The sequence below is a fragment of the Physella acuta genome, unplaced genomic scaffold, assembly GCF_028476545.2.
Source record: "Physella acuta isolate Inbredline_101_S28 unplaced genomic scaffold, ASM2847654v3 ptg000433l, whole genome shotgun sequence".
Classification (NCBI taxonomy): Eukaryota; Metazoa; Mollusca; class Gastropoda; family Physidae; genus Physella; species Physella acuta.
This window is the reverse complement of record NW_026731952.1, coordinates 143804-281837: the sequence shown is the minus strand read 5'-3', so window position 1 is coordinate 281837 and position 138034 is coordinate 143804. Positions and strand designations below refer to the sequence as shown.

The 138034-nt window shown below is 39.1% G+C and overlaps 6 protein-coding genes across 8 annotated transcripts; 3 read left to right on the top strand and 3 right to left on the bottom strand.

Annotated features, from left to right (window-relative positions):
* Nucleotides 1–17001: 17001 nt before the first annotated feature.
* On the bottom strand, nucleotides 17002–19339 carry LOC131942924 (dentin sialophosphoprotein-like; the record flags this gene model as incomplete). The annotated part of the gene is made up of 2 exons (XM_059302896.1): nucleotides 19238–19339; nucleotides 17002–18021 (listed from the first exon to the last, which is right to left on the bottom strand). Coding segments are annotated over exons 1-2 (1122 nt in total), but the record flags the coding sequence as incomplete, so codon positions are not given.
* A 5668-nt stretch (nucleotides 19340–25007) lies between these two features.
* LOC131942920 (E3 ubiquitin-protein ligase SMURF2) lies at nucleotides 25008–89384 on the top strand. The gene is made up of 18 exons (XM_059302890.1): nucleotides 25008–25165; nucleotides 39589–39627; nucleotides 39920–40028; nucleotides 44318–44451; nucleotides 61516–61690; nucleotides 73780–73863; nucleotides 77763–78133; nucleotides 78921–79005; nucleotides 79744–79908; nucleotides 80966–81125; nucleotides 81554–81657; nucleotides 81760–81874; nucleotides 82386–82564; nucleotides 83206–83343; nucleotides 83881–84001; nucleotides 84849–85050; nucleotides 85691–85775; nucleotides 85922–89384. The coding sequence occupies exons 1-18, from the start codon at nucleotides 25114–25116 to the stop codon at nucleotides 86019–86021; spliced, it is 2418 nt and encodes an 805-aa protein (XP_059158873.1). The 5' UTR covers nucleotides 25008–25113; the 3' UTR covers nucleotides 86022–89384.
* Nucleotides 89385–90610: 1226 nt separating this feature from the next.
* On the bottom strand, nucleotides 90611–106097 carry LOC131942918 (diacylglycerol lipase-beta). 2 transcript variants are annotated; one of them, XM_059302888.1, is made up of 16 exons: nucleotides 105918–106097; nucleotides 102862–103012; nucleotides 102144–102484; nucleotides 101671–101761; nucleotides 101315–101467; nucleotides 100828–100937; nucleotides 100398–100466; nucleotides 99063–99192; nucleotides 98597–98680; nucleotides 98309–98464; nucleotides 97558–97688; nucleotides 96847–96988; nucleotides 96323–96457; nucleotides 95503–95517; nucleotides 93255–93352; nucleotides 90611–92172 (listed from the first exon to the last, which is right to left on the bottom strand). In XM_059302888.1, the coding sequence occupies exons 1-16, from the start codon at nucleotides 106010–106012 to the stop codon at nucleotides 91974–91976; spliced, it is 2100 nt and encodes a 699-aa protein (XP_059158871.1). In that variant the 5' UTR covers nucleotides 106013–106097; the 3' UTR covers nucleotides 90611–91973. The 2 variants fall into 2 exon arrangements, with proteins under 2 accessions (XP_059158871.1, XP_059158872.1); XM_059302889.1 differs by lacking the exon at nucleotides 100398–100466.
* A 719-nt stretch (nucleotides 106098–106816) lies between these two features.
* Nucleotides 106817–113216, top strand: LOC131942921 (DNA polymerase subunit gamma-2, mitochondrial). Its single transcript, XM_059302891.1, has 10 exons — nucleotides 106817–106992; nucleotides 108802–108897; nucleotides 109212–109252; nucleotides 109331–109469; nucleotides 109870–109975; nucleotides 110434–110667; nucleotides 111385–111534; nucleotides 112613–112791; nucleotides 112864–112960; nucleotides 113090–113216. Exons 1-10 carry the CDS (start codon nucleotides 106835–106837, stop codon nucleotides 113156–113158), a joined length of 1269 nt encoding a protein of 422 aa, XP_059158874.1. The 5' UTR covers nucleotides 106817–106834; the 3' UTR covers nucleotides 113159–113216.
* Nucleotides 113217–113497: 281 nt separating this feature from the next.
* Nucleotides 113498–120223, bottom strand: LOC131942922 (ER lumen protein-retaining receptor 2). 2 transcript variants are annotated; one of them, XM_059302892.1, is made up of 6 exons: nucleotides 120047–120223; nucleotides 118515–118774; nucleotides 117403–117517; nucleotides 116922–117059; nucleotides 116342–116360; nucleotides 113498–115189 (listed from the first exon to the last, which is right to left on the bottom strand). In XM_059302892.1, the coding sequence occupies exons 1-6, from the start codon at nucleotides 120135–120137 to the stop codon at nucleotides 115144–115146; spliced, it is 669 nt and encodes a 222-aa protein (XP_059158875.1). In that variant the 5' UTR covers nucleotides 120138–120223; the 3' UTR covers nucleotides 113498–115143. The 2 variants fall into 2 exon arrangements, with proteins under 2 accessions (XP_059158875.1, XP_059158877.1); XM_059302894.1 differs by lacking the exon at nucleotides 116342–116360 and having other exon boundaries at nucleotides 120047–120221.
* A 4383-nt stretch (nucleotides 120224–124606) lies between these two features.
* LOC131942926 (suppressor of SWI4 1 homolog) lies at nucleotides 124607–130812 on the top strand. Its single transcript, XM_059302898.1, has 10 exons — nucleotides 124607–124757; nucleotides 125959–126141; nucleotides 126500–126820; nucleotides 127410–127486; nucleotides 127711–127821; nucleotides 128296–128403; nucleotides 128776–128919; nucleotides 129426–129598; nucleotides 129929–130015; nucleotides 130346–130812. The coding sequence occupies exons 1-10, from the start codon at nucleotides 124743–124745 to the stop codon at nucleotides 130729–130731; spliced, it is 1605 nt and encodes a 534-aa protein (XP_059158881.1). The 5' UTR covers nucleotides 124607–124742; the 3' UTR covers nucleotides 130732–130812.
* Nucleotides 130813–138034: the final 7222 nt, after the last annotated feature.

Sequence of the window (138034 nt, the reverse complement as noted above, 5' to 3'; positions counted from 1 at the left end):
TAGAGGAAGAGTTACTCGGACAAATCCTCGCCTCGGGGTTGAATGTAGAGACGGGGAGAGTGGTCACTTGGCTCGACCTGTGTGGTTATAGAGGTGGATTGGGGGGGGGGGGGGGGGGATTAAGGGGATATCACTTGAACTGGGTGGAAAAGGTGAGTAAAGATTGGGTTGGGGGGGGGGGGGAGATATGCATGTCGTTAAAGAGAGATAGAGAGAGCGAGGTAGAGGGGGAGAGAGAGAATTAGAGAAAGAGAGATAGTACAAGAATTCTACTCCGTGAGCACCCCACCACATCAAGCCAGAGCTTGCGTGAGTAATGACCACTACAGCATCCCCCCCCCCCCGGGGGGTTCGTGCCTTCCCTCGCTCCACTCCCCTTGAGTATCACATTACCCCACCCCACCCGCCCCTTTCCCTACCACCATTACCAGGGGATGCACATCAAGAAAAAACACGCGAACAAGACTATGCAGCTGTTGCGAAGTAAGGTTATGTTGGTGTTTGACTAAACTCAACACATGCAGTATGTTTTACCAGTGTCGGTTGTCTCCCGTTTATGTTACATTTGACCAGCGAGCCGCTTCAGAGTGTCTCACTCTTCGTCGCACCCCTCAACTCCTTCATATCCCACCCCTAGTCCCGATCTCCCACCCCTCGACCCCACCATGCTCCACCCCTCGACCCCCTCATTTCCCACCCCTCGACCCCTCATTTCCCACCCCTCGACCGCCTCATTTCCCACCCCTCGACCGCCTCATTTCCCACCCCTCGACCGCCTCATTTCCCACCCTCGACCTCACCATGCCGCACCTCTCGACACCATCATGCCCCACCCTCGACCCCATACGTCCCACCCCTCGACCCCCTCGACCCCCTCATGTCCCACCCCTCGACCCCATCATATCCCACCCTAGACCCCCTTATTACCGACCCCTGGTCTCCATTATAATGCCGCCCCACTAATCCATCATAAACCCTAGCCAGCACTGCCGCCCCCCCCCCCCCACACACACACATACAACTCATGCGCCATGTGTAAAAGTAACATTTTAATAATATTTTGATCACTTTATAAAACCCGAATGCTTGGCGTGCCGACGTATTTTCCCATCCTGTAGGACAGACTGCTGTAGATATTTCAAGTAGCTGTACCACCATACAACAACCAGCCTCCATATTGGTTGGCGCGTCCCGGCTTTGAACGGCTGTAACGGCTTGTAACGGCTGCAACGGCTCCGGGCGATTGAAACGACCGGGCAGCCGTAACTGCGTCGTAAAAACGGCCCGACGTGTTTTGTAACATTTTTACTGCGCCTGCGCCGTGCGACCGCCATTTCCGGGGCCGGTAGTTTTGTGAGCAACTAATACGCTCACCTTGACCTCCGCCATCGATCGGCGCGCCCGAGGGATTGTCCCAACAGGCAACCGGGACACAAAATTACTCTTAAATTGGCCAGGTTTGTTTTTTTTAAATCTGGCTACTCCGTAGTAGGGAGCCGTAAACGACATTTGCCAGGCTGGCTTCTCGCTGTAAAGTAGTAATTAACACAGGCAAACGAAGACAGAGACAATTAGCCACTCACAAATAGCCGAATTATTTCAGGCTAAAATATGTTAAGTTCGAATTATAACAGGCTATTTAGCTTGTGCATTAAGTTTATGGGCGGGGCTAAATTGGGAAATACAACTTTTAATAAACCGGGAGTGATCTCCCCTAAACGTTCTCGTATATTCTTATATAACACACTTATCTATATGAAACAGTACTCAAGTTATAGGCTTTTGAAAAATTGAAAGCAGAATAAGTGCCACGTCCGCTAATCGGAAATCGCTGAAAAGTTGATACAGAACTACAAATTTGATATAATACTTGTATATGAAATTTCATCAACATAGCTGTAACGGCACTCAAGTTATCGTGTTCACAGACACACACACACACACGCACACACACACACACACACACACCAACATACGGACAAGATTACAAAACTATTTTTATTTTATTATTTTGCACGATTACCAGACTTTCTCTACACTTGGTATATACGAGAAAGTAAAACGTTGTCTTTTTGCTAATCAAGAATGGAGATTTTCAAATAATCGCTTTTGGTAGGTTTCTTTAACATATTAAGTCACGATTTTATTAACGTAGTTCAAGTTTAGGAGGTAACCCGAATTAAAGTGACCACGGCATATGAAGGGATAGTGTGGTCAGAAAGCAGGGTGAAGTGTATTATCTGTTCAGTGTGCAAAAAAAAAAATGTATTTTAAAATGACTGCCCGTGATCCGAACACGAGACTCTCGGAAGAGTAGTCAAATGTTCTACCATTCAAACACACGGTCCCGCTTAGAAAGCGATGAAAACGAATATTACATATCAGCAACATTCGTAATGTGGCAGCCTACAGCTAGGAGTAGGGAGAGTAAAAATTAAAAAAATTAAGTATGTTAACCAGCGTTAATGTATGATTAGATGTTTGGAGGTATCAGCAAGATCGGACCTTGAGTATTCAAAGACAAGACATTTGTCGAGTCATATGGTGACGCAATTTGTGTCCAGTATAAAGCTGAAGCTCCCGTAAAATTAGGCTGACTCGGATTTTGGCGTCACCATCAATTTGTTTTAGAGGAACATCGAAATTTGATCGAAAAATTACCACGCTATTTTATGATTACAGCAACTCTACTGCAACATATCTACTCCAGCACATCGCCCCCTCGAGTAAGATACAACCTCTCTCCCCCCCCCCTCCACCACCACACACACCGCCTGTAGCCAAACTAAGTACGGGTCAAAGTTCACGTGCAAATCCCCCAGATTGTGGGATGATCCATGAAAACAACGATAACACGAGTATCTGATCTCGGTTCGGGCCAGATACTGGAAGTATCGAGGGCCAGATACGGGGAGTATCGAGGGCCAGATACGGGAAGTATCGAGGGCCAGATACGGGGAGTATCGAGGGCCAGATACGGGAAGTATCGAGGGCCAGATACGGGAGTATCGAGGGCCAGATACGGGGAGTATCGAGGGCCAGATACGGGAGTATCGAGGGCCAGATACGGGGAGTATCGAGGGCCAGATACGGGGAGTATCGAGGGTTAGATAGGGGAGTATCGAGGGCCAGATACGGCAAGTATCGAGGGTCAGATATGGGGAGTATCGAGGGCCAGATACGGGGAGTATCGAGGGCCAGATACGGGAAGTATCGAGGGCCAGATACGGCAAGTATCGAGGGTCAGATACGGGGAGTATCGAGGGCCAGATACGGGGAGTATCGAGGGCCAGATACGGGAAGTATCGAGGGCCAGATACGGGGAGTATCGAGGGCCAGATACGGGAAGTATCGAGGGCCAGATACGGGGAGTATCGAGGGCCAGATACGGGAGTATCGAGGGCCAGATACGGGGAGTATCGAGGGCCAGATACGGGAAGTATCGAGGGCCAGATACGGGGAGTATCGAGGGCCAGATACGGGGAGTATCGAGGGCCAGATACGGGAAGTATCGAGGGCCAGATACGGGGAGTATCGAGGACCAGATAGGGGAGTATCGAGGGCCAGATACGGGGAGTATCGAGGGCCAGATACGGGGAGTATCGAGGGCCAGATACGGGGATTATCGAGGGCCAGATACGGGGAGTATCGAGGGCCATATACGGGAAGTATCGAGGACCAGATAGGGGAGTATCGAGGGCCAGATACGGGGAGTATCGAGGGCCAGATACGGGGAGTATCGAGGACCAGATAGGGGAGTATCGAGGGCCAGATACGGGGAGTATCGAGGGCCAGATACGGGGAGTATCGAGGGCCAGATACGGGGATTATCGAGGGCCAGATACGGGGAGTATCGAGGGCCATATACGGGAAGTATCGAGGACCAGATAGGGGAGTATCGAGGGCCAGATACGGGGAGTATCGAGGGCCAGATACGGGAAGTATCGAGGACCAGATAGGGGAGTATCGAGGACCAGATACGGGGAGTATCGAGGGCTAGATACGGGGAGTATCGAGGGCCAGATACGGGGAGTATCGAGGGCTAGATACGGGGAGTATCGAGGGCCAGATACGGGGAGTATCGAGGGTTAGATAGGGGAGTATCGAGGGCCAGCCGTCGGCCCTCATGAGCCATACAGCGTTACGTCCATTTGTACTTTACAACTACTTAGTAGCTCGGCCAATATGTTGGAAGTAAACTCCACGCCAATAAAAATGTGCGACTTTATTTCCCGTGATTGTATTTCCGGTGACTTTTTCCTGAGACTTTCTTTTCTACAATTATTGCAAAAAGAGTTCAACCTCGTTTACTTCCCACGCCCTTTACACCACACAACATTGCCGATCAAGAAATGAAGTCGACACGGTAAAATGGCCGACATAGACGCAGATCAAGGTCGACTGAGGAAAAGACTATGGCAACAACCTAAACTAAATACGATCGACATCAAATATTCAACTGTACTTTTACACCGGTTTTTTTTTTGGTTTATTTTTAAAAGTGTATTCATATGCAAATTTAACCAAATTTAAGGTAGTAAATCCTAATGCCAATATAAGAAAATTCATTTGAAAAAAAAAAACTATTTTGCACAATTTTGTGTCTTTTTTTTCTGTGACTTTTTTTCTGTGACTTTTTTTCCTGCTCAACGAAGTGATGCCTGTAGTGTGTGCTGAGACTGTGGTGTGTATGTGTTGAGCAACCCAGCAACCAACACTGTTGTATGTGATGGTGTACTCGCGTATATGTGTGTTTAGAACAACCTACTGTAGCACTGTGGCCGAATGTGTATGTGTTGATATAGTCATGTATATGTATGTGAGAACAACATACTATATCAGTGTCGACTAATGTGTATGTGTTGCTATAGTCATGTGTATGAGAACATACTATATCAGTATTGACCAATGTGTATGTAAGGATCGGCTACAGGACATTACCCCCCTGGATATTTCCCCCCCGGACATTTCCCCCCGTATTTACCCCCCGGAGCAATTACCCCCCTGTCAATTACCCCCCTGTCAATTACCCCCCCGGGGAATTACCCCCCCCCCCCCTCTCAAGTTAAAATCCTAACTCTAACTAGAATTTTATACCTATATACTCCTTTAATCCAAACCTTAAGAAAAAGACCACAACCTAAGCACCCACCTTAGCCTAAAACTTCACACAAAACCAAAACCAAAGCTAGACACAACCCTAACCCTAAAACTAGCTCTAACCCTAACCCTAACCCTAACCTTAGCCCTAAACCTAAACCTAGCCCTAGCCCCAGCCCTAACACTAACCCTAACCCTAACCCTAAAACCTAATCCCTAACCCTAACCCCAACCCTAGCCCTAATCCTAACGCTAACCCTAACCCTAACGCTAACCCTAACGCTAACCCTAGCCCTAGCCCTAACCCTAACCGTATCCGTAACCCTAGCCCTAACCCTAAAACCTAATCCCTAACCCTAACCCTAGCCCTAATCCTAACCCTAGCCCTAAAACCTAACCCTAAAACCTAACCCTAAAACCTTACCCTAACCCTAACGCTAACCCTAACCCTAACCCTAGCCCTAACCCTAACCCTAACCGTAACCCTAGCCCTAACCCTAACCCTAACTCTAACCCTGTCTGGGGGGGGGGGTAATGTCCTACTGTGTGGGGGGTAATTGACAGGGGGGGGGGGGTAATTGACAGGGGGGTAATTACTCCGGGGGGTAATGTCGGGGGGGAAATATCCGGGGGGTAATTGACAGGGGGGAAATGTCCTGTTCCCGTAAGGATCTATAGCACATCAGTGTACCAATGGTGGTACTAGCATAAGTAGCCTGTCCATGTGCTCACGTCCATGTATAGAACATTGAAGTGCAACAGTGTTGACACATACATGATATATGTATGTGTGCGTGTATGTGTGCGGTACAGTTGCTGACGTCAGCATCCACTATGTACACGTGTGTGTGTTATGTTGTGTTGTGTAGTTTATACAGCCGTGTACATGTTTGCTTGCTTCAGCAATAGGTCAAGGTTATAACTGGGTTATTGTTTAGTGTAAGGTTTGAGCTTGGTTAGGTGGTAGCGTGGTTTTGTTATAATGGGTTAGGGTTATATGTTAAAAGTGACTTGATTTGGGTAAGGGTAAATATGAAGGGTTAGGGTTTATATAGGCGCCAAACCCAGCGATAAACATGTATTACAGCTCCTCCGCAATCTTTCCACTGAAATTTACCACCCCCTCTTTCTCTCCACCTTAATTTCCCCCCTTCCTTCTCTCCACCTTAATTTACCCCCCCCCCCCACCACACACACACACCCATGGGTGACGCAGCTGATTACCACCCCACCCCCGCCGTGAGACGCCCGTGACGACCTCTCGACTGCCCATTACATTGCACGGCACGCCGCTGCGGGTAGGAATTAGGTGTGAGTTTTTAACAAACCCGGGGGTCGCAAACTGTCGCCTGACCCGAGGGGCACCACCGCCCCGCACTAGGGGGGTAGCGCGTCCTCACCCGAGCCTCGCATTGTTCAGCGCCGGCTTATTTGCATGCGTTTCCGCGCCGGTGATAGTTCTGAATGGCGGCCGGCACAAAAGCCGGCCCCGCGTCGATACCACGGCCGACACTTGTTCCCTTTTTATGACTCGCCGGCTAGATCGCGGCCCCGGCCCTGGCCCCTTTTGTCCCGTTTATCTCTCATTTGCGCGCTGTCCCTTTCAATAGCGTGCCGGCGTCTACATCGATCTGGGCGGGCGGCGATGATTGCACCCCTCGCTCCCATCGCCGCTGTCCCCCTGTTAATCCCGATTCTTGAGGACGAGGAGGGCGCCCCCGCCCCCAGTGGTTCGTCAATTGATTTCTGTAGCCGGGAGTCTTAGAACGCAGGCAGGCGTGACGGTACCGCCGGCTCCCGTCGGATCCTCTTGAAATCCTTTTTTTTTTCTCAACAGTACTGGAGCGCGTCCCGCCTTAGTGCGTGCTAGTCTCGTTTTTTCCCGCTGCTTGAGCCCTCGGGTTACTCTCGTCTCGCGATAGAAAACGGGACGTCTTTTGTGTCCACGTGATTGGGGACAGGTCGAAGCAATATGACAAGCCGAGAGGGGGGGGGAGGGGTAAGACGGTGGGATGACACTCTCGTATGGTGAAGTGAGTGTTGGGGTGGGGAGGGGGGTGGCAGTGGTCGGGGTCTGACTAACTGCCAGAGATACGCGTCATTGTGCTTTGCCGGAGGCGATAGCGTAATCAGCGATGCACCGCTGATGACGCTAACAGGCTCTGGTCAGGATGGGGTGGGGGCGGTAATCCACGGTCACGCCTCGCTGCCCACAAGCCGGGCGTGGAATTAGCCGGCAGCCTACATTAGGACTGGTCATTAGCGCGGGCTCTATTCAACCGTGGCCACTCTGTCTGTCCCCCCCCCCTCCCCCTACATTTCTCCTCTCGAAAACATTTTTGTCACTCGTTAACTTTTTTCGTCCAGGAAGTAACAGTGGGCCAATTAGTCTGAACGTGTTCTTCAAACGGTACTGGTAGATACTGGAAGAGAGAACAGCCGTAGAAAGAACAGAACGGTTCTTCTAATGTTCTAGAGTCTAGAGCCACACAAGACCCACCTCACCAGGCCGCAGAGATTCGCGAACAATTTCCCCTCTCGTAAATTTTCCTCTCTGACGAACATACACATCTTGTGAATATTTCTTCCTTATCAACCATTTTCCTCTTTCGCAAACATTTTCCTCTGTAAAACTTTCAGCTCTCGCGAACACCCCCCCCCCCCCTCCCTTCTTGCAAGCATTTCCTCCCAGAAAAACATTTTTCACTCGCGAACAATTTCCTCCCTCGCGAACATTTTCCTCCCTCGCGAACATTTTCCTCCCTCGCGAACAATTTCCTCCCTTGTAGTAGCTCGCTAATGACGGTCGTTCAGGTTTTGCGGTCGGGTCGAATCGATTACGTGGATACTCGATTATTTTTCTGCCCTTTGACCACAGTCGAACGACCCATCAATTCAGCCGCCTCCCCACCCCCTTATGCCACCTCCCCACCTCCATATACAGCCCCCACCTCCATATACCACCTCCCCACCCCCACGTACCACGTCCACACCCCCCATAAGCCGCCATTAAACCCGTACTCTGACGTACGTAAATGATTTATTCAAAGGCTTCATAGCCCGCCCTGAACAGGAGCGGCGTAACGCAATATGTCGCCGTCGGCAGATCGCTGTGAGGGTCCTCTCTCGGCAGATCGCTGTGAGGGTCCTCTCTCGTAGGTAATTGTTGCCCTCGTTAGGTCACTGTACCCCATCTGTTACCTTCAGCATATACCCACAGTTATCTCTTTTACCTCTCTAGGTCACTTTTATGTTGACCTCAGCAGGTCCCTTAGTATGTCGCGATTCGCAAATAGTGGCAAGTTACTATCAGGGTTAGGGAAGAGAGTGATGAATTGTAATTCATCTGTCAGCACTATACTAGCACTATACTAGCACTGTACTAGCACCATAAAACCTACTAGCACCATACAACCTACCAGCACCATAAAACCTTCCAGCGCCATATAACCTACTACCACCATAAAACCTACCAGCACCATAAAACCTACCAGCACCATAAACCTACCAGCACCATAAAACCTACCAGCACCATAAAACCTACCAGCACCATAAACCTACCAGCACCATAAAACCTACCAGCACCATAAAACCTACAAGCACCATAAAACCTACTAGCACCATACAACCTACAAGCACTATACAACCTACCAGCACCATAAAACCTACCAGCACCATAAAACCTACCAGCACCATACAACCTACTAGCACCATACAACCTACAAGCACCATAAAACCTACCAGCACCATAAAACCTACCAGCACCATAAAACCTACCAGCACCATACAACCAGTCAACACCCGTGAAATCAAATTACGTCACAAAACCTATTAGCATAAAATTCCCTAGTTACCAAACATAGCGGGAATACGAAACCTAGCACTACTCCCCTCCCCTCCCCTGTATACATTACATCACGTGTCAGGGGTCAAAGGTCGACCCACCCCTGACCTGATTGGGTTAAGGCGTGTCCCCGCGGGAGTCACCCCCGCCCGTCAAATAAAACTGACGCTAATGAACAGCGTCCAGCCGTAATTGCTGCCCATGCGCAGTCGCAGCTTCCGCCGCGCACGCGCGAGCGATGACGCAAGAACCACCGGAACTTAATACGCCCTCGCCTCACTTTCGTTCCTCCTCGTCGGTCACGTGGGTGACGCTATAGATTGGGAGACATCGATTTTTAGGACACGGCAAAAACGGAAATTTTATTTCCATTTTTTTTTCAAGTTGGGTAAAAACGATGAAGGTACTTTTTAAAAATGTATATTTGGTGGTTTGTGAGCGGTGTGTGTGTGAGTGTGTGGTTGTGTGTGTGTGTGCAATTGAGTGTGTGTTTGAGTAGGTAGGTGCCATTCAATACGATCTTTAAAAAATGTATTTAAAACTTTACACATTTTTTCTGGTTGGTAGATTTGAGGTTGGTTTACTATAGAGTGGTGGTAACTTCCGGTGTGGATTGTGGGTTTGTTAGTGGGTGGAGTGGATTGTGTGGTTAGCGTGTGGTGTGGATAGTGTGGTTAGCGTGTGGTGTGGATTGTGGGTTTGTTCGCGTGTGGTGTGGATTGTGTAGTTAGCGTGTGGTGTAAGGAATCTTCCTGCTTGTATGGCGTGATATGTGTGGGATTCTTGAGCGAAAATTGGTCAGTTCAAATCTAAAGAGAAAGAAAAACAATAAACTACAGATACCAAAACCTACATTAATGATCATACAGATAGAAACCTATCGATACAAACCTAAAGTCAATAGTATGTTAATTATTACTACAGATAAATATTCTAGTTTTTAAAAATTAAACTAAAACTACATTTAAAAAATCACTATATTTACGAAAAACTTACAAATTAAACCATGAAATAAAAAAAAACATCAAATATAAAAACTTTTAATGAAAATATACCAATTTAAAAAAAAAAAAAAACCCTTCCGTGAAGAACCTACTGTTTAAAAAACTTGTTTAAACCTACTAGGTTTACATTAAAAAATATTATCCGGACTACGACCAACAAACCTATGGTGTTTTTTTTATTGACCCGATTGTTGATGAGACACGACGGGGCGAGGGGTGGGGGAGGTTGGGGGTGGGGGAGGCATTCACCAGGTCGATTAAACGGACGGCTGACGCTATAACCGGCGCGGGCGTGGAGGCTGTGAGGTGAAATGGACCGTGACGGGTTTAACTGCCATTAGATTCGCATTGTGGTCGTCACGGTGTAAGGAGAGGGGGTGGGGCGGCGTGGTTCTTTCAACCCCCCACACCCCCGCGGGACCTGGGGTGAGGGTCGCTGTTTAATATGTCATGCACCTGTGTCTGAGTTTGTAGGTGGGGGAGGGGTGGGTAAGGGTCAAAACATTTGTTGACCATTGAAATACTTGCTATCTATAAACCTATCTACGGAAACGAGATACACACCTCAAACTTGGTCTCAAATTGTCCATGCAATTATTTGCCACTTACCCCCCCCCCCCCCCCACCCCTCCCCCCCCCCCCCCACGAACTATTGCAGACGACTCCCAAAATCATAGAATCCCTAAAAATTACTCAACACTTTCCGAAATCCTACAACCACCAATAATAACACAACATTGCCCAAAACCCTACAACCCTCAACAATTACACAACACTCCCCAAAACCCTAAAACAATTACACAACACTCCCCAAAACCCCACAACCTCCACGACAATCACAAAACTCCCAAAACCCCACAACCTCCAACAATTACACAACACTCCTCACAACCTCCAACAATTACACAGTCCCACCGCCGTCCCCCCCCCCCCCGTCCCCCCCCCCCCCCCCCCCACCCAGCCCCAGCTACCATTGATCTGCAGGAGAAAACAATCGAAAAGGCCTAGAACCGCCGGCCTAGGCCAAGCCTCAGCTGTGGCCTGCTCATGCGGGCTAATGGATCACAACGCCGGCTTCTTTACGCTGACTGGCTTCAGACTCCCGGACACATTTTCCTTTTTTTTCATTCTAATTCCGTCTCGAAAAAAAATATGAAGGGGAGAAAAAATATTCCACCCCGACGTGGACCGCCTGAGTCGCTGTGGCGCGGCTCGCTGGCCCCACCAGCGCCCGGGCTGTATTACAAGGTTAATGCGGCCCCTGATTCACGCGGGGCGCCCGTGACTTTGTCTTCCGCTGCCGGTCCCGGGCGTTCATTTCCTTCCCGTGCCAGCCATTCAATAGTGTAAAAAGCCGGCAAGCCGGGACCTCCAGTAAGCTCGAACCGGTTCCATTCTCTCGTGTTTTTTTTTTTTTCACACGAGCCGATCAATGTAGAGAAGGGGGGAGCCCGGAGAAGGAGGGTTGTATCGCAATCAATGGAGAAACGAGGATCGACGGAGGTGGGTTTGAGGGAGGTGTGGAAGGGGGGGGGGGGAATAATACCAGCGCGGAACCCCCATCTTATCAAAGACATTCCTGAAACGCGAGAAGCCGGCGATGCTCGCGGAGGTGTGAAATCGTGGCCGGGGCGGTGGGGCGAGGGTCCCCCCCCCCTCTCTTATCTGGGGTGTGTTTTGGTGCAGGACCGTGCGGCTTTCAGGAAGAAATAAAAAAAAATAAAAAAGAAATGCACAGGAAAAACAACGATCGTTCATTTTTTTTTAAAAGAAAGAAAACTTAACGTTAATTTACAATATTGAAAACTTTTAAGAAAAAAAAAATCAATTTTACTCCCCAAAAATATAAGGCATATAACGCATGTTTGTTTATTAACGTTTATATTACATTACTATACGTATCTATACAGTATAATCTTATGCAGTTAGTTGTACCACGTTTAATGACAAAAAGCTATATTATGTCGTATTAATTAGTTTATCTACCAATCAACGGTAAGGTTTGAGTTGTGGTCAAAGTTAGGGTTACGGGATGGATAATGATACATTAATGCAGACTTTTTTTTTTTAACTAATAACACAAACCACTACCTGAACACGACCAGAACACAAACCGTTACACAGACCATTACTCTAACCCTAACACAAACCACAACACAAACCCTAACACAAACCCTAACACAAACCCTAACACAAACCCTAACACAAACCCTAACACAAACCCTAACACAAACCCTAACACAAACCCTAACACAAACCCTAACACAAACCCTAACACAAACCCTAACACAAACCCTAACACAAACCCTAACACAAACCCTAACACAAACCCTAACACAAACCCTAACACAAACCCTAACACAAACCCTAACACAAACCATAACACTAACCATGACACAAACCACTGCTTAAACACGGCCATAACACGAGCCGCAACAAACCGCAACACAAACTACAACACAAACCATGACAGGTCGCCACGATAAGCCATCACAGACTTTGACATTTCAACTCCGGTCTAGTCAATTCATCGACTTAAGCAAGTCTCACTTACGATCAACCTTCCTTATTTTAAACATATTCTCATTTTAGATCAATTTTTTAAATTTAAAAACCTTAATATCTTTATACAAGAGTCGTTGTCCTATTACCACCCCCCCCCCCCCTCCCAAATTTAAAAAAAACTCCATTTAACATAATCGGATATTCTGAGCTTATTTTCCATTTTTATACTGCTGGTGATGGAAAAAATTTTTTTTTATTAATTACAGATAAGAATTAATGAGGCCTACATTATTAATTATGGGGGCTAAAGACTACGGCTACACACATGTAAACTGTGACATTTGCCATGCTAAAACTGAACACATTAGATCACTTGAGTTCTTTCTAATCCCATCTAGCGGCCGGTTGAAAAAGTATAAATAGATTAGGTTTAAATCGTGGGTTAGTGCAGTCATTAGGGTCACGGTTTAGGATTAAGTTTAACCCTACGTCGATACGGATAGCCATGGGGAGGGGGATTATTTTCCGTCTCTGGTTACAAAAAGAGTTCAGTCCCCTTTCTCCTCCGAAGTTGTCTCCCTTATCAGGCGCGGATGTCCGTGGTAGAGAGCCCACAGGATCTGTCTGCGAGACTTCCTGTCAGCGGTCATATTAGACGCCGGAGTTATCCGCCCTTGCGCGGAGTTATACCGGCACAAGTTGGGTTTTACTGGCACATGAGGTGCTGTACCGGCCACAAGTTGTACTGGCCACAAGTTTTACTGGCCACAAGTTGTACCGGCCACAGGTTGTACTGGCCACAAGTTGTACTGGCCACAAGTTGCACTGGCTACATGAGGTGCTGTACTGGCCACAAGTTGTACTGGCCACAAGCTGTACTGGCCACAAGTTGTACTGGCCACAAGTTGTACTGTCCAAAAGTTGTACCGGCCACAAGGTGTACTTGCCACGAGTTGTACTGGCCACATGAGGTGTACTGACCACAAGTTGTACTGGCCACAAGTTGTACCCGCCCAAAGTTGTACCGGCCACAAATGTTACTAGTCACCAAGGTGTACTGACCAGTGGCCATAAGTTGTACTGACCACAAGTAAGTTCTACCCCCCCCCCCCCCTGTGCACTCCTGACTAAAACCCCGCCCCCACTCCCAACAAAATCAACAGTACAATCCTATCAGCTCCGTACTCACGAAGTACTGTAATTAAAATTCTAGTGCTGTCTCTCCCCCTCAACTGACCAGCCCACCTCGCCCCATCCTCTCAATGTAAAGCAATGACCATTGGTTCGCCTCGTCTCCATGTCCACCATTCACGTCCAGCAAATGAAAACTAAACATTTGTTTAGATGACTCGCCACCCTCGACTTTCGCGACCCCTCCGGTATTGATACTAGTATTACTTGTACTCGCCAGGGGAGATAATTTCTTTAACTAACCATTGTTGATTCGGAGTTCACTCCCCCTGAATGTTTCTATTCGCAGTTTCTGTAAGATTGAATAGCGTACAGTTTCTATAAGCTAAATAAGTATTTCGTTAAGTTCCTTTAGCCAGAGGTTTCGTACTGTTGCCCACGGGTTAACTCCCCTTTCCCTATCTCGGTTCCTTTGTTGTTTTAACCAGCCACGAGCCTTCCCGTGCAAATGTGTGGTGGGGGTACACACTCGCTAATGAGTTAATTAATAAGCGTGGTCGGCGACCTACAACGGCAGGCTGGCAACAATGGGAAACACGTGTGTAGCACGGTGCGACTCGCGCGAGACCTCGCCACGAGAAAGCGCGTTGTTCGCCAACCGGACATGACGTAAACTCGCAACACATTTCTGGTCAAAGTCCAGTCGCGAGTAGCACAGAAACTCGCATCAAAGTACCAACACTCGGAACATCTGCTGGCTGGAATATCACGTCACGGCGCCTCGGTTTCATTCCACGACTCGCTATGAAAGCTCGGTATAAAAGCTTTCACGCCGAATTTTCTCCCCTTTTCAAACGAACCCGAGCAGAAACCGGCGCAGACGACACCCGGACCCCGCGGAGCCTTGTATAGCACGTCCGGCCCGTAACAGTCGGACAAACCGACGGACAGACTCGTGAACCGACTCGTGTGTACCGCTACTGGTGCATTTTTCGTCGGGCAAATTTTCCCCTCTTTCAGCACTTAGACAGCATTCATGAAACTACGGAACACCGGTTTATCATTTTGTACGGAAAAAACGGACCACAGTGTAAAACGCTTGCATATTGTACATAGCACCTATTCTAAATAAAATAAAATAAAAAGTTAACCAAAATATAAACGATTGTAATAAGTATCGTGGTCAACAGAAATACTCACAGGATATTTTAACGGTCAGGGTTCGAATCTGTTATCGTCTGCCAATATTTAAACTGCCCCAGCGTATGTTATCAGCTACGAATAAGGTCTTAGATATGCTATTATCAACTACCAGTAAGGTCTTTCTAATCTTTAGCACTTTTTTTTTTAAACCGTCGCTTATCGTTAGCTGTTGCGTCATACAATTTCCTACCAAGTATAAGTCATGATTGCATTTACAAATTCAGTACCTTCTAGATCTATTACATAACATAATTATGAAAGTACAATGGAATAAGGCATGATGTTTTTCTGCTATAAAATAATTTAATTTTCCTCAATGATTTTTTTTTTACAGAGTCAAGAAAGTCATTCAAGTACAATCAGTTATTCTATCCACTTACTGATGATAAATCATTGACACTAATTGGCCACTCTTAGTCGAGTTCAGGCCAAGAGTTAAAAAACCATTTCTAACGCATATGAGTTTCCATACTTTTTATTTTTCCACCCTAATTTTTTCCCCCTCAAGGCCCCATTCATTTCAGAGATCCCGGTCTCCCCCTCCCCCCTACCCCCACGTCTAGCCCACGGCGTGAAGGGCGATTTTTACGGCACACTATCAGCTAACGATCATATTTACGGAGACGGTGGCGAGGTCTCAGCTGCGGAACACCGCGAGGGAAACCTCACGCACGGAAACCAGGGCAAAGGCGGCTTATGGATTGCACTACCAACCAGTTGGTACTCGTTTTCATCACTGCTACATGCTAGGAATAGATAATAACGTACATTCTCCGACACAATTACCAACAATTATTAACTTAATGTAATTAGTATTATAAAACATTGTACATTTTATGTTAAAGCTATTGTAAAAGTGTAGTTATTTAATTATGAAATGAATTCGAATGAATTTTTTTCCGAGGCCAGTTATATCAGCATAAGAGGTCGACTTGGGGTAAATCAAGGGTTTTGCGGGATTCAAGAGAACGCCTCACCTCCCCTCGTGAATCGATACGTCGGCTCGTCTACACGCGGCAGATGACACGAGGACAGGAAGTGACGTCTGCCGTTTGGATCTACGTGTAAAAAAACAAACCATGACTTGACCAGTACCTACGGACCGGGCTAGACCTCAACACAAAGTCTTTGTGCTGACCGCTGACTGCTAAAATATTCGGAGATAATTTAGAAAACTCTTAGCCATTTTGGGAAATAGAACTACAAGTTACAAGGGTCACATTTTAGGGGGTCGAACTTTTGTGACAATATGTGACCAAAGGAGGAGAAGGGATGGGGGGGGGGGGGGGGCATACTTACGCATCTTAGAATTTTTTTAAAAAGACTTTTTTTTAAAACTGATGATTTCAGCTGTTATTAATACTTTTTTTTTAAATGTAATAAAAACTCCAGTAAACCCAATGATAACCCAGCTCAGTGATAGTTTAGAGACAGCTAAACTAGATCTAAATGGCTGTTTCAATCAACAAATAGTGTAATTTGCGACTATATTAAGGGGGAGGGGTCGTCAAAAAGTGTGACGCCATTTAAGGTAAACTTGGAACTTAACGTCTAAAACCTGAGAGGTAAGAGTTGAACCCTGATCTCAAACTTCAAAGCTTAGTTCCCCCCCCCCCCCCCCCCCCCAACCCAGAGCTAACACCTCAAATAATTGAGCTGGTGTTATGTGTTGTAATTGATTTGATGGGGTCCAAGTTGAAGGTCAAACGGTGATTCTAGTAGGTCCTATGTCAGCGGTGGAGCACGCACTCACACATTACAGTACTGACCTACACACGGACCCACACACTAACATACTACAACTTGACCCACACTCTTCCACGCTTATCCAAATACTGACCCCAAAAACACAACATCACACTGACCCACACACTACCATACAGACCCACAATCGTATGAACCACACACTTCCACACATCAAGATAAACTTGACACACACATACACATCCTACGCTTTAAGACACATTCACAGTATCGTTTGAACCCCCAACCCAACCCTCAAACCAAATCGGGATCTCACCCCCAAATCTAATCCAAATCTAAAACTAAACATGACCCTAACCTTAACACAAAATATAACCCGCAAGGTTGATTAACAGGAACATTGTTATGAAAGAAGCTTTAACGCAACTTGCCAAAACACATTTTTTTTTTCGATTTTTTTAAACACCGTTCTTGTGATTTCATCATCGATAGTTTTGTCATCAGACGGACCGTCATCATTAGAGCTTTCGTCGTGTCGTCACTGAAGGTGTCGTCACACAACGTATCGTCAGTGGATATGTCGTCACTAGATGTGTCGTCACTAGATGTGTCGTCAGTGGATATGTCGTCACTAGATGTGTCGTCACTGGATGTGTCGTCAGTGGATGTGTCGTCACCAGATGTGTCGTCAGTGGATGTGTCGTCACTAGATGTGTCGTCACTGGATGTGTCGTCAGTGGATATGTCGTCACCAGATGTGTCGTCAGTGGATGTGTCGTCACTGGATGTGTCGTCACTAGATGTGTCGTCACTAGATGTGTCGTCACTAGATGTGTCGTCACTAGATGTGTCGTCACTAGATGTGTCGTCACTAGATGTGTCGTCACTAGATGTGTCGTCAGTGGATATGTCGTCACTAGATGTGTCGTCAGTGGATATGTCGTCACTAGATGTGTCGTCACTAGATGTGTCGTCACTAGATGTGTCGTCACTAGATGTGTCGTCACTAGATGTGTCGTCAGTGGATATGTCGTCACTAGATGTGTCGTCAGTGGATATGTCGTCACTAGATGTGTCGTCAGTGGATGTGTCGTCACTAGATGTGTCGTCACTAGATGTGTCGTCACTAGATGTGTCGTCAGTGAAGGTGTCGTCACACAACGTATCGTCAGTGGATGAGTCGTCACTAGATGTGTCGTCACTAGATGTGTCGTCACTAGATGTGTCGTCACTAGATGTGTCGTCACTAGATGTGTCGTCACTAGATGTGTCGTCACTAGATGTGTCGTCACTAGATGTGTCGTCAGTGAATATGTCGTCACTAGATGTGTCGTCACTAGATGTGTCGTCAGTGAATATGTCGTCACTAGATGTGTCGTCACTAGATGTGTCGTCACTAGATGTGTCGTCACTAGATGTGTCGTCAGTGAATATGTCGTCACTAGATGTGTCGTCACTAGATGTGTCGTCAGTGAATATGTCGTCACTAGATGTGTCGTCGCTAGATGTGTCGTCATTGGATTGTCGCCACTAGACTTTCTGAAATAAGTTGTCGCCAAATCACTCAGATTTTCCAACTATTCCAGTTCACTTCCTCACACTACCATTGGTCGCGACACGAAAAGGTTATATGACCACCGATATCTATCAGGTATATAACTTAATCATGAACGATTACCATCGTTTTAACAATCCACTTTATGTCCTTCGCATTTAAAGAATTTAAAGGTATTTAACATTATAAGTATACCAGGGGGCGGCGTTGTGTGTTTGTATTTCAAAAATCGTGACGTCACATCCCACCCCCAACCTCCCACATATTGTCTTAAATCCAGTGACCCCTCACGTGTCATCATTTATGGAATTAGTGCCGTGTAATAAACGCTGTGAGTAAAAAGAGAAAAAAAATCAACCCAGAACTCGCTGGTAGGTAGCAGTAAAAGCCCTCGTCGTCGCGCTCGCTTCCCTTTGGACTTCGATCGTCGCGGCATCCATTACGAGGGGGCGGGAGAGAAAAAAAAGACATGTTGGGGGAGGCGTGGTTAGAGGAGGCGAGAATGGGGGAGAGGCGGAACGGTGGTGGATTGAATACAGGCCGAACCCGGGGGAGAGAGAGAGAGACGGAGAATTGGAGTAGGGAGAGAGAGAGCGGAGGAGAGACACCACGCCACGGCTGCTGTTGACAGGAAATTCCCCTGAGCTCCGCCGGCTGATTGGGGCTAATGAAGGCCTATGCCGGTCGTTTTCATTCGAGGCCCAAACCGGTCTCCGGTTCGATGCTGGGAGTCCGGGAGTTCGTGCTTGACTGATAGCCCAAGGCAGCTCACGCGATTTGCGAACGTTGGGGTGGACGGATTAGGGAGGGAGGGAGGGGGTGGAGAGAAAGAGAATGGGGAGGAGGGAGAATGAGAGAAGGTGAGAAGGAGAAGATGAATTTGAGTGAGAGAAAGGTAGTATAAAAGTATAGTTGTTTTTTTTTAATTTAAAGACAGAGCTTATCGTTAGAGGAGTGGGGGTGGGGGTAGTTTGTGATGGGGTCAGGGGAGGGGGGGGTGTTTGTGCTGAGGTAGATAGAAAGATGGTAAAGAACGAGAGAATGAGGTAGGGATGAATATGACGCGGCACTGAGTCTAAGTTGGGATAAATTCATTGTGAGGGGGATAGAGAGAGAGAGAGAGAGAGAGAGAGAGAGAAAGTGAGAGAGGGGCGGAGGTCTAAACACACGCACACATGAAACCCAACTTGCCAGCGATTCGCCTGCGGTCGGTCGTCTGATAAATGTATGCATGACATCACCGAAGCGCCCCTTAATAAAGGCCAACTTGCCGATTGATTTGGCCGAGGCCATACTTGGCCTATATCACTAGAGATTGGTACTATCGGTAGGCCCTGGGCGAAAATCTATCGCCCGCCTCCATTTGGTGGAGAAAAAAAATTCAGACCTTTAGGTTTAGGGGGGATGGGAGGGGAGGAAGCACACGTCATCAACAACACACGTCATCAGTTTGTGTGTGGTCTGCCGGTTCACACCGAGGCAGGCTACACACTTGCCAGATAGTTCTGACTCTCCGATCTGTATCACGCACTGGCCAGGTAAACCTACCAATACGCGGGCACGATCGTTACGTCGCGAGCGATGGGTGGACCGCGTAGGGGGCGCTTTAAGCCGATCTGCTTAATTACTATCTTCGGCCGTGGGGGATAAAAACTTCGGGCCGGGGGCAAAGTCTGCTCGGTGGATGAGAGGGACCATGTGTTGTGTCGCATGGGGGCGGGAGGTGGGTGGGGTGGGGGGGGGTAGATTGTTGACCCTCGCGCCGGTGTTGACAGGGTTCGGTGCTGACTCATTGAGATCAATCACCGCTAATTATTTTTGACAAGTTGGTTAGGCGTACCTTAATCGGGTTAACTCAATCGCTTGGTATCGTTTCTAAGCCTAACTCAATCGTTTGGTATCGTTCTAAACCTAACCCTATAGTTTGGTATCGTTCTAAGCCTAACCCTATCGTTTGGTATCGTTCTAACCCTCACCCTAAACCCTATCGTTTGGTATCGTTCCAACCCTATCGTTTGGTATCGATCCAACCCTATCGCTTGGTATCGTTTTGAGCCTAACCATAAACCCGGAACTTTAAACACACCCCTTGGTTGTGCCGCTATAGGGCGGGTGTCTGTCATTAAGACACGTCATCCTTAACTTACCGAGATCTAGACCTTAACCCTTAACTTACCGAGATCTAGACCTTAACCCTTAACTTACCGAGATCTAGACCTTAACCCTTAACTTACCGAGATCTAGACCTTAACCCTTAACTTACCGAGATCTAGACCTTAACCCTTAACTTACCGAGATCTAGACCTTAACCCTTAACTTACCGAGATCTAGACCTTAACCCTTAACTTACCGAGATCTAGACCTTAACCCTTAACTTACCGAGATCTAGACCTTAACCCTTCACTTACCGAGATCTAGACTTACAGTAACCCTTAACTTATCGAGATCTAGACTTACAGTAACCCTTAACTTATCGAGATCTAGACTTACAGTAACCCTTAACTTATCGAGATCTAGACTTACAGTAACCCTTAACTTATCGAGATCTAGACTTTACAGTAACACTTAACCTACCGATGTGCTGTTGCTTTTTAAAGTCGTAACCCGATCACCCAGTGAGCTGGGTAACACAAAAACACACTGTGCTGCGTTGTTTGTGTGTTGTTCCGGCAGACGGAGAGTGTCGTGTGTGGGTGTGTGGGTGGGGGGAAGGAGGTCACGTGGGGTGGCCTAAAAGCCTTATGTTCTAACGGATCTGTCCCGTAGGTAACAAAAATATTCTCTGCTCTAGACGGCGTTAACGGCACGATCTGGTCACGTGGGGGGGGGGGGGGGTAAGAGGAGGAGTGATGATCATAAAAAGATGGGAGGAGGGGTAATGGTGGGCGGTAGATGGGGGGGGGGTAGAAAAGATGTTGCAACTGGGGTGTAGAGCCTAATGATGTGTGAGGGGTTGATGATGTAGGTGGGATGATGTGGTTGTGGATGTGTGAGTAATGATGAGGTGTTTATTGGTAAAGTCTATCCGTTTAGGTGTTGGGAGGGGGAGGTGTATTGTCAGTGGATAGAGATTTGGCGTGTGGGGAAGGGTGAACGAAAAAAAAGGCAGGAAAAATAAACCACAGAAAAAAAGTCAGTTTTTGCTAGGAAAGAAAGTCACAAAGGAAAACAATTTCGGAAAAAAAGCCACAGAAATAGTCACAGCAAAAAGTCACAAATGTGTATTAAGAAATATTTTATTTTACTTTTTGAGAATCGTAAAATTTTGGGTGTGTATAAATATGGGTGGGGTTTTCAAATAATAACCCAACTTTGATCACATCATCACAATAAGTAAAAGTACAAAAGATATCTTACACAGCAGACTCAAATTTCGTTACATATTCATTTAAATATCTGGTTAAAAAAATAAGTATAAAAGAAATAGAGGTACATCGTTGTGTTTTGTTGCTTTTTTGTGTCCGTGGACTGTCGGCCTAGTCCGTACACATTGTGAATTGTTATCGTTTTCAATGACAGCCTTTGTACCGTGTCGGCTTTTTGGTTTGATCCTATGTTTTGTAATGTAATGAGAGCGATAAATGTGGGCAGTAAAGGTGGCTGAACTAATGTTGCGACGGGTTTAGGAAAAAGAAATCATATTAACTATGTCTTCTTGCCATTTCACGCTGATTCAAAGTTTGTATTTTAAAAACACGATGAAAACTGAGTAGGTTTGAACAGTCTACTTAATTCTATTCTATAACTGAATTAAAACCTAAATACTTCAGACTGAATATTTGTACGTGTGTCACAGTATATGTACAACCTACGAACATATTCTCTTTAATGTATACATCACATTTAATTTACCAAGTTGATTTGCATTTTCTAAAATCTTAAAAGTATTAACAAATTCAATGCAATACACACATTTGTGACTTTTTTTCTGTGACTTTTTTTCTGTGACTTTTTCCCCTGTGCCTTTTTTTTCCTACAATCGTGGGGAGGAGGGGTTGTAGAAAGTTTTTGTTTTAGATAGTGGCCTTAGGGTGGGTTACAAGGAGGTGGAGGGTGTCAATGTCCAGTGGATAATTGGTGTTGGGGAGTGACTGGGGTCAGTGGAATATTAAGTGGTCAGAACTTCTTCTTTGTTCTTAATTGTAATGTAGGCAAGGATTTCCTCCAACACAATTAAGTATTACGTGTTATGTGCCATATAGGCCGTTGACTCCGATTTCAGCCTAATTTTCATTCAGGATTTGCTTCCATAGTCTTTGTTCAGTCAAGAACAAACCACTAGGCAGTAGTTGTTTGATTTTGGAGTTGTCTCTCCTAGAAGAGTGGCTGTCCCCTGCTTTAGAACATAATCTGCTTGTGGGTTCGAACTCAGTTTAGTAGCCACGAGCTTTACCGTCCCGACACCTAGTGGCCAGTCGTTATGGGAGGGTGCCAGTTGAGGAATGATGAAAGTCATACTAAACCCGAAGAAGGGCAATCCCACGCCAGGTAATACGGTTACGGTAGGTTGTGACAGTCTAATATAATAACAGGTTTGGCCGTCCATTACAATAAGTGATTTTGGCCGTCCATTACAATATCTGATTTTGGCCGTCCATTATAATAACTGATTTTGGCCGTCCAATACAATAATAAGTTGTGACAGTTCAATACGTTTACAGGTTTTAACCGTCCAATACAGAAATAGGTTTTGGCCGTCCAATATAGTACCAGACCAATACAAACACAAGTTTTACCCGTCCAATTACACGTTTCGGCCGTCCAATACAATATTACACAGTGGCCGTCTAATACAAATTTTTAATAATTAATTTCTTCCTCATTGATACCCATGTGCACCTAACCCCATGAACACAACTAATCCAACGCACTGATAGTACACTACTGTATTTGGAACTATTTGCCCCACACTTTCTGTCGTAAAGGGCTTTTAACTACGGTTGCGTTTTATAATTTTTCTCACTTACCTCCCCTGAACGACCTGTGAATCAGCCGGGCTAATTTCGAGTTTTGTTCGAATGTAATTGCGAGAAATTAAGATGCGAACAATTCGCAGGTGTTTTTATTCGCAATACGGCTGATTAAGCAAACTCGCAATTCGCGAAAAAAATCGTTGCGGGTAGCACGTGTAATATATTAATTCTGCTACATTGACAAGCATGATTAATTAGATTAATTAAACGCCACGCACATAATTAATACAATTTCTAGGACTAGACGGTTTTATCAAAAGTCGGTAATTAAAATTGAGTGCCGGTTTTATTGGTGTCGCTGAATGGTGATCAGCGTCGTTATGTGCGGGTTTGGAACACAATGAGATTTTTTTTTTTCAAATCTTAAAGTGAAGGCTCCGTTTTATTTTCGGTTAACTGTTAGTGGAGCGTAGTGACGTAGGAAGGAAGCTATAATGGAAAGCTGGGGGGGGGGGGGGGGATTTATACACTCACACACACACAGGTTCTATATGTGAGAGAGAGGAGAGTATGTGTGAGTGTGTGTGTGTGTGTGTAAATACCCCCACACCCCCATTACAAATTATTGCCTACGCCACTGTGCACCATTTCATGTACACAATGGAGGGAAAATATTTTTTTTTCCTTTTAATAGCCTGATATAAATTTTGTGGAGTCCCTCTTAACGGAAATGAGACTACTTTATTTATTTCATTTTTAGTGTTTTTGAAATTGTCTAGCCAAGAAAACCATTAACCACTCATAATATGCGTAAGTTTATTGTTTAATAAAATATTGGGAAAAAAAACAGTACAAGGGAAAATACTCAAATATTACTTAGAAAGCATCAATTTTCCTCGGTTATCTCCCCGATACATTTAAAATTTCTACAGCAGTATACTATAAAACTACTGAACAGTGTTGTGGAGCATCAAACCATATAAAAACTTGAATGAAGAAAATAAAATGATTTTCTTGATATAATTGACGTATCATATTTAAGTTAATTTAAAGAAAAGCGGTTATTGCTAAATTATGTAATAAAAGCATTTGGGAAACGACAGGACAACTTTCTGCTGGTGAAGACATTAAGAAAAGAATATGGGGTTGGATAGTACACACACTGTGCAGACCACCAAACAATATAAATGGACAGACACTGAAGTGGAATTCGTAAGGAAATGCAAAAAAAGGTTGGCCAAAAACATCTGGAGACGGGACCTTTAAGCTGGCACTACAAAGACTAGCTACACCTGGAGTCAGGTTGACGTTATTAGATGAGCTCAACCAGTTTAAAATATTATTTTAACTCAACTCAAACCCATGTATAACCCATTTTTTAACCACTGACTTAGGGTCCAACTTTAATTAAATAAGATTTATACGCTAAAAAATATGCAGGAAACTTAATATTGCCGTCACTTGGTGTTATTTCTGCATTATTGACCATTCTATATAATATGCCGCATTTTTGGATATTCTATATTATAAGTTGCATTTTGTGCTATTCTATATTATACGTTGCATTTGGGCTATTCTAGATCTTACACTACATTTGGTTCCACTCTATATTTAATTACACGTTACATTTTGGCCACCTGTTTACAACCCAACCCTAATGACTTTAATTATTAATCACACTTTAGTACACTGTGGCTTTATTCTCTTAAAACCCATATATTGTTGTATACAGTTCAACTTTTTTTTTTGTTTGTTTTATTTATATAAAGGTTTAAAATCAAAGCAGTATTATTTCTTTTAGTTTTTATCTAATTTTTTAAAAATTAAAACACTAAGAGGAGATAAGAAATAAAATTTCCCGATACATAAAAATAAAACAATGGTAGCTTCCCTTTAACTTTATTTTAGCGATGTTGTCCTCTCTTATAGTCGTGACCTAGATTCGTTCTAAAAATAGACATGGCTTTGCGACGGGAATTCCTCTTTTAAATATGACGTCCGAAGTTCCCTATAGGAAGTGACGAATCATACATTTGCATACAGAGGGCAACTTGGTTCATTCAAAGCACAGCAAGAAAGGAACTGTAATAATGTCGGATTCCAAACATTTGTGATTTTTATAAAGGATGTTTAGCTTTAAATGTGTTGTTCACGATGGCTAGCGAGGGGCCAAGAAGGCATGGCCACATGAAAATCCGTCTTACAGGTAACTATAAAAATATATTTTTAGAGTTAGATTGAAAATATGCTGTGTATTTTTATCCTGACTGATGTTGTAGCGAGGGCGAAAATGGCCGCCGCCTAATAAAAATTCCAGTTATTTCTTTCAATATTGATAATGTTGTTATTACGCCTTAGGTGAATTAAACACTGTTCTGGCGAAAATTCTTAACCGACAATATTGCAAGCCTTGATGGTTTCGTTCTTACTTAATCATAATTAAAGCTCATTAGATGACTTTTGAAAGATTGTGCTAGTGTTTATATTAGTTTATAATTTTTATGACTTCTAGTTCTAGAATCTAATAATAAAATGATTTTTTTTAAAAATTTGACTAAAATTTAAAAATTTTAAAAATAAAATCAATAGGCCTAATAAATAAAAAAAACTAAAAAAAGAAGATTTAGTTAGGCCTAGATATTTTTAGATAATGTCATAGTTTTAAGTTTTAGGCCATTATACATTTGTAAGATGCCAACAAAGAAAATGTACAACAAATAATCTGAGAGATTTCTAGACCCTGAAATAAAAACATTAATGAGACCTTGGACCATGTCTAGTTTTATAGTAGACCTAACCTAATGCTAAAAGATCCTGTTTCTTGACCTAGATATAGTAATATTCAGTACTATTTAGGCCCTTTAATACTATTAAGTATTTTTTTTCTATGGAGTAGAATCTAGACTCTAGTAGACCAAACATCTAATTTAGGTTGGCAAAGAATTAGGTTAATTTAAATTGTGTTAGTGTAACCTGCAATTGGACCTCAAAATAAAGTTTGCAAATGTTTAAGCTGCTAGATTTATAATGGAATTTATTAATGATAACTCTAAAGATTATGGTTAGGTTTGATGTGGCTGATGTAGATCTAGTGACGTTTGGTTGTGGAGATAGAGAAATATCAATTTTGTTTATTTTGTTTCACTCTGTCAAGTGAAGAATGAATAGTTAATGTTTCAAACATTGAATGATCTGATGTATTTTGTGATATGTTTTGATCTCTAAATCAAATGACCCGAGATCCCAATGTTAGACATTCATCATTTGCTGTAGTGTACAAACATCAAATTATTTCAATAATGAAAAATGTACAAACATCAAATTATTTCAATAATGAAAAATGTACAAACATCAAATTATTTCAATAATGAAAAGTGTACAAACATCAAATTATTTCAATAATGAAAATGACCAAACATCAAATTATTTCAATAATGAAAGTGACCAAACATTGAATTATTTCAATAATGAAAGTGACCAAACATCAAATTATTTTCATAATGAAAGTGACCAAACATCAAATTATTTTCATAATGAAAGTGACCAAACATCAAATTAACTACCACATGTAAAAGCTCTAGGCAAAGAAATGAGAAGGGCAGTACTCCACCACTTTAAACCAATAGTTAAAACTTTTGATTTAGAGTTTTACCTTTTACATGGGCAAATTAACTGAAGCAGTTCTCATACTGAATGTTTATATAATTATTTCTGTTACATCCATTTAGCATTAGCAATACCAGACAAAAATAGCTTAATGTCAAACATATCAAGTTGTAGCCCTAATCATTACCGTAACATTCTGTATAATATAACATGAAGCCATGAATGCAGAGACAGCCAGAGTGGTAACCATGGTTACAAAGCTGGTGCCTGGGGTTGTTGTTTTTTTTTTTAGTTTTGTTATCATACCCTTGATCTCAACTGTGATGAACGTCCTTGTTATTGCTCAGTCTATCTCGTCAGATGCAGTTTCCCTCACCGATAGCTTCCCCCGCTCCCCACCATCACCTTCTAGCTCCCCCACCCCTCACAACTACCACACCCCGCTGCCAAGAGATTACACCAAAAAATTATTTGAATGTATACTTCAAAGTCATTAGAACCATAGTAACTTTTTAATGAACCATTAGCACAAGATCACCCTTGTCTTGATGTTGCCTGAGTTTACAACTGTATCCTATTATTAAAGACAATTGAAAGTTAAATGAACCAGCACAACAGGTTGATGGCACTGACCTCATGACCTAGTTGAGCTAAATACTTTGGTCCATCTTGCCCTGTTATCAAACGTGAAATACATCCCCCCCCCCCTTTCCCAATACAAAAACAAAATTGTTTAAAATAGATTTTTTTCCTTACATGTATTGTCATTACGTAAGTAAAAAAACATAAGTTGTAAGCATGTATGGTATTTGTTGAAAGGTTCAGATTTACCTAGCCATTGCTGTTGTAGGTACACAAGACATTAAGCTCAGGTGTGCCAAGAGTAAAACCAGCAGGCCTGTTCCATTACACCTTGAGATTAACTAGTTTCTACTGACCCATTTTCCCTTAAAAACTGTCTTCTTGCAGATCAAAAACTTTTATCTAAAGAATTTAAAAAATGTGATTAAAGTTGGTACATTAAAGGAAGTAAAAAATGCTATTTCTCTGGGGAAATATAATTAGATTATAATTACCCTTTTGATACTTGTAAATGTCTGTTTTACTTTTAAATATTTGATAGACATTTGGTGTAGTAGACAAAAGTCTGTTAGTGATGGTGAATTTTTTTAGTTGTTTGTCCTAGCTCATCTAAATGTTTAGTAGTACTTATAAATGTTAGGATTTTTGTAGGCTGCTTGTCACCATTGGGTTTGTGTTGTCACTAGTATGTGTGTCACCATTTGGTGTGTTATATTGCAGTTTGGATGTGTTTGTGTTACCATTTGGATGTGCTTTTGTCACCATGTGAATTTGTGTGTCTCACTATGTTGGTGTATTTGTGTCACCATTTTGATTTGTGTGTGTCACTATTTTGGTGTATTTGTGTTACCATTTGGATGTGTGTGTGTCACCATTTTGGTGTGTTTGTGTCACCATTAGGATGTGTGTGTCACCATTTGGATGTGTGTGTGTGTCACCATTTTGGTGTGTTTGTCAACCTCTATCACACCTGCCCATTACCACACACCTGACAACAAGAGGGTTTAAAGTTCTATTTTAGTCTCACCTTCTTGAATTACACAACTATTTTTAATCACCCAGCCAGCCAAGTGTGACCAGATTTTACTTACACCTTCTCAGTGGGACTTGACATAGTTCAGTGACTTTTTACACACTGCATGTGTCGTAGATATGTGGGATAAATACACTGACACACAGTTTCATGCCAGCTAATGAGTTAACACACAGTAATGATTTTTTCCCTGAGTGTTATGGGCTAATGACTGTAGTACTATAATACACAGTAATGATTTTTTTCCATAGTGTTATGGAGTAATGACTATAGTACTATAATACACAGTAATGATTTTTTCCCTGAGTGTTATGGGCTAATGACTGTAGTACTATAATACACAGTAATGATTTTTTCCCTGAGTGTTATGGACTTATGGCTGTAGTACTATAATACATAGTAATGATTTTTTCCCTGAGTGTTATGGACTAACGACTGCTCCGCCTCAGCACACAATGGTACCCCCCCCCCCCCTCCCTCCGCCCCTAATTAATAACACCAACGAGTTTTGAAAGCTCTGGGAAGCTGTGTAGGTGTGATCAATAATTCTGACCAATCCATTCCATTAGTTAGTCTTTGTGGTTGGGTGGCTGGTTTAGCCAGACTTCTGTGGCTCTGTGGGGGGGGGGGGGGGGGAGGAGGTGTTTGGGAATTTTACTCATACACCGTACCGTTCACCTTACTTGGTAATCATTTTCAGCTTTACTTTAACGAATGTCTTTTAATTAATAAATTACGACCGCTTTTCAACTTGAAAAGAAAAGAATTTCCTTAATTCGTGGTGTGTTTTTAAGTTAATTCACGATATTCGTTTTGTATTTTTATGTTAATTCACGATATTTGTTTTGTATTTTTATGTTAATTCACGATATTCGTTTTGTATTTTTATGTTAATTCACGATATTCGTTTTGTATTTTTATGTTAATTCACGATATTCGTTTTGTATTTTTATGTTAATTCACATTATAGTTTGAGGTAAATTTACCCGATCACATAACTAAATCAACAGACTCCATGACAGCACAAAAATAAAATCTGCTTTTGAAAGACTTGAACATGAGCAGAGGCGTAGCAACCCTTCCCGGGGACAAACTTTCGATTTGCACCCACCTCAAACTTTTGATTTGCACCCCCCTCCCCTCAAACTTTCAATGTTTTTCCAACCCATTTTGGCGCCCCCCCCCCCCCCAAGGTCGGCGCCGGGGACATATGTCGTCCCCCCCCCTTTGCTACGCCTCTGAACATGAGGTTATCTAACGTGGCTTTAAACTTCCTATACCCATTTAATTAAATTACTTCAGTACTTGTAGGAGTCCTATGCAATGTGAAGCTTCGTACAACAGGAAGTGACGTCATGTGTAGACAATGGGATTATGGGTTTTATAACAGCTCTGTCCATTCTTGTTCTGGTGAAATCACAAGGCAATGGAACAAAACAGTGGCAATGTCCTGCTGGGTGTATGGCTAGACGGGTTCTCTTGGGGTTATTAGTTGCAGTACAGGCAGTCTCAGCCACCTCAATGTTCAAAGGGTTGTTTCGACATAAGGACTTCAGCAGTACAGAGTGCGATTGCACGACTATAAAAAAAAGCGGACAAAACTTATGACTTATTTTCAACAAAACGTGTTTTGTGACATTAGTCTCGGTCACTGACTGGTATCCAAATGAAAGGCTAGAACAGTAGTCAAGGAGAGGTTTTGTTGTGCGATATATAGATCTATATATATATATAGATCTATATATATATATATATATATATATATATATATATATATATATATATATATATATATATATATATATATATATGTGTGTGTGTGTGTGTGTATGCCACTAACTTGGTTATCATTTCCTCTAAAGCGGCGAGGCTAAGAATACTGATTATATAATGTGTATGTACTTATATTTGTCCTAGGGTCGTATGCTTGTTGGGATTGAAAAGTGACCGTTGAGACATACATATAAAAACCGTATATGCACATTGTTACAATTGCATCGGACGACTTGACCCACGGTCTCCTTCGGTACAGAACAGCGTGGTGAATGTACACACGTCTTTAGAGAATAGGACCCAAGTAAATTGACAACATTGGAAGAACTACTCGGTTATTTACTTCCATGTTTCTAGAATGTGCTAAAATATAAAGCGAGTTGCATTTAACGTCGATAGGATTAAGTTATTAATCCACGATTAGTGACTCGTCGCTGTGGATCAGTGCTGTTCTTTTCCGCAACGACACATCAATCAATAATAATTATAATCTGTAAAAAAAAAATATAGAGCTTCACAAGAAATCGAGACATTTTCTTCTTTTTTTCCCTACGCATTTATGACGTGATTCTCTAAAAATAGCACACGTAACCCCTTTTAAAATAGTCAACGGGAAAACCCGATCTTGTGTAAGTTTGATGATATAAACGGCTGTGGTTGGAACTTGGATGGTGGTGAACCAGATAGGCGAGTACCGCTCGTCACTTCGATCTTTGGGGCGTGAGTCACCCCCTAGCTATGTCGGCCTGGTTCATCCTACAGACGACGAAATGACCTGTTCAGTCGAGTGTGACTGAGCCGGCTGATGCGTGAAGTGGTTTGACTGTCTGTGTTGTCGCCCACTGGGCTAGTCGTGTGAATTATTGCCCCTACACCCACTAGACACTGGGCTTAGTGTTGGCGGGGGGGGGGGGGTCTTGTTCTTGGGTCTAGAGACACCAAGCCTCTACACCTCTGTGTGGGTCTAGTGATCCCATACTAACAGATATTATATAACACATACTAACAGTAACCACATACTGACAGATGCCGCATACTACCCTCAAGACCTGCTCAATAGATAGCTGTCCACTATTGACATATACCACAGACTGCCCTCTAGACCTGTCTAGACTAACTCGTGTGATTGCCATCCTCTACTAACATATACCACCATTGTCAAGTGTTGTACCAACATGCTAAAAGTGCTTGACATAACGTTATTACACTCACAATACTTCCACGTCGAGAGTCTATTCGCCAATTGTCACATTTGGTTGAGAGAAAAAATTCGGTGTGAGCTCATGTTTTATATGTTAACACGTGCATGCATACACGAAACTGAACGGTTTATTATCATTATAAAATAACTTTATAACAAGTTATTATTTATTTTATGCATTTTTATAAAAAAAAAGGAAAGTTCTGTGTTAGTAAACATAGCTTTGATGTTCTACCCTGGGCGATATTTTTGAATGGAGTTAAAGAGCTTCAAGTGTATTTAGATGTATTTTAAACAGCCCTCGCCTGTTGTCTCGTCTAGTGGCGAGTCGTCTGGCTTAGTCACATGATCACACTTAAGGCTGACCTAGTTTGATACAGGACACAATAAGGGGGGGGGGGGGGTAGAAGGACCGTTATTAACAGACTTTTACCCTTTTGTAAACTTGACCCTGTACTTTTTATGTCAGCTATCCATGACGTCTGCTGTGCAGGTCACGCGACCAATGAACCGTATCGTCAGTTTTTTAGTTATGGGATTGATTAATTAGTCCGTGGAGAGCGTGTCCATTGTCCATCAAAACACCATGGGATCTAACCGTTGATTGAATGGTTGCTGTTACCATCACAAACCGCCGTCACCGATACAGTGGAACGTTTTTTCGGTTTCTACTTGATTACTCTGTCGTTCTCATTTCTTCGTCATGGGTAGAAACTGGCAAGCGAAATTTAGACCACTCCTACCGAACCGATTTCTTTCAAATTTGACACCTAGGTCAAGACCCGATGATAAGCAGTGTGACATAATATTTGATTAAATGAGATGTTTAACAACTGTTTGTAAGAATATTTCAAAATTGCTTTACTTTATAATTATGTATACCATGGTCATTATTATATATTTAAAGAAAATAATTTATTAACACGTCTAATGTGGTGTAGCTTTATGTACCGACTGTGTTCCGTACCAACATAGTTTCACAAGACATCTAATTCACAGTTTTTGTGAAGCTGGGAGTCCCTATAGGTCCAGTATAGCTGGGTGCCCTTATAGGTCCAGTATAGCTGGGTGACCTTATAGGTCCAGTATAGCTGGGTGACCTTATAGGTCCAGTATAGCTGGGTGACCTTATAGGTCCAGTATAGCTGGGTGACCTTATAGGTCCAGTATAGCTGGGTGACCTTATAGGTCCAGTATAGCTGGGTGACCCTATATTACCTGTAAAGCTGGGTGGCCTTATAGGTCCATTATTCTCATCAGTAAGCACACGATGAGTCATTTTTACAACTATATGTTCAGGAAAAGTTTATAATCTCTATATCTATATCTAAATCAACAGATAGACAGTTTGAAGGTTGACGTTATTTTCTTTATTAATGGACAGTCGTTTCCCATGGCCTTAGGCGCTAAAATGATCCTTGTTCTATAAATAGACATGAGCAATCTTCGTCACATGGCTAAAAAAAACTTTGGGCCTAATCCAACACGCTCTAAGCTGAAGATCTAGCAGCCTCCCCCCCCCCCCCCCACCCTAGACATGCGCTTCATCGAAGTAAACTGCTTTCTTCCATACGATATACCATGACAAAGTGAAACTGCCTCGCCCCAAATACGCCACACAAAGTGAAACAATCCACCTCACCACCATTAAAACAAACCCCAACAAAGTTTAATTTCTCCCCCTAAAACACGTTAAACTAAGCAACTTTAACTGCTCCCCCTAAACCGCAACACAACAAAGTGAAACTGCCCCCTTCCCCCTCAACAAAGTTGAACTGCTTGTGGTGGCCGAGTGGTGTTGACATTTAGATTCACAGCAACTGAACCATAAATCAGCGAAACTAGGTCACGGCTTGATGTCACCCTAGCAGGTTTGTTCAGCAATACAAAAACGTTACGACGTCCTGTATTCTCCTGTTGTTGAGTTTATTTGGATCCAGGTGGGGATGTTACAATATAGTCGTCTGATCATTTCAGGTGAATCGTTTACAACCCCTGCCCCAGATCATCATGCATTCATGTCAACAACTGCGCACCTTCCTTAATTAGTTTATTTAATCAAGTCATTGTTTGCGTCTGTTTAATTAAACACAAGAGGAAATCAGTCTTCATTAAAAGCTATTTTTGCCGCTTTGTCAGCCATGTTATTTGGCCTACTTATTGACCAGTAGCCAGTCCACTGTTGACCGTGGCTGTTTACATTTTCTATCCGTACAGCCGAGAGGGCATCCCTCTCGAGAATTAACTACACGTTAACTCACTCTGTCATGTGTGTTGGCACGTGTGCAGGTCTCACAAAATGGCGGGTCTCTGTGTGTCTTTGATCCTTCACTTAACCAAGTTGAATAAAAGGATTGTACTTGCTTATAAAAAGGATTGTACTAGCTTATAAAAAGGATTGTACTTGATTATAAAAGGAAAAAAAAACGACCTCCTACATCTAATGAAACTGCTTTAATTTTTGTTTTAATTATATGTAATCATTGTTGTTTATTTATCGACGAAGTCCTTTGATCGAAAACTCTTTTATTGAATTTTTATGTAATAAAGAAAAACAAGTAGATTGTTTAAACTTTACAATGGGGTTTAATTTAAACACAATTTTTCGTATGGTCGCATTGAAGGTCCCCACAATCGTAAGATAATATTTTGGTCTGGCGAAGGTTCTCAAATTATAGATTTATGTTTAGACCAAAGTTCTCAAATTATGAACCAATGTATACGAAGGTCTTCATGTTATAGATTTATGTTTAGACAAAGGTTCTCAAATTATGAATCAATGTAATGCCCTGGCCGACAGAGCACCGAATAACGAAGGTTCTCAAATTATAAACCAATGTATAGCACTGGCAGGCTGAGCGGTGAATAACGAAGGTTCTCAAATTATAAACCAATGTATAGCACTGGCAGGCTGAGCGGTGAATAACGAAGGTTCTCAAATTATAAACCAATGTATAGCACTGGCAGGCTGAGCGGTGAATAACGAAGGTTTCTCAAATTATAAACCAATGTATAGCACTGGCAGGCTGAGCGGTGAATAACGAAGGTTCTCAAATTATAAACCAATGTATAGCACTGGCAGGCTGAGCGGTGAATAACGAAGGTTTCTCAAATTATGAACCAATGTATAGCACTGGCAGGCTGAGCGGTGAATAACAAAGGTTCTCAAATTATAAACCAATGTATAGCACTGGCAGGCTGAGCGGTGAATAACAAAGGTTCTCAAATTATAAACCAATGTATAGCACTGGCAGGCTGAGCGGTGAATAACGGTTTCTCAAATTATGAACCAATGTATAGCACTGGCAGGCTGAGCGGTGAATAACGAAGGTTCTCAAATTATAAACCAATGTATAGCACTGGCAGGCTGAGCGGTGAATAACGAAGGTTCTCAAATCGCCCAACACACGCCTCACCCACTCCCTGTATTTAAACATGGCGGTCTCTATCGGGTTGTTGTCATAGCCGACAGCAGGGGTCATTAATCAGTCTCTCACTTTCGAGTCCACGACCCCCTCCCCATAATCCCCCGAGAGTCGAGTTGGCCCTTGAAGGATCTCCACCGGTCTGTCCCTCGTCTCGTGGAATCAATGTTATTGATTAAAGAATTCCCACCCCCACCCTCAGTCGTGTTTAACTCACAGTGGCTGCCTGTTTCCGCTCCTTCTTTTGATCTGTAAATAAAACCCACCCTATTCTAGGGGGTGGGGCAGGAGGTAGGGATGGAGTCGTTTTTTTAATGTTGCTGCTGTGGGGGAGGGGGGGGTCACTGACACAAGTGAGTCACGTGTGTGTCAGGGGCTCATTGTTTGATGTATATCTGGTCAGTCAAAACACACAACTCCCCCACATCACCACACTTCACCTCCACACATTACCCCCACCATCACACATTACTCCCACCATCGCACATCACTCCCACCCCACCCAACACATTGCCCCCACCATCATTCCCGCCCCACACATTACCCCCACCATCACACATCACTCCCACCCCACACACTACACCCAACATCACACACATGACTCCAACTTTCACACACAGACTACCTCTCACATCGGTCATGTCACTCAACCAAACCACGCGCCTTAACACTGCAATTACACATCACAATTACACACCCTAATTACACACCCCAATTACACATCACAATTACACACCCTAATTACACACCCCAATTACACACTACAATTACACACTCGACACACGCCGACCCTCCCGCCAAGTATCACTCACTCACCCCCCCCCCAATCCCACCCCACCCTAAGCTACCCCCCTCCCCCCCACACACATCTTAACCCCACCCTTACCCCTATCATAACATACAACAAACACCCTTTGTATATCACCTAACAATACAGCACATACACGCCTACCGTCACCAAACACCATCTCACCATCACGCCGACACGCGATCATCAACACACGCCACTCCTAGGAACACCCACCCCGGAACACTCGCCCTATAGATTTTGTAGGGGGGGGGGGAGGGGGGTCTAACCCGTTCCCATTATTCCCATTGAATCAGGCACCATCAAGTGGTAAAATGCGAACCATCTGTAGAGATGATGAAATGATTGTCTCGGCCTTACAATGCGGCCCTACTCCGTGCCATCTCACTAACGAAGCCTGATTGGACTGTCAGTCTCGCATGTAACCAGCTGTCCATCACAAAGTGGCAGGGACCGAGCCTAGGATCGAGGTCGCCGTTAGCTGGTGTAGCGGCGAGGGTAGCTTGTGTTTGTACTGAGACTAAAGCAGTTGGTGGCCAGTTGTTAGGACGTGTACTCGGTGTTGACAGTTGCTGTTGGTTTTTCTAGGTGACGTGTCGAGGGTGGGGGTGGAGGGGGTGGCCTGCTCATTTGTACCGTGTTGTGTTTGTTGGGGAGAGTGAAGGTCGGACTAAATGTGTGACATTTTCAAAATAGTGTGTGTGTGTGGATGTTTTGAAGGTCAGGGTGAATGGTCTCGAGTTACCAGTGTACAACTGTTGACTGTGCTGCAGCGCTACCTTACACCACCAGTAACTTACCACTCCTATACCTAACCACACCCTTACCTTACCACACCCCTACCATACACCACCCTTACCCAGTGGCGTAGCCAAGTCGGGTGTCACCCGGTGCGGCACTTAATGGTGTCCCTCCCCCCCAGAGGCATAGAGAACCTTCCCAGGGACAAACTTTCAAATTTTCGATTTGCACCCCCCCCCTCAAACTTTCGATTTGCACCCCCCTCAAATTTTTTTATTTGCACCGCCACCCCCAACTTTCGATTTGCACCCACCCCTCGAGTTTTTCTCTATATATTTTCCTATTTTTTGCCTTGGTGTCACCCCCCTAAATGGTGTCACCCGGTGCGGTCCGCACCCCCCGCCCCCCCCCTCGCTACGCCCCTGCCCTTACCTTAACCTAACCACACCCTAGCCTGACAACACCCCTACCTTACCACACCTTTAAACACCCCTACCTTACCACACCTATACCTGACCTCACCCCAGCCTAGAAAATGAAGTACCTAGACACTCTCAAGAAAACTACTACACAATAGACTTGTCAACTATTGGCTAATGACTCCAGTAATCGTGTTGGTACAGTTACATCTGTCACGTTGGCCTAATGTCCCCTGTTGTCACGTTGGCCTAATGTCCCCTGATGTCACGTTGGTCTAATGTCACGTGGGTCTAATGTCCTCTGTTGTCACGTTGGTCTGATGATCTTGCTGTTGAGATAGGCTAAATGTCCCACTCTGTCCACCCAATAGCTTTTTTTGTTGTTGACAAAATTGCCCGCAATGTGCCACCTACGGTTGCCACGGTAACAATCCTAGGCTACAGATTTAGTGTGGACAAGTTAACCTATGGTCACCTAGAACCGTTGAAATAAAATAAGTCAAACAAAGTCTCTTTAAGTTTTATCTTCCACAACCCCCCTCCCCACACACACCCCTCCCGCGCTCACACACGTACAGCTCTTAGCTTTACGTGTAATCTACATTGTTGGCATTTTAAAAAATTTAAATGTAAAAAAAAATGCTTGACATTTTAATCCAGTTGACATTCTAATTAATTTAAAATTGTTTATGTCATACATTTTGTATTGCGTAAGCACGAATGTGTTAAAATAAAAAAAATATTTACACTGGATTGGGGGGGGGGGTTAAACATCACGAGCCCTTTAAAATCAATTTAAAATACTTTTTTAGGATTGGTATCGAGTTTAGTTGAGCAAAAACTCGACGTTGATGTTGACAGTATGTAAAATGCTTTAGCTGAGGAATTTTGTGCTGTGTACGATAAATGCATCCCCCCCTAAGCGCTGGTAGACATACTTATTTAGAATATTTCCACACGCCAACATTACAGGTAATTAATCATGTCTTTTTAAACCCGCCCCCCCCCCCCACCCTACAAAACAACAGTGCATGCATGTTTATTAACTGAGCTTTTGGCGTGGGCTCCACAAGACACGAGAGTGCCAATGTTTTTCTCACCTAGCTGTCACACTTTACAAAAATACCTGGGGATTCTTCGCCCCCTCGTCTACCTGTCAGAACTGATGTTGGGAGTTTGTTAATGAAAGTACATTTCACTTTTTGTTTGTGTGTGCATACAGTAGTAACAATGCTTTAAAGCTTGAAATCCCTGTCCCCCCCCCTCCCCTCTAGTAGAACATCCACCCTCCCCCACTGGGTAAAAGGCCTGTTGACGGTAGGTAAGAGCTTTACTCACCTGTGTCGTGAGGGTCAGTGTCAGATGTCCTTTAAGCAGCTTAGCGGGTGTGGACCAATAGGTGGAGATGGATATACTACATGCTAATTTTTGTGGCCGGTTGTTGCTTTACACCTTGGTGTATGCTTGTTGTGATGGATTGTGTGGATAGACGATTCGTATTGTGGATTGTGTGGATAGACAGTTCGTATTATGGATAGTTTGGATAGACAATTTGGTTTCTGGATAGTTTGGATACTTGATTTGTTATCTGCCAGTTGTAACAATGGAACGTTATATGTTAAAAATAAAAAGGCCTTTACTGTATGTACAGCTCTTGTATAAATATGTAATATATAGGCCTATTTGCTGTTTCAATTGTTAAGAACGTCTCTTCCGATATTCTAAATGGAGAGCTCACTACACACTGCATAATCTAAATTCCGGGACTTTAAATTTGTGGTTGTGATTTCAATCTTTCTCAAGTTTTAGTACGGAGTTGCGTATTTGTTAAATAAATTCCTATACTGATCGTTTAAATAAAACATAATTACTGTACGTGGTTGTTTGTATTAATTTATTCCTGTATGGGGCACAACTCACACACAATGAAACGCACACAGTGGAACTGGGGAGATGTGTTTATAAATAGCAACAAGCTAGAGTTAAAATGTAGGTCTTGGTATACTTTTTAATGTTCTATTTATTTTAATTAAACGGGAATCGTAGAAAAGTAACGGGGCTGTCTTCTCTACATTTATCACCGTTTTGTTTTTCATAAAACATAATCAATACTCTGATGAGTGGGTCTATCCTTAACAGTCAAGGTCATACCCACAGAACATGTGACACCCCCACCCCCTAGGTCATGTGACACAGATCCCAGGTCATGTGACACAGATCTATGTGAAAATACCCATGCAACATAGTTCTGAATGTAATTTTTTACTTTCTCGTATATACGAAGTATAGAGAAAGTCTTGTAATCGTGCACAAAAATCACATTAAATTTGGACAGTTTTCACCGTTTTACTCCTCAGTCCTTCATCACATCAGGGATATAGAAGACTTATTTTAATCGGGCAAAAATTATAAACTCAGATATATAAAATTTTTGGCGTTTTATGCGTAATGGAGTTGGAAAAACTGGATTATCCAATTCTGTCCGTGTGTGTGTCCGTGTGTAAACACGATAACTTGAGTACCGTTACAGCTAGGTTGATGAAATTTCATATATAAGTATTTTATCAAAATCGTAGATCCGTATCAACTTTTGAGCGATTTCCGATAACCGGAAGTGGTACTTTTTCTACTTTGAATTTTTCAAAAGCCTATAACTTGAGTTCTATTTCAGATAGATAAATGACATTTGATATGTAAGTAGAAGATCTAATTCTCTACCTTCTGTCAAATTTTGAGAAATTTCCGTTTATCGGAAGTACTTATTTACGCTACTTCCGATTTCTCAAAAACGCATGTAAATTTATAAAGTACTAATAATATTGCGCACTATTATGCACATCTTTATTTAGCGTTCACTTGGTGTGCATTTCTTTTTTCTACGAGATTATATTCTATTTTTAAAAATTTGAGTATTTAAAATGGATTAAAAATCATGTCTAGAAGTCTATATCCCGAGTTGCCATCCCCCGTAGTGTTATATTAGAATATTCGAGAAAGTTTAGGGGAGATCACTCCCGGTTTATTCTTTCTTTTTTTCCCAGTGCTCTGCGCAAAGAACATCGCCAAGAAAGATTTCTTCAGTAAGTTTTTTTTTTCTCTACACATTTATTACATCATTTGTTTACAATAATACGTTCAGGATGAGTACTTGAGGAAATTTTTTTCCACGTGAAAACTCATCATGTAATCATTGACTACTGGTTGAGATGCCATGGTCTCGTGGCTATGGTCTACTGTTTGATACCAGTAGTCACGTGATTATGGCCTACTGTTTGAGACCCCCTGGTCACGTGATTATGGCCTACCGTTTTAGACCCCCCTGGTCACGTGATGCCCTCATGTTTTGCTAATCCCCAGTGATCTCCTCCACAGGACTCCCTGACCCGTTTGCGAAGATAACTGTCGATGGTTCTGGCCAGTGCCACTCTACGGACGTTTGTAAGAACACGCTTGACCCCAAGTGGAACCAGCATTATGACTTGTAAGTAGTGGACACAGGGGGCTAATGGACAGAAGGGGAGGGGGTGCTAGTGGACACAGGGAGGTAGTGGACAGAGGTGGCTAGTGGACACAGGGGGACTGGTGGAAAGGAGTCTACTGGGCATACAAGGGGTGAACGGAAAAAAGTCACAGGAAAAAAATGTCAATAGTTTTTGCTAGGAAAAAAAGTCACAGGAAAAATTTTATCAGAAAAGTCACAGAAGTTAAGTCACAGGAAAAAGTCACAAATAATTTTTTTATGAAATATTTTGATTTAGTTCGCTAGTGCGTAGAGGGAACATACATGGGCCAGTACCAAATTAGTGGCTGCCCAACCTTTGAAGACAGTATTGAACCAAACAAGTCACGTGATAATGACCAGAGAAAACCTACGTGCCGGTACATGTGAACCAAGCAGATAGCTCATGCCTGCTGTGGTGAATGTTTCAAGTTCAGAGTCAACCCACTTGACGATCGCATTCTTTGACCCCCTCTAGACACACTGTCTAGTTGTCCTCGACCCTAGTTCTAGACACACTTGAGTTCTCTGTGTCTGACCCTAGTTCTAGACACACTTGAGTTCTCTGTGTCTGACTTTAGTTCTAGACACACTTGAGTTCTCTGTGTCTGACTTTAGCTCAAGACACACTTGAGTTCTCTGTGTCTGACTTTAGCTCAAGACACACTTGAGTTCTCTGTGTCTGACTTTAGTTCAAGACACACTTGAGTTCTCTGTGTCTGACTTTAGTTCTAGACACACTTGAGTTCTCTGTGTCTGACTTTAGCTCAAGACACACTTGAGTTCTCTGTGTCTGACTTTAGTTCAAGACACACTTGAGTTCTCTGTGTCTGACTTAAGTTCAAGACACACTTGAGTTCTCTGTGTCTGACTTTAGCTCAAGACACACTTGAGTTCTCTGTGTCTGACTTTAGTTCAAGACACACTTGAGTTCTCTGTGTCTGACTTAAGTTCAAGACACACTTGAGTTCTCTGTGTCTGACTTTAGCTCAAGACACACTTGAGTTCTCTGTGTCTGACTTTAGCTCAAGACACACTTGAGTTCTCTGTGTCTGACTTTAGCTCAAGACACACTTGAGTTCTCTGTGTCTGACTTTAGCTCAAGACACACTTGAGTTCTCTGTGTCTGACTTTAGCTCAAGACACACTTGAGTTCTCTGTGTCTGACTTTAGTTCAAGACACACTTGAGTTCTCTGTGTCTGACTTAAGTTCAAGACACACTTGAGTTCTCTGTGTCTGACTTTAGCTCAAGACACACTTGAGTTCTCTGTGTCTGACGTTAGCTCAAGACACACTTGAGTTCTCTGTGTCTGACTTTAGCTCTAGACACACTTGAGTTCTCTGTGTCTGACTTTAGTTCTAGACACACTTGAGTTCTCTGTGTCTGACTTTAGCTCAAGACACACTTGAGTTCTCTGTGTCTGACTTTAGTTCAAGACACACTTGAGTTCTCTGTGTCTGACTTAAGTTCAAGACACACTTGAGTTCTCTGTGTCTGACTTTAGCTCAAGACACACTTGAGTTCTCTGTGTCTGACTTTAGTTCAAGACACACTTGAGTTCTCTGTGTCTGACTTAAGTTCAAGACACACTTGAGTTCTCTGTGTCTGACTTTAGCTCAAGACACACTTGAGTTCTCTGTGTCTGACTTTAGCTCAAGACACACTTGAGTTCTCTGTGTCTGACTTTAGCTCAAGACACACTTGAGTTCTCTGTGTCTGACTTTAGCTCAAGACACACTTGAGTTCTCTGTGTCTGACTTTAGCTCAAGACACACTTGAGTTCTCTGTGTCTGACTTTAGCTCAAGACACACTTGAGTTCTCTGTGTCTGACTTTAGCTCAAGACACACTTGAGTTCTCTGTGTCTGACTTTAGCTCAAGACACACTTGAGTTCTCTGTGTCTGACTTTAGCTCAAGACACACTTGAGTTCTCTGTGTCTGACTTTAGCTCAAGACACACTTGAGTTCTCTGTGTCTGACTTTAGCTCAAGACACACTTGAGTTCTCTGTGTCTGACTTTAGCTCAAGACACACTTGAGTTCTCTGTGTCTGACTTTAGCTCAAGACACACTTGAGTTCTCTGTGTCTGACTTTAGCTCAAGACACACTTGAGTTGAGTTTGAGCTCAGGGTTTCGTGCGCCAGACAGATAAAACACACATACCACACAGAACATTGGCAGATCATAACACAGAGTAGGGACAGAAAATAGCACTTTAAGCACACAGAACACGGCACACAAAATATCACATAAAAAATAATATTACTTTAAGCACACATAACATGGACAGAACATATACACAGAACATGACATACACAGAACACAACATGCTTGAAACAGCACATATAGAACATCAGAACATATCATGTGTGGCAGACCACAGCACACACACCACAGCACACACGCCACACCAACCTATCGATTTTTGTCTTCCTAATCTTACCTACATTATTGATATAGTCTGGCACGTAAAACCAGACCACCTACATTTCAGTCACTTGAAAACTTCACGTTGATATCACATTCCATGATAACATTAGGCGGGAGGTGGTACCGAAATAAAATTAAAAGACCTAATGTGACATCTACATTGGCATGTACATCCCACACCTAATTTTGTATGTTAGTTGATGTTACAACTTCTCAAAAGCTTATATGGTTTTATTTACTTGACCAAAACACTGACCACTCCCCTGCCATCGTCTACATACATTATTTAAATTCTGTACATGAACCTACAAGTTAAGACAATCGTCTTCTGCTGGTCATGAAGTGGTCGTTGACCCCGGGGTCAGGGGTCAGGCACGGCTCTGCCTGACTAGCGGTGTGGGACTTGTTTGAACACAACCACACACTTGAACCGGTTCATCGACCGCCCCCCCCCCCTCCCACATCCCAGCCGTCCATACACATTCCCAGGGCAATTGAAACTGAAGCAGTCGTTGGATCTCTACTGCCAGACGGCTAAAGTTGTCCAAGTGTCGACGTAATGATGACAAACCGGGTTTTGTCTTTCTAACCCCCCCCCCCCCCGGGGGTCACAACTGACAGATGACACTCGAATGTCAAGGTTAGACCCAACACGTCTGACTGGAGGCGCCGTTTAATGTCAGCACAATAGTAACAGGGGGGGGGAGATAGTGGAACTACTAGTTGTGGTGGGGGGGGGGGGGCAGATAGTGGAACTACTAGTTGTGGTGGGGGGGATGCAGATAGTGGAACTACTAGTTGTGGTGGGGGGGATGCGGATAGTGGAACTACTGGTTGTGGGGGGGGGGGGATGCAGATAGTGGAACTACTGGTTGTGGTTGGGGGGGGGGGGGTGCAGATAGTGGAGCTACTGGTTGTGATGGGGGGGGGGGGTGCAGATAGTGGGACTAATGATTGTGATGGGGGGGGGGGTGGGGGGAGGGGGTGCAGATAGTGGAACTACTGGTTGTGATTGGGAAGGGGGGGGGTCGTGCGTACTTGAGGGAGACAATCAGTGACGTACTTCCGCTTGTCATTCTACTCACTCGTTGTTTTGACCTTTCAACTGCCGGACTGACGCCAGACCCACTTCGCTCCGTCTACTTTTGTTTTTACTTTATGTAATCTTAGTGACTGTCAACATGGTTCATTTAGGGTTCACATTTAGGGTTCACATTTGGGGTTCAAACGTTTTCCCTTAATGTAATCTTAGTGACTGTCAATATGGTTCATGTAGGGTTCATGTTTGGGGTTCACACGTTTTCTCTTTTTGTAATCTTAGTGACTGTCAACATGGTTCATTTAGGGTTCACATTTGGGGTTCACAATCAGGGTTTCACACTTCGGGTTGATAATGAGGGTTCACACATCAAATTCAGAAATATTTCACTCCGCAACATCTCATATTTGACCCACACTGTAAATAACGCAGTTAGCGGGAGGTAATTGTTTATTAAAGCGTCTGAAGTCACCATAGTAACGACCCCTTCATTAGATATTACACCACAATTTTTCCCCGGCAGAAGCGAATGGGTTGTTTACAGGTCTGTTTGAATAATTAATGAGACAACTCTGTAGTGCTCAAACCAGATGGGAGTTGTGTCCTCCTCCTGTAACCAGTTATGTCCCCTTGTTGTAACCATTAATGTCCTATTGTTGTAACCAGCTATGTCCCCTTGTTGTAACCAGTTATGTCCTCTTGCTCTAACCAGTTATATATCCATGCCCTAACCACCTGTAACCTCATGCTCTAACCAGTTGTGTCCCCATGCCCTAACCACCTGTACCCTCCCCCCTCAGGTACGTGGGCCACAAAGACTCCATCACCATCAGCGTATGGAACCACAAGAAAGTCCACAAGAAACAGGGCGCAGGTTTTCTTGGCTGTGTGCGCATCATGTCCAACGCTATTCATCAGCTTAAAGACACGGGATGTAAGTCTAAACTTTTGCTGTCATTATGTGCATTATTACCTGGTCAAATACAGAGTTAACTGGTCAAGTACAGACTTACCTGGCCAGGTGCACCTTTACCGTGGCAAGTGCACTTTAACCTGTCAAGTCTACCTTTACCTGGTCAAGTGCACTTTTACCTTGTCATGTCCAGAAATACCTGGTCAAGTTTATCTTAGGTCCATTTTCACCTGGAGGTTTAGTTTTTTTTTTACTGTAACATCCTTTATGGTTAGGTAATTTTATGTGGGACTTCAATCATTAACAAAAAAAATCCAGTTTTCATTTTTTATCAATTATCCAGTTATGTAGGCCTATATGTTTATTTGAAAAGGTTATTTAAAGTAAAATTATGGAGTTAGTGATCGAGAAAGACAGAGAGTGATGGTGGATTGAAAGAATGAGATACTTCGTTAGAATACATGAAGCGAGATACTTCACTATACAAGATGTAGTGAAAAACATTACAGTTTATAAAGACCGCATTATGATAGAAAGATTGGAAGACTACGGTGTAGTAGAGAACAAAGAGGACTGGTATGACTGAGTGTGAGACTACAGTACTGTAGTTGATGGTGAAATAGTTCATGGTGAGATTTGGTATGACTGAGTGTGAGACTACACTGCGATAGTTGATGGTGAAATAGTTGATGGTGAGATTGAGATGATGCTGGATGGAGTTCATCAAAATTCTGCTCTCCAACCAACAGACACCATCAGTTAAGGAAGGGGCGATTACTCCTCGATAAAATTCCCTCTCGGCGCAGACCAGTATCGCCGCTATCATGGCTATGCAAGCGGCGTTATCTCTCCTTCACAGCACACCCAATACACTCGAGATTTTTTGTTTTACTCCCATGTGCTGGGTGAACACGCACCCGTAAACCCGCACACGCCCTCCTGCTAGTAAACAATTCTAAAAATAAATTCTTTTAAAAACAAATTACAGGGAATAGATGATTACCCCCTCGTACTTATTTTTTTCCTCTCTCCCCGCCCATTCCCTCCCCCGATGTGAACTATGAAAATGAGTTTTTGTGTCCATTCCCTCCCTCACGTTGACATTAGGCGGGCAGTTATCATTTGTTGAGCGCGGTGTCGAGTCAACAAATTTGTTCATGAATCGTGAGCGCGCTGGTTTATCCCATGTACTCACCACATCCGCTCCAGACAGCTCGTCTGCCGACGGTCGTGCTCTCGTCTGGGTTCTTCCCTCTCCCGCACTACCCATAATTTCCCCCCCTCCCATCGGGTTGACATGTTGTCAACGGTCATTTCCGGAATAATAAATGGGATTCCCAGCGGAAATATTCCCAAGCCGCAGCCTCTCATATACTGGTCGTTAAGAAGTTCCGAGATGGTAAATAAACAGTTCCGTCGTGTGTTGTCAGCGGAAAGGATAGCCGCGTATCTGGCTGTCAGTTACAGTAGAGTTTAGCTGTTTACTTTCCCCGACCAGTGCGATTCCCAGCCCTCCTTACTGTAAGGTCTCCATCATGATGTTGGGCTAAAGGATATGCTGCTGCTGTAACGAACACACAACTTTCCGGGTTTCAGCCACATGCCCTACCGCTCAACCATACAATTTTTATGAAATCATATTTTAATAGCCCAATATCTCGATTAGCTTGATGTCGTAAACAATAACTACACGTTTTGCTGATAAATTTTGAGAAATAAACTTCTTATTCTGGTCGAATCTGAACAATAATTTGTTCCATTATGCGAACCATTCTTTTACTTTCACGTTATTTTTTGTAAAGCTAAACGCCCTTCGTGGGCGGGGCGTAGGCGCCCCTCCCCCCTCCCATTTGCTAACGGAGAACGCCGCGTCAGGGTGGGACCCACTAGATTACAATACACCCTTTATAAATTCGCTGTTGGCAATCTGAAACGTTACGTCACAATATGCCCCAGGTATATCAGGACCCCCCCCCCCCCCCCCTCATCCCTTGCCACACCTGAACAATAAGATAGTATGAGAAGAATGAGACCACTTAAAGAACAGTGCTGTGCCAAGAATCCACTCACCCTTTGGATAGATATCAGGAATCGTTTGATCGTTATGTACCCCCGCCCAGTGCGGAGTATTCGTCCGCCCAGCGTTCTGTTTTGTATAAGTCCGCCCAGCTCTGTGTTGTTAGATAAAAAAAAAATTAGCTTGATGCTGACAAAAAATTATATTAACCCTGTTATTTATACCAGCTTGATGCTGAAAAAAATTATATTAACCCTCTAATTTATCCACCTTGATTGAGAAAAAAAATGTGAGCGTGTAAAATATATGGGTGTTGTGGTACCTGTAGGTTAATGGCGGCTGTCTGTCGGTAATTAGACGCGAGTTACATCACGGGGAGAGTATGAATGGAGGGCAACCGTTGTAGTACTCTCGCGTGAGGCTGGGGCTGGTACCTGCTCGTGAGTCCTACAGGTAGGCTAGGAGTTGATCATCGGCCTGGACCCTCGCCAAGCCTCGTGCGGTGCACTGTGTTTACGTTCGATGTGCTCCTGCTATCTCATACAATTACAACCACAGCCGTCTGAGGGGTGGGGGTAGGGGCTGGGGGTGAGGGGAGATTACTTAATGTTTTATCTCAGACTTGGAAGGTGAATAGGATGGCCCAAGTTCAAATACTTTGGCAGAAGTGAGGCAAGAAGAATGTTGGGGGGGGGGGGGGGAAATAAGAAGGGAGATAATTACTAGCAGGTATTTGCTACGGGTAATGGCAGGAGTTAGTCGTACATTAATTGTATTAAGCTTATCATTTATCTTCGGCATGTTACATATATATGTGTATATATATATATATATTATATATATATATATATATATATATATATATATATATATATATATATATATATATATATATATATATATATATATATATATATATATATAATAGAGAATGTTGTTTTAATTATACGTTTCCTACTGGTAATTATTTCCGAACGGGTAACACATTAATTAAAATGTAATTAAAATTACTTGAAACGAAGTTTATTGGATTATTTCGTCATTAAGGATTAGCTCATTGAATAAAACCGTTCAATTAAACAGCGTAAGTAGTATATTAGGTCACTTTTGGGTAGTATGGGTGAGGGGGATGCGGATGCGGATGCGGAACAAAGGCTATATAGGAAAATACTCGGATGCGGAGGTACAATGACATATAGCAAAATACTCACCCACCTGGGTTGAGTGGGTGAGCCGGAGGTACAACGAGATATAGTAAAATACTCCCTGGGTGATGCGGAGGTACACCGACATATAGTAAAATACTCACCCACCTGGGTGAGGGTGGGTGAGTCGGAGGTACAATGAGATATAGTAAAATACTCACCCACCTGGGTGAAGGTGGGTGAGGGTGGGTGAACCGGAGGTACAACGAGATATAGTAAAATACTCACCCACCCTAGGGTGGGGGATGCGGATGCGGAGTAGGTCAGTAGGTCACCACCGGTGACCTTGTGACGTCATCATTGACCTAGTTACGTAATTTTAATGCGTTTTTTAATTAGTTTGAATTTAATTTTTAAATTTTAATTAGTTTTTTAATTAGTTACGTAATTTAATTACTTTGTTTGTATTTTGTTTTTTAAATTTTAATTAATTTTAGTTTGATTTAATTAGTTTGAATTTAATTTTTAAATTTTAATTAGTTTTTTAATTAGTTACATAATTTAATTATTTGTTTGATTTTTATTTGTTTAATTTGTTTGTTTACTTGTTGTTTAATTTAAATACTTTGTTTATATTGTGTAATTTTTTTTTTTTTTTTTTTTTTTTTTTTTTTTTTTTTTTTATTGACGAGTTACGTAATTGGATTATTTGTTTGATTTTAATTAATTTGATTTTAATTACTTTGTTTATATTGTGTAATTTTTATTAACGAGTTACGTAATTTGATTTTTATTTTTATTTTTTAATTTTTAAATTTTTTATTTAATTTTATAATTAGTTAAATTATTATTATTATTAACGAGTTACGTAATTTGATTTTAATTTTTTTGAATTTTTAAATTTTAAATTTTATTTCTTTGATTTTAATTACTTTGTTTAATTTATTTATTTGATATATTACTTTTCTTTGTTGTTTAATTTGTTGGTTTGTTTATTTGGTTGTATGTATGTTTTAAATTCTCCCCTACAACGACCGTGTACAAAAAAACAGGTTAAATTCTCCAACACAATGAACGTTACAAAAATAGAACATCCATTTAACCACACCTGTTACTTATCGATCCGCAATCCTTTGTTGACACGCGCTGCGCGTTTTTAATGGGTATTATATCGATCGCAGCCGCTGGGCCATCACAGCATGATGTCCCGCCTAATTAAAGTTGGTCACGCATCATGCGTTTATGCGTTGTTCGCCGACCCGATCACAGCAGGGGTTCCGCGTTTAATCGAAAGAGCTAAGTGGTTAACCACAAAGCCAGCGTTAAGTGTGGGAACACCTGTTACCACGTTAATCGGTTTTTTCCCCCCGGTTGGATCCCGTGCTTTTCACTAACAGTTATACGGACAGTATCATAGGTTTTTGGTTTTCACCGAGGCAATGTTTTGTTGTTGGTTGGTGTAGAGTTTATACGAGGGTCGGTGAAGTTTTCACCGAGGTTGGTTTTGAACTCGGACCATACATGTTTAAGAATTACTAGGTGTAGAGTTTATACGAGGGTCGGTGAAGTTTTCACCGAGGTTGGTTTTGAACTCGAACCATACATGTTTAAGAATTGCTAGGTGTAGAGTTTATACTAGGGTGGTATGGTTTTGGTTTCACCATGGCTTGGTTCAAAGTTGTTACATGCATGCTTTGGAGTTGGTAGGTTTCAAACTAGGGTCGGTGAAGTTTTCACCGAGGCAGGTTACAAAGTTGATACAGACATGTTTTAGGAATTGGGGTGGGCCGTGTTCATACTAGGCTCGGTGAAGTTTTCACCGAGTGATGTTGGTACACGATGTTTTGGAAGGGGTTGGTGTAGAGTCTATACTAGGGTCGGTGAAGTTTTCACCGAGGCAGGGTTCGAAGCTAGACCATGTATGTTTAGGAATTGTTAGGGGTAGAGTTTACACTAGAGTCGAGGGAGTTTTGTTAACACCGAGGCATGTTGGTACATACATGTTCTTGGAATTGTTGTGGGTAGAATGTATACTAGGGTCGGTGAAGTTTTCACCTAGGTAGGTTTCAAAGTTGTTACATGCATGTTTAGGAATTGTTGGCAGTCGAGTTCATACTAAGGTCGGTGAAGTTTTCACCGACGCATGTTTCAAACTCTGTCCATTCATGTCTTGGAGTTGTTGCGGATAGAATTTATACTAGGGTCGGTGAAGTTTTCCCGATGTAATATTGTTTTTGTCTTTACCAGTTCGTTTTGTGATGGTTTGTGTGTGTGTGTGTGTGTGTGTATGTGAGAGCTTTTTGGTTTGAGTGAAAAAAGTTTGGTTTGCGGTGTATAACTGACACCGATGTTTTGACTGCGTAGGATTTCAAAGTTGGATGGGAAAGTTGTCACACCTTTTAATCAGCTATTACAATTAATCACAAAAGAGCATTTAAATGTATATAAAAATTTTATTTACTTAAAACAACTCCTGATTGTGTGTGTGTGTGTGTGTGTGTGTGTGAATGTGCAGCCCGTACAAAAGGACAGTCTGGATAATAGCGTCGATGTTCTTCTTCTACCACATCACCCGTTTCCCAACCCCTCAACGTATTCAAACAGAAAATACACTTGACAAGGTCACCAGGTCCAATGAAGATAAAACCATTTTTAGCCAAACTGATAGGGTCGACCGGGTAGACGTCGGACCAACACCCCGAAAATGTTTGCAACCTTTCCTCCTCATCATGGAACCTGATGTCACTGTCCCTGTCAGAAGCTGGGTTGGGTGGTGGTGGTGTCTCATCAAGGGGCTCAATAAAGGTTCCACCTATAGGTCGCTGTACAAACACTCTCTCATAACCTAGATTCATCTCCCCTTGATTAGTCTCATGAAAGGTACTGATCATCTGTACAGGATACAATCTCACTTCCTCGGGTCCAATATCAAGACCAGTTTCCGTTTGCTCCGACATTCCCGTGCTCTCAGTGGAATCCCATCCACAGCACTGAAGACAAAAACATTCACCGGACATGGTATAGGGTTCTTATACGGCGGTGTTTATAGTATTCCCTGAATACCACGCCTGGGTGGGCTATCGATCAATACCGTAAAGAGCGGTTTCCAACTCGGATCCAGTATTTTAAATGGTTGATTTTGATTTCAGTCATGCCTCTTATACAGGATACCGAGTTACATAACTTTCAGGGACAAGTAACAAAACAATAACTCACATCAAAAATTTAAAAAAGACCGTTTATATCATAAGTTTTTATTGAATAAAAACAACCCCATCAGCATACCGTCATGGTTCTGTCTTATTTACATATTTACATTAAAGTCTCGTTAAAGTCATGGTTGGTAAACTAAAGGTTCTTATATGTCTAGGGGAGATGTTGTGACATTGTCTGCGTCTACTTGTCTTTTAATGTAAAAGTAAGAAAGTGAGTTTCTGTGTTGGGTGTAAGTGTATATCCCCGTGTTGTATGCTCTGAACCCTGTGTTTGTCCCACCACTTGGTTCCTTTGTTGTGAGGACCTGCATGAAAGATTCTTTGCCTAGTGTGTTGTGATTTTTAGATAATCCTTTGGTTGATGTTTTATTATACTCGCCAAAACAGTGGTACGTTTTACTACATAAAGATACCATCCCATCCCCTTCATATTCTAGCTTAAACAACCCCGGTGTTCTTTTTTCATAAATTTTCCTAGCCCTACACCCCAGACAATGACTATCTACCGTGCCTTTGTCGCTTATAAATTGTGGTCTATGTGAGTCGCATACTTCTGAGGGGAACCATTTGTCGTAAATGTCAAAAAACTCGTGTTCTAGTCCCGGTCTAACGGTTTTTAACAAGTCATCGGTACTTAAGGCTACGTATAAACTGTCCGTGTCCATCTCACATAGCTGAAAGTCGGTTCTATCTATATATTTGTCTATAAAGTCATAATAAAATTCTAACATTCTAAGTTTTGCGTACTGATAAACGAAAAAGCCTATCTGAAGAGGGAGATCCCAAACTATCTTCTTTTTTAACGTTTCTACTTCGTAAACAGCGTCGGTAAGTTTTGTCATTTTTTTAAATCGTGGATTATTAATACAATCCCCTATATCCCTATCACTACAGTAGGTCATGTCCGCATGTCGTGTTTTATCCGTCAAAGTTTTACCGTATGCCGCGTTTCCTAACAATTTCATTGTTTCACTAGTTATCGCGTATTTGTCGTCTATGTCCCCCTTTCTTCGCGCGTCTGAAACTGTATCCCCAAATGTCTTAAAACATGCAACTGGATTATATTCAACGACTTGATAAATTTTACTGACTACCAACCCATGATTTAAATACCACTTTAAAAGGGGGGTCGCTAATAAAATTTTCTCCCCTGTAAAGCTACCAATTAAAGTCCGTCTACCGCTAGTTAATAAGTTGTTATCGATCGCGTATTGTCTCATAAACGGTCCGATGTCGTCGCGCGTAACGTCCGTATTTTTAAAAATTGGTGTCATCTCACTAAAATGTTCTCTTAAACTATCCGGTACTTTAATGTCGCATTCTATCAGTCCAAAACACGAGTCGTCTAAAACAGAATCGATGATCTGTTTTTCAGTCAGGGGCCATTTCTTACCATAGGTCGGTGTCGGTGTCTTTTGCGATTTGTCAATAGAGTTTAAATAGTCTTTAATAGTTGGGTTCATTTTTTTCTGGTTCCCCCACTCACATTCCCACATTTCTACGACTTTAACGTCAACAGTCTCGGTAAGGTACTTCGTAATTTCGTTTGTCTTTTTAAATAACTCAGTCAAGGGTCTGTTACTAATGGGGTTTACTGTTCTGTCTTTAGTTAAAGGGCAGTCAGGGTGTCCATGAAAGAGGCAGCCATGGAACTGATAAACGGTTCGACTGTTCGCGTCCCACCCGTCTACTCTTATATGGCGAGATCCTAAGCTAACTTCACCCCCGTTAAACGCGGTTTTTAAAGTTACCCCCTTTGTTTTTGAAACCCACGATAACCACTGAAAGGCCTGTTCCCCATAATGATTCGTTTTACGCGGTCTAAACCCCTCCTCACTATTTCTAATAATCGGAAATCCCGTCGGCATTTTTTGCATTAAAGACCATAAATAAAGCGCGTTCGCGTCGTACCCCTTAATTGCCTGTACCACCTTTTTACTATTCCCCCTAATGAACGTTTCACCCTTTTCGTGATGTCTATGAAAAATAATGGAGGGGCCCCCTACGATATTATTTCGGATTGTTTTATGTAACTCTGATTCGCGCTCGGAACACAAAGAAAAAGAAACGTTTTTGGGCAGTGTTTTGAATAAGTATTTTAAAGTTACCCCCGGGACAGAAATCGCGTCTTTAAAAATATCAACCCCTAAATTTTTGTAAAAATTAGTTTGCTGCTCGAGCGCTTCGATAAACGGTTTTACATCGATATTGTTAGGCTATACCAAATAAGATAATCTTTAAAAGTTTGCATCCCCTTCTCTACCCAAATTTGCCTACACATCGCGTACTCCTCGTCTGAAATGTTACAATTTTTTAATGATGAAAAAAAGGCCGAATGCGGAGGTAAAGACGTTTCATCTAAGACGGCTAAATTTTTGACATATTCGTACGGAAAAAATCCCTTGGTCTCTTTAACATTATATGCGGCGAGGTATTTACTATAGCTAAACCCTGGTGCTAGATAATTAACTATATCTAAGAACTTTAATTTATTTGTTGATATACACATAAAATTATTATTTCTTTTAACTACATATTTAAACGGTGTTTGTTTATCTTCTACGTCATCTTCATCATCGTTACAACTAGATCTAGGTCCCTCCTCTAACCCCTCTTCTGTGTTTGAATAAGCTAAAAAGTACTGAATAAAATACGGTTTAACGAGATTTATATCATATTTTCCTGAATTAAACCCTATAACCGGCATTTGTCGCAAATACTCATCTAATCTACCGCTAAGAAACCTATCAAACCCTTTGTCGTTCGACTTATTATCACTACCCCTAGCTTTAGGTGGAAATAACTTCCTGATTTGCTTAAAAACAGGCTCGAACTGTTTTCTCAAAATTCCATAAGCTGCCTCGGCGATTATGTGGAGTCTGTCAATAACTCTAGTCACTAATTCTTGAGGGTCACCAGTCGAAATAAAACAGATGGGTTCGACGAACCCATCTACGTTTGAGGCTACAGAGCAAGACAAAGGCACGTGTTTGGCTACGCTTTTTGTAACTCTACCTAACGGGGGTAACTCGGTATGGTCGAAATAACATTCGAAATCATAAGTTGCTCGGAAGGGATAAACAAAGTTACTATTTACAACTACCCCATAGGACGCTAAAAACTCCCAGATTGTTTGCTGTGTGTGATAAACCCCTCCCTTATACCTATCAACGGGTTTCCCCCCATTACACCCTTTCACGTGTCTGTTCAATTGTTGAACGGTGGGCCATAATTTGTTACACACAGAACACGCGAAAGAGTGACCCGCCCCACCAATATTATTAATGTACATAAACTGATTTTGAAAAACTAAAAGATACATGGTCTCCCTAAACCTATCACTACTTCTAAGTTTCGGAAAAAGGATCTGGTTTTCGTCAAATTCAAAAATCTCAATATTTACACTAAAACAGGACTCTAAGAGGGGAATTTCGACCAACCTAACCCCGCTAAAATTATCCAAGGTCCCGAGACCTTGGTGCGCTTGCCACTGTTTCGCGAGATTTAATGTTGGAATTCTAAGATCTTTTAAGGGTGCTCCTAAATGTCTGGCTAAACATCTAAAAAAGGAAAAATTGTCTTTGTAGGGTTTTGAATTCGAATCCTTTTGTAACATATTAATGGCGTGATTATGTTTAATAAAGTCAGGAATGTCTGTAAGAAGGGATGTGGGTGAAGATTTGTCTGTGGTCAGGTGTAAGTCTACCACATCTCCCCTAAGGTTGTCTACAGGAAAAATAGTGGTGTGTGAATTAAGGTTAATGTCGTTGTTAGTCTTTACGCGTTTGTTGTTAGCTATGTCGTCATACGTCGTATGGCGTTTTAAGGAGTTAGTGTTGGTCGCGGTACGAGCTGTTTGGCTCGCTGTTGGGCGTTGGATAGTATGTGTGTCGGTCACTAATGTGGGTTGGTGTGTTTGTCTGTTGGTTGCTGATGGGGTGTCGGTCGGTGATGTTTGGTTGGTGTGTGCTTTCGTAAAGTGTCTTGTCAAATTGTCAAGTCGTGTAAATACTTTCCCGCATGTTGTGCAGGGGTGTCTTTGTCGCCCGTGTGCTGTCTCTTGATGGCGTATGAAAAGTTGATTACGGCTGAATACTCGGTCACAGATCTCACATGTGAAGCGGGTCATGGCTGGGTGGCTGGTTGTTTGGGCGACTTCCATTATTGACGAAGTATCTAGTAGTTGGATGACTGGCTAGGTCGGTGGCTGTAAAATAAAAATTAAAATTAAAAATTAAAATAAAATGCACGAAATAAAAAACATACTTAAAACAAAATTGAAAATGAACGTACCTATAGGTTTGAACGTCTAAGGTGAACGTGTAGTTAACTGTATGTGGAGATCCGAAGTGGTGTAGTTGGATGTAGTTGGAACGTTTGGTTCAGTGGATGCCTCAGGGATGGGTAGGTAGCTCAATAGGGTCAGTCGATGGAACAGTTGTGTCGATGAGTCGGTTGTACACTAAAAAGAAAATTCAATTGACTACTTATTTAGATACATGTTTATTTAAAGGGTATTTTAATATGGTTAGTTCCCTTAAAACAATTTATACTATTAACCTTACCTCGGTGTACGATACAAAATTAAATTAATTAATTAAAAGGAATTTTAATGGGGTTACCTCCCTTAAAACAATTTATACTATTAACCTTACCTCGGTGTATGATACAAAGTAAATGCATGTGAATACTTATTTAGAAAAGATTTGATTAAAAGGTATTTTAATAGGGTTAGCTCCCATAAAACAAAAGTACTATTAACCTTACCTTTAATTGAATAAACACGCACAAAAGATGTGGCCCGTGGAGGGTTAGGTAGAAGTGATGCTTGGTAAAGCTGGCGTGGGTTTAGTCTCAGGAGTCAACAGAAGGCTCAGGCAGGATAAGTCGCGGTGATGCTTGGTTTGAAGTCCGAAGTCGAATTGGTTTAAAACAAAATTTTCGCGTTCATTTATACGGTTGGGCGGCCTAATTACAGCACCAGCTGTTACCTGCTGGCTTCGCAGAGCTGACATATCGATCGGGGAAATCACTGATGCGTGACCCAATTTAATTAGGCGGGACATCATGCTGTGATGGCCCGTGGGCGGGATCAATATAATACCCATTAATCACTACGAGGCGCGTGTCATGGTAACAGATGTTCCCACACTTAACGCTGGCTTTGTGGTTAACCACTTAGCTCTTTCGATTAAACGCGGAACCCCTGCTGTGATCGGGTCGGCGAACAACGCATAAACGCATGATGCGTGACCAACTTTAATTAGGCGGGACATCATGCTGTGATGGCCCAGCGGCTGCGATCGATATAATACCCATTAAAAACGCGCAGCGCGTGTCAACAAAGGATTGCGGATCGATAAGTAACAGGTGTGGTTAAATGGATGTTCTATTTTTGTAACGTTCATTGTGTTGGAGAATTTAACCTGTTTTTTGTACACGGTCGTTGTAGGGGAGAATTTAAAACATACATACAACCAAATAAACAAACCAACAAATTAAACAACAAAGAAAAGTAATATATCAAATAAATAAATTAAACAAAGTAATTAAAATCAAAGAAATAAAATTAAAAATTTAAAAATTCAAAAAAATTAAAATCAAATTACGTAACTCGTTAATAATAATAATAATTTAACTAATTATAAAATTAAATAAAAAATTTAAAAATTAAAAAATAAAAATAAAAATCAAATTACGTAACTCGTTAATAAAAATTACACAATATAAACAAAGTAATTAAAATCAAATTAATTAAAATCAAACAAATAATCCAATTACGTAACTCGTCAATAAAAAAAAAAAAATAAAAAAAAATAAAAAAAAAAAAAAAAAAAAAAAATTACACAATATAAACAAAGTATTTAAATTAAACAACAAGTAAACAAACAAATTAAACAAATAAAAATCAAACAAATAATTAAATTATGTAACTAATTAAAAAACTAATTAAAATTTAAAAATTAAATTCAAACTAATTAAATCAAACTAAAATTAATTAAAATTTAAAAAACAAAATACAAACAAAGTAATTAAATTACGTAACTAATTAAAAAACTAATTAAAATTTAAAAATTAAATTCAAACTAATTAAAAAACGCATTAAAATTACGTAACTAGGTCAATGATGACGTCACAAGGTCACCGGTGCTGACCTACTCCGCATCCGCATCCCCCACCCTAGGGTGGGTGAGTATTTTACTATATCTCGTTGTACCTCCGGTTCACCCACCCTCACCCACCTTCACCCAGGTGGGTGAGTATTTTACTATATCTCATTGTACCTCCGACTCACCCACCCTCACCCAGGTGGGTGAGTATTTTACTATATGTCGGTGTACCTCCGCATCACCCAGGGAGTATTTTACTATATCTCGTTGTACCTCCGGCTCACCCACTCAACCCAGGTGGGTGAGTATTTTGCTATATGTCATTGTACCTCCGCATCCGAGTATTTTCCTATATAGCCTTTGTTCCGCATCCGCATCCGCATCCCCCTCACCCATACTACCCAAAAGTGACCTAATATACTACTAGCGTAACTGCGGAAATAAATAATTTTCAAAGGTTAAACTAGTCACATAAAAAGGTAAAATTTATGCTATATTTTTTAAATTTAAAAGTTGGTTCGGCAACAGAATTTCGCATCTTCGAAATTGCGCACTCAAAGAAATTCTCACCGTGTAGTGGTATTGTTATAACTTTGTTTAACTACGGCGTATTACATTTGCAGTATCTGTAAACTCCGGATCTGTATAAAAATCTCTGAAGTATCTATAAACTCCAGTTTTTATGTATATTACATTTGGAGTATCTCTAAACTATGGATCGTTATCTCAGAGATTGAAACAAATAACTGCTGATGTAGCGGTTATTCATACAATTGACAGAACTAGAGCCTGCTCGTGTCACGATACTTCAAGATACACTAGTACATTGTATCGTTGGGGCGAGGGTTGGAATTGTATATGATACATGGGTCATTAATACATGTGTCATTAACACATGGGTCATTAGTAGATTGGCCCTCAATATATGAGTCTGTAATCACTGGGTCATTAATAACTGGGTAATTAATACCTGGGTCATTAATACCTGGGTCATTAGTAGCTAGGTCTTCATATATATGAGTCTCTAGTATCTGGGTCATTAATACATGGGTCTTTAGTAGATCGGTCTTCATTATATGAGTCTCTAGTACCTGGGTCATTAATACTGGGTCATTAATACCTGGGTAATCCCGTGTGCTGATACTTGGGTCATCCACTATTGTGTATGGTGTACGGGTCACCATGATACCCCCGTGCGGAATATTCCAGCCGAGGTCAGCCAGTTCACGTGGGGCGCTAAAAGGATTTTCAGCATTGACGTCTCGGATACAGGATGCCATTAACATGGCCTGACATGCGCAGTCGCCAGACAGCTTAAGAGACGCGCTAATGGAAATGTTTCTACCTGGACAATTAGTGCACTCAGGGAGACAGCCCAAAGTTCGACCCAAGACGTTTGTTTGCAATAAGAAAGATCTAGTAATTTTACTTGAAACCATTCTTAAGTTTGTTATAAGACAAGTATAGACATTTTTACTTTGAATAATTCTTAATTAAAAATACACCAAAATAGTGATGCAAATGTGTGAAATAAAAATGTAAACATTTGGACATATTGATGTTGTGATAGTATCACAATAAGCCAAGGATAACGACACACAGAACTCTAAAAATATCATTAGCTAAATCTCTAGTGAAGTAAAAAAAAAGTTTTCTCGATTACTTCCCCTTGATAAATGTTTTTTTTTTTTCTGAATTAAGTTCCTAATTATTTTCTGATTGTAACGACTTAATTTCAACCAGATATGTAAACAAAAGATTGCACGATTTGCGCATGGGAACTACACTTGGCTAAAAATAACTTGGGTTTTATATTCTATAAATTTATAAATCTTTAAGATGTCGATCATTACTAGTGGGCGGATTTATGTTAAGTAGCCAACATCAGCTAAAATAGATGACCCCTGTCTGCCTAGCATTGACCCTTTAAAAAAACGTTCCAAAAATGGTGGTGTCTTTCAGACAACCACTTTAGCTTTCTTATTTTCTTTTTTTCCACCTTGTCGCCTTATTGCCGAGTCGTGTTAACAATACCCCTGCAACCGTAGACTCATGTAGCGTTTGGGTACTCGTACTACGCTCAGTTACTGCTGCTCTTCGTCACGAGTACCGTGCATCTATTACAGGATGGTCCCGGGGTGGGGGGGGGGGGGGCACGAGCGATAAACCAGCAGGAGATGCCAGTATTCTACCGGCATCCACGGGCGGTTCCGATACCTGTTGGTATCGCTGTAACCCGCCACCCGATTTCCGTTTCGATACCACACGTAAACTGGTGTAAAACTCTCGTGTTTGACGGCACTGTTTGACCGTTGCATCGATGTTTGTCCAGTGTCCACATATCCACGCACCGGGGTGTAGACAAACACTGTACCCACGCTCACCGTTACAGAGGGTGGGGGGAGGGGGGTCGAGCCGGTTCGTTGTCGTCGATTCGCCCAGGCGCGACTTTTTGCGCTGTTACCTGCCGAGGTTGTAAGAGGGCGATTACTCACACCACGGCGGCTCACACTTGCTGCCCGGTCTATCAATGAAAACAGAATCACGCCAGCACCATCGTCTGTCCACTTCACTGGGATTAACGCCACTGGGATTAACTCCCCCGGATTAGTCGTTTAACACCCCTGGACATGTGGGTTAATACATCAGGACTTGTCGGGAATTTTTTTCAAACTTACAACCGTTTGATGCTCAGTGTTCGGTGTTGTGGTGTTCTCTGTGTGGTGTTCGACATGTGGACTGGTGTCCGTGTGTCTAGATGATTGGTGTTTACAGACTACGGATTTCTAAATAACTGTCGTTCTGACCTTGACCGCGATTTGTGATTTGCGCTTTATCGATTGAATATACGACTCTCCTCCTGGATAAACTGTTTTTAAGTCGTTTTTGTGGATTTGTTAAGTGGTTAATACAAAACATGACTGGTAAAATCCAGTCACAGTGTAGTGAAGGCAAAACGATCATCTTATTCCCATAGCTTTAATATAATAACAGGATCAAGGTATCCCCCTTTAGAGTGCACATAAGTCAGGGAGGCAACTTAGGAGAGGTAACTTAGGAGAGGTAACTCATGAGAGGTAACTCACGAGGCAGTGAGCGACGTCATTGTTAGCGTCTGCTACGGGCACGAGTTTGCCATTCACCCAGTTTACCGTGGCGTGGAATAAAAATAGATTTGTTTTTATAAGGTCATGAAACGCTGGCGGATTGAGTGAGGAGAACTTGACATAGACAATTTTTTTTGTCGATCTGTTCTTGTCGAACAATTTTTTTTGTCGATCTGTTCTTGTCGTAAAACTAGAACACTAGTGTGATGGAGAACTTGACATAGACAATTTTTTTTGTGTCGATCTGTTCTTGTCGTAAAACTAGAACACTAGTGTGATGGAGAACTTGACATAGACACATTTTTTTGTCGATCTGTTCTTGTCGTAAAACTAGAACACTAGTGTATGCTGCGGGACTTGATCTAAGTGTGTGTGTGTTTTATTTTCTAAGGAATCAATTCATTTCATTTAGTTGAAGAAAACTTGTGCGGAAAACTATTTTTATTCTGAAGGAAAACTTAAGAGAGATTTAAGTTTCACTTACAATCTGACAGTTTCTGTGTGATTTTTGGCACGGAAATGACGTAACAAGGGACCTGATCATGGTGCTAGAAAGCTCCCAGACCTCCCCGCCTCAATTCCGGAACTTCAGCCCGTACGGCTCGTGTTCGCCGAGGATTCGAACCAACCTCCGTCTGGCGACGTCCGTGCCCTGCAACCTCAACCACTTGGCCGTCTCGCACGCGCCGGTCGTGTTGTTCGGACCCCCCAACCCTCCCCGTCCCTCCCCCCTGAGGATCCCCTCCACCTCGTCGACCGTCGGTACGTCATCAGACGACGATGAGCTCAACTCTCCAACAGATGCGGTGGTCACGCCGAACGTCCAGCCAAACGTCCAGCCCAGGTTCGCAACTTTCGCCTCTCGTGAGGTCAACGCGGGCTCGGACTACAGCGACGAGGACGAGGCTGATCGAGGGGTGTGTCCCCGGCCCGGCCATCTCAGGTTCTCTACCCGAGCCCCACTACAACCGTCCTACTCCCTGCCCCTGTACACAACCCTAACCCAGCCCCCAACCCTAACCCAGCCCACCGGACTAAACCAACCCGGTCAAGCCTACTCCCCCTCTGGGTACCCCCAGCTTCCTCCCTCCCCCCTCCACTCCTCCCACCACTCCCCCCTCCACTACTACCGCCGCAACCACACGTGGACGCCAACCTCGACCCAAGTCCTCGCCCAGAGACCACTGTCCAGTCTCACCAACAACATCACGCGGGGGTCAAGGTCATATTCCAACAGCTCCATCAACACCCTCCCCACCACCCCGAGGTCATTCTCCAGCTGTTCCATCAACACCATACCATCCACGTCGAGGTCGTATTCCAACTGCTCCATCAACACCCTCTCCGACAGCACCAGGCCTTACACCAGCAGCTGCACCAACACAACCACCACCAGCACTAGCACCAGCTGTGTGGGTCCCCCCACGCCCCCCACCGTCATACAGTTCCGGTCCGGCCGGAGACTAAGCCTACCCCATGTTTGTGTTTCAGTCCAGAGACTTGACCTGCAGCGCCAGAACTCGGACGACAACGACGCAGTGCGGGGTCAGATCGTCATCAGCCTCATCTCCAGGGACCGCGGGGCTGGAACATCCGGTCAGCAGGTGCCGGACACGTCGGCCAACTCACCGGCCATACCGTACGACCCCAACGAGTTACCGGAAGGGTGAGTACAAATATTTCTCATTCATGTATAAGTAGACGCATGCAACCATACAACTCTTTGAATGCTTGTCATCATTTAAATGGGGGGGGGAGTTGATATATGGCTAGAGAGGTACTGGGGAGGTTTGGTGTAAAAGATTTTAGCTGTAGCACACCCCTCTCTTATTTTAATTCAAGACCCCCACTTGCCCCAAACACATACTGCCTTAGACCCCTCCCCCCCCACACACACTGCCCCAAACACATAATGCCTCAGACCTCCCCACAACCCCCCCCCCCCCCCCCTAGATCCCCACTTGCCCCTGAACCAAACTTTTCTAAAACCGCCACACATTGCCTAATTGAGGTAACTTAAAGCAATGCATGTTTGAAAGGTAAATCTATGTGGTACTGAGGATTAGATTTACTGACGGTTAAAGTTGTCTGAATGTGCTAGTTTTGTCTGAATGTGCTAAAGTGTGATGTGGTAGTTTGTCTGAATGAGCTAAAGTGTGATGTGGTAGTTTGTGTGAATGAGCTAAAGTATGTTGTGGTAGTTTGTCTGAATGAGCTAAAGTGTGATGTGGTAGTGATCTAATTGAAAACGACAAATGTGTTCTGGCACGGCCTGACTTTCATCCAAAAACCTTCAGACATTTTTGTGGTGACTGTTCACCTGCCTTTTTGGCAGAGGTGTGGATTTTTTTAGGGTCACGGGGTCATCTGTTCGATAGGGTCCCGGGATCATCTGTTTGATAGGGTCCCGGGATCATCTGTTTGATAGGGTCCCGGGATCATCTGTTTGATAGGGTCCCGGGATCATCTTTTTGAAGGGTTCCGGAATCATCTTTTCGCTGGGACCCTCGGGAAATCCTTCTAGTTGGAGCCCAGCTTTATAGAAAGCGATAAGCTAGTCACACTAGCAGCAGCACTAACAGCTCGGCCAAGTGGGTGATAACTGACCTCTACACCGCCTCGGTGCCTCACCCGGGAGGTACAGGGACTAGCCTTGTTACGGCTCGCATTATAGACTGTCATAGTCTTCTTACGGCTCGCATTATAGACTACAGTAGTCTTCTTACGGCTCGCATTATAGACTACAGTAGTCTTCTTACGGCTCGCATTATAGACTACAGTAGTCTTCTTACGGCTCGCATTATAGACTACAGTAGTCTTCTTACGGCTCGCATTATAGACTACAGTAGTCTTCTTACGGCTCGCATTATAGATTTCCATGCTCTTCTTACGGCTCCCATTATATACTTCCACTGTATTATTACAGCTCCCTTGATAGAGGCTAATAGTTTTCTTACGGGCGTCATTATAGTCTAGTTTTACGGCTCCCATTATAGTCTACCATTGTGTTCTTACGGCTCCCATTATAGACTTCCATCAAAATTCCTACAACTCCCTCTCTCTCGTCTGAAATTTTCTGCCTTCTCGTAGACTCGATTACCTGAGCTTATTTTTTTTTTATTAATTAACGTTGAGAACTAAACGCCCATCTGTTTCTTACATAAATTAAGCATGATAATTAAAGTAATAATACCTAATTAATTACAAGATTGGGATTAGTTTGCGTGGAAATGTAAATGCACCAAGCTTATTGTTGAAAAGACGAAAGCAAAAAAAATAATAAAAAATCAAATCCTAAATTAAAATTTAAGGAGTCTTACATCAAAACTAAAAGAGGTTAATTGATTTAAACCGGAAATATAGTGGATTTTAAATTATTTTTGTAAAGCTTACACAATGCATCATTGCCATTAAGATATTATATGAATTCCAGAACACAAAGTTTGATTGGCTAATTAATCCGAAATAAACTTTCTGGTCAGTTAAATTTTGCGGAAAGCAGTTTTGTAGGCCTTCTATATTTATAATAATTGTTTTGGCATTGTCTTAGAAATTGACATTAATGACTTCAATTTCCAATTAAAAGTCAGGTTCCATCCCGAAACAAAGGAATAATTTTTTTTGGTTTTAACAAATTGTTTCTTTTACCGATTCAAATTGTTCCCCACATTTTGATATTCTAAGAATCACTAATGATAGAACTATTAAGTTTGAAGAACTTTTTTTCCATTGACGACATATTTGTCCATTTTCTAGTCATCTAAAGTGCAGTTTAAACTCCGTGTTAATTATTTGTAATAGAGTATGGTACTACAAAATGTTTTGATTCAAGTGCTTACACATACACACAACATAGTTATGACTTAACTTATTAGCATTCTGTCTATTGTCCAATTTTTTTTCACCCATTTGTGTAGCCAACTTGGCGTTGTTAATGACACGAGCTTACCACGACAAACGGAGCTTGATTTGAGCTAATTTACTTCACGCTCGTATCAACACACACACACACACACACACCGCCGACGAACACCCACACACACCCCGCCTACAGACTCGATCCACACACACCTCCTCTCACACACCTCCCCACACAGACTTGCAAGTGTAGAAGTGCTTGTCTTCGAACCTTAAGACAACACCTCTGTAGACAATTTGAGTATTTGTGCCGTGCAGATAAAGGCGACCACCCACTTTCTGACCTTCCAATAAAATAACATTTCATTTTCACCTTGTATTAGGTGCAGGCGGCGAGTGTAGGCTATATGTGCACTGTGTGACATTTGCCAAAATATGACACCGACACAATTATCTCCTCTTGTTACCTCCCCTCAGTAGTTTGGTTATTTCCTCCCATTGCTTGAGTTATCTCCCTTCAATATGTTGGTTAATTCCCAGCATTGCTTGAGTTATCTCCCTTCAATATTTTGTTTTTTTTCCCCCATCATTGCTTGAGTTATCTCCCTTCAATATTTAAAGATCAACTTACATTAAATGAGTAGGAAGTGAGAAATATTCTCAATTAAATTTTATGACTTTTTTAAAACTTCATTAACAATTGTTTACTTATAACAGTAAATCATAAAAAAAAATAACAGTAAATCATATTACACGTAAACATAACAATATCATGGCGTAAAGTTTAATTACACCTGTGATTCTCACACTGACCACACACCTGAACTGTTACAACGCGAGACTTACGACAACATGGCTTTTAATTCCTCCGCCCTTGTATGTACATATTGGCGAGAATCGTCCCCCAGCCCATCCTAACGTTTACATGTTCACATGCGTGTGTACATGTGTACTGTTCACATGCGTGTGTACATGTGTACTGTTCACATGCGTGTGTACATGTGTAATGTTCACATGCGTGTGTACATGTGTAATGTTCACATGCGTGTGTACATGTGTAATGTTCACATGCGTGTGTACATGTGTAATGTTCACATGCGTGTGTACATGTGTAATGTTCACATGCGTGTGTACATGTGTAATGTTCACATGCGTGTGTACATGTGTCATGTTCACATGCGTGTGTACATGTGTAATGTTCACATGCGTGTGTACATGTGTCATGTTCACATGCGTGTGTACATGTGTCATGTTCACATGCGTGTGTACATGTGTCATGTTCACATGTGTGTGTACATGTGTATTGTACACATGCGTGTGTACATGTGTAATGTTCACATGCGTGTGTACATCTGTAGAACCGGGCTAATTTTAAACTGCTACCCACTGGAACAATACCCAAGGCAAATATTCATGCCCTGGTTCTCACATCTTTGACGAGACACGAATAGCTCCACCAGCTGCTCTCCGTCCCCTGGTGCGTGAAGTTTTTCACCGTTACATCAGCACCTGGAAATAGCTGCCGTGTTGAGCAGGTACGTCCATGTCCTGGGGTGGAGCCGCGTTTAGTTTGTTCGAACACCACAATACCTCGTTTACCTGACTGTTTTTTTTTTGTGTACTGCGTCATGGTGTGTGTGTGGGTTTTTTTAACTTGCTTTTCTTTCTTTTTATCTGGCCAAAGTCAAGTCAAAGATAATTCAGCTCTCGCCTTATCCAAATAGTTGGCTTGTTTAAGTTTCGGCCCTCGTTTTAAATTGGGTTTGACGTCTTGGATAGATGAAACTTTTGGCTGTAATGTGGATAAAACCCACGATTTGTTAGGGTACACGCCAAGTATTAATCACGTTTATTGTTGCTGTTGTTGAGAATACACCTGCACTTTAAACCATGCTGTTGGCTGCTGTACAGCTGTCGTGGACTGTTGGGGTATTGGTGTTTGAGGTTACAGTAGAGAAAGAATAGGAGTTGATTGTTCGACTGGCTAGAGGTGATACGCGTTGTTCAGGCAGAGCTAGTCAAGGTGTAGGTAGCCAGGGCTGGTTCGGTAGCCTGGGTGTAGCCGTTGTTGGTACGGTAGCCTGGGTGTAGCCGTTGTTGGTACGGTAGCCTGGGTGTAGCCGTTGTTGGTACGGTAGCCTGGGTGTAGCCGTTGTTGGTACGGTAGCCTGGGTGTAGCCGTTGTTGGTACGGTAGCCTGGGTGTAGCCGTTGTTGGTACGGTAGCCTGGGTGTAGCCGTTGTTGGTACGGTAGCCTGGGTGTAGCCGTTGTTGGTACGGTAGCCTGGGTGTAGCCGTTGTTGGTACGGTAGCCTGGGTGTAGCCGTTGTTGGTACGGTAGCCTGGGTGTAGCCGTTGTTGGCACGGTAGCCTGGGTGTAGCCGTTGTTGGTACGGTAGCCTGGGTGTAGCCGTTGTTGGTTCGGTAGCCTGGGTGTAGCCGTTGTTGGTTCGGTAGCCTGGGTGTAGCCGTTGTTGGCTCGGTAGCCTGGGTGTAGCCGTTGTTGGTTCGGTAGCCTGGGTGTAGCCGTTGTTGGTTCGGTAGCCTGGGTGTAGCTGTTGTTGGTTCGGTAGCCTGGGTGTAGCCGTTGTTGGTTCGGTAGCCTGGGTGTAGCCGTTGTTGGTTCGGTAGCCTGGGTGTAGCCGTTGTTGGTTTGGTAGCCTGGGTGTAGCTGTTGTTGGTTCGGTAGCCTGGGTGTAGCCGTTGTTGGTTCGGTAGCCTGGGTGTAGCCGTTGTTGGTTCGGTAGCCTGGGTGTAGCCGTTGTTGGTTCGGTAGCCTGGGTGTAGCCGTTGTTGGTTCGGTAGCCTGGGTGTAGCCGTTGTTGGTTCGGTAGCCTGGGTGTAGCTGTTGTTGGTTCGGTAGCCTGGGTGTAGCCGTTGTTGGTTCGGTAGCCTGGGTGTAGCTGTTGTTGGTTCGGTAGCCTGGGTGTAGCCGTTGTTGGTACGGTAGCCTGGGTGTAGCCGTTGTTGGTTCGGTAGCCTGGGTATAGCCGTTGTTGGCTCGGTAGCCTGGGTATAGCCGTTGTTGGCTCGGTAGCTTAGGTGTAACTATTGTAAACTGCATGGTATTACCATTGAAACTGGGACTTAACTTAATACTTCTTTCCGGCAATCTTTCCCAAAAGTATTTTGCTATTTCGGTATGTTTTTCGATATTATGTTTGTCCACATTTATTTTTCCTTTGATCAACATGTTTTCGGCTAATGTTTTCCATATTTTTACTTTGGCCAATAGGTTTTCGGCTCAATCCTAATATATAAATCCCCACGTTCGCACATCTCTCTCTCTCTCTCTCTCTCTCTCTCTCTCTCTCTCTCTCTCTCTCTCTCTCTGTCCGCAAAATATTTTCGCTGGACATCACGTCAGAATCGGCAGCGATATATGAAGAACTTTTTACGGACTTTTGTTGAAAATAATATGTTAGATGTTTTAAATGTATAACCACAATTTTAGTTAAAGAAGAAAAATAAAAATTAAAGGCGTATTCGAATGTAGAGAAACAGTATTATTTATGCAACCGGAAAAGCATTAATAGATGTGAAAAAGAACGCATAAAACTGTGACGTCACTATTGCTTATACATTAACTAATGACGTCATCTGCCGTGTTTAGAATGAAAAGAAATGAACTATTTCATTCAAATTTGATTTAGATCTACGTACACTATGAAATGTATACAATACAATTTTTCCGGCCTAAACTCATAAAATTTATTTTATGTATTTGGATTCTAGATCTAGAGATTCTAGATCTAGACTAAATCTAAATCTACGCAATAACTAGATCTAGACGACGTAGACGCTATAAGATCTAGATTTAGACTCTAACTTCTCTAAAATCAATTCCAAAAATAAATTTCTATATTAGGACTAAACTATTTCAAGACTTATTTATTTTATACAAAATCTTTGTTTGGAACTGGCTAATTTGGGATAAAAAATTAATTTGAAAGAATAGGCATATTCGCGTAAGTTAAGATTTTAAAATACGTGTTTCATTCTCCGTATTTTATAAGGTGCCTAAATAGCGGAGATGTTAGTGTACATTAAACCACGCAGGTGGTGCGGGTTCGAGACACAGCAAGTCAACTTGGTTAATGTATTCTTTTTTATTATGCTCGGGCTAAACTTAAAAAAAAAAAAATTCTTTTAGGAATCTAGATCTAGATTGTCGGGTGTCCGATAGGGCACTTCCCGGCGCCGCAGGCGCTTCAAATTTGGCAGGATCTTGCCTTGGTGCAACAGAACACGGGGGCCGGTTGGCCGAAAAGTCTACGATGTGGGGGTCAAAACTGACCTCGACTGACCGGTACCTTATATGAGCTATAAATCGAAAAAAAATGTCCACGGAGGAACCTCTTCATAACTCTTGAGGTCGTAGACCGACCTTCGGGCGAATTAATTAAGCATTCAAATTCTCAATGTTTTCGAAAGCCTAAGCGAAGCTGGGCAGCATGCCTAGTGCTTTTCATATTTTCCCTTTGGCCAATAGGTTTTCGGCTAAATGCTTTCCATATTTTTACTTTGGCCTACATGTTTTCGGCAATATATTTTGTCCCTCCAGTACTACAGAAATATTGTACCAGAATTTTTTGGCTCTACAATCGTAGAAGTTTTTCCAAGATATTTTTTTTACTCCATTCACGCAGAAGATCACGCTGTGATGTAATCAGTGCCGCACGTCACGTGGCGTGACGTATAGGAATGTCTGGAGTCTGAACGTACAGAAATCATCTCAGGGAAAATGTTAGCGCGTAATTTTTTTTTATCGTCTACTCACGGCTCAAATAAAAAGGTGGATAAAGAAAATGAAGGTTCCTTTAAAAAAATAATTTAAAAAAAAAATCGGTTTTTATCGGTTAGCTGAACTCCATTCTTTGTTATCGTTTTTTATTTTTTCTGTTAGAAAACTTTTTTTTTTGGATTAGGTTTGCGTTGAGGTTAAGTTTTAAGGCTAATGTTAGGTTTCCTGTTGATGTATCTTATAGCATGGGACGGCGTGGCCTAGCGGTAGAGAGCGAGACTGTTAAGTCGAGAGTCTCGAGTTTTATTCAGTGGAACGTCCCTGAGTCCACCCAGCTCTGATGGGTACCTAACTTACGTCAGGGAAAACAAAGGCGGCTGATCACACTATGCCAAGGTCAATGAATCAGATGAACTCTACTTCATCTTCCCCGTGTGTCTTTGGCACGAGCGATGCTGTATGAAATAACGATACTGGTTACACAAAGATGTAGAAACAGCTAGCCGATAAATACTGAATAAATATCTCGTTTGCCCCGAGTACACAATTGTGTTCCATAATTGTTGTTTTCCCTCGCTGTTTTCCACCATGTTGTCGTTTTTTTGTGGGGAGCTCACGTCTGTTGACTAAACACGTGACCTGTTGCCAGCTTTGGATTGGTCAATATTTTTCTTCTCCTGATTTTTCGCTTGAGCAGCCTTCTCCACGCGCCCATTTTTGGCGCATGCCCAAAGTTTCCTGCCGTATAAAACAAGGGTAGTTAATCCATGCTGTTTGTATCCGCTAGAGTTAGCTCCCCTGGTTCATTGACGGAAAGGGGCGGCCCACAGCAGATGTGGAAATTCCCGGCTAGTGTGAGCTCACCCAGCCTTGGTCGTCTGCTCGTCGTGTCTGATTTTGGCTTGTTTACAATTATCCATTAATTTTTTACGGCACGAGAATCCATGTGCGAGTGAGTGGTTTTTCGTGCGTGCACGTGAAAGTAAACACGCTACGTTGTTGTTTTTTTACACTGCTCCACAATTATTTTTTGGCTAGCATTTGTATATAGTTGTTAACGTTAGGGTTAGGACCAGGGTTAAGAGATAATGCTTAGTTTTCAACACGAGAGTTCTACGCAATACGTTTTAGACGGGGGTGTCAGATCTAAATGTAATCATTTTCAGTGCTATGTTAGCTCTGTTGTTCACATGGTCTGTTCCTCTATAAAATTGGCTCCTACTTAACTTTGATCTGAGCCCTTGTTGGTCCAGTGTGTGGTTCAGGCTACCTTTGACGCTATGAGGGTTTCATGCTACCTTTGGCGCTATGAGTGTTTCATTCTACCTTTGGCGCTATGATGGGCTCATGCTACCTTTGGCGCTATGATGGGCTCATGCTACCTTTGGCGCTATGATGGGCTCATGCTACCTTTGGCGCTATGAGTGTTTTATGCTACCTTTGGCGCTGGCTATGTGGGGTACAGCCAGGCTACCTCTGCTGGCTACATGATCCACTGGCTACCTCTGCTGGCTACACATATTACTCTCTACCTTAAGGCTACCTGTACGTGTACAGGTTTATCTCTGTAGCCGTTGATTAAGAGCTCCTGGAATACCTGTACGTCGGCGTCTGCTGTCATCACCTGGTCTAGCCCAGGTATCACATTACGGGTGTGGCTTGTGTGTGTCGTCTGCTGGCAAGTGGCAGGCGGGAGACGGCCAGGCAGGCTGTTAAGATACTCAGACAGGCTAATATACACAGGCAGGCTAATATACCCAGGCAGGCTGTTAAGATACCCAGGCAGGCTGATATACCCAGGCAGACTAATATACCCGGGCAGGCTAATATACCCAGGCAGGCTGTTAAGATACACAGGCTGGCTAATATACACAGGCAGGCAGGCTAAGATACCCAGGCAGGCTAATATACACAGGCAGGCAGGCTAATATACACAGGCAGGCAGGCTAAGATACACAGGCAGGCTAAGATACACAGGCAGGCTAAGATACACAGGCAGGATGTTAAGATACCCAGGCAGACTAAGATACCCAGGCAGGCTAAGATACCCAGGCAGGCTAATATACACAGGCGTATATATACCCATGCTGGCTGTTAAGATATCCAGGCAGGCTAATATACACAGGCAGGCAGGCTAATATACCCAGGCAGGCTAAGATACACAGGCAGGCTGTTAAGATACCGAGGCAGGCTGTTAAGATACACAGGCAGGCTTTTGAAGATACCCAGGCAGGCTAATATACCCAATCAGGATGTTAAGATACCCGGGCAGGCTGTTAAGATACACAGGCAGGCTTTTGAAGATACCCAGGCAGGCTAATATACCCAATCAGGATGTTAAGATACCCGGGCAGGCTGTTAAGATACACAGGCAGGCTTTTTAAGATACCCAGGCAGGCTAATATACCCAATCAGGATGTTAAGATACCCGGGCAGGCTGTTAAGATACACAGGCAGGCTTTTTAAGATACCCAGGCAGGCTAATATACCCAATCAGGATGTTAAGATACCCGGGCAGGCTGTACGATACGGTAGGGGATGTTTTCTTGTAACCAAAATAGTGTATGATGAGAGACGCCCATTTCAGATCCAGTTGTAAGATAGTTCACATCAAACCTATTTCTTCGCCGATGTCTTCTGTTTCTTCCTTATTACTATGTTGTCCCTTTCATGTAGGGTTCTGATGTCCCAGGTCCCTAATCTATTTTTAGTCTCGGTCATTAGGAGATTTGTCGTCAGGTTAACTTCATTGAGGTTTTCACTTGAATACATCATGGGCGCTTCTAAAGAGGAACTTTCTCTTCCAAGTTAACGTTGGGTTGGTGTACCTGCAGTTTGGTTTCTGTAGCAGGTTGGTTGGAGGCCTTCTGTTCAACCCCCAACCTGGAGGACCAGGGTGCTAGATTTTGGTTGAACCTGCCAGGAGTTAACACTCCCGCTGGTATAGCTCTGGGGGTCATGCCAGGAGTTTATACCCCCGCTGGTATAGCTCTACACAAGCTGTCGGGACGGAAGTAATCGCCATTGACACGAGATCAACTCAACTCTACATACAACTGACCCTCGTCCGATTCAACCACCATAGACCAATGTTGACCAAAAGACCACTGAAAGTATCGATACACACTCCTTAAAATTGTTCATTTAAATCTACCCCCCCCCTCTTTCTGCACACACTTTCTCTCCCCCCCCCCCCTATACTCCCATTGTTGATTGTAAGTTCCATTTTACGACTAGTTTGTAGAAGTAGGTATATGAGTTCCCCAACAATGTTTATTCTATAACTTTGGTCTGAACAGGATTGTTTGGATTGTAGAAAATGTTTACAAATTTTAGCGCTGCTATTTAAAAATATTAAATTCCCGATCTATTAATTATCCCCAGACGCTTTCTGTCCGACCCCCCCCCCCCCTCTTACCCCACCTCTAGCACACACACACACACACACACACACTCACACTTTCACTTTTTCTCACTCGACCAAGCTCTCGACTTTGTGTGAAACGAGAATGTCTGTGACTGCTCGGCATTTGAACTATTCCTCTGACGTCACCCGGCATCTAAGACATAGCTGGAAATGTAAACAGTTTTTGTCACGTGGCAGGAAATAGTTTTCTGGGGGCTGCAAGATGGCGGCCAATTTGACGAAAGTTGACCCCGACAGATTTTCGCTCAACTTGAAGTCACGTGATCTGTGTACTCGCCATCTGACGCGCGGATGTGTAATTTGACCAGACATCAGAGGGTTGCAGAGATAAAGCCTGGATGTAATCGTCTGCACATTACTGGCTCTCGTCTGCTCTAGGTCGTGTGGCGGGTACCGTAGATATAGATGTGTGTGATTGTCACTTGTGTTTACAGGTCTGTGTAACAGGTATAGATGACCATCACAGTACTGACCACTGGCCGGATACAGTCCTACTAATTATTTTATCACTTTTTTTTCTGAATTGCGTCTTCAAACTTTCGTGAAGTAAAGTTCAAAGTCACAGCATCAACCCGCCACCACTGGGTCATTGTGTCCGGATTTGGGTTCAGTGTTCACTACACAGATGGGGGGGGGGGGTCGTGTATAAACAGCTTTAGTGCTTGTGTAGACATATCAATCAGATTTTGGGATAGATATGTCAATAAAGGATTCACACTTGCATATCGTTGGCCATTCGTGTCTGAACACTTGTCTTCTTTTCTTCCCCACCCTCGCCCACCACACATCAGATAACATTGTAGTCGAAAAACAACATTTGGCCATGACAAGGGTTGCAATATTCCCCAAATCATGTGTGAGAGATAACATGAATGATTAAATGTTGACGGAAGTTGAGTAGTTGAGAGTGAGTAGCACTTGTACACAGGCTGTGTCGACTGTCTTGACTGACATGTTAAGGTCAACATCTGGTCAGCCTGGATGGTCAATATCTGGACACTCAGGTTCGTTCAATATCTGGACAGGCATGTTTTGGTTTATATCTGTATAATTATGGTCTGGACAATTCTTGGACAGTCAGTTTTGGACAACAGACAGGTTGGCCAGTAACTGTGCTTTGGTCCATATCTGGACATCCAAAGTCTCCTACTTTCTACCAAGTCTAGCATCACCTGCACCCAGACTAAATCTGTTGGCAATTATTTAATTTCAACCCTGAAAGAATCTTATCTACAACTTTCATAACCCACTACCCTCCCTCCTCTCCTTAATGATGATTTAGGTGGCATATGTTGACCCCTAAAACCTATCTGGCAACCTTTGATAAACCTGTGATAGTTCATCACTAGGGGGCGCTTCATTAGCACACAATAAAACATTTCATTTGAGGAACTTTTTTTTATTTGTGGGAAGGTGGGTTGTGGTATGGTGTGGAAGTTTGTAGATTAACTGTGTAGGGTTTAGGGTTGGGGATTAACTGTGTATGGCTAAGTATGAGGTTTGGAGATTAACTGTGTAGGGCTGGGTATGGGGGTTGGAGATTAGACTATGTACTGTTGCGTGTGCTATTGTAATGTGTGGTTGATGTTGATGACTGTTGAGTGTGTACTCTGTACTGTTGTCATTGGACACACCCACTTCAAGGGTGTACCATGAGTGAGCAACTAATATAACACAAACTTTTGAAACAGCAATGTCATTTAAAACAATTTTCATTTTTTTGTAGGTGGGAGGAGAGAAGGGCAGCCAATGGGCGTGTACATTATGTCAATCATGTGACCAGAACTACCCAATGGGAGAGACCTACAAGGTAAACATGAAGCCATATCTCCATGTAGTTGTGTCTATTGTGTTGTATTGGTCAGCAGACAGGTTGCATCATGTCAATCATTATGTCAATCATGTGACCAGAACTTCCCAATGGGAGAGACCTATAAGGTAAACATGAAGCCATATCTCCATGTAGTTGTGTCTATTGTGTTGTATTGGTCAGCAGACAGGTTGCATTATGTCAATCATTATGTCAATCATGTGACCAGAACTTCCCAATGGGAGAGACCTATAAGGTAAACATGAAGCCATATCTCCATGTAGTTGTGTCTATTGTGTTGTATTGGTCAGCCTGGGTCAGGTGAGCTGGATGTGTTACCTCATAATGAAGATAATCCACACCTTTTGTGGTGTTGTATGTATAGGTAGCAACCAAACAACGTCTGCAACATGACACACCTATAGAAGAAAAAAACTGACACCCAGTCTTTGGGGAGCTCAGCTGTATCTACTCCCCAACAATAAACATTTTTTATAGCCAGGAATAGCAGGCAGATTTAGCCAGCGCCATAATGAACACATCTTACCTTGACAGCCTGCCCCGCTAGCACCTGGTATTAATACCTGGCACTGTCTAGCAGGCTCAGACTCTGGTGCGGAACATTTTCCTCTTTGTTCTGTCATGTGACTTAACACCACCAGGTAGACAAAAACATGCCAGATTTTATTAACTAATGAACATTTTCATATGCCAGTTTGATAAACTGTTGCAAGTAAATATTAAGTTGCCAGATTTTATTAACTTTGTACCAGATTTTATATTCCAATGCATACAAATTTAAGTACATCTTTTTTTGTTTTTTAATTTTTATACTTGTTTTTTAAATAAAATACAAATTTATAGAACAAGTAAACAGGTATTTACACATTAAAACTAGTGAAAGAATCTCAGCCTGGGTTCAACAAGGTCACTCTAGTTGGTTAGGGTCTGTGTAATTATCTTCCCCTGTAAACTCAGAAATAGGTTGTTACCATAGCAACCATTGTGTTTATGCTGGAGGTAGGGCTCTAGCACACCCCAAACAACGCTTGCTATTTAGAAACAATAGCTCCTGCTCCAAAGAAAATCCCAGGTAAAGTCAGGTAGACAAAGCCCAGGTGTCCATGCTTGGCTTGTCTTTCATCACCTGGGTGTTTGTGTGAGGCATCACATACAAGTTGTGTGAGACATCACATACAAGTTGTGTGTTTGTGTGAGGCATCGCATACAAGTTGTGTGTTGTGTGAGACATCACATACAAGTTGTGTGAGACATCACATACAAGTTGTGTGTTGTGTGAGGCATCACATACAAGTTGTGTGTTGTGTGAGGCATCACATACAAGTTGTGTGAGGCATCACATACAAGTTGTGTGTTGTGTGAGGCATCACATACAAGTTGTGTGAGACATCACATACAAGTTGTGTGTTGTGTGAGACATCACATACAAGTTGTGTGTTGTGTGAGACATCACATACAAGTTGTGTGAGGCATCACATACAAGTTGTGTGAGACATCACATACAAGTTGTGTGTTGTGTGAGGCATCACATACAAGTTGTGTGTTGTGTGAGGCATCACATACAAGTTGTGTGAGGCATCACATACAAGTTGTGTGTTGTGTGAGGCATCACATACAAGTTGTGTGAGACATCACATACAAGTTGTGTGTTGTGTGAGACATCACATACAAGTTGTGTGTTGTGTGAGACATCACATACATGTTGTGTGTTTGTGTGAGACATCACATACAAGTTGTGTGTTGTGTGAGACATCACATACAAGTTGTGTGAGACATCACATACAAGTTGTGTGTTTGTGTGAGACATCACATACATGTTGTGTGTTTGTGTGAGACATCACATACATGTTGTGTGTTGTGTGAGACATCACATACAAGTTGTGTGAGGCATCCCATACAAGTTGTGTGTTTGTGTGAGACATCACATACAAGTTGTGTGTTGTGTGAGACATCACATACAAGTTGTGTGTTGTGTGAGACATCACATACAAGTTGTGTGTTGTGTGAGACATCACATACAAGTTGTGTGTTTGTGTGAGACATCACATACAAGTTGTGTGAGGCATCCCATACAAGTTGTGTGTTGTGTGAGACATCACATACAAGTTGTGTGTTGTGTGAGACATCACATACAAGTTGTGTGTTTGTGTGAGACATCACATACAAGTTGTGTGAGACATCACATACAAGTTGTGTGTTGTGTGAGACATCACATACAAGTTGTGTGTTGTGTGAGACATCACATACAAGTTGTGTGTTGTGTGAGACATCACATACAAGTTGTGTGTTGTGTGAGACATCACATACAAGTTGTGTGAGACATCACATACAAGTTGTGTGTTTGTGTGAGACATCACATACATGTTGTGTGTTTGTGTGAGACATCACATACATGTTGTGTGTTTGTGTGAGACATCACATACATGTTGTGTGTTGTGTGAGACATCACATACAAGTTGTGTGAGGCATCCCATACAAGTTGTGTGTTGTGTGAGACATCACATACAAGTTGTGTGTTGTGTGAGACATCACATACAAGTTGTGTGTTGTGTGAGACATCACATACAAGTTGTGTGTTGTGTGAGACATCACATACAAGTTGTGTGAGGCATCACATACAAGTTGTGTGTTGTGTGAGACATCACATACAAGTTGTGTGTTGTGTGAGACATCACATACAAGTTGTGTGTTGTGTGAGACATCACATACAAGTTGTGTGTTGTGTGAGACATCACATACATGTTGTGTGTTGTGTGAGACATCACATACAAGTTGTGTGTTGTGTGAGACATCACATACAAGTTGTGTGAGACATCACATACAAGTTGTGTGTTTGTGTGAGACATCACATACATGTTGTGTGTTTGTGTGAGACATCACATACATGTTGTGTGTTTGTGTGAGACATCACATACAAGTTGTGTGAGACATCCCATACAAGTTGTGTGAGACATCACATACAAGTTGTGTGAGGCATCGCATACAATTCTGTGCTGGCCCAATACAAGGCTGAGACAAAACAAACTCTAGAACTCTTTTAAAAGGAACACTCTAGAAACTTGTAACAAAAATGTTTGAACTTAGGTTCTGCATCTACACACGTATGCCTTATTTTTAAAAAATGAGAAAAAAAACAAAATGCATTAAATTTTTTATGGAACTCTATACCTGACGGGACCTGACAGGACCTGACTCTTGTAAATATGATGCCGCTTGTAGGAGACCACTTCACCTGGATCAGGTCTTTGAACTTACTGCAGCCTTCTTACAATTACTGAGCTCTGTGTGTTGGGGTTTGCTGTGAGAGAGTTTACCTTGATAGGGTTCACTGTGAGAGGGTTCACCTTTTCAATACAATCATCACCCACTGTTGGCTTTCCTCAACCAATATCCACTAACTTAAGTTAACACTTGATCGCAGACATCATAATATATTCAACAAGATACTAATGCTTCCTACTTTAGTCTTTATTCAGAACATCAATCTACATCAACAACATAACCCCAACTTACTTCTTCAATTACTAGCCCCTAACTCCTATCTTACGTTCTATATCAACAACGTTCTTTCTACCTTATACGTCACTATCTCATTTTTTGTAACATTTTATACACAGTGAAATCCTATGAAATAAGCAAATAGAATCTCCTAAATAAAATCTTGTCAAGAATAAATTAGATTTTCAAAAGTATTTCATGGTAAAAACTTCTTGAGTGAGTTTGTTTACTGATTCCATTGACCGCATCCACCAGTCTGATAAAAAAATCTGAAACATGTTGTTTCACTTGGCTGCTGACTGCCAAATCCTAGCATAGGCTTGTCATATCTCTACTTTGTATTATCTTCAACCTCCTTACAATGTTGACAATATTTCCAGGCCTGCGTCAGAAACTGTGAGACCTGCAAGTGTTGTGGGCACCCCCCGCGCCCCAGGGGACAGCTCCCCTTCTCCGGCGTCACTGGCCAGCTCCTCCAGCAACAGAGTGACCACCAACATGTCTAGCCACAGCAGCAGCACCAGCCTGTCTCACAGCAACAAGGACAACAACGCCAGCACCACCACCTGGGTCAACGGCAGCACCAACGGCGTCAGCAGCAACGGTGCAGGGGACAGGGGGAGCATCAGCGACGGGTCAAACACCACCAGCACAGCAACACATCAGTTTGTCAGGCGGAGGTCAACGCGACATCGGAACTACATGAGTCGGGCACAGCTGCATGATGCAGTAGAGTTGCCCGATGGTTATGGTTAGTGTTATGTTTAAAGTAGTCATGTGATTTGCTTACTGGTCATGTCATACAGAGCAATCTATTAGTATAATGTGATCATCTTAAGATAAATGGGCAGTCATTTTCTTTTGAGCCAACTCAGCTCCAAATGGGTACTTGTCATTAATTTAATAAATTAATGGAAAAATTTAGTTATGCCTCAAGAATGTGGACCTTATTACAAAAAGATTTTAACATTTTTCAACAAGCCAAGCTCCCATCATCAAATCATGAACAGCTGTTTCAGCTTAGTAGTCAACAGCCAACATCATGTGTTGATTAGTGTAATCTATAAGTTCCTGTCTGTACTTTGTTATGTGTTTCCTATGTCTATTCTGTATGAGCTACTGTCTCTACATTCTGTATGAGCTACTGTCTCTACATTCTGTATGAGCTACTGTCTCTACATTCTGTATGAGCTACTGTCTCTACATTCTGTATGAGCTACTGTCTCTACATTCTGTATGAGCTACTGTCTCTACATTCTGTATGAGCTACTGTCTCTACATTCTGTATGAGCTACTGTCTCTACATTCTGTATGAGCTACTGTATGTACTGTGTTTCCTATGTCTATTCTGTATGAGCTACAGTCTCTACATTCTGTATGAGCTACTGTATGTACTTTGTTTCCTATGTCTATTCTGTATGAGCTACTGTATGTACTTTGTTTCCTATGTCTATTCTGTATGAGCTACTGTATGTACTTTGTTTCCTATGTCTATTGTGTATGAGTGTGTACTCACCTGCTGTCATTGAATGTTCCAGAACAACGTACAACACAGCAGGGCCAGGTTTACTTTCTACACACACGTACAGGTGTGAGCACGTGGCATGACCCACGTGTGCCCAGGTGAGCTTAGTTACCTGTCCATGTTGCTATATTATTGATACCTGTCTCTGTCACGTTTACCTGCGCTGGGGCTTCCAGTTTTATATTGACTACATCCACGGATAGCCCTGCTGGATATGGATATAGCATTTGTCTGATCCAGGTGTATCCGTTTTCTTGTTGTCAACATCCTTGACCTTTGCAATGCATGTTTGTCTAAGGAACAATAATAGATAACTCCATAGTTTCTAAATGCCATTGACTTGGCCGTATCATATTCACAACTGATACGACCTGCAAGTTAGTTTTACTTTTGATGTGGGGGGCTTTTTATTTAGTTGCATGTTGTATTAGCTCAAACCTAACTTGTGTTAAAGTACTTTGTGTGGGTAGGTGAGTGGTTCTTCCGCTGCAAGTTTTTTAAACTCCATATTAGTGGTGGGTGTCCAGTGTTAACTGGAGTAGTCTGAGCCCCTTTTTGTTTTACTGTTGTTTTATTTTTAAATTAACTGTTTATTTTTAGAATTTTTTTTTGTGAACTGTTGTGAGCCATGTGTATATGAAAACCACATGTGAATGAACTGTGTGGGTGTGTGAAACATGTGTATGTGTGAGTGAGAGAGCCATGCATGTAAACCACATGAGTGAACCACATTATGTGTGAACCATCTGTGTGAATTATGTATGAACCATATGTGTGTAAATGACATGTGTGTGACGTATGTGTAACCTGTGTATAATCCCACCCTGCCATTCCAGACAAGTGGAGCTGAGGGAGGAGGACCTCGGCCCCATGCCCGAGGGGTGGGAGGTCAGGAAGACCACCAGCGGCCGCGTGTATTTTGTTGACCACAACAACAGGACCACACAGTTCACTGACCCCAGGCTGTCCCAAAACTTACATCTGCTGCAGGAGAAAACTACGTAAGTGGTTCACGTCTGCTGCCAGCCTGGCTCACGTCTGCTGCCAGCCGCTCACATTTTATACGCCAAAGTTTTACTGTAGCTCTCATGAGAAATTATAGTTAATATGTAACAGCAAACACCAAAGTTTTACTGTAGCTCTCATGAGAAACTATAGTTAATATGTAACAGCAAACGTCAAAGTTTTACTGTAACTCATGAGAAACCAAGATAAATAGTGTAATGACAAACATCAATGATTCCAGAGTTTTACTGTAACTCTCTAGAGAAACCAAAGATAAATATTGTAACTGCATATTGTAATTAATTATTGGCAGGCAATGTGAACCAGAGCCATGTGAAATAGTGGACACAGAAACTGCCTGTCTTACTGTTCTCTTTACAATTCCTATATTCTGTACCTTGGTCTATTTATAGTGTTGAAAATAACAGTTTGTTTAAAATCATTTTATATTCAGTAAAATTTGATTCCATGGAAAAGTTAAAGTATTTTACTTGACATATCTTATGGATAACAAAAACTTAAAAATTGTTATTCTAATATTAAGTTTGTCTGTCCTAAATGTAATGTGTATTGTCTGCCTACACAAATTTAGTCTGTCCTAAGTGTAACATGTAAATCTGTTTACAGAAATTTAGTCTGTCCTAAATATAACGTGTATTGTCTGCTTCCACAAATTTAGTCCTAAATGTAAGATGTATTGTCTGCCTACACACATTTAGTCTGTCCTGAGTGTAAGATGTATTGTCTGCTTACACAAATTTAGTCTGTCCTGAATGTAACATGTATTGTCTGCCTGCAGAAATTTAGTCTGTCCTAAATGTTAAATTTTTGTCTGTCTACTAAAATTTTGTCTGTCTAAATGTAAGATGTATTGTCTGCCTACACAAATTTAGTCTGTCTATATGTAAGATGTATTGTCTGCCTACACAAATTTAGTCTGTCCTTAATGTATTGTCTGCCTACAAAAATTTAGTCTGCCCTAAATATAAGATGTATTGTCTGCCTACAGAAGTTTAGTCTGCCCTAAATATAACGTGTATTGTCTGCCCACAGAAAGCCCCCCACACAAGACAAAGAGAATGAACAACCCAACCTGCCCAAGTACAAGCGTGACCTGGTCCAGAAGTTGAAGATTTTAAAGCAGGAGATCACGGCACTCCAGCCCCAGACTGGACACTGTAGGCTGGAGGTCAGCAGGGAGGAAGTCTTTGAGGTCAGTCTGGTAGAGAGGAATTCTGGGGTGCTGGTCTGTCTTGGTCACTAGTGGGTCGGGAGAACTGGTGTATCTTGACACTTTATATCTAGGTCACTGGGTTGTCTGGACAGTAGATCTGGGTCACTTTTGGGTCATGGTCATTAATAGCTCTGGGTCACTGGTTCATCTAGACACTTTACATCTGGGTCACTAGTTGGTCTAGACAATAGCCAGTTTAGCTCTGGGTCACTCGTTCATGAAGATATTTTACATCTGGGTCACTAATTTGTCTAGACACTTAACATCAGGGTCACTTTTGGGTCTGGGTCACTGGTGTGTCAAGACAGTAGCCACTTTACATCTGGATCATATTAATCATAAGTAATCAAGAAAAACCTCATATTTGTCATTACTGTCTTTTAAAAATAATTTGAATGTTTCTTTAGGATTCTTATCGGCATGTCATGAAGATGAGGTCTAAAGAACTACGTAAACGTCTCATGGTCAAGTTCAAGGGCGAGGAAGGTTTAGATTATGGTGGTGTAGCCAGGTAAGCAAGGTCATGGTTATCACAAGTTTTGTTTAAACCAGCTGTATGCTAATCATGTGCACATTGCTGTTGATTGCTAATTAATAAACTTTATCACGTCAGGGAGTGGTTCTACCTTCTGTCCCATGAAATGTTGAACCCATACTACGGGTTGTTCCAGTACTCAAGGGATGACATCTACACCCTACAGATCAACCCTGACTCTGGCGTCAACCCTGTAAGTCATTGTTTTACTTGACACTGGTCTTTGTAGCTACTATTTCAACTTTTCTCTTTTTGCTATATGTCGAGCATCAAAAGTTTTCTTTGTCTTGAAAACATCCACGTCCAATTTTGTTTTATCACTGTAGTCTCTAAATTTCCACACATCAGAGGCGTAGCTAGGTGAGGGCTGGTGGGGAGGCCGCCCCCTAGAGCGCCAACTCTATGGGGGTACCAAGCTGGATTAAAATAAAACAGAATATTCTGAGCTGTAATATTTAATTATACACAGTCAAAGTTAAGAAAACCAACTACTACTAGTCTTTCTACACTGATTTGTTTTCTATATCGATTGTGTCATCAAAATAAAAGCCTCTGCTACACATCAGCTACATAAACCACATATTTCGTAACAATTATTATTTTGTCAGACTTGAATATTTCCACTTTGTGGGCTGTGTGATGTTTAAAATTATGTTTTGTCTTACAGGAGCACCTTACTTTAAAAATTGTGTTTTATCTTACAGGAGCACTTGTCATATTTCCACTTTGTGGGCCGTGTGATTGGCATGGCCATCTTCCACAGCCACTACCTGGACGGTGGCTTCACAATGCCCTTCTACAAGCAGCTACTGGGCAAACCTGTCACGCTGGATGACCTTGAGAGTGTTGACCCACATTTACATCGCAGCCTCTGCTGGATGCTGTAAGTCATTGTTTACATGTTGTCATGGCAACAGTGCTTTCTACATAATACCAAGACAGCAGTCTCTGATTCTGCTATAGTTACAATCTGCATAACCAGACTTTATATACAAACTCCTACAGTTTATCATCAATTTTTTTTATGGTTTAAATTTATCAGCTTTTCTGGTTCTGTATTTGATAAACTACCTACAATAGTTACCTTAGGCTTTATAACTAACTACCAATTATCAGACTGTTGAAGATATATCTTAATCAAAATACAATGAATAGAACTGTGAATAAGAAAAAACTATTTTTATATTCAAAGTAAAAATTAATGTAAGAAGTTTTATTTTCTAATTTGTTCTTTACATAGTAATTGTTTGCCTTCTGAATGTCATTTCAGCATTTTGTAATTTCAGAGAAAACAACAAAAAATGTTTCCGTTACAAATCTAATTCCAGCATTTTGTAATTTCAGAGAAAACAACATAGAAAATGTTTCCGTTACAAATCTAATTTCAGCATTTTGTAATTTCAGAGAAAACAACATAGAAAATGTTTCCGTTACAAATCTAATTTTAGCATTTTGTAATTTCAGAGAAAACAACATAGAAAATGTTTCCGTTACAAATCTAATTTTAGCATTTTGTAATTTCAGAGAAAACAACATAGAAAATGTCCTGGACCACACCTTCTCTGTAGAGCACAACTCATTTGGTTGTTTGCAGGAGTACGAACTGAAGCCAGGGGGCAAGGAGATGAAGGTCACGGAGGAAAACAAGAAGGAATATGTCAAGTGAGTGGGGGGGGGGGGGAACAGGACGGGTGTGGGGTCAGGTTTTAGGTGTAGTCTCAGGTCTTTAGTCTTCTTACTGTATCTCCTAATTCATTCATGCTGAAATCATCAACAACAATATCAAATCTGTTATATATCAATAGTCAACTGACCTTGTAGACCGTATCTTGACCTGATACTGAATGAACAAAACAATATTCAGGCAAATGTGATTTAGAGTTTTATTGGAAAACGTTTTGAAAACTTGAACTGACCTTGATTGATGAACTGACCTTGATTGCCAAGATAATGAAGTTTTATGTTAGTTTACATATAAAACACATGCTTTTGTAAGTGTTGATTTAAAAAGATGCATTATAGTTAAATTATTATCTAAACTTGATTCTGTTAAATGGGTGTTAGTGTCATTCACCCAACACTAATATCTTAGTTAGTTTTCACCAAGTTTGTCTCACTCACCAAATTCACCAAACCAGTCTCACACACCAAATTCACTAAACTTGTCTCACTCATCAAATTCACCAAATCCACCCCCAGGTTGTATGTACAGTGGAGGTTCATGCGAGGGATAGAAGCACAGTTCCTGTCTCTACAGAAAGGTTTTAATGAAATCATTCCTCAACATCTGCTCAGACCATTTGATGAACGCGAGTTGGAGGTTGGTCAAGTTTGTTTTATACTAATTTTATTGGCGGTACACTTTTTATATTGGTGGTACACTTTTTATATTGGTGGTACACTTTTTATATTGGTGGTACACTTTTTATATTAGTGGTACACTATATATTGGCGGTACACTTTTTATATTGGTGGTATACTTTATATTGGTGGTACACTATATATTGGTGGTACACTATATATTGGTGGTACACTTTATATTGGTGGTACACTATATATTGGCGATACACTTTTTATATTGGTGGTACACTTTTTATATTAGTGGTACACTATATATTGGCGGTACACTTTTTATATTGGTGGTACACTATATATTGGTGGTACACTTTATATTGGTGGTATACTTTTTAATAAAGTCCAATATTGTAGTTTTTATACAAAAAAATTACAAGAAAGTTAACATTAACATTGCTATAAATTAAATGTGTAAAAAATTATGTGAATACCCTTGTTCTACTCTGACCATAAGCCTATTCTTGTATTAAGTCCTGTCATGCCCACGTATTCCTGTATTAAGTCATGCCCACGTATTCCTGTATTAAGTCATGTCATACTCCAGGAATCAAGACATTTTGTTTTACCCAGTTGTTAATACTTGAGTATAGAAATCAAATATTAACACCAAAATATTACAGTACATTTTTTTTTGGTTAGTTGGTGATTGGGGTAGTTCTGATCCCCCTATCAGCACAGAAATCAAATGTTTTCAAAAAATTGTTAAACAATAAAATATTTATAAAATGTTAAACAATAAAAATATTTATAAAATATTTACAATAAAATGTTAAGCAATAAAAATATTGATACAATTTTTGTTTATTCTCCAGTTGATGATTGGCGGCCTGGGCAAGATTGACCTGGATGACTGGAAGAAGCACACGCGACTAAAGCACTGTACGGCTGAGAGCAACATTGTGAGGTGGTTCTGGAGGGCTGTGGACAGCTTTGATGACGAGATGCGGGCCAGGCTCTTGCAGTTTGTTACAGGCAGCTCCAGGGTTCCACTCCAGGGATTCAAGGCATTACAAGGTAAACAAAGTAAAATAATGCGAGTAGTATCAGCATTAACGAAATCAAATAGCGCTGGTGGTATCAAGGTAAACAAAGTCAATGTGCTGGTAGTATTATCAGGGCATTACAAAGTAAACTTAGTACCATTGGTACCACTGGCTTTAAGAATTCAAAGCATTATTCGGTAAACAAAGTCTAGTGGCTCAATGTTTTTAGCAAACATTTGGTGTGCTAGTCATATCTCATGATGATTGAAAGTTTTTGTTTTACCATTGAGTTGTGTTTAAATGAAACCCCTGAATTTGCACCCACCCCTCTTTCTTACAGATACATGCTTACATTGTAATCAAATATTGTCTGCTTAATTTTCAAAATTATCACTAATCTTGTACTCAAATTTCCATTCTTGTAATTAAATCTCTGAATAATTGTATTCAGGTTCTACCTGTCTAATTAAATCTTTGACTAATTGTATTTAGGGTCAACTGTGTAATTAAATCTTTAACTAATTATTCAGGATCTACCTGTCTAATTAAATCTTTCACTAATTGTATTTAGGTTATACCAATCTAGTTAAATCTTTGACTAATAATTCAGGTTCTACCAGTCTAATTAAATATTTGACTAATTGTAATTAAACGTTTAACTAATTATCCAGGTTCTACTGGTGCGGCTGGTCCGCGACTGTTCACCATCCATCAGGTCGACATCTGCACAGACAACTTGCCCAAAGCTCACACATGGTACACACAATTCTAAGTTTAGAATTGTTTTTATTTACCTCTTTTATAATTGTAATCTTTTTTTTTTTTAATAAATATTTCTTTATACTTTCTCTTACATAATGTCATTTAAACTTTATTTTAATCAAAAATTCATTCTGTTACAGTTTTAATCGCCTTGATATCCCACCTTACGAAAACTTTGAGAAATTTTTGTCCAAGTTGACGTGTGCTGTAGAGGAGACATGCGGGTTTGCTGTGGAGTAAAAGCTGATCATGTGACCTGCTGGTCATGTGACCTGGCTGGTCATGTGACCTGGCTGGTCATGTGACCTGGGTGGACTAGCTGGACGTATAGACAATTCCTGAAGTGAATGAATATTTCAGAAGTCTGTTGACAAGAGCATCGTTGCCACATTGGCTTGTCAGTTTCTCAAGTTCTGTGTTTGCTTGCTGAAACACAAAAAGTGTCGTCACTAGCATGATGCTACCTGCACCCATCACCTACCTTATGTCAGTCCACACTGATGACACATGACATTTCTGTGACATCTCTATAAAATGCTCACTACTATTTATAGAAAGATTCCTGACAGAGGGTCAAATACTCAGCTGGTTTCTGGCTCAACCAAGTTCAAGGACAGGTCATGACCTGCTGATTTTCCTACAGGCTGGAAACTCATTTACTAGCAGTAAAAAAAACTTGACTGTTTTCATTTGAGTGTATATTATTTAAATTATAAACCTGATAAAAATTGTAAACATGGTTTGAAAACTGAATTAAAATAGGAAATATTTCCTGTTTGGAACAGTTTGTGGTTTAAAAAATAGAGTTTGGATTTGAAAAAATTTCTGTGAAAAACTTTGGAGTCTGCAGCAACAATCTCAAGTGCGGAGTTAGCTTTGCTTGTGTGTTGTGTGAAACAAGTGCTGTGATGCCAATCTTCTTCTCTCCCTTGGCCTTCAAGAAAACAGCATTGCGGTTCCTGTGTATATTTTTGTTGACCTGGATTTGATTACTCAGCTGATACTAAAGATATTTTTCCTGTCATTTTGGTTTGTAAAAATTTCTGTGGATCCACCTTTTTATATAACCATGGTTTTAAAAAGTATTCTATAATAATCCAAGGCTCTTATGTGTGAGATAGACAGAAGGGTTTATATTAAAAATTAGGTCAACTATCAAATTATAGTTTTTGAGACAGAAAGTCAAAAATTGTAAAAATCTAAAGGCAAGTGATAATCTATTTATAGTTTATTATTTGTCCAAGTACTGATAATTAGGTCACCTTGTCTTTGAAACGGACAGTGTAGATGGTATTATTTTCTGATTAAATGAATGATAGTAACTAGACCTGTGTATATTTGTAAATGTTGAACACACCTGTAAGGTCTATGTGTGTTACAACACCTGGTTTTCTAAACGTGTTACTAACACATGTGTAAGGTGAACAGATTTTGGTGGGCACACTTTTATAATTTAAAATAAAAGTTCTTAGTTTATTAGATGGCACCCAGAGGATGTATTTATTTGATGTGTCTAATCTAAGACATGCCACGGTTGACTGACTGCAGGTAACTTCCACTGCTGATTGAATTTGGCTGCAGATGATGGTGGGTTTCTAGGATGTCCCTAGGTCTAGCAGAGACCATGAGTTTTTAGGATATCCCTAGGTCTAGCGGATGACCATGAGTTTTTAGGATATCCCTAGGTCTAGCAGAGACCATGAGTTTTTAGGATGTCCCTTGGTCTAGCGCAGGGGTCTCCAAACTACGGCCCGCGGGCCGAATGCGGCCCGCGAAGTCCTCTCATCCGGCCCGCTGAGATCTTTTTGTCCAAGGAAAAATCGTTTGTTGGTGATGGCTGAGGAACTTTGCCCAGAAAAATCAAATACATGCCTGGAAGAAACTGGCCCCCGAACTGAAATTTGATAGTTAATGCGGCCCTCGGACTGAAAAGTTTGGAGACCCCTGGTCTAGCGGATGACCATGAGTTTTCAGGATACGCTTAAGTCTAGTGGATGACCTTGACATTTTAGGAAGTCCCTAAATCTAGACATTGGCTGTTCTCTGCACTGGCCTTAAAATTCTCTAAAAGTGCCATGGATTTAGACAGGTCTAATCTACTTCACCTGCCTAAACCATCACACTGTAGTTTTTAGCTATTAAAGTTGAAAGTTTAATATTGTTAAAAGATAGTGTAATGTTTTCCACAGCCATGATTTTTTTAAAAACCTGTATGTAGCAATGTAACTAGATGTTCCTACCTAAGGCCTTCATCAGCATGATGTAGTGACAGGGTAATACCAAATGTTTACATGGAGATAAAAATGACTATCACTTATCTTCACCTCATTATTGCAAATTATTTTTTTGTAAACAATTAATGCTAATGTAAGCAGAAAATGTTCAAAGTAATTTTTGGCTCTTTATATAATGTAATGGTGCCTTAGTCATTGGAGATCCATTTCACCTCAAAATTTTATTTTTAGCAAATTCGCAATGTTTACAATTGTTTCAATATTTTTCTATTCACAGTTTTTAACCGTGTGTTTCTGTTACAGCAGTTTAAAATGTGTCATCTCTTCATTCAGAGATTTGGCCTGCAGGTTTTTTGTTGGGACCCTATTTTCCAAAATACTTCCATCATTTCTATAAAAATATGACTGTTATAGAGGGCAGCCCAGCTTACAGACATGCTATTAAAGTCTTGTTTTTTAATACTAGTATATTATGTAGACTAAGATTTACATACTAGTGAAAAAAACTTGTGTTTGTTTGCCAAAGACCTGCGTTTGTTAGCAACAGACCTGCGTTTGTTTGCCAAAGACCTGCGTTTATATTCTAGCTCACCCCCACTTGTCATCCTCCATCATCACACAGATGTGTTATATAGTTTTAAAAAATCCATAATATTTTTCTAATTAATATATGTGAATCCTGGGATGATGTATTATTGTATTCAGACATAATTTATTCTTTTAGCATAACATTTTCTTATTTCATCTATTTGTTGTATTTTTAAATCACCTTACATTTTTCAGTTTTATTAATTTATAATTTAATTATTCAGCGAAGACATCAATTTCTATAAAGATTGATTAATTCATTATTTACTTTAATGCATATTGCAATAGTTTTTTTTTTATTGTAATTAGCAATATAGTGACGTGGAATTCTGGGAAAGATATAGAGTTCAGCTAATTTTTTCACGGTTTCCAAACTGATTTTACCGGCTTATTTTTGTGATGGTTGTATGGCCATGTGTTTTTTATTGAATTGTACGAGCCAATTTTTTTTGTTAGGTTTATGTATTGATGGAAGCAAAGTTAATTTTTCCTGATTTGCATGTTGCATGAATGTAAAATGTTTGTTCATTGGCTGATCAACTCCATGAGTGCTGATTGGCAATCCTCTCAACTTTTATACAAACTATTCATTGTGTAAGATGATCTGTGTACATTTTCTCCCAAAGTATTTGACAAGGTCAATTGATAATTTCAGACACTGTGGCAGATTCTTTTATTTTTACAAATTAATGTAAAATTTGTCTCCCCTTACATGATAAATTGTGAATGTTGTAATTTTTGATAATTGATTTCTCATGTAGAATAAAGCTTGTACAACAACTAAACTTCTTTCAACACAGATAAATGAAAATGATTCAGTATTTATTTTCAGATATATTATAAAAAAAAACCTTAAATGTCATCTTGACTGACACAGCCTTTAAAGCTAGAAAGAAATGTGGTTTAAAATTGTACATGACATTAAATATAAATTAAGGGATTTAGTAAGTAAAAGCCTTGGTTTACAAATGTAATTAAAATGTTGAAAGACATCAAACTTTCCACTAAAGAGAGAATGTACCAAAAGTATTTCTAAATTTAGGGCACCCTGTATAATAACAGACATCCAAGGCATGACAGAACAATGATTGGGGAAAAATTTGTTTCATATCCTTGCTGCATAGAATGGTTTACATTTTCATGATCCAACATCTGGGTCAAGACCCAAACAACAACATACATGAATGGAAGCTTGAAGATTTTAGGTTTAAAAAAAGGGAGCTGCAAATTTTTTAAAAAGAACAATAGTTATCACATGATAAAACGGATTGACAACAACTATTAAAATGAAAGGTGTATAACAAATTAATATACAACAAATTAATATACAATAAAATAATGGCAATGAAGTTTGATTGTAGTTTACAAGATGCAGTTTGTTATTTCAAATAATTTAGAGATGAAATTTGTACAGCTATGTTGGCAAGTCTTGTGTGTGTATCTTAAGGCTTTTGATAACATTTGTATTTAAAAAATATTTTGTTAAAAAAAAATAAACTATAGATCTTTAAAAATATAAACAAACTTCATTAAGTACAAATAACTATTATAATTAGTTCTAGATGAATAGTTTTAATGACCTCGGCTTATAGTGTGGTCAGTGCTATGCCTTTGTTGGGTACCTGATTCATGTTAGGAAAGAGTTGGACTACCTACTAAGTGTCCAATAAATATAATAAACACTCATAGCGGAAGAAAGAAGTAAATATGACAGAATTTTGTGAAAAGCATTTTGCCAGTAAATCTTGCTGTCATCAGGTGAACTATTTTTTCAAAATTTACATCCTAGTTGCATGAAGACTAGCCTTGAACTAACAGATTAATAACAAAAAAAAAGTTGAATTAACTAAATTGAGTATTTGGTTTCTATTGCAGATGTGGGTATCCTTGATATGTCAGATGTATGTCCATTACTAGCATCTGGTTATAAAACCACTGGGATATTTAATGGCAAATGACCAGGTTAGCTGAGAGTGACCTAATCATCAACTCAACTTTCTATTTCTACATCTGAGAGGCCTTGCACTTTTAAAAAATAAATTTACATTAAAGCAAAAAACATAATAAGTAAATTTTTTATTTAATAAAAAATGAATTTCTTTTTTATTTGAGACTACAAGTCTGTTATTTTTGGGTATAGAACTGAACACACTGTACCATCATTTGCCGAGGTCACACAAATAGAACTCTTTGAAAGGTTACTTTTTTTTACCAAGTGGCTACAAAAAAAAGTTTTCACTATTTTCAAATATTTGGTTACCTAGAACACATTCAATTTGTATGAAACTACTAAATAAACAGAACCAAGTAGGCTATATGATCACATTTGTTTTAAGAACAATGCAGACAATTTAAAAAAAAACATTTTATCACCCCTTCAAGTTTAACCCATTTATTGTCATTTGATGACTAAAAAAATTGCTTTGCGTATTGACTTAAAATAACAGTTCCTTACTGCTAGAAACTGCAACAAATTACCTATCACAATGTTAATGCTTCTGTGATTATAATTAAGAAGTCGATTAAAAATATTTCTTTACATATGGGTCAGACTGCAACATTTATGAATACATGTTATTCATTATGTCAATTATTTGAATAGCATGTGAGCTTTCTTTTAAAAATTGAGGCAAATTTTTTTTTAAAAAGCAGACCCAGATAAATCACAGTAAAAAATATCAAATAAAAACCCAATAAAAAGACCCATTGAAAAAAAGATTGAAAGATTTTTACATTGAAACAAAATGATTGGTTAAGTTATTTAAGGATAAGACAACATGAAAAAAAATAATCTAAGTAGATTCAGAAGAAATACATTTTGTTCATAACAATATAAAATGGACAAGCCATGTCATTTTAACATATACATTATTTTTAAAAAGAAACAATACTTAGCCAAATTATGTTTTTGAACATAGATAACAAATTATTAATATTTAATGAGCTCTAAATGAAATACATACCAGTAAATACATTGAAATAATGTAAAGTAGTAAAGTAAAGTTCCCCTTCCAAACCTGATAATCTATTGAAGTAATGAAATAAAAATATTCTTTGATTTTTTTCTGTTTTGAAGAGTTCAGAAGGGACTAACTGCATTAATAAAACAAATCAGTTTACGTTCTCAACAGTGCATTTGATATGAATTCGTGTGGACTGAAACAATTATTATATTGCATGAACTTCATTGAGTTCTGGAAACAAAGTTTGCATAGTTGGAATATGTTCTTAGAAGTACATTAAATGTAATCATAACATCTTTCTTAAGAGAACATTTTAAATCATAATAAAAATACATAGGAAATCTTTCTGCAGCTGGTATGTGAGTATATGTGTCATCAACTCAATAGGTGTGTCGCCAGGTGTGTCATCAGGTGAGCAGGTGTTCCTGGCTTGCCTGCAGGTGAGCAGACGTGAGCTGTGTCAGGGGCACGTACTGCCTGTCAGCTAGTTCGTCCAACACCCTAGACACAGTGTTGGGCATATGGTCAGTCACCATTTTCTTGCTGATGATGATTTTATCAAAACACTCCGGCCGGGACCAGACTGCATCATACTCATGTTTTCTACTGCAATGACAAAAGTCAATGTTAGTATTTAACTGTTATAAAAGATTTCTAATCAACATCACAGGCATAAAGTACCCCTTATATCAACATCACAGACATAAAATACCCTTTATACCAACATCACAGTCATAACGTGCAACTCATATCAAAATTACAGTTCTATTACCATCCAAATTATCATCTTGAGAAGCAGATTTAAAAGTATGTCAACGTTCAGAAATGTGTGTATGTTATTACCAATTATTACCAATTTGTTTCATTGACATTTTTTAATTTTGATGACCTTAACTCAAGCAGATTATGCATTAGAGTGATTTCCCTTTGTTTACTTAATGACAACCGTAAAATAACAGATTCAGTCAGTATAATTTGGTAAAAAAAACTTGTGTAGGCTACGTACAATTTGAATATGTTAAGTAGTGTAGGAACTTGGGAACTGTGATATGTTTTGATAGACAGTATACAAGGATAGGATAGATTAGCTATGTGGCTACTTTTAGCTGAAGCCCTACTGTCCTATGGATTACTATGTAAGTTATATTGCATATAAAGATCTCTATCAACTGGACTGTTTTGTTGGTTATAGAGTTCCAGATGACATTGTTACATCATTCAATGACCAATGCCTACCACATGACGTTACATCCTTCATCAATGACCAATGCCTACCACATGACGTTGCATCCTTCATCAATGACCAATGCCTACCACATGACGTTGCATCCTTCATCAATGACCAATGCCTACCACATGACGTTACATCCTTCATCAATGACCAATGCCTACCACATGACATTGTTACATCTTTCATCAATGACCAATGCCTACCACATGACGTTACATCCTTCATCAATGACCAATGCCTACCACATGACATTGTTACATCCTTCATCAATGACCAATGCCTACCACATGACATTGTTACATCCTTCATCAATGACCAATGTCTACCACATGACATTGTTACATCCTTCATCAATGACCAATGTCTACCACATGACATTGTTGCATCCTTCATCAATGACCAATGCCTACCACTCATTACAAACAAGAACCAGACACCATGTGCTCGACCTACTAACCTAGTTTCTCTGATGTGTAAGATCTGACCAGCTGGATGAAGTGGCCATTCAGTCTTCCCCATCTCCTGTAGCTGGTGTTCAGCCACACGCAACGCATCCTACAAAACATCACATTTTTATCAGCGCATCCTACAAAACATCACATTTTTATCAGCGCATCCTACAAAACATCACATTTTTATCAGCGCATCCTACAAAACATCACATTTTTATCAGCGCATCCTACAAAACATCACATTTTTATCAGCGCATCCTACAAAACATCACATTTTTATCAGCGCATCCTACAAAACATCACATTTTTATCAGCGCATCCTACAAAACATCACATTTTTATCAGCGCATCCTACAATACATCACATTTTTATCAGCGCATCCTACAAAACATCACATTTTTATCAGCGCATCCTACAAAACATCATGTTTTTATTCAAATTTCACACAATCATCAATACATTGTTCAGTTTTGAGAGATTATTTTAACACTTTAACACAAGACAATTAAAATTAGCTTGTATAATGTTTTTTTTATTATTTTTTATAACAATTATTTTAAGACACTGAAAATTAATAATTGTAAAAAGTTTCATGCAAAAAAGTGTACCTTCAACCCCTTAGAAAAAAAAGCTACACCAGAGTAAGAAAAAACACAGATAGTTGATACACAGATAGCTGATACACAGATAGTTGATACATAGATAGTTGATAGATAGATTTAGTTCTACAGACAATGATTAGTTCTAATTAGAAGAAATATATGGTGCCAACAACAACCATGCATTTTGATATATTCAAATAAATTGTGCAAACAAAGCAAACTCAAATTTTTAAAAGCTAATATTTAACCTGATTCCTCGTTCTTTTGTCTTATTGTGTCTGTCATGAGTCAGAACTGGCAAGCCAAATGTCAACACTAATAACAAACTGATTTCTTTCAAAGTTGACAAGTAAGTCAAGGTCTTATGACAAATGTGACCAAATAATTGACTTGAGTAAATGTATAAAAAAAGGTTTAAATTAAGTATTAATTATATACACCATTGTTTGCTATAATTTGGTGTGCAATTTATTTTAGTAATGTGATTCTATTCCATAAATAATTTTTAATAATTTCCTTTTAATATAATAAATAATACATCCTTTTTTAAATAAATATAGTAAGGGTATTAATTACATAATATAATGATCCACACTTTTCATTATGGATTTTTAAATAGTGGTGCATAGATTTTAAAAGAAAAAGCATTTAATTTCCTTAATTTCAATACATTGATAAAAATTTGTATTGAAACATGTTTTATTAAAAAAATATTTTCAGTTACATGTGGCTTTGCTCAAGCAATTCATGCAAGCTAGTATCCAGCATAAATAAAAGGGTGATTTGACAATCCACTACGAGTAAAATACATAAATAGTGAATGAGAGTAGTATTCAACTATATATCAATAAAATTTAGCATGCAGTGATTTTTTTACAATTTTAACACAAATACAGTAGTTTACTTTAAAAATGTTCAATTTTTTTTAGAAAAGAACAAATTATAAGCCTATATAGTTGATAAGAACCAGCTTTGCCAACATTTCTTAATAATTTGAATTTAAACATATATATTGTCGGAAAATTAATTTTCTTTTAATCTTCTTTGACAAGGGAAATTTTTCCATTTGATTTCCTATACTAAGGTTAAATACATAATAATCTTCTGTTTTTGAAGTCCAGGGAGGGATAACTTGTCACCCCTTCAAGAAATCAGTAGTGCTTATTCCCCTCAATGGTGGATGAAATAAGCAACTAGCATTGCATAAAATCAGTCAAACTTCTGCTTAAAAATTCTAAAAATAGGTTTGCCTATACATAAAAGCTAAATATAAAATACCATTACCAAAAAAAAAAAAAGCATGTTTTTTTTCTTCTACCATTGACAAAAATAAGCACTTCCCACTAGAGATGTTTTGTAAATTGAACACACTTTATTATTGGCAGGGGAGGCTACTAGTTTTACACCTGCTCCAACATTATTCTGAAATCTTACTGAGATTTTAATCATTCTTGACTTTTAAAACCCATTTCAAATATAGAAACCTTTATCAATAGCATAAAATTGCTGTGTATGTCAAATCTGTAAAGCCCTTTAGGCAACTAAAGACTCTGAAACAATTTTTACAAGCAAGTATCAAATGTGACACCATTTTTACAACACTCAAAAAAATATCAAATGAGAAACTTCTAAAAAAAAATTAAATTCTACCTGCAAGGTTTGTCCCTGAAAAAGAAACATTTTTTTTTCATAACCTCAAGGTGAAGGTCACATGATTACAAGTCAGCTGTGTCTTCTAAGGCCTACACAGCAGCTAGACTAAGTTTTAAGAAACTAATTCAAACATCTCCAATGGCCAGTTTTTAAAATACTCATGTTTAATGCTTTAAGATAAATACAAATAGTAGCTGCAGTGAGGTTAATTCAATTAGTAATAAAACAGAAGAACGTAAATATTTTAAACTTACGCACAAAATTTAAAAAAAAATTAAATTTAATATGGTAATACAAGTATTAAATTAAAATTTGCTTTAAATAAAGTCCTTTTATTGGTTTTCAACAATACCATGCACAAGAATGCTTTTAATTGCATTCCATTTGATTGCTGGTGTTATGGGTGCTGTATGTTGAACTACTGGTCAAACACATTCAAATAAACCTTGTCTAGAGCCACACAGCCAGAAAACTAACTGATGTCAACTACACAAGATAGCCTGATTAAAACATATTTCATATGTGTGGGGGACATCAAGCTACAGTGCTGACCATTCATATGTGGACTAGCTATATATTTCTCATTCTGTATCATAAGACATGTAATAATAACAATGACATTCAAATAAAGAAGTTTATAACAGATCTTCAGAAGAATATACTTTTGAAAAATAGGAATTGTAATATTTGCAAGAGATGATACTTTCAGCATAAAATGGACAGAATTGTAGAATATTACTATATTTATTTAGAAGGTTTGTGAGAGAAATCTGCAGAGAAAAGATACCAGTCAGCACTAGACTGACAAGAATCTCACCTGTAAAAGGCTCCTCTCTTCTGTGTACCTGGCGCCTGCCCTGCTCAGAACGTTGTTTCTCTCCTCAGCCCTGCTGTCACCAGATGGTGTCAGACAGCACAGCAACCGCAGACAACCAGTGGCCAGAATTCTATACTGTTGAGGCCAAAATTCTTAGTTGTGCAAGCAAGGAACTATTTTTTATCAAATAAGTTTTCTAACAGGTCAACAAAACACAGATTAGCTATGGTAAGTGCTCACATCAAAGCTGCACTAAGGTTAACCTTTAAAAAAAAATTGATATTACAAAATAAATTTTTTTTTTTTTTTTTTTTTAAATAAATTTCAAAAATCTTTTAGTTTCACCAGTTTTTAGTAATTTTAATTTTTTTTACTAGTTTGTGTAGGTTGTTTTACAATTTCCCCAGTTAAACACCAAATGTTTTTGCAATTTCCCCAGTTAAAAGCTAAATATTTTTGCAATTTCCCTAGCTTTAAGCCAATTTTTGTTATCATCTCCCGCGCTGTAAACCAACATCTCTGACCTTAGGTTTGTTGGTCTCACAGAGAGCTTGTAGTATCTTGACCTTAAGGTCAGTCAGTGTGTACATCCCCAGCCTGGGGACAATGTCCTTGTCCACAACAACAGAACAGACAAACTCTCTGGTGTATTTGCTGGCACTGGCACTAGGGGAATAGGAAAGACAACTTTAAGGCTATAAATAACATCTCTCTGGTATATTTGCTGGCACTAGGGGAATAAGAAAAACAATTTTAAGGTTTATAAATAACATCTATCTGGTATATTTGTTGGCACTAAGGGAATAAGAAAAACAACTTTAAGGCCTATAAATAACTATAACATAGAGGAGCCTGATTGCATATGATAAAAATGTGTACAATTGAAAACATTACATTTGCAGTGATATATAAAATAATAAACTTATCTCAAGGATGTATTTAAATAAGTACAGGTAGTCAATTGAATTATAATCAGGACAAGGCCTCAGAACTATAATAATCCTGATTCTACTTCATTAGGACCCAGACAAATTATGACCCTGACTCTACCACATTAAGCCCCAGACAAATTAAAACACTGACCTCATTAAGCACCAGACAAATTAAAACACTGACTCTACCTCATTAAGCCCCAGACAAATTAAAACACTGACTCTACCTCATTAAGCCCCAGACAAATGAAAACACTGACTCTACCTCATTAAGCCCCAGACAAATTAAAACACTGACTCTACCTCATGAGACCCCCTGGTGGTGAGAAGGAAAAACAGATGAGATCTGGGTACTGTGGTCTCAGCAGAACTGACAAGATGGCGGCTACACCAGCGCCCAGGCTGTGACCTACTAGAACCAGCGCTGCCCCTTCCTGTCCAGGTCAAACCAAATCAAGGATCACTACAGATACAAATACTTCAGATATTTAAGTTACAACAAACACTTGAGTTAAATCTGCTTTAACATTAAATCAAGGATCACTACAGATACAGATACTTTAGATACTTAAGTTACAACAAACACTAGAGTTAAATCTGCTTTAACATGGCTCTCAGATGCCACTGGAATTATTTTGTAAAATAAAACCAAGATAACACTTCAAAATATCCCAGGATATCTTAGACAAAATACCCACAACAATATATCTTCAGAATTCTGTAAAATATTTAAATAATATAACATAAGTATTCTAATTCTTTGTACATAGTGTGGTTGAAAGTAGCAGTTTTTGCTAAAATTAACATTTTTAGATATTTAAAATATAAACTTTTTTTAAAAACAAAATGAGTTTAATGTATAAACTATAAAAAAGCAATATGTTGAGTTAAATATTGTTTTTTCCGCTCTGGGAGTGATTGGAGTGTTTTGTTAGAGCCTCGGTCTGACAACAATGTGCTCAGACTAACATAAACTTGTAGTATTAATATTAACTGACCAGTGGTGAAATGCTGCAATTAGACACAGGTTCAAAAGGCCAAAAATGGAACTGACCCTGAGTTGTCCGAATGCTGCTTCAAGAATGTTGAGAGATTCTAGCTTTGATTTGATGTAGTTTGCGCAGTCCAGCATGGCTGCATGACAATAGCTGTTCTCTACACCAGGAATGTCTAGAGTAGCTCCCCTTGCAGACAGGTCAGCTAAGGCATCCTGGGATTGAAAAATTGTAAAAATCTTTTACACAAAAAAGAAACTGAAACATGGGAACCTAATTAACAGTTAATTATAGTAAGTCACAAAACTTAATTACTGACAGAAACAACTTAACTACTGACAGCCTACCTTTAAAGAAAGTGTTCCCCTAATGCTAATGACAACTGTGTTCTTCGGTCTGTCCAGGGCGACATAAAATGGCACTTGTTTAAACTGTTTGAACATACATTAATATGTAATGACTTGTTTAAATTGTTTGAACATACAGTAATATGTAATGACTTGTTTAAACTGTTTGAATGTGCATTAATATGTAATGACTTGTTTAAACTGTCTGAATGTACATTAATATGTAATGACTTGTTTAAAATGTTTGAATGTACAGTAACATTTAATAGTATTTAATTAAATTATTTTAATACACAGTAAAATTTGATTAACAGCTGCAAAGTTAGCCATTTTCAGTTACATTTATATTTCACTTATCTCCAAATTCCATAGCAAAATTTCAGCTAATAATAACATAATTTACCATACACATCAACAAATAATTAATAGTGGGAATAATATTGAAATAAGTAACTTAAAATCCAACCTGATTATGAAAAGTGACATAGATCAAATCATTTTCATGTAGATGTGTAAGTTTTTTTATAGCTGCAGTATTGCACTGGCAAATGTTGTCTTTGAATATTCCATTAGCTTTACGCATGCATGAGCAGCATCTAGGGAAAAAGTAGTAATATGTGTACCTAGCTGTAACCATCTAGTTAAACAACACATTTTGGTGATAAGAAAATTATCAGGAACGCTAAATGATGACATACAGTTTTATGGTAACAAAATTTTAAAACTAAAATTTAAAGTGTACGATTTATTAACATTAATTCCATAATTATTTTGCTAGGTTTAGGTCATTGAAAATTCAAAACCTATCATAGTGTAAATTATAAATCAAAATACACAATTTAAAACTGTTAATTTGTTAGAAAATGGAAAATAAGCCAAAAGTACTCTTTCCCAAAAAGTTAATAAATAAACAGAAAAATATAATTGTAATGTCCATTAGGTGAACAAAATCTGAAATAAATAGCCTCAGCACATAGCTACCAGCAGGTGTGACACAATTTAAAGCATGACACAGCTAACAGCTCGGGTGGACTGGCAGGCAGAGCCAACAGGAAAAATCCCTGTGGGCGACCAAGAAAATATCTCTGTAGGCTGACAGCACTGGTACTGTAATAAGCTTGTTGTTGGTTTGGTTATTTTAAAAAATGTGTTAATTAACCTTTTTGATTTATTCTTTTGTTATTATTGTATATTGTGATTTATTACTTGACTTGTGACTCCGTAGGCATCGGTCCTTAGGCTGGGAAACTTTAAATAATGTTTAATGAAAATAAATGTCAGGAGTGGGTTGCTTTTATTTATTTTCCGTGTCTCTAAGACACAGCCAGCCCACCCTTACTAAAAGTGTGGCAGAATTAATATACAATTTTATTACAAAAAATCTGCTACTTTGTAAAATTAAAATCATAAAACCTATGTGTAGAATGATTGGTTAGGCAAGTGACAGGAAGTTAATTCAACTTAAAAGATACAAAATAAATAAAATAATAACAGTAACTAATTCTAAATTAAATTGTTAACAAAACTATCCTAAATGTGAAATAAAATTGTGAGTGTAAAAAATAAAGATAAAAAAAAATTATAATCCTATTTAATTTTGTTGCAAATACAATAATCACACAAAAAATATTAGTTTTTAAAGAAAGAAAAACAAAGGCAAACCAATGTAAATAAAAAAGAATTGTTTATTCTTTTTTTTCCTAGATATATGAAATCTGTAGCAGATGTAAGTTTAAGCAGGCAGTAAAACAAACAACAAACTAACACTGATATAGAAATTTATAATGGACATAACACCCACCCCTTCGTGAGGGACCGTAGGGCAGACCGGTATAACTGAATGATCTCATTCAAATCAGAAGAAAAAGCTCTAGGAATAAAATGTAACTGTGTATGTCAACTACAAAATCTTATCATTACAAAATTAGTTTTGAGCACAAATACTACAGGAATAAAATTCCATGTTTTTTTTTACATAAACTAAAGAACATCATAACAATAGCTAAAGAGAGTAAAAATCAGACTATGGTGGGTGGGTATCTTCACACATACAGAGACTATCAGTTAATGAATCAACCTCTTTATAGCTTCAAGCTTTAAATGGAAAAAAATTACTACACATTAAAAGCATTTAAAATTTGCAAATATTTAGAGATTTAAATTTGTGTAATGTTCCAGACTTTCATGAAGTTATGCAACTGTTTGTGTACAAATAAAACAAAACAACATACCTGTAGCTGGAGCAGAGGCGACAAGCACCTGTTAATATGTTCTGGTACAGGTAGAAAGGCCAGCCGTAACTTCCCATAGCAAACTTCATGTAATGGGACATATTAAATATCTGCAGACACAAATATTATAACTGATAAGATAGAAAGGCCAGCGTAACTTCCCATTGCAAACTTTATGTAATGGGACATATTAAATATCTGCAGATACAAATGATATAACTGATAAGGTACAAATGCCAGCCATAACTTCCAATAGCAAACTTTATGTATTGGGACATTTTAAATATCTGCAGACACACATATTGAAACTCATAATTGTATTCATAAATATTTGCTTTACAAGATTAAGACTCATAAACAAAATTCATTCACTACAACTGAGATCAATTTATTTACAACATTTCTTTTAAATCATCAAAATGTAAGTGCAACCTTTCTGTAACTTGGAACCAAAAGTTTGAACTATCTCTCAAAATAGAAAAGTTACCGTCATCCAGCTTTTGGGCTGACACTGAGAATAATCCCCTAATGGAGGGTTGGGACTGGTTGACACAGAATACAGTTGGGAGTCCATGTTTGCCTGTTTTTCATAAACCAACATAATCCCTGCTGCAAGGTCTGTTGGTACCAGGTCCAGCTCCTGCAAAGAGAATGGGATTTATGAGTAAATCCCGCTTGACATTTTCACTTACATTATTAAACTAATTTCAACAGGACAAAAGGTTCTCTTAGAAATCTAATTTTCTAAAAGTTGTTTACTCATTAGAATAAAAAATGTAACAATAGTTTTATGGCTTCAAGACTAATTAATGTTTTTAAAAAATGATAGCATTCCACACTTACATGAAAAAATTCTGCCACGAGTTTCCCGACATCTGTGAAGGCATTTTGTGTGTCAGGGTTACAGGCAATACAACAGCATAACACGCGACACCTAATTCACAAACATGACATTATGTTATAGAATCATTAACTAGACCTATCAGTCATACACAAAAAAACACCTAGTATCTAAAGGGGTAAAAGAAATAATTATAGATTTTGTAAAATATAAAACTTTTTATAAAGGTTGGCATTAAACTTGAGCATACACACAAGATAAATTATTATTTTATATGAGGCACAAAAACATTTCAAACCAGCCAAGCAGAATTATGGAGCCGGACGGGTAAACTAGAAAACAGATCGTTGACCTAGTAAACAGCTGTGTGGGTGTAAACCTACCCTTTGTGATGACCATTTTTAAAGCAAGTTTAAGTTAATTTATAGGGATCGTTAATTAACTTTTCATACTGGTATATAATAAAAGCTCAAACCTGTTTTCCCAAACCTCATTAGCTGCAATAATTGATCCCATGGTCAAACTTTCATCTGCACCTTGATTTTCGCTGCTAACAGAGTCTCTTCGGCTGATGGCTAGGGATCCTAATGGATCAAAGGATGCCAGTATTCCAAAGAAAGTCAAACAGCCAACAACCCAAGAGCAGATAACTGTGCCCCTCACTGTCCACACAACTGACCACAAACAAGTGTAAGAAAAGCCAAAGGCCCAGTATGTTGACAAACAAACCCAAACGGCTTCTGGGAGGAGCAAGAAAATTTTGGCGTAAAGTGGCCAGCAGATGAACCTTCTAGGCCATGTGTCTTTAATTGTACCCTAAAATAAAGGGGAAAAGAAATCCTATAATTTTACCCTAAAATTAAGGAGGAGAATAAAAGAAATCCTTTAATTGTACCCTAAAATAAAGGGGCAAAGAAATCCTATAATTGTACCCTAAAATTAAGGAGGAGAATAAAAGAAATCCTTTAATGTACCCTAAAATTAAGGAAGAGAATAAAAGACATCCTTTAATTGTACCCTAAAATTAAGGAGAATTAAAAATAATCCTGTAATTGTACCCTACAATTAAGGAGAGTAAAAAATTCTTTTATTGTGCCTTAAAATTAAGGAGGATAAAAAATGATAGCAGGTGTTGAAGTGTGAATAAAAAAAAACTAACTTGAATACTAATGATCATTAAGTCAAACATTTACCTTCATGCTGATCCTAAGTATCACCACTATGTTGATCAAACCTATGCTGTTTAGAACTATTGTACCTATGTAGAAAGACTTAAGGTTCTGAGCGTTGTCACAATTAAACCCATTTTGATGAGCAGCAAAGAAGACAATCAGAACAATTAGCCTGAATAAATAAGTAAAACATAATTAAAATAAGTAAACATATACAGGAATAAATCTACATACAAACTGTATTAAATAAACAAAACTAAAACAACAAAACAAAACCTATACAGGAAGTTTGTAAATCTGGTTACAAATTGTATGTCTACAACCAGACTTTGGCTTTTGTAAATTGGTTAACACCATGATAAAAATTATTTCTGGCTAAATCTTTCAGCTTATGAATTACTTGTACATGTGCTTTTAAGAGATGTCAATGTAAAACTCTTCAGAAAGTATATTTTTAAGCCTACATTAATATTTATTACCAGATGATCAGCCTTGAACAGGTTAATATATAAAGTGTTTGACAAAAATGTGCAGTTAAGAATAGAATTAAATAGAAATGAATTTTTATGTCAAATTTTTAAACCTCTCATCCATTACGTCAATCAAAAAAGTCAGACCATCCTCGTACTAGTACTACCATCCCACCCTTCTAATGTGTCATTTATGAAGAATCAAAATACATCTAGTTGAATTTGAAATATAGCTCTAACAAACTGATTCAAACAAGCCTAAAATATTTTGCAATCCTTGAATTTTAGAATCTATTTTTTGATATGTTAGATGGCAGAAATCCATTTTGATTCTCAGCAAATTCCAGGCATATTTTAAGAATATTTTGCCACATTATTAAAACTTTTTTAGCGCAATTTCCATTCTGGAGAATTGCGTTTATTAACTCGTCTTTTCTGGGAATGGATGAATGGATGGATGTGTGTCCGCAGCTTTAAGTCGTATCTCCTCCTCAACGAAGCAATATCGAGGACTAGTTCCAAAAGCAAATATGTTAAGCAAGTTACCAGGATGAACATAGGCCAAAAAAATTCCGGGTTTCTTTCATGGATTTCCAGGAAAAGCCAAAAAACCTCGAAAAAATGCAGTTTTTGGCCCATGTCTCGGCAACCAGACCACTTAGCGACTTGAAACATGTACCAATCGATTCCTGCCATAATTTAGAACAATATTGCCTAAGAAAGTTTTCAAAAATATCCTTTCGTTCGGCCACAAAAAATTAATTAAGAATTTTCAAAATGAGCGTCCTGTAGGCCTAGGATGATTTAGCGCAAAGCGCTGAGGTTCGACAGGATTTTACCATAGCGAATGAGCAGAGGTTCGAAAGGTATTTTTCTATTTTGTTTTGAATTATTGAGACTACTTTGTTGCATTATTTATTTGCTGAATATATGATTTATCTCGATTTAATTTACTTATTAATTCAAACGTTATTTTTGTACCCTATTAATGTATTTATAAATTATATCAGAGTGATAGGGAGTTACAATTACAAGGTTTTGTTTCGCTAGGCCTAATCATTTTTTCGGTTTTTAGCGCATAGCGCTGAGGTTCGAAAGGATTTTACCATAGCGAATGAGCGGAGGTTCGAAAGGATTTTTACGTAGGTCTGTGAATTCTAAAAAATTAATTAAGGAAATTGCGCTTAAATTGTCACTAGACTTTTTATTAACTTGTTTTATTGTAAGATTTGATTTGTATCAATTGTGTATTAATTTAACATTTTGGTCTCATTAAGGGTAGGGTGTCACCTAAGATTTTAAACTTCATTATTGTTCATGATGACTTAAAAAATTAAAAACTACATTTAGTTATCTTTAATTTGATACATATTTTATTTATCCGATTTAATCGGTAGCCTAGAAAATGATTTGTGAAAAAACTCGTTTATTTTTAAATGGCTAGCATGATAACACTGATTTTCAGTGATATGGTGGGTTAGATTTTTAGGAGTGTTTTTGTGACACGATTGGCCGTTCACTGTACTTTAGCAGAAATGTGTCATCTGCTAGATTTCTTCCCATTCAAATACAAGGCGGGCAAAATGGGCGGGCTTAGTTTGATGTTGCCTTGATCAAGTTGTTTTATAGGTTTTGCTTTTACCCTGCATGATTTTTAAAACATTAATGACATTAGTTTAGTAGATAGCAATTTATAAGTTTCTGTAGTTTAGAATATATTTTCAGTAAGTTTAGAGCAATACCAAATACAGCAATTCATGTTTTGCTTACTTTTATTATGTTCTGCTCGATATTCTCAGCAATTGGACAAAAAAAGGTACAAATGGCAAGTTAGCATCAAACACTAATTGTCCATTGTTAAAACTAGACCGGTATTGTTGAATAATACACAAAATTAATGATTTTAAGTATACATTTCTGAAATGACCATGAAACATTGTTAAAAAATCGGAATCACGATATCGTCGTTTTCGGCAGCCATCATTACCATGAGAGTGGTTAAAAAGTAGGTCAAGCGACAACCTAATTAAGTGGGGGAGGGGCTATAATAAATTTTATTGCTGAAATCTCTAGAGCATACACAGCTCCCAAACTTTCATGGCTATAATTAACTAACTATAGTAGTATAGGCTATAGTGTAGGCCTAATAGTAATAATAATAATCTTTAGAAATTTATAAGGCTAGATCTAGATCTAAAAATAATAGGATTAATAGGGCCTATGTATTTTTTTATGTATTAAACTTTAATAATAAACAACAACTAGATCTAGTCTAGATCTAGACTCTATGACTATATAGTCACTATAGAAAATATTTTTTCCCCAAGCTGGGAACTATCTGTCTGGCAAAAGAAATATCAAATAATCTATCTAGAATCTAGATCTACATCTAGATTTCAAAAGTTACGGAGTTGCAACAGTTAGTGATCTGATCTACAATCTACACTACTGACGTGAGTGGGTGTAGAACTACCTTAACTTAATTCTTAAAGAATTATTTTTACACTCAAGTCAGAAGTGTAGATTGAAGAACTCTGAGAAATGTGAGATTCATCAGAGATTCACTCAGATTGAGAAGAGTTTTATTTTAAAGAAAAAACGGCTTACCACGACAGTCTTAAAATTGTTTCTCCAAAGCTAGGGAAAACAAAGTCATCACTTGCAATCGCCCATCTTCTACCAAACAAAACTAGTCCAGGCATTATGTACAAAATGAAATGATGATCGATAAAGTTCAGAGTGAAGAACCCAAATAGTCTGACAGCGAATTACACGGGAACCATCTTGACTTACTTGTTCCTAATGATTGTATTGGATATTTTATCGGAAATTCCTCGCGAGCGACCAATCATTGTTGAGGTAACCAAGCAAGATGAATGGCACACATGAACTCATGACCTCTACTTTCGATTTCAAACTGAATAAAAGTGTGTAGTGTAGTGTAAAGAAAGTTGTTGTAACCTACTTACTTACTTACCAAGTTACTAGATCTAGATCTAGATCTCTACTTAACTTTACAACATTCAACTTACTCAACCGATTCAAGTTTAGTAATGAAAGAAAGAATAATTTAATAATAATAGACTAGATCTAGTAATACTATACTAGATCTAGTATTTATTTAGTTAGAGTCAGTTGGTAATCTGTCGTTTGTTTTGGGTACGTAAAAGTAAAATCGCCCGCGGCTATTAAAGCCTATTAATATTATTATTATTATTATTAATTTATTAATGTACGAAAAAGTTAACTCATTGTCTAGGCCTGATTAAAACATGATTACCACAATTACTAAATTAGTGTCAATTAGCGGTAGGCCCTAGGCCTAGATCTACTTTTTTTAAAATTAATTAATAATTAGCCTACTTAGTACCTTACCTACTAGATCTAGGTAGGACACTAGGAATTTTGGAATTAGGCCTCATTTACTAAATTTTACTAAATAAACTATTAATATTTGACCCAATATTTTTATAATAATATTTATACTCATTTTGCCTCATTTCAAGTAGGCTACTGTGTCTAAGATGTCAGCTGTAAGAAAGGACCTAGCAACTTTAATTTCCCTATTGAAAATAAGAGGATTTATAGATCATTCAGCTATAAAGCATAATGGACAAGAATACCTCATGAGTGACTATGGTCCACCTGGTACTTTGCTTCGACAAAACATTTTAAAACAGTGGTATGTTTCAAGTTAAATGGATATTATTACTGTACAACTTAAATGCTTGTTTTGTGCTTTGTGTGGTAGATAATTTTCTTAAGAAATATTTCATATAAAGTGTAAAGAAATATCACAGGGAATACTGCAGAGTTTAAACTTTAAAATAATCTGTTTGTGTTGGGACAGCAAGGTCAAATGATAGAGCTTACCCAAAAGTCTCGAGTTCAAATCATTGGTTAAGTCTGTAGGACATCCCTTACTCCACCCAGCTCGGATGAGTACCTGAAACACTTTAGGGAAGCCAAGGTGGCTTGTCTTAGTGCTGGAAACACTATACATACAGTGAAGGTCATTGAAACAGATCAACTCTACTTCATCCGCATCATGTGTCTTGGACATGAACAGGAAAAGATTAACATCTGTTTTGTAAAAATTAAACTAGCCTAAAGTTGAAATGCTTCATTTTTGCAGGGTTGCAATACTATATGGTTTATGTTATTTTTTAAAAAAAAAGAAATTGTGCAACAAAGAGCATTGGGGTCATCCATAAATGATGTCACGCTTTTCTGGACAATTTTTACCTCCCCCCTTCCCTCCGTCACACACCATCACAAAAAGCTAGGACCCCCCCCCCCCTAAAATGACATCTCACCTCAGCCTACAAACCCCCTCAAAATTGCTGTTGAATTTTTCTTAAAACATCGACATTTTTCCAAAATCTTGTCAGAACTCTGTCAACATAGAGTATTTTGATCAATTCCTATAACAATTTATTAAAACTGTTTCCTAAAAGGCGAAATAACGGCTAAAGCTTGTTTTCTAACATTGCTTTTTTATAATGCAAAAAAGTGACGTCACACCATTTGAACCCCCCCCCCACTCCCCCTCATCACACACCATCACAAAATTATGGACCCCCTCTCCCCCCTACGAGTGTGACATCATTTATGGACAACCCCATTTGATAATAATAAACTTTATTCCTGCATTTCCCTATTCTCTTCAATATAGCCTGGGAAAGACTAATAGAAAATGCTCTAAAATTTTGAATTACAGTCTTGCATTCTGGCAAACTTAGTATAACACATTGACAAGATGTCAACTACGTATGTTATGGAAATTAATGCCCATAAAACCCACTTGATTACCAGCAATGACAACAAATTCACTATCAACAGCAGTACAAGTCATTGATAGGTTTGAATACCTTTGTGATTTGTTGTCGATGAATGATTTTGCCCTGAAGTGGAAAGTAAAATCCAAACCATGAAAATGAGATACCACAGGAAGTTAGTTAAAACGTTACTCATATTTGGACCACATCTCGAAGGATGAGGTGCATGACAGGATCCAGAGGTCAATCATAATGACCTAACACGACTCATTAAAATGATAGATATAATTGTAAGGTCATGACACAAGGTTGTCAGGTTTAGCAAAAACTTTCCTACAAGACCGTGCCAGGCAGCAAAATAGAAAAGTTGGAAAGACGACATCAGAGAATGGAAGATTTAACATCAGGAAAGCTCTGAGGATGACGGAGGAGAGAGAGGAATGTAGCTGATCAAAAGGATACATTACTGATTTATAATTAGATCTGTACTTCCACTAAATATACTGATTTGTACAATAATTAAGTATAGATAATTTAATATCTTTTGAAACAAGTACTACACATGAATTATAGTGCTACTTTTAAAAACAGAAGATTTAATTTAGTATTCCCTAGATATAAACACATATTATTATGACTGGAAAAGTAAAAGAAAAAATGTCTTGAAAATGAACTGATAAAAGTTTATTTAAAAAATGTTTTTTATTCACCAGGTGGGATGCTGTGGTTTGTAAACAAAATAATGTGTATGCTGTAGAGAGCCCATTGCTCCAACCTTCAGATTGCACATCTGAGAAACAGATCACAAGGTCCAAACATTTCTCACTGTTATGTAATTTATTCATTTTTATTTGTAAAAATGTTTTATCATACAATCAAGGATTTTGAATGTGCATTCCTATTTCAAGTCTGTATGTATTAGTGTTTCACAAACTATTTGAAAGTAGAAACTCTACTTTTTTAATATAAAGTTGGTAAGAGGAGATGATGATCTTTTGGTTAAACCTGTGGCACCATAGCTTCTTTATTCAGCCTTCCACGTTAGTATGAAAATAGAGCTCGCACTATTCACTGCTAGGCTATCCTTATGGTGAAAGATTTTTTTAAATGTTTGCATTTTCAGATCATCAGATGAAGCAGTTTTAAGAGATCAGTTACAAAAAGGTAGGTTTAAATATTCAAAATTGTTTTTATGGTTTATAAATGTGAGCATATACATCTTATTTCTTTCTAATTCAACAGATTGTTCCTCAAAGTATCTTCAAGTATTAAAACTATCAAATGGGACATTACCATTCTCAATAGCAAGTGTTGGTTCTTGCTTTTCGTGGAAAGAAAACACTCAGACCACAGAGCCTGATTTGAAAAATTTGTTTTTTGGGTAAATTATACTTCAAAATTTAATACACACATGATGCAAATCAAATTTTACAATAACAAAAGTTTTAATAGTACGGCAAATATCCCTGGTATGTTCTGAGAATCAAAATGTATTAAATGTATTACTGCCATTTTACATATCAAAAATAGATTCTAAAATTCAAGAATTGCAAAATATTTTTAGGCTTGCTTGAATCTGTTTCCTAACTTCAACTCCCCCATTTACTGGCTAAATTGTAATTAAGTTGTAATATAAATTCATAATTCTATAATTGCATTATATGACTTTTTTTTGTAAGTGATGTTGTTTCAAATTTTGTTTTAAATGCTATTCAGTTTTCCTATTGACAAAAAATTATTATTAAAAAGTTTTTATATCCTAAACGTATCGATATTGCCAGGTTTTCTAACTACACACGACTTATTGTACAGAACTACACATCCCCAGCAAAATCCTACAGTGTGTTTGACTACTGGCTCCAGTTGCGGCTGTCATGGTGGAAACAGGTGGTTTATTTTTACAAATATGTATTTAGCTTATTGACTTAATGCATGTATTCTGAATTTAATTTAGAATACTTTTAAGCTCATCCCTCTTAATGAATATATTACAATTACTTGAAATACTTCTTAGAATGCAGGCAAGGCATGTAAAAGCAGTTCTTCCCCCCCCCCCCCCCCCCCCCCATTGCTTTTGTGATTCAACCTTGATCCTCAGTCTTGCCTAACATTGTTACAGGCAGAAAATAACAACGCAGTGATTATTTGTTGCATTGCTAATATTCCTCATACAACCTTTTTCCTTGCATTTTGCATTGGTTACTCCATAGCATAGTTAACAGTGTACCAAACTTGCTGATTTTTAAAAATCCGGTAATTGCATTACTTTTAATTCATGTTTTTGCATTTAAGAAAAACATTTTCCAGAATTCACCAAAAGCAACAACTATAATTTAATCTTTCAGTTCTCCAACAATCCTGCCAAGTTTTCCGTGATATCCGCCTCTAACAACAACCACAAGTCCACCAATGGTCAAGTGTCTACCCAGGCCTCAGGTGCTACCAATGGTAAAGAACAGTCACAGAACAGAATTATTGTGTACGAGTTTCCCTGGGGAGTTGAACCTATTGAAGAAGTTAGTAATTTAGGTGATGGGCCTTTTCATCATGTGGGCAGTGGAGAAATTGAAAAATACATGGTAAGTGAACAGGTTGTGGTGTCATATTTCTTGATTTAGAGGTTTAGCCAGGGTGATTTAGTTGGAGAAGGTGGTTAAGCTAAGGTGTTATATATTAAGTTAGATAAGTTTTGAGATTGTATATTATAGCAGTTGATCCAGAAGTTTAGCCATGGTGCATAAGGTTAAGCTATGATATTATATAATTATTTAGATAAACTTAGAGGTTTAGCTATTGTATTATAGCAGTTGATCCAGAAGTTTAGCCATGGTTGGGGCATAAGATTAAGCTATGACATTATGTAGTAATTTAGATTCACTTAAAGGCTTAGCTATTGTATTATAGCAGTTGATCCAGAAGTTTAGCCATGGTGATATAGGTGGAGAATACGGTTAAGCTTTAATGTTATATAGTAATTTAACTAAGGTTAGATGCGAAGCTGTTGTAATATACTTAAAGCTATGGTAATTGAAGCTAGTGAAGCAAGTCTTAGAGCTTTTGTGTCACATGGTATGATATTGTACTTGTGGAGTCAGGGGAATTTCCAGTCAATAGAACTCAAAATAAGGGCATCAAAAACAGCATGAGGAACTTCCTTGTGTGTGTATGCTAATTATTTTTTTATTAAACTAGCCTTGTTAAAGCTATTGTCAAATCCTTATCAAATCCAGTCTCATCACTCTGGTCTAATATGTTTTAATACTCCCAATGGTCCAAGATCATACTTCTACTTTCAGGGTAAAACAAGTGGAAAATTGTCTTGCCTTCCATATTGTATCGAGTGCGACACAAACATTGAATCTGCAGCAGCTGCTTGGATCATCGACAGCTACGTGGAGCGACCTATCATCTCAGATACCAATACTTCTAAAACAAAATTGGCCCAGGTATGTATTGATTTATAGAACACATTTTTATAGCCTCAAATAATAATCGTGTGAAATGAAAAAGCACTTGCATTTGAGGATTAACAATGTAACAGCTGTTAATATTTGATAAACCTAATGTTTCAGATTTGTTGAATGGTGAGGCATAGTACAAATAGATGGTGTATTGTGTTACATATTTAATGAAGTTTAAAAAAACTAGTATCATTGAAATTAAAGTTACAAAGCGACTGCTTCTTACCATCAAGAAACCACCTGGTTACGAGTTTTTAGCACATCTGGATGATTTTGAGTTGTATTCACAAAATACTGGTAACCGTGTTTGTTAAGGGTCAGTTGAGGTCAGGTTAGAATACGGTAGAATAGTCTCGAACTTAGGGGAGAGTGCTTGTGTGAGTTGAGTTCACCCTAGAATATTGTTAACCCCGGTGTGTTTATGTATTGTTATCCCAAGGTCGAATGCGGTATAAAAGCGGGAGTGAATGATTATCAGGGGTTAGTTTCTAGCGATTAGGACGAGGGCTACGCATGAAAGTATTTGAGACGGAATAAAAGTAACAAACGTAGTCACGAAGAGTTGTCCTTTATTTGAAACCAACGCAGAACGTAACAATGTTGATTATTTTGTTTGACATTCTTCTTCCTCGTTCTTAATTTTAGTGTTGGAAGAGATCCCCCTCCAACACAATTAAGTATAACGTGTTAACTGGTTATGCGCCATATCATTGACTCTGATTTCAGCCTGCTTTTCTTTTTGGATTTGCTTCCATAGCCCTTGTCCAACCAAGAACAAACTACAAGGCAGTAGTTGTTTGATTTTGAGTTGTCTCTCCTAGAAGAGTGGCTGTCAACAACTAAAGAGCCTCATCTGCCCGAGGGTTCGAACTCAAAACTTTGGTTTAGAAATCCTGAGCTTTACCGACTTGACCCCGTTTAACATTTAAATTTTCATAGCTTTGGCAGTTATCCTGTTCACCGAATTATAGTTTTGAGGAAAGTGGCGAGTTTTTTTTTAAAAGAAGTTTATAGAAAGTAATTTAGACTTAATCTTATAAACTCATTATTGTGTCTTTTGAAGGTTCTCAAGCTTCACTCTAAAATAGCACCCTATCAAGTTTCATTAGCTGTCCAGACATCACCAGTATCCAATGAGCTACGTCATATATGTACTCACTTAGAAAAGGAATTTAAAAAAGCCAACATTTCATTATTTAATGCATCTGATCACGGAAGCACAATTGATGCACATTTTAAAAGGTGGGTTATTATAATTATCCAGTAACTATTCCCATGTTCAGCATACACATTTGAAAAAGACTATGTTTGCAGAAATGATCAACTTGGAATCCCCTACACTGTGATTGTTAATGAACGTACCCCCACAGATGGACTTGTAGTTACACGCCACAGAGACACCCAGATACAGGTAGGGGGATTCATTGCAACACATTATTTATATAAAGATTTACTTATGTAATAATTGGTCTCTTCAATTCATCAATCAGGTCATTATAATTTTCTTTGAAATGTCTCTTTTAATTTTTTTTTTCAATAGGTACCTTCACATATGACAGAAATAGTTAATGATTTGAAGCATAATCTGGATGCTCAATTGGTGCACTAAAATAAATAATTTAAAATCTAGTGTTTGTTATTTTCACTCATTTTAAAAAGAAGTTAAACTGTGTGGAAGGAAATTATGTATATGATGTGAAAGAAATCTTCAACACTTCATCTGTCAATAACTAAATGGCACTCATCTGATCACAAACATTATGTATATGAAAATGCTTATTTAATTACCATATCCAGCCAGAAATTCAATGATAAAAGTGATTCAAGTATTCAAAATAAAACTACAAAAGTTTGAGGAAACCCCTGTTAGGTAAAAGAAAGAAGAAACATGCCCACCACTTGTTACTTTCGTAAGAAATAAGCTTGAAAAAAGTAATTAGTCCACATGAAAATGTTAAATATTTTAATTATACATTATGTAACAATAAATTCAATAATGGGTACTAACGCCACAATTACCAGCCAAAACTCTCCCTTTGAGAAATAGGCAATAAAAACTAAATTCCACCATGCATTCAGCTTATGCATGCATCATTCAACCTTTGCTTGCAGATAGTGCTACACACAATATACAGACATTTTAAGATGCATTTAAGGTAAAAATCAGACTAGGTCAGTATCAAAACATGCAAGTGTAAGATCTGACCCAGTTTTTGAACATGTTGGTTTTCTTCATGAATATGATGCTCTTAAAAACAGTAATGGGACCCTCTAAGAGCAATATACTGAACAGATGGCATCAAACACAAAAAGTACAACTTAGTAATGAGAACCAAGCTGACACTAACCCCCACATTTGTTGAAATAAACAGACATTCCCTCTTGCAGTCTGGTTAACTAGCCAATGTTATGTTATGGATGTAGATGCTTGGGCATGTCCATGATACAGACATAATCAATGTTAGCAAACACCTAACCCCAAAGAAATACTTGCAGAAAGTAAAAATGTTATATTTACAAATGAGAATTAAAAAAACTCATCTAGCTAGTAACACAAATAAATATTAACATACAAATTCATGCATATTGTACAGGACAATGTACAAGAAAACATTCAGATTCATTCATTAAAAGCGTTAGAGAATTCCACAGCTTTTCATATAGAATTCTTACGTTCTATAAAATGATAACTTAAAATAATTTTACTATAACAAAATACAAAACTGAAAAAAATCATCTCAATGATTACTTACTTTAGCCAGATATATTTATTAGATGACAGTTTGCATTCAATAGCAGATCGTACATTGAAGAAAAAAACTAACCTAAATAAAGTTTGTTCCAATTTGACATACAACTTAAAGATATTTAAGATAGCATGGTAGTGCCAGACAACAGTAGTTTAAAGAGTAAATAAAATTTTACCAATATAACTGCTCATTTGACTTAGATTTATGGACACAAATTTACAGTTAACTACTACAGTTTGCTATTTCAAATGTTGATGTTTTCCACATCAAGTTGTCTAGTATATATAGCTAAATACTGAAAAAATATCACATAACAGAACTAATATGTAAAAACCACATTTTTAAGATGAAAAAATGTGATGACAATGGCTGCTAGATATGAACTCAATTTAAGTGTTATATTTGTAATTTACTTCTTGTATTCAATATTCATGTATAGTGTGAAATAATCCTAAAAAAAAATCAAAACTAATATCTTTAAAAAAAAAAGACCAAGATGTAGCAAGTTACCAAATCAATATCCACGTTTAATTAAGAAGAGCCTTTTAATAATAAAATAAAAGATTGGCAGTTAAAAATACAGCACAGAAAGCAAAACAATTTTTAGCTTTGATAAAAATGTGAATACTCATACTGAACAAGAATACAAAACCTTCACTTTTCTCTTAATGACAGTTACAAAAAGTTTTAATTCTTTTAAATTAATCATTTTAAGAGTACACCCTTTCTTACTAAATACTAGTGATCAAAAGTGATAGTAATGTTTCAAACTAAAGTGTTCCAACTGTCAGTGGACCCTGAAATCTTTAACTTCCTTGATAATAGATGACTGCACAGGTTGGACTTATACTACTTCTATGCTGGTAAGCTGAGCTTCTTTCCTTTCAAAACTGAAATGAAATATAACAATATTTGTACTATCCATTTCTTTATTGTTGGGTGGTGTTTTCAAACTGTCAAATGTACTGTTGATGCAGTAGACTGGCTTGCCAAAACAAAAACCCATGAAGTATTAATTTACATGAAAATAGAGTGCAAGTATCAAATGCCGGCATTTTAAATTATTTTTTTTTTAATCTTATCTACCATTATTTTGATACATGATGAACCCATTAAAGGAATTTTAAAAAGGGAAATATAAATGTTACAGTTGTTGGGGGAAAAATCATAAAAATAATCTACATATTATATCCTTCACCAAAATTATTTTACAAATGAATAAAAAAAACTTTCAAGTACTACAAAAAAAGTACAAGACAGTAGATGGCTAGTAAAATACAACAAAAACACTAAGGTTCATTCCTTATACATGCAGCTTGTTATGTTGCTATTTTCTTCTAAAAGGAATTTTTATTAGTTAAGATTAAATATTCTCAGAATCAGCAACTTGTATTTACTACAAGAAGATTGTTCTAAAGTATGTTTAAAATAATAGGGTTGACACTGGTGCTGTCATGCTCTTGGTGCAAAGAATTCATGACTATTAGACCAGGAAAGATACTAGGGCAGTGATCTACATTCTAGTCACCCAACTTAAAGATGTTATAAAGGAGACAAATTAGATTAAAACAGTATTCAAATGTATCTTTTATAAATGGTAATTTTTCTTTCAACAAAAGCAAAAAAAAAATTATAATTAAATACTTCTTAAAAACTTCAGTATAACTATCATAATTGTCTTATTTCTGTTTGGCCAAAGTTAAAGTTGTCACTTTGTTGAAACTATGTTCCATTTCTTCTTTCTCCCTTCCCCCACGACAGGCATGCAAACCATGCATGTATACACACTCAATGAGTTAGCTGGATTTAATTTACAAAGTAATGGAAAACACCATGCCTTTTGAAAACATTCAACAGAATGTTTAATTTTACTATTAATCAAAGGTGTAATTATGACAGATACTGATGTTTTTAATGAATGCATACACTAAATCATAGTAAATGTTGGAACAGTTCCATAATTATGAAAAATGCTAATATGGAATCCTGCTATTAATAAAACAATCAGCAGCCACCTGGCTTGACTTAAGGAAATAACTTACCCACTTTCCTTGCCAAAACCTGAATAAAGATTTAGGTCTTTATTTCATTGTCCAACTTAGGGAATTTTATCAAACCCTTTATAGCTTGTGGCATATGAATGGCTATAGAAAATTTTAATTTCCCCAAATTGAACAAAAGGGTGCTGATAGAATAGGGAGAAAAGTATTTCAAAGCAACAGGATTTAATCTTTAATTTGCAGCATCTTATATTCAATGGCAATTTAAGATCCATTTAGATTATCAATTTTTGTATCTATTAAGTACAATAAAACAATTTTTTAAAAGTAAAAATTATGCAAAAAGTACTTCGATTACTGAACTCGAATCGCTAAAAATGACATTCTCTGGTAACTTTTTAATGAAAATATTAGCACTATTCCAAATAGCTTAACATCAAAGTAAAAAACACAATGAAGAGGAAAATCTTTGGACAAAAAAAGCACACAAGTTTAGAAAGAAAGACCTAAATCTTTTTTAGCAACATATAGCCATCAGCACATTGAACATTAAAACCTTTAGCACTAAAGATTACCTTGCAATTGCAGCAATGTTCCAAAGCATAAATTGTCTATGACTTACCTTTGGTTATATAAAGATAGAAAAAGTCACAATAGAGAATGGTCTGGACACAGCCTGCGACTACAGCTATCAAATCAAAAAACCCTTCAAAGTAGTAGCGGTACACCCAGTTTAGAATGTACAGAGCTCTGTAGGAACCTAAAATCATATTTGTAAAACAATTTTAGACCAATCTCACTTTTGTTAATTTATTCACAAGTTTTACTATTGTAAAATGACACATTGTTCTGCCATAACTATGTTGAAAATATAATTTTTTTAAGTTGCTATGACAATAGTATAGCCTCTAGAAAACATTTGCCAGCTGAAATACTTTCAGTGTTAATAAAAGGGGATATTTAATCTGTCCTAACAGTACAAAGTACTTTTCTTTATACAAAAAATTACCACAAATAAAGTCAGACCATGATCCAAGATATCTAACCATTATCTTAAGCTTACTCTAACTCATAAATAAACAGCAAGTCTACAGGAATCTCACCTAAAGCAAAGAGATAATGTGAAGTGATGGTCTCAGCCTCACCAGTCTTGCTCATCATGAACAGCTGAGGCAATATTGCCACAGATTCAAGATAGATTGAGAAAGTCCATAGAATCTAGTTTTGAATTAAAAAGTAAAAGGGATATTATATGCTTACTAGGCATGCTGCCCAGCTTTGCTTAGGCTTTCGAAAACATTGAGAATTTGAATGCTTAGTTAATTCGCCCGAGGGTCGGTCTACGACCTCAGGAGTTATGAAGAGGTTCCTCCGTGGACATTTTTTTTTCGATTTATAGCTCATATAAGGCGCCGGTCAGTCGAGGTCAGTTTTGACCCCATCATCGTAGACTTTTCGGCCAACCGGCCCCCGTGTTCTGTCGCCCCAAGGCAAGATCCTGCCAAATTTGAAGCGCCTGCGGCGCCGGGAAGTGCCATATCGGGCACCCGACAACTTTGCTTTATATATTATAGAGATTAGCAAATTGCATAGATAAACAAAGATTTCAATAAAGTAATTAAGGCCTGAAATACTTTAGTATAGAAATGTATTATTTGAATAGATGAATCTAGAATATCTAGATCTAGAATCCAAATAAATAAAATAAATTTTATGAGTTTAGGCCGGAAAAATTGTATTGTATACATTTCATAGTGTACGTAGATCTAAATCAAATTTGAATGAAATAGTTCATTTCTTTTTATTCGAAACACGGCAGATGACGTCATTAGTTAATGTATAAGCAATAGTGACGTCACAGTTTTATGCGTTCTTTTTCACATGTATTAATGCTTTTCCGGTTGCATAAATAATACTGTTTCTCTACATTCTAATACGCCTTTATTTTTTATTTTTCTTCTTTAAATAAAATTGTGGTTATACATTTAAAACATCTAACATATTATTTTCAACAAAAGTCCGTATAAAGTTCTCCATATATCGCTGCCGATTCTGACGTGATGTCCGGCAAAAATATTTTGCGGACAGACAGAGAGAGAGAGAGAGATGTGCGAACGTGGGGTTTTATATATTAGGATAGTTGTTAAGAATGGATAGTAAATGGGTTATCTTTTAATCTCAATTAAACTAATTGTAATATTAAAAATTAGCATACCTCCAATGCGCTAAACTCATGATTAACCAAGAAGGCCAAGCCACCAACAGGAACTACTAGAAACTCCACTCTGAAAGTGTCATGGTTTGAATCATACGTTGCTCTGAATTTGAAGTACATGAGATATACAGTCAGAAGAGATGTTGAAATGAAGAACACTTTCATAATGGAGTTGTAAAGTGATATGTAGGCAGTAAACAGATCCAAATAACGGGATGCAAACACCAGGGCAAAAAGTATCTGGCTCTTTCCAGATATACCTGAAAACATAAATATTAATTATTATGCACATAATAAAAATAAGCCTAGTTAAAAAATATCATGTGTTGTCTTTTTTTTTGTAATTATCACAATTTAGCAGTCTCACAACATTATTGGGAAAATATTTCAAGACAACCTCACTATTTGAATCCTGGACAGAATGTATTCCCCCCCCCCCCCCCCCTAAATAAATTGAGTTCTATGTAAATAAGTAGAATATGTCATAACCTGAATAATTGCTACTCGAGAAAGCCTGTAATGTCACTTCTATTTTCCCAAAACAAGAAGTATCAGACACTTAAGCCTACATGGGGTCACAGTAAATTTGCATATGACCACGGACGGACTGCTGCTACAAGGATTTCAAAATTAATTTGAGGTTCCCACATTAAATGAAAAGCAGTGGGAAATGGTAGGAGGGGCAGCTTTAAAAATTGAGGGAATTTTTAATTACAGACTACCATGTATGCTTATCTTCTCCTTGAAGCCCCACCATATTAATTTTCATTCACAAAAAGTCATGACTAAAACTGCCAGTGCCAGTTTCATCCAGCTTTTTAAAGTTGTATAGCCATAATGTCACATTATTAATTTAATGTGTAACCAAAAGTAACTAGATAGGCAGATCTAGAATTATTATCTAGACTCTAGACCTAACTTAATGCTGCAATGCAGGACAGAATAGCAGTTGAGTGTCCAACTAGATTCTAATTGCACTGGAGTTATGGACCCTGTCAAAATATTCTAGCAGAAGTAGCAGATAGATCTAGATTAGATCTAGATCTAGAATCTAGCAGTCATGGGCAGCCTATAGATCTTTCAGTCAGGTTATGACGTTATGTAAGCAAATTATGATTAGCCTAGTACTAGAAAAAGTAGTTATGAGCCCTAAGTAAACAGGCGGCCTAGTGAATGACATTTTAATAGCTTTTGAATTTCTGTTGATAAAATATCTGGTACACTAGGCCCTAGGCCTCTAAGTTAGCCTCTAACGATTGGCAAACAATGCAATTCAACATCATACATTCTAGATTCCATAGATTTAGATTCTGGCCCAGATCTAAAAATCTAGATTGCTAAATCCATGTCAAAGAAGATTTTAAAAATAACAAGATCTAGATCTAGATCTAGAAAGTATAAAGTTGTTTGTTAGATTAGGAAGCGATAAGTCAGAAAAAAACACAACAGAGAATCAGAGATGGTTAGGCCCGGTTAGGGGCCTAAGTCGAGCGTTGCTCTCTAAACAAAGAAAACTTTATGGAAATACTTACCAGCGCATGATCGCGTCTTCCACATCTTTAGCAATAGTAAAACTATTGCTAAAAGATGGGACATATCACCAATAAGCCGAAAAATATTCATTTTTGATAGCTAACCACTTCCACGTTCTTACTTTTCTTATTGAGGACGTGGCGCGCAATGAATTGTTGGTAGAAAAAGCCTGTACTCGTATTGTTGAAATATTCGATACTAACATAAATAAATACAATACAGTATTTTTTATTAGGACGTTAAGGACAATTAGCAGTAAAAATAATTTGATAGTTTAATAAAACTACCTATTAGTACTTATACCAAATGAAGTAAAACTATATTATTACTTGAACATTTCTGCTTAAACAATAAAAAATAAAGCAAGGAAACAATTCGCATTTTACTGACCGTCTAACCAACAGGTGCAGCTTGACTTAAACATATAAAAGACGCGGGTGGTCATGATCCCTATCAAGCGATACCTATACAATATACATGACAATTTCGCAGGAAGAGATTGGGCCTACTTCTAGATCTACATCATTTTTCAATAATGACCGTCGATTGTTGAGCGGTTATGCTACAAGTAAGAATAACCCTCTACTTTTCTACCATTTCCCTGAAAAAAACATAGATAAACTACATTAATAAATATAAAATGATGACACTTTATTTTTTAAATGATGTCTTTATTTTTAACACGGCAAATGAGTCCCCAATCAGCTTTTAAATCACGAAACTCATATGTAAACGGCGATTGAAATAAATGATCGATACTTAAATTTTAAGTATCGTTGTGTTCACGCCGTTGTTTTGGAAAGAGACTAGGCCTAGGCCCCACCGGTATTTCTTGCCAACCGCATTTACAAAAGAGTTCTCTTTGATGTGTTGTTGTTATTTCCTTTTTCAATTTTTACTTTCTCGTAAATACGAAGTATAGAGAAAGTCTTGTAATCGTACAAAAAAAAAAATCGAGATTTTTGCAAATCTTGACGTTTTACACCTCACTGATACGGAAAAAACATAATTTTGCAATCTTGTCCGTATGTCTATGTGTCTGTCTGTCTGTCTGTGTGTCCGTGTGTATCAACTTTTGAGCGATTTCCGATTACCGGAAGTGGTACTTTTTCTACTTTGAATTTTTCAAAAAGCCTATAACTTGAGTACTATTTCAGATAGATAAATGAAATTTGATATGTAAGTAAAAGATCTAATTCTCTACCTTCTGTCAAATTTGAGTAATTTCCGTTGACCGGAAGTACTTATTTACGCTATTTCCGATTTCTCAAAAAACGCATGTAAATTTATAAAGTACTAATAATATTGCGCACTATTATGCACATTGGTGTGCAATTCTTTTTTCTACGAGATTATATTCTATTTTAAAAAGTTTGAGTATTTAAAATGGATTAAAAATCATGTATAGAAGTCTATATCCCGAGTTGCCATCCCCCGTAGTGTCATATTAGAATATTCGAGAAAGTTTAGGGGAGATCACTCCCGGTTTATTTAAAAATAAAATAATACACCAAAGCCAATCTAACAATAAGACCGTAAAGTAAAGCTCCCCTTTCAGTTCAGACCTCAAGATCCATAAGGCAGATGCAGTAGAGTTCATGTTTCATGACCTCGACATATGAAGTGATGGTGTCGTCAGCACTATGCCCAGCCGCCTTTACTGGGCCTTTCCCTAACGTGAACAGGTGTTTTTTTTTCCAGACTTTTTCTCTCCGGGGGAGGGGGGGGGGGGGGCGACATTTGTAAAAGTTTATATTTTCTACATAGATTATATTACATTCCGGGTGGTGGGTGCGGTAGACGTGCTTCGGTGGGGGGGGGGGGGGAGTAAGTCGCCCCCCCCCCCCCCCGAAGCGATGAAAGAAACACTGCTTGTCCCATGGACCGTGAGGGTCGAAAGGGGGGAAGCGAACTAAAATTTCCTCCGGGTGGGGGGGGGGGGCACTATTAAAAGTATATATTTTCTTTATAAATTCCATTTCGTTGGGGGGGGGGGGCGATAGACGTTCTTCGAAGAGATGCCTGGAAGAAACTCAGGATGCTTGTTTACATAGTGTGTGTTTGTCCTCCTTTAACTCACCTCTTCAAATTCAACGGTAAATAATGTCGATTCCTTACAGGCCTAATAATGCAAAGCTGGGTGTTGTTTTCTCACGCATCACAGTTTGTCTTTTCGCTATTTCAATTTAACGAACCCCCACCCTCACCCCAATCAAGCGGCTCAGTGAGACAACAATTCAACGTATCTGCCCTATTGACCGCCAGCTAAAAACAATATGGTCTGGAAGTTGGTTGAAATCTCTATTCTTACTTAACAGCTCCTTTTCTATTTTTGGAGATAAAGGTTATGGTTTTTAAAAAGAATAATAAAAATATTGAGATCAGAGGAGGGGGGGGGGTATTTGACAACACTGGGGTTGGGAGTAAATTCTTCCAAAAACTCGGGACGTGATTATGTCCGACTTCTTTCAGATGCGTAGCGACCCTTCCCGGCGCCCGGGGACAAACTTTTCGATTTGCATCCCCCCTCAAACTTTCGATTTGCACCCCCCTCAAGATTTCGATTTGCACCCCCCCCCCCTCAAACTTTCGATTTGCACCCCCCTCAAGATTTCGATTTGCACCCCCCCTCAAACTTTCGATTTGCACCCCCCTCCCCCAAGAATTCGATTTGCACACCCCCCCCCCCCTCAAACTTTCAATTTGCACCCCCCTCAACCTTTCAATTTATTTTTCCAACCCATTTTGGCGCCTCTAAGGTCGGCGCCCGGGGACATATGTCCCTCTCTCGCTACGCTACTGACTTCTTTTAAATGCATGCGCGAAAAGAATTATAATTACACACATTCTGCAGTGCATTGGTATCCGAACTTCTCGACACTGCCGCTCCGTTGAAAAACTAATTATTTTGGCGCTTCCATTCACCCTCTTATCCCATTATATATGCTATATATTTTTTACTTTAATGTCTAAAGTTATTAATACAACATTGAACAGTTAAGAAATGACATTGCAACTTTCAAAGATGAAGTAAGAATATGATAACTTATGATTACGACGCAATCGTCATTCAAAACTCTTTCCGATTACAAGACGCGGCAGGTTTTGCCATTAAAGTTGCCAATTTTTCTGTGTCATCTCTTTAAATTTTAAGTACCGCACCCCATTCTCAGCCCCAAACTTGTGACTGAGGCTACTGCTACAATGTTTAGATAACAGGGTGTTCCGACACAATCATGAATCATTCACTACTCAAGTGTAAAACATCCACGCAATAAAGCAGACGAATTCGAGGCGGACTTAACGTTGGTGGCTTAAGGTTATAGACTCCACCGATAAACAGACTCCGACAATACTCAGCCGTATTTCTGATATCCTACACGAATAGTGAAGCCAAGTCTACAAGATGAGCTGATAGCCACCATAATTTACACGGTATATTTTAAAATAATACTTTAGCAGACTAGCAGACCTGCGTTTCAGAAATCTCTGTAACTTAACACTAAAAGGCGAAAATCAAAATACAATTGTGTTGCTTCAACTCGACGACTTGAACTTTGCTTGAAGCTGCCTCGACAATGCCATCAAACATCCCAAAGCATGCACAGTAAAATGTGTTGTCGGCAATGTAGCGAACTGAGGATTTGTGGGTGGGTTTGTGGTCAAATCTTCTTAACTCAGTTTTGACGCAGGCCTATTTCTAGCGAAGCGATGACTTTCAAACCTTATACTTTTTTTTTAATACGCACGCCAACATCTCCGACAACAATGCAATACAATATTAATATTTTAAAAAATCTAATTAGGTATTAAATTAGTAAACAAAGAGCAATTCAAAGATAACGGTAAACGATAAAACATACGGGGAAAATTAAAAATTAACCAGGTGGATAAGTGTTGACTTGATCAGGGAGTTGGTGTTCACAAATTTTGTTTTCGTTCGGGGGGGGGGGGGGGGCGGTAGACTTTCTTCGGGGAGGGGGCGGTGCCCCCCCTTCCCGAAGAGATGCCTGGAAGAAACTCTGGTCTAAGCTAATATGATTAACATGAATACTGCCACGGCACTGCATTCCTCACATAACGCAAACGTTGCGTAAGTGTCATGTAGTCACAATTCTGTGGATCAAGACAAGCACCATCTGCTGACAAGAGTTTGTGCACTCATACCCGTTTGTTACAACAATTACTTTCTAGCCTCTCTCACGCCCCCCCCCCCCCACTACTATCGAACGAAATATAAATTTATGTAAAAAATATATAGGCTACTTTAACCAGTCTGCCTTCCGTTCCCTGCGAGATTTTAAGTGTCCCCCCCCCCCTCCAAAGTTTCAAGCGCCTCCCACCCAACACCCGGAGAAAAATAAAATTGAAGTATATATTTTTTGAATGAATCTGCTAAATACGTCAGCGTTAGAGTAAAACATTTACAGGCTATTTGGTGGCCTTTTATATATAACATAGATCTATATGGATGTAGATATATACAGTAATGTTTCGCAGTCAACCCAACCCTCAAAAATCAACCGGGATAAGATATTGTGGATACATAATTTATATTGGCCTAGAAACCGATCAATTTGTGAAATCAAATGAACGACATCATTTATACTTAGCCAACACAGCTGACCGATGAAATCAAGAAAACCACAGCCAAATTGTAGAAATACTGCATGCTTTCCAGAATAAAAATAAACAATGGGGAAAAGAAGGGTACGTGAAGAATTTTTGTATCTATTATTAATTGATATAAAAACTGATATCTAGGTGTAAAAAGTGTTAAGCATTATATATTTGATAACATTATAAGTTTTAATTTATTTTTGAAAGATAATTGGCAATTTTGTCAATTTTAGTATTTAATATTCTTTTTAAAAACGCAACAACCTGTTGTCGATAACATGTCGGCGACTTCATTAAAATTAAAATAATGTATTAAAATTAAAGTAGATCTAGATTCTATGTTTCTTTCGTTTAAGATTAATTTTTTATTAGGCCTAGATCTAGCTCGGCCCAGACCCTAGGGCGACCTAAGCCCTAGGCCTAACTATTAAATTATTAATTTATTTTATTAACAATGTCAATAGGCTCAAAATTCAAAATTAAAAAAATACTTTAAAATACTGATGTGAGTAGTACGCCCTACCTAAAAAAAAAATGACAACTGACAACACAAAACTTTTATGCCTAGATAATAAATCTAAGTAGATATAATCTAGATCTACAATTTTTTTTTATTAGGCCTAGAGGGCATAGACTTAGGCCCACCGGTAATCTATCGTTTTGGGTACGTAAAATCGCCCGCGGCTATTAATGTACGAAAACGTTACCTCATTGTCAAGGCTGTAATAGAAGTATATTGTGATATGTTTGTGTCAAATATTATAGATAAATGAATAATAAACCTTAATCAATGGCTAAATATATCAATATATGCCAGAAATTAACTTTAAACAGCAGTGTCTGCAAGCAAGATTTGCTATATAAACAGCAGCCATTTGTAAAATAGAGTGACTTCCGCCTGAATCTCGCTATAAGTCAATAAAAATAAAACTTTAACAAGATGGCTGCTATAGTAAATGAGCATGGTTGCATCTGTTGGAAACATCGCTGGTGTACATTTATTACTGAAAAGTTTTAATTCAATTGTTTAAAAACAGGTACATAAATGAAACAAGGAAACATTTTTGTATTTTTCAAAACATAAATCCTCCTCAAAATGTGAAATAATTATTACAATTTAAGGAGTCACCTGTTTTTCACATTACAAGTCGCGGGCGATTTTACGTACCCAAAACGATAGATTACCGGCCCACCTATTATTAGCCTATTAGTCTCATTAGAGTCTATTAGACCTATTATTACTATAACTATTACTATGATAGCCTTATAAACATTTCTTTTATTTCTTAAGGGCAAACTAGGAAAAGCTGCTCGAAATGCCAAAGCAGGTCCTGCTACTGGGCTTGAGGAAGAAACATACCAAAGGGCCCCACATTCGTTTGTTTTTCACAGAGGTCATGTTGGTAAGACTGTCAAAGAACTTGTTCTGGACATTAGGAAAATAATGGAACCCTACACTGCTTCAAACCTAAGGGTAAAAATACTTATTTATTACATTTTTAGGGCCTCAAAAAATAAAAGTTTGGCTATAACTATAATAAACGTGACTTGCTAATTTTCAGCTTTTCCCTGCATGCACATGTGCCCTAAATCCTCTGACTGACTGACTGTTAACAGATTGGTAGTAATGTACCATCATAATTCTTTTTTAAATGCTGTTTGTAGTTGATTGATTTAGAGAAAATTTGTTAGGCCCTTTACAATTTTATCCTAAAAATTTCTTTCTTTTCTTGTTATTTTACTTAGTTTACCACTCACTTTTTTTTTGTGTATTAATAATTTTAAAAAATGTTTAAATCTTTAAAATAAAATGTACATGTAAATTTTTTCAGGTGAGAAAGAAAAATGTCATGAAAGATTTCTTAACAATTGCTGGGCCTCTCCACGTCTCCCATTTCATTGTGTTCACAAAAACAGATATCGGCACATACATGAAGCTAGTCTGTGTCCCTCGTGGGCCAACGCTGACATTTAAGGTCAATGAGTTTAGTCTTTCCAAGGATGTTTTGTCATTTCAAAAACATCCAGATGTGGACTCCAGGCTGTTTGCAAACCACGCTGTAATGGTGACCAACATACCCTCGGACAGTATGGAGAACAAGCTCATGAATATTACCTTCAAAAACATGTTTCCTTCAATCAACCCAAATACAGTAAGTTTACTACAAGATGTGAGCTGTAAAGTAAAACAATAATAGTGTTCATAAGACTAACACTGAATATATTCTAGTCAGGGTGAGGGGAGGTATTTTCTGGGAGAACCCAACCTACAAATCCAGCTCTGGTTATATTGTACTGGGTTTCCAATCCAACTGCTTTTTTCTTAAGTAATGTCATGTAGCCAATGTGAATTGGTAGGGTAGGGGCTTAATGTCAACCAGGGATTGAAATGTGACTACATGTTTTATTCCACGACACACAATAACACGATGACAGAAACTCCGTTTATTTTTACTTCTTTACCAATAGCTTTATTATATTGAAGGTTAGCAGATTATTATTATTTCATCCTTATTTCATATTTGTTGAATCTGTTTTTCATTACAATAATATTTGTGAATCGTAAAATTGTTGTAAGCAGATTTTTAGATTAATATTCAGATAGATATAAATTAATGAAAAGAGAAAGTAAGCCAGCCAAATGGAACCAGCTAAAAGAAATTTAAAAAGTATTTTGTAATGCGTTATTAACTAAGATATGCTAGGGTAAATGCCAAACTTACTAAAGTATTTAACTTTCAGGTGAAACTCAACAACATGAGAAGATCTGTCCTGGTCAACTACGACCCTCAAAGTAAAACTGTAGATATCAGACACTAGTAAGTGACCATTGAACTTTGTAACTTTTAAACTCCAGTTTTAATGGACAGTTTAACTATATTCTAATTGAATTTCTTTCTTCTGTTATTTATTAAATAAAACTATAGATCATAAATATATTACTTAGGGTAATTTCATTGTTGAAACAACTATTTTTGTTTACTAGTCAATAAAACAGTATAAGATCTGAGACAATGACCATTAAAATTGTTTTGTTTACCAGTATAATGAAAGTTACACCAACTGGGGTGAGTAAAGCCATGAAGAAGCTGATGAGATCAAAGCTGCCTGACTTGGGACACCATGAGGACATTGCCGACCTGTTTATGGAGAAGTAGGTCTCATCTAGGCTAATGGATTACTTGTCTTAGTTGTTTGAATTTACATCACTGGACCAACTTATTTACTGGTTAGGTCTCATCTAGGCTAATAGATTACTTAGTTGTTTGAACTGACCATCACTGGACAACTAATTGACTGATTAGGTCTCATCTAGGCTAATAGATAACTTAGTTGTTTGAACTGACCATCACTGGACCAACTTATTGAGTGATTGGGTCTCATCTAGGCTAATAGATTACTTTTTAATTGTTTGAACTGACCATCACTGGACCAACTAATTGACTGATTAGGTCTCATCTAGGCTAATAGATTACTTATAATTGTTTGAACTGACCATGACTGGACAACTAATTGACTGATTAGGTCTCATCCAGCTAATAGATTACTTATTAATTGTTTGAACTGACCATCACTGGACAACTAATTGAGTGACTAATTAATCCGTGACTTGTTCCACTCTCTCCAGAGGGCTGTCTGACAGTGAAGGGGAGCAGGATGGCCCACACAACCAGGTCACAGTCACACAAAATGTCAAAGGTCGAGGGGTTACAAGGAATGCTGTCAATGCTATCAGGTGAGTCTTTTTTTCACCTGCATTGTGGCTAAAGTAGTGAGGTACACAAGGTTTTGACTGAGTATTTTGGCAAATAGTCCATTTAGATAAACTGGGATGTAGTGTAGCAAATGTAAAAAAAAAAACTTTTCAAGCAAGACATGAGTAGCAGGATTATAGATTAAAAACATTCAAGAGAGGAATTATTCTGATTTGAGAACCACACTTCACAGCAAGAACTTTGTTTAAAATAGCACTTTGATGTTATTCGTGCATGTAGTATAGCAATAGAAAAACATGTTGAACAAGCACAGGTTTTTGTTAATATTTATCTTATGATCAGTGGTAGTTTAAATGTTTGGTAAATTATCATGGTTAATTAAACATTCCCAGGTTAAAAGAAATTGGTCCACGGCTGAACCTGACGCTGATAAAGATTGAAGAAGGTTTTGAAGATGGAGATGTTTTGTATCATTCATTGGTTGTCAAAACACCAGAGGAGCTGGAGGCCATCAAAGCCATGAGAATACAAAAACAGTAAGTTTGTACGATTGACTTGAAATGTGAACTTTTTTTGTAGAACAGTCAACCTTTGTTGATTTGCTGTGTTAAGTAAACCCATTCAAAAAGATACGGCAACTGGAATCAAACTTATTATTGATAAATTACAATTTTTTGGTGTATAATCTTAAGTATGTTTTTAGGTCTCATTGTAGTCAGGTTTTTTGCTCTCTGAATGGATTGTGCTATCTCTGCTAATCCCAGCTATTTTTACTTTCACAAGTGTTGTACCTGTTATGAGTGGTCTGCATGTTGATTTCTTACATTATCAAATCTGGTAGCTAGACTCCAAGCTTATGAGTTTGCAAACAAATGCTTTGTGGTGGTCTACTATACAAATTTTCACACCAGATTATAAATTTAGTACTATTTAATAGTTCACTTTTAAATTATTTTTTCAGTTTAACATTCGAAGCATTAATTAAATAAAAAATAATAAAATTCAAAAATTCAAAAAAAAAAAAACTGATTTAAAATTTCAGAAAGGAAAAGTTGGCCAGAAAACAGAAACAGGAGGCAGATGTGAGGAAAAAGCAAAAACTTAAAGAAGAGCACATCAAGAAAACAGAAGAAGGAATGAAGAGGAAAATGAAGGAGAAAGGTGAAATAGAGGCAGTAGATGAGGAAGACAAAAGTGAAATGGATAACAAAACTGGTACGTGACCTCTGTAATTTTAGTTCTAGTCCAGTCTCTTAACAGATATTTTGTAACAATTAACTTGTCTCAACTTTTTTTTGTAACGTTTAATTTGTAATATTATTTTTAAAAAATATTTTGTTAAATTTATTTTTATGTATATTTTGTATGTATTTTTTTAAAAAATCGTGTACTATTTAATAATTTAACTAATTTTAAATATTCTTGTTGTTACAATTCTTCAACTTTAAATTAAAATTGCTTTATATTTTGTTCTAATTCTGTATACCCTAATACAATTCTTTGAAATTCGCTAACAATTTATTGTATTACACTTCTCTCAAACAGAAAATGAAGAGGAGGATGTGAAGAATGAGGATGATGATGATGACAGAGAGTACTACAAGCAGGAGATAGGAGAGGAACCTGAGCCAGGTAACCAGATTTTGTTGAATTAATTCTGAAAAGTGTTGTTGAACAGTTGACATTGTCTTCTACATCTACCTCATTAACAACAAAAACTATGTTTTTAAACATTTTTATCCATTCTAATTTTAGTTATATTTTGTTAATTAATTAATTAAATATTATAATTGTTATAATCATACTGTTTTGTATACTGCTTGAATAGAACTTATAAAGTTGTGTGATTTGTCCCACACCCAATTTAACTTTGTTTACTTGCAACCTTTGGTAGGAACTGCTTACTAAACTTTGTGGCTATCTTGTGGACAACATATTTTACATTTTCTGACTTTTTTTCAGAAATGTTCTCAAGTAGTCGAAAAAGGAAAAGGGGAAGCCAAGATTCTGTTGCGCCTCAAGCTAAACGAGCTAAACAAGGGAAGAATGATTTTAAACAAGGGAAGAAAGATTTCAAACAAGGGAAGAGAGACTTTAAACAAGAGAAGAAAGATTTTAAGAAGGGACATAAGCAAGGAAGAGGGGAGACAAACCAAAAACACCAGAAAGAAAATAGATTTAGTGGAGCTTCTGGAAATAAAAAAAGTAAATTCTCAGTTAAGTTTCAGCAAAAAGACAAGTTTGATGGTAAACAAAAAGGGAGGAAGGACGGGAACAAAAAGAAAAGGCCAGTTCACAACAAGGTGAAAAAACCAATGTTTAGGCCAAAAGGCAGTAGAAAGCGATAGCAGAAATCTTGATAACTCTGTTGTTTCATCTCCATGTTTTCTATATACAGCATAGACAAGATATTAAACAATTACATTTTATCTTATGTGTTTTTGTTATTTTGTAGTTAAACAGAAGTTAACTAACAGAAAAACAGGCAGAAGATGCATCAAAATTTTTAAGAGAAATATTTCTCTTTACTTATTACATTTATTATATCAGTAATCAAATATGTATATAGATACTAAATGAATGCAACTTATAGTTTTATAATTTGTTTTAAAAATATTAATATAAGAATGTCTTTTCAATATTTTAAGCTTAAAAAATATAAGATTAGAGAAACACATATAAATAACAAAATGGAGGAGGTGCTAGCCTTGATATCCACTCTACTAACCTCTTCCTTCTTTTTTCGTTAATAATATTAATCTTCTGATTTTAAGAAAAATATATGAGTTTAGTTACAAACTTTGAAAACCATACTTGTGTCAATTAAGGACCTTAGTTTTCATCAAGGGGAGGCAATTTTGATGATTTACGTTTTTACTGTAGAATTATTGGCATCTACACCCCTTGAAGTTGAAGGAAATTTTTAAATTGGAATTAAATATGTTTTATTCTTTTTCTATACCTGCGCAAGCTGATTTAGTAATATTAATATTATCAACAAAATTACATAGAAAGTAAAGTTGTGAATTTTGTTTTGTGGGAATTCACTAGAATACATGTCACTGGGATTATAATAATTATACATCATTGCTCCCAGAGTATGTAAACAAAAGGTTGATCAAGCTTCACTCTGTTCATTCAACCGTGTCTTGTAAAAAAGTGCTGCTGATGCACTAGACCATCTGTGGTTAGGAAAGTATTATTTTACTGTCAACACACGATTTTCTGTTGGTCAATACAAACCAACATCATTAGGTTCTATTATTTGGTCTGGTTGTGTCAGACGTTTGTCATGTCTGGTGGCAGTCAAGTCATGTCTGGTGTCAGTCAAGTTGTGTGTCATGTCTGATGTCAGTCAAGTTGTGTGTCATGTCTGTTGTCAGTCATGTCGTGTGTCATTGCTGGTGTCAGTAAAATCGTGTCTGGTGTCAGTCAAGTCGTGACGAGTGTCATGCCGCAGTCACAATTACTCAATGTGAAAGAACAAAAAACTGCCACCACCAAACCATTGAACCTATTCTTGGACTTATCGATTTTATTTTTCCTTGAACGCCATAGAACGAAATTAACTGACCTCATACGACTGGTTTTAAAACTCAATAACCTGATTCAGCACGCACAACCTAACAGGTCTTTAATAAAAAAAACTTAATAAAGAAGTCGCTGAGAGTTGTCGTTCCTTGTCGTCACGGCCGGCTGATCACCGTGACAGAGGAACGAATTTCGTAAACCAACACTTGGTGATTCTCCAGTGACCCCTCCACTCCCCCACTGTCGCAACCACGCCAAAACTCGGCCGTGGTTTGTTTGACAATCTGCACACTGGATTAAATAGTGTATCTGTGATGTTTTAGTTACAAGACGAGGATACAGCGAGCGATATCACACGGATATTTTTAGATCGAGCTTTCCAAACGTCTGAAATTCGTAAGTAACTATTGATGTGAACTAGATCTAGAACATACGTGATTAGGTTGTCGAGGGTATTTCTTATGTTGATGTTCTTAAGCTAACATACTAACAGGTCAAACAGCAACAAAGTATGTATGTTTGTATAGCTTGTAAGTAGCACTCTTTCACTCACATCACTCTCTCTTTGTCAATTATTTCTTTCTTCTTCTTAATATATCTAGTCTAGCTATAGAATGTAAAAACTACATTTTTTTCAATAAAATATAACAAAATTGTATACACATAATTATATATTTTGTATGCAAAATTCGATTATGCGCAAAATAATAGTTTAATTTTAAAAATAAGGTCTTGTTATTAAGTTCTAATTTTAGAAATGATGAAATATTTATCAACCTAACCCAATGGCGTTAGGTTTAATCAACGTGCGATGTAGATTAATATTTCATCGCAGCGTGGGGGGTTTAGCTGACACGCTGAGGTGATGTGTCAGGGCAGGTGTGTCATGATGACACAGGCTGGTGAGATGTGTCAGTGATGTCATAATGATCGTTTGGTGTGTAGTGACGTTAGGCTAAACACCAGCTGAATGTGTAGTGACGTCACATGACGATTAATTTTAACGTGTGAGTTCGACAAAGGCTGAAAAGATGTTTTATGACGTCACAAATCAACCTGCTGTGCCATGATCCGTGACGTCATTTGTTGGATGTGTCATGACGTCATATGTACATTAATGTGTCTAGACATCACAACTCGCTAGAAGTATACACTGTGACAACACACATCGGCTCAAATGTGTCCTGACTACACACTTTACTTTAACACACCTCTGAGATGGTATCCAATCATATCCCCTTCCTCGCCCCGCATAAAGACGGCACACCACTAAACAAACACCAGCACCCAGGAAACAGACCTGCGCCAACCCTTCAAGTTATGTTATAATCCCCGTGTTCTTTCTACATAAACAGAGTAAACTATACACTAGTATAGACTGTGTTCACGAACGCACTTATTATATAGATCTAGGTATATACAAGGTACTGAGATATTTAAAGTGTGCATTTCTTAACGCTTGCTTCCAAGTTTTTTTTTAGATAACAATTTTCAATCAATTAAATTTTCATTATTAGTTAGCGCTAATGGATAGAAAGTGCGGCGTGTTTCATATTTCAGCCCAACTCTAGTTTTTTGTGTGACTAGACTGCATGTGAACACAGTTTAAACGTTAGAGCTAACGTTAGGTTTAAGCGTGTTTTATTAAAAGTGTTTTCCCTCAATAGTCGGTTATTCAGCCACAAAAGCTGTGTGGTAGTTGTAGTGTGGTATGTAGGAGGACGTGTGTAGGTGCGGGGGTGGGAGAGGGGAATCAGATAACACTAATCTATCTCTAGCTTTAATTATTCCTCTAATCCTGGCATTAGTGCTAACTATAAGATTACCGGGGTTTTAACAGTTTGTGAGGATACACCTAACTCACAAGTTTATGTTAAAGCTTATAGAATACACACACATGGTTAGGGTTGTTAGAATACAACCAGCATCAACGGAACACTGTTTCTTAAGGTAGCTGTGTTGTGTCTAGAATGTACTACACCTACATGGTGTGTTATACCAAACGTGTTTGATGATGTATGGTGTGTGACACCACAAATTGTTATATGTTAATTGGTGTTACACTAAAGACAGTGTAACCGAGGGGAATAATGTAATAGGCGAAGCGTGTTTGATGTTGAATGGCGTGTAACACCTGGTGCAAGGGAAACAATTAAACCTACCAGTATCTGTCTACTTTCTAATGAAGCCAGCACATCGCTGGGTGAAACAATTAAACCTACCAGTATCTGTCTACTTTCTAATCAAGTCAGCACATCGCTGGATGAAACAATTAAGCCTACCAGTATCTGTCTACTTTCTAATGAAGCCAGCACATCGCTGGGTGATGCTGCAGGGCATCTATTAATTAGAGCAACATTTACCTTTACACACCGCAAACACGGGACGTAGAAGATCACAACACTGGTGCTTAAACCAGTAGTCCCTTAAAATTACATCACCAGTCCCTTACTATATCAATCCATTCCATCACACCAACTCCTTCCATCATCATCAGTCCCTTACATCACCAATCCCTTATATTATCAATCCCTTACATCAACATCACCAATCCCTTACATCACCAATCCCTTACATCACCAGTCCCTTATATTATCAATCCCTTACATCACCAGTCCCTTACATAAACAGTCCATTTCATCACCAATCCCTTGCATCGCCAATCCCTTACATCACCAGTCCCTTATATTATCAATCCCTTACATCACCAGTCCCTTACATAAACAGTCCATTTCATCACCAAGCCCTTGCATCGCCAATCCCTTATATCACCAGTCCCTTATATAACCAGTCCCTTACATAAACAGTCCATTTCATCACCAGTCCCTTACATCACCAATCCCTTACATCCCCAGTCCCTTACATAATCAATCCCTTACATACCCAGTCCCGCACATCACAATTCTCTTACTTCCCTATTCCCTTACATTTCGAGTCCCTACATCATAAGTCCCTTATACCACTATTCCGTTACACCACTATCCCCTTACACACTATCCCTTACGGCGCCAGCCCTTACACCACCCGTCCCCTAATTATTCCCGCCTAATTACCACAAGCCCTATTGCCTTTGTCCCTCCCTATGCCCCACTACACACTGATTAGACTTCTGATAATTAGCTGTTGTCTTAAGACCTCGCTTGCCGAAGCCTGACATACCCAGAGATCATTGTCTTCGTGTCACTAGCCTTAGCCAACTTTGTTGTGTAATTTAACTTGACAATATTGTAAATTAGTTCACACACCGAACGGGTCTTTAATAAAAACTTATAGCAGTTGCTCAGAGTTGTCGTTCGTTGTCGTCTATGCGTATGTTATAAACGAAAATATTTGTCTAAAAGCTGTTCTGTGAATTGTATCTTATAAACGAAAATACTTGTCTAAAATCTGTTCTGTGAATTGTATGTTATAAACAAAGCTATTTAAAGTTCCAGACAGACACTATACAATAAAATGCCGACTTTATCTTCTAGCTGAAAAACATCAAATCGTAAATATTAACAAAACAATACAATGCAAGCTAGAAAATATTTTCTCAAAATAAAGTGACATTCTGAAATACACGTGGCTTATAAAACACACCAGAATTTGAATTAAAAATATAAAATTGTGCAAGAAGGAAATTATAACTCGAGTATAATATTTGAAATTCGCTATTTTTTTTTTCCAAACAGTGAACCATTATCATGTGGTCATGACGGAAGATCTAGTTGTCTTTGAGGTTATCCCGACACCTGACATAAGGTCTAGTTCTAGTTTTGTCTTTATCCCGACACCTGACATAAGATGTAGTTCTAAGTCCTAGTTTTGTCTTTGAGGTCACATAAAATTAAAATTGATTTTTCCCAAGACAACCCCCCCCCCCCCATTCCCCTGTTCTGCATTTTAAAAATGTTTGCAACACGCGGATAAAGAACCGATGTTCATTCAACGGTCGCCACAAATTATAGAGCGAATGTTTTATGCACGGCTCTACTTTGCAATAAACCAAATTTAAAACCGTATATGTCCCACAAAGACAACGTTTTTGTGAAAATTAAATATTCATCAAGAAAATTATTTTTTTAAAAATCAATTTTATGCAAGAATCAATCTCACAACTGGTAGAGTTCAAGTTAAGTAGGGCTTTGGTTTAACATAATTTAATACATCACACAGTCCTTAGAGGAAAAGATTTGCTAATCAACTTCCACGAATGTTCTAGATGTTTTAGATTTCTTGCACTTTTTTGTTTCATCCCAAGCAATCTGTATGTTTGTATGTATGTCAGAAGATACATGGCCGACTTTGGGGTCATCCATAAATGACGTCACGCTTTTTTGGACGATTTTTACCTCCCCCCTCCCCTCCGTCACACGTCGTCACAAAAAGCCAGACCGCCCCTAAAATAATTTCACACCTCAGCCTACACCCGCCCCCCCCCCCCCCTCAAAATTGCTGTTGAATTTTTCTAAAAACGTCGATATTTTTCCAAAATTTTGCCAGAACTCTGTCAACATAAAGAGTTTTGATCAATTCCTATTAAAATTTATTAAAACAGTTTTCTAATATGCGAAATAACGGCTAAAACTAATTTTCTAACATTGCTTTTTTATTATGCAAAAAAGTGACGTCACACCATATGACCCCCCCCCCCCCCCTCATCACACACCGTTACAAAATTACCGACCCCCTCCCCCCTTACGAGTGTGACGTCATTTATGGACGACCCCTTTATGTAAGCGTCATTATTTATGCAAGTGTATACACATACATCTAATTATGCTTTCGCTCGAGGTATTTAGCATTAACAGAAATATGGAAGTGCATTTATTAAACCAAATATTCATCTGGGTAAATAAAACCGGATTGGCTGATCCTAGTTATTTATCTCCCTTGTTACCAGTACTGATTATTGCCCTTTATTTATTAGCCCTTGTATCTGCCAAAAAGTTGAACTTTAACTACCCCAAATTTTACCTTTAAGTTGTCAAGTTCGTGGGCCAGCCCCCCCCCCCCCCCCCCTTCCCCAGACTAATCTCTTACTTAGCTTATCCACGTCTGATTGTTGCGCCTATCATGGAAGTTATGAATCGTCAGCGTATTAAAACCGGATGTATTAATGTTGCACTAGATTTTCCTAACCTCAGAGTCCTTAGTTACCAACCATCAGCATCAAACTCCACAGTTCATTGACCCATGCACGACGCCATCATAGCAACGATCTATGGAGATCTGCATGGCGATACGGGACAACCCCCCCACCCCCACACACACACCTCTACCACCACCCCCACACATGTGGTAACCAAAAGCTCGTGCACTGAGAACTAAAGAACATTTGTGTACCATTTGTTTGCCTCAAAGGCCGGCTCGTTTTACCTTAGGCCGTGTTCTCAATCACATACGTAGATCGATGGTTCTAGGTAAAGCCGAACAAGAGAACTATCTGGGGCTGGGTTCGATTGGAGTCGATCAATCAATTGATCAATCGATTAGTTGATCAATCAATCAATCGATCAAATTTCTGTTTGAAACTCCTGGTACACGGTGACCCGTACAGCTGGTGAACTAACGAGGCGAGTCGGGGGTCTCTCATTAACTGCTCGTTTAATTGCGTGGATGAGGCTTGGGCACTGAAGCGGAACGACGATTTTTTTTGGGGGGGGGGGGGGGGATAACTATATGTTGTGTACATGGTACAGTTACATATCACATATAGGGTACAGTTATATGAAATGGCAGACTTGACTGACGCAGACAGCTGGTTACAGTAGGGTATATATTTTAAAAACCCTTAAGGAATGTATCCTTATTAAATATGTGTATGTATGTGTGTATATGTGTGTGTATGTGTGTGCGACTAGAAACTCCATATTAGGTAGATTAGCCTGTCGCCCCTTCAGGGACATAGGCCGCTACAAGAGCTTTCCAGGCTTCTCTGTCCTTGGTTAATCTCAAAACTTTATCTTACCTACCTTATATATATATATATATATATATATATATATATATATATATATATATATATATATATATATATATATATATATATATATATATATATATATATATATTTTAATATATAGGCGCTTTTTAACATATTTAAACAATGCCTTCATCTTTTGTTCAGAGATCCAC

What these genes read in the sequence shown, in the direction of transcription:
- LOC131942918 (XM_059302888.1), bottom strand. Translation starts at nt 106,012, where the DNA reads ATGCCTGGACTAGTTTTGTTTGGTAGAAGATGGGCGATTGCAAGTGAT. An exon ending in CTACGGTCCCTCACGAAGGG is followed by an intron (nt 99,193 to 100,397) that starts GTGGGTGTTATG and finishes CTTTTTCCCTAG; the next exon opens with ATGCTGCTCATGCATGCGTA. An exon ending in CAGCATTCGGACAACTCAGG is followed by an intron (nt 97,689 to 98,308) that starts GTCAGTTCCATT and finishes TGACCTGGACAG; the next exon opens with GAAGGGGCAGCGCTGGTTCT.
- LOC131942920 (XM_059302890.1), top strand. Translation starts at nt 25,114, where the DNA reads ATGGCTAGCGAGGGGCCAAGAAGGCATGGCCACATGAAAATCCGTCTT. An exon ending in AGAGTTGCCCGATGGTTATG is followed by an intron (nt 78,134 to 78,920) that starts GTTAGTGTTATG and finishes TGAATGTTCCAG; the next exon opens with AACAACGTACAACACAGCAG. An exon ending in AACAAGAAGGAATATGTCAA is followed by an intron (nt 83,344 to 83,880) that starts GTGAGTGGGGGG and finishes ATCCACCCCCAG; the next exon opens with GTTGTATGTACAGTGGAGGT.
- LOC131942921 (XM_059302891.1), top strand. Translation starts at nt 106,835, where the DNA reads ATGTCAGCTGTAAGAAAGGACCTAGCAACTTTAATTTCCCTATTGAAA. An exon ending in TCTGAGAAACAGATCACAAG is followed by an intron (nt 108,898 to 109,211) that starts GTCCAAACATTT and finishes TTGCATTTTCAG; the next exon opens with ATCATCAGATGAAGCAGTTT. An exon ending in CTAAAACAAAATTGGCCCAG is followed by an intron (nt 111,535 to 112,612) that starts GTATGTATTGAT and finishes TGTCTTTTGAAG; the next exon opens with GTTCTCAAGCTTCACTCTAA.
- LOC131942922 (XM_059302892.1), bottom strand. Translation starts at nt 120,137, where the DNA reads ATGAATATTTTTCGGCTTATTGGTGATATGTCCCATCTTTTAGCAATA. An exon ending in ATGAGTTTAGCGCATTGGAG is followed by an intron (nt 117,518 to 118,514) that starts GTATGCTAATTT and finishes ATTCAAAACTAG; the next exon opens with ATTCTATGGACTTTCTCAAT. An exon ending in ACATTATCTCTTTGCTTTAG is followed by an intron (nt 117,060 to 117,402) that starts GTGAGATTCCTG and finishes ATATGATTTTAG; the next exon opens with GTTCCTACAGAGCTCTGTAC.
- LOC131942926 (XM_059302898.1), top strand. An exon ending in GCCATGAGAATACAAAAACA is followed by an intron (nt 128,920 to 129,425) that starts GTAAGTTTGTAC and finishes TTAAAATTTCAG; the next exon opens with AAAGGAAAAGTTGGCCAGAA. An exon ending in AGGAGAGGAACCTGAGCCAG is followed by an intron (nt 130,016 to 130,345) that starts GTAACCAGATTT and finishes ACTTTTTTTCAG; the next exon opens with AAATGTTCTCAAGTAGTCGA.